At 44.7% G+C, this 144179-nt stretch overlaps 1 protein-coding gene and 1 pseudogene across 1 annotated transcript; one reads left to right on the top strand and one right to left on the bottom strand.

Annotated features, from left to right (window-relative positions):
- Positions 1–54401: 54401 nt before the first annotated feature.
- LOC146199922 (uncharacterized) lies at positions 54402–56399 on the bottom strand (annotated as a pseudogene).
- A 22026-nt stretch (positions 56400–78425) lies between these two features.
- Positions 78426–132421, top strand: LOC146199921 (uncharacterized). The gene is made up of 24 exons (XM_084592229.1): positions 78426–78510; positions 79207–79326; positions 84057–84206; positions 84779–84930; positions 85871–85976; positions 86519–86644; positions 86935–86985; positions 87898–88168; positions 91279–91479; positions 92776–92990; positions 93615–93776; positions 101686–101991; positions 104717–104761; positions 105473–105566; positions 108204–108361; positions 115308–115405; positions 116147–116234; positions 117325–117492; positions 122592–122737; positions 126040–126133; positions 126919–126945; positions 127447–127503; positions 130259–130327; positions 132288–132421. Exons 1-24 carry the CDS (start codon positions 78426–78428, stop codon positions 132317–132319), a joined length of 3021 nt encoding a protein of 1006 aa, XP_084448355.1. The 3' UTR covers positions 132320–132421.
- The last annotated feature ends 11758 nt before the right edge of the window (positions 132422–144179 follow it).

Genomic DNA, 144179 nt, shown 5'->3' with positions numbered 1-144179 from the left:
CTAAAGGTATTCGAGCGGATAATGTAACGCATAGTTCAATTTTTATTCACATATAACAAATTTACGAAATGTAAAAAAATATGCATTCAAAGTGCTAATATAATCAACCTAACTTACACAACAATATAGCAGTTGATTGCACAGTGCATAGTACAATTTATTCGAAAAGATTATTCGCTAATTAAATAAGCCCATTGCGATTGTAGTCGGCATAATCTAACGAACGATATAATACCTGTGGTTATTATGAACAACATAAGATACACAGCCCTGTGGGCACATTCTGCACACACATAGCACACGCGACATACATTACCCAAGTAATGTGTAGCATTAATGCGTTTTATAACAACATACTACTGAACAAGGCCATGAATTACACTTGTACCTTAGACAATCAGCCATATTTTAATTCGCTGGTGGCGGAAGGGCACCGCCGTGCGGTAAAGATTGCACTTGCATTCCTGTTGTTGTTGTTGTTGTTGTTGTTGTTGTTGTGGCTGTAGGAAGAAGGAAAAGAAAATGTACGGGCCTGCTACTGGCTCTGTAGCTGAGCCACCTCCGCTGCCTCGTGCGGACAGAAGAGAAAAAAGAGAACAAAGAAAAAAGGAGAGGGAGAGAAAAACGACCGTCGCAACAGCCGTCGTCCAGCACCTAAGCGGTGGCGGTTGCAATGACGGCCTACAACAGATAAACATTCGGTGGCAGGCTAGCCCCCGCCGCAAGCGGCGGTTACGTACCTGTCCCAGCCCCACCAGGGCCAGCAGAAGCCACCCTGCGAGCCCCCACGTGGGAGTACCTTGTACAAATACGAATGCGGCAGCGTCTTTAGACATTTGCCTAAGGCGAGGAATTTGCGGACATTCTTCCTCTCTAGAAAGTCGGAAACAGGTTTCTCTTTAGATTCCACAGTACTTGCGCAATGTGCATATGCCACTCCAGTGATCAATATGGCAACGCCCAGATAGCCAAAAATAGAGATGTCTATTTATGTACGGCTGCTGGTGATATACTTTCAATAAACTATGGCTTAGTTCGCACTTTTCTTGTCTCAATGATTTCGCTTGGGGCGTTTTGTGGCCTTTTCAGTGTCTTTCCAAGATGTGAATGAAATAGCCTTTAGCGCTACATATCACTGCATTGTACAGCGCCGCAGCCCGAGCTTTCCTCTTTCGTGTAATTTTTTTAATAATTAGCCCAAATAGCTACGAAGCGGCCAGATACATTCGACTCACATTCCGTTCGTAATGGTAAACATATCGTGTTTATAAATAAAAAAGTATTTTCGCATTTTTTCTCAGCGAAACATTCTACAGTTGGAACCTTCTAAGCTTCAGCTGTCCCGAGCTTCATTGTAATCCGACTACACATCTGCTGACACGCCACTTCTATAGAACTTGTTTAAGACCGAACTAAGTGGGAGGAGAAAGTTGCGCTTAGACAAATCTAAGCTGCAGCATATAGCAAACAGGACAAAAAACTAGTATGTCGGTGGGAGCCCGCCTTGCCGCGACGTTTAAACTTTTTTTCGACCTGAAACCACGGCCTTTCCTCGGCATTAGGTAAATAAAAGGTGAATGTGCATGCGAAGGGATAGAAATAGAGGAAGCTTTAGTGTAGAAAAGTATGCCATCGTAGGTGAGCCTCTATAGTACAAGGTCTATGCTCCGTTTGCAATATCGACGGCCAAATAAAGCTAGTGGCCTGGCACGGGGAGCGACAGAAGTCGGTCACCTCACCCAGTACTCATTTAGCAATAGATGTAAAATAAGTAAGGAGCCAGGCTGTCAGATAGCCATATGTATAAAAGACGAAAATGTACTAAGGGTGCCTGCTAAATTTAGCCGCGCTTTTTGGACGACCAAGTTTTGTAGCCCAGTAGAACCATATCGAGGGCTGTCGCGTGGACCTGTCTGTAGTATTTCTGAACTCTTCGAAAATTTACTTTTATCCGTAAAACTAATTAGCAAATGTTCATTCATCGTCTTCTGGAACGAAAGGCTCATTCATATGATCTAGACCATCTTGAAAAACGGCTAGCGTAATTGTACACCAAAGGTTCTACGCAGCCATTTTTCAAGCTTTTAAAAGACTATCACTTTGCCAGGTGCAGACTTAAATCTTGTGCAAGTGATCTTTTAAGATCAGCAAAAAATGCACTACACGCAACGATATCTAGGATCGAACATATCTGCCACCTGCTTTTCAGGACGACCAAAAAACTTCCTGTTGGCACCTTGTTCCTGGGTGAAGGCAACGAAGACGAAGTAATCGAAGAAGTCAACTATAGTCATTAAACGTTGGTGACAAAAAGCTTACACTTGCTTCAAGCGAACCTCAAAAACACATGTAGCACATTTAGCTTAGATACGTGGTGTAGCCGGTGCATAGCCACGATAGTCCTTAGTTAATAAATTAATAATATTTTAATAGTGAAGGCTGTCAGAAAAAGACGAACTGTTTAGTGCTTCTTGGTTGTTAATAAGAAGTTTTCAGTGACCTGGATTCGGAAACGTGGCGATAACAGCAAGCGGAATATACCTCAGTAATCTGTGATTCGCTGATTCATTTAATATATTATCTCATCATCATCATCATCATCATCAGCCTGACTATACCCACTGCAGGGAAAAGGCCTCTCACATACCTCTACATAAACCCCGTTCTGTGCTAGGTGCATCCACTTAAACCCTGCGAACTTATTAACCTCATCCGTCCACCTAACTTTCTTCTGCCCCTTGCTACGCTTTCCTTCCCGTGGTATTCAGTTGGTTACCCTAAGCGACCATCGGTTATCCTCTCTTCGCACTACATATCCTGCCCATGCCAATTTCTTCTCGATTTCCGCTAGAATGTCAGTAATTTGAGTTATTTCTCTGACTAACTCTGCACGCTTCCTATCGCCTAATGTTACCGCTACCATTTTTGGTTCCACAGTCCTCTGCGTTGTCCTGAAATTAAGTACAACCCTCTTGGTTAGCCTCCACGTTTGAGCCACAAAGGTGAGTACAGATAAGATGTAGCTGTTGTATACTTTCCTCTTGAGCGATACCGGCAAAATGCTAGTCATAAGCTGCGAGTGCTTTCCAAATGCGCTCCATCACAATCTTATTCTTCTTGTTATTTCCTTTTCATGGTCCGGATCTGCGGTTATTACCTGTCCTAAGTAGACATATTCGCCTACTACTTCCAGTGCTTCGCTATCTAACGTAAACTGCTGTTCCTTCCGGAGACTGTTGAACATTACCTTAGTCTTCTGTATATTGATTTTCAAGCCTACCTTTCTACCTTTCCTATAGGTCACCAATCATTCTTTGCAGTTCATCTCCTGAGTTACTTAGCAAGGCAATGTCGTCAGCAAATCGCATATTACTGAGGTATTCTCCATCTACCCTTATCCCTAACTGCTCCCATTCCAAGTCTGAATACTTCCTCTAAGCAAGCTGTGAATAGTACTGGGGAGATCGTGTCACCTTGCCTAACAGCTTTCTTTATAAGAAATTTGTTACTTTCTTTATGCAGAACTATGGTTTCTCTGCAGCCACTAGATATACTTTCCATATCCTTCACGTGTGGCTCATCTACGCCCTGATTTCGCAATGCGTGCATCACCGCCGAGGTTTCTACTGAGTCAAATACTTTTTCGTAATCAATTAACGCTATGTGTAAGGGCTGGTTACATTCCGAACATTTTTCTATCACCTGGTTGATGGTATGGATAAGTTCGATAGTAGAGTACCGTTTCCGAAACCCTGCTTGATACTTTGCTTGATTGCAGTCTAAAGTTGTCCTGATTCTATAAGCGATTATTCTAGTAAAATAACTTATACGTAACAGACAGTAAGTTGATTGGTCTATAATTTTTAAGGTCCTTAGCGTCCGCTTTCTTACCAATGAGGATATTGTTTGCGTTCTTCTATGGTTCCGGTAACGTCGATGACACCAGGCACTCGTATACAGGGTAGCCAGTTTTTCTAGCACGATATTTCCCCGTCCATTAACAAATATGTAGTTACGTGATCCTCTCCAGCTGCTTTCCCCTTTTCGTAGTTTCTATTTCTTTCTTAACCTCGTCCTTCGTCGCTGGTGGAACGTCTCACTGTTTTTTTTCAATCGCCAAGCTCATTACGGTCCTCACTACTTTGGCTACTGTAGAGATCAGTATAGAACTTCTCGGCTACTTTGTCCATATTCGTTATGACGTTGCCGGCCTTGTCCTTTAGCGCATACATCTGATTTTTGCCGATGCCTAACTTCTTCTTCGCCGCTTTAAGGCTTCCCCCGTTCTTTACAGCATGCTCAACTTTCTCCATGTTATGCCTCATTATATCGGCCATTTTGCGTTTATTGGTTTATTGATTAGCTTTGATATCACTGCAAATTCTATCTGGTCTGTTGGATTTGAAGTTTTCGTACTCTGGCATTTCTTAATCAAACCTTTCGTCTCCTTAGACAGCTTACCGGTGTCCTCTCTAGCTATCCTACCGCCTACTTCTACAGCGCACGGAGTAATGATATCTCGAGAAATAAATTGTTTATTGCTTGTAGGGTAATGTCGCCATCCTCGGTTAGAGCTGAATATCTATTCTGTAGCGAGATCCTAAACTATTCTGCCCTTCCCCTCACCGGTAATTCGCTGGTGGACTTTTTTCTTACTATCTTGTTGCGTTCCTTCTTTAGATTTAGACTAATTCTGGACTTCACCATCCTGTGGTCATTCCATCGCACTTTCCCGATTACCTCTAAATCTAGCATAATGGCGGGGTGGAACACAGTATGAAGTCAATTTCATTTTTAGTCTCCCCGTTAGGGTGTTTCTATGTCAATTTCTGATTCTTCCGTTTGCTGAAGAAGGTATTCATGATTCTTAATTTATTGCGCTCTGAAAACTCAACTAGTAGCTCCCCACCGCTATTCCTAGGACCTATGCCATAGTCACGTACTGCCTGTGGTCCTGCCTGCTTTTTCCCTACCTTGGCATTGAAGTCACCCATTTGTACAGTATACTGCGTTTTTACTTTCCGCATTGCCGATTCTACTTATTCGTAGAAGATTTCAACTGTCCGGTAATCATAACTACATGTAGGTTTGTACCTTTAGCTTATACCACTTATTAGGCTTAATTGCGATGCCTGCCCCCCTCTCAGTATTACTATAAAATTCATCTATATCAACAGCGATATAATTATTGACAAGGAATCCTATTCCTAGTTCTTGCCTCTCCGGTAAACCTCGATTACACAGCACATGCCCATCCTTCAGTACAGTATATGCCTCATTCGACCTCCGAACATCACTAAGCCCTATTTCAGCCCATTTCATACCCTCTAGTTACTCAAACAGCACTGCTAAACTAGCTTCACTAGCTAGGATTCTAGCGTTAAACGTTGCCTGGGTCAGTTTCCAGTGGCGGCCTGTCCAGCGGAGCCAGGAATTCTTAGCACCCCCTGCTGCGTCACAGGTCTGCCAGCCGCCGTTTAATATTATTATTTATTAATTTATTTTATCCTTAAGAGCCTGAGGGCAATGCATAAGTCGAGGCAGTTTAACATGTTTAAGATTCTTTGAATATGATGCAAAAAGAAACAAAGATAAACACATCAAAACCAGTGAATGTAACAAATATACATTTGGTACCAATAAGAGCAATGAAGCGAGACACATATAAAACAGATAAGAAGGGAAGAAGCGAAGTTTATTCAGGGAGAATAACGTGTCACTTAAAGCAGTTTTTAGCTGCTCGAGGAATGTTGTTCTTTCTTTGCAAGTGACTATATTTTCAGGCAGGGAATTTGATAAGGCTATTGTGTGAAGAAAGCATGAGCTACTCATTGCTAGCGCGGAGACAGGAATTCATGGCAACAACCGCTGCGGTTTAAACAGGAATTTCTTCTTAGAGGGTTTTAAGAAGTTTGTGCCTGGAATGTAGATCATAGTAAAAATTGATGACATCGCACTGGTAAGTAAAGCAGTCAACGTATTGCAAAGCATGATAAAAAAAACTACGCAGCCAACACAGAACAACGAGTCTAAAATTAAAATGAATAAAACAAAAGTAACGATAGCAGCGTCAGAAGGGAACAGTAAAATGCAATAGCCAGCGAAGCTGTGGAAGTACTAAGTGTGTACATCCACTTAAAACAGTCATGGACCGCAGGCCTGGGAAAATAATGAAAATAATAAAAATGGGTTGCAGCGACGTTGGAAGGATTCTAAGACGATGAATGGCGGCTTACCAGTATGCCTCTAGAAAAAAGTCTAACATCTTTAATTTACCTGCACTCACCTATCGTGATATGACGTGTAGGCTAGCGTCAAGGGCTGATCTTCTTTGAGGATAACGTTACCCGCTATGCAAAGGAATATCATACCGTTGATACTGAGAGAGAGTAAAAGATGGCAAAGGAAGCCACCATCAGGGGTATTCGATAGCTGAAATGGAGAAAAAAGATGGGCATGGGTAGGTCATTGAAAGCAAAAGTCAGTTTATCCGATGGCTTTATATGTAGCGGATTGGATTCCAATGGAAAGAAGGCTGAGTGGGGCAAGGTTGTGGAATATTTTATGACTTTCGCTGGCATACGATGGCGCCAGTTGGTTCATCGCAGATTTCATTAGAGGGATATGCGAGCGGCATTTATCATGCAGTAGGCGTAATTGTTTCCATTTTCGCCTTTCAGTGCACAAAAACTTGGTACGCGGTGTCCGCTCATACCACTCGTATACCTAGATTGCTCATTGTACCGCATTTGCTCCGCATTAGTGCTAGTTAATGTTTCAATATTTAGCACAAGTTTTTTTTTTTTTTTTCCGCCTGCAACCCAACTCGGAATCTAAGTGCCGCCGCATCGGTAATCGGCATTCTTCATAGGATGTGACTTTTTCTGGGAAGTGATTGAAAATTTGCCTGCTACTGGTTAAAAACGACCTTGGGAGGCGCAACTGCCGGGAAAGTGGCAGTACGCCGTCGGTCTCATACGCCTATTACGAGTAAGGACTGAGTATCGCCTCCGCGGTCATCTCCGGCTACGCCGATCACGGAAACTAAGAACTACGCATGTGTAGCTGGTTTTATTCTGCCAGGTGAGTGGCGGGCACCGCAGAGCGGCCGCATAAAAAATACGGATTAATTAGTATTTGTTCGTCTCCATATACGTTCTTCTCATTGCATCTGATTTCCGATAGCAGTACAGCAGGCCCTCGAAAGAACAGCGGATGGTAGGATCATTCAGGAATCTTTCGTTACAGCCGCCATTTCTAACTTACTTTTTTTGCTCAGCCATTCGGCCCTTCATGCTCAGCAGCGACTCCAAGCTCAATGCGAAACAGTTATTGCACATTTGTTTTATTATGGACATTCCAGAATTCTCCCTTTTTTCAAGCCACAATTTAGTGGTCTGGCTGCGAATTTATTGGTTATTGAACCATTCATGGCATGCCCCATCATAGCACAAACAAGGCAGAGCCGACGTGTGCGTGTTAGCCTGCTTTAGCCCATCCATCCTAATGGCTCGCATGCAATCATTATGACAATTTTCTTACTTTGTCGGCCTGATGCAAGTATTCGTAGATTCTACTACAGGGCAATATACTTGCCAGGCATCCGTACTGGTGAACCACTACTGAAAAGGCGAATCATTCAGGTTATTTCCTTCACAAACAGAGCCTGTCACAAGATACCAACTTATTTATTTGCACCTTGTGCCCTGTCCTGCCGCGGCCGACATCAACCGTCAACTTTCTTGTGCTAGTGTTAGACGATTTGACAAAGTGGGACTTGAAGTTTCGACACTTACAAATTGATGCTGGAAGACCCAACATTATTTATCTACGCAATCGTTTTATCCTTGCAAGCTAATTACTTTCTTGTTTTTCTTGACGCTTAGTGCACAAGCTGTTCAAATTTGTCGACCGAGTTTCGTGCTTTCCAAGGACGAGACAGGAAGGGGGCTTGGAGCAAGCATGTCTGGACGGTCTCTGAATGTCTCAATAATTATCATGTTGTTGACAGCGTTCTGTGCCGGTTACATCCAATTTGTAGGTGTAGTAAGCGTTAGCTAGCCTTGCGTGCTTGCGGTGCGCGTACATAATCCTTCTTGCTGATAATCACTGAAACGCTGAAACGTGCTAAAAGAAACCAAGCACATGTGCCAAAAAAAAATTCACCATCATGTGCTGTAAAGACGGAGGGTCCATTGAGACAGATGCTTCACAATCAAGTGAAGACAAGACGGTTATCGCGATATGCCAACCTAGTTCATAGGCCTCTAAATGAGTCAGTCTATTTTGCAGTGGGTGAAGCTTTGTTACATTATCTATGAACATTTTGTATCCGCCACCGTACCAACTATGTCGAAGCAGCATTGCTCATTGCTTTCTCTAGATGGTACAGTAACCTATATCTCATTTTGCCTGAAGCCTTACCAAATAGCTCTCTGAGGGGCAATTTCTCCTCGAAAGCGTCTCATGACCTAATAAAAATTCTTGAGGCTCATAAACGCTCTGAGCGAAAACGTTTGATGTGTTCTGTATTTTCATCTTTTATGGCCATCCAAATTCACATCCAAATTTAGGAAAATTATTGCAATCAGCCGATATGTGTTTATTTCAGCCATTTTGTGCTGAAAATCTCTCTGGAACAGGTATGAAAGATCCATCAAAGTGCGGAACACCTAAACAATGGTATGCAAGAATTGCAAATCAGTTTTCTTCATGAGGTAAAACATTGGGAGACGTCTAATTCTCCCAGCGCGCAAGAAAGCGTACATGTCATTTGTGAAGATTTATCTGCTTTTCTAATTGGTGAGCGATGAGATGACTAGTGTCTGCTCTTCTTGGGGCTGAGAGACCGCTTGAATTTTTAACAACAACAAATTTCGGTTTTGGTCGGAATCCATACGGCTTTTCGTAATCCAAAAATTTTACTTTCTGCCCTATATGTTTTGGTGTCGTGCCGGAACGGGATAAGATGTCATACATGCTGAGGAAATCGCGAATTACAAGTTTGCTGTGTAGCCATGATATCTCAGAATAACCAAACTACATCTTCCGAGAGAAGATTTGAAACGCTGTTTTATTCTTTTGAAGACATAAATGTAATCCAAGAACGTGTAGTAATCCCGATCGCCATCAGCTCGCGCGCCAACCCGAAGAGCAAGACGAAGTGGAGCCGGAGCCTTGTTGGCACTGCACTGTTGGCAAGCTGTTGATTCGAACGCTACCCCCGTCGCATCGGTTTGCGGACGTTGCATACGGTCTTGGTGCTCCAATAAACACCTTACACTTGGTGGAGGTGTCTCGATTGTCGCCCCAGTCCTCCTCGAAAATTTCACCCTGGAACTTCGGAACTGCACGCTACCGCCTTCGGTCACAACCATGCAGGACGCTCCCAGCCAACCATCGGCGCCCATCCCTGCTACTCCTGCCACCATCTTCTGTCCCGGGGCACAACGCCCCCGTGACCCACCTTTCTTCAGTGGTACCGACGACCACGACGTTGACGACTGGCTGGCCTCTTTCGAGCGCGTCAGCACTTACAACGGCTGGGACGATTCCATAAAACTGAGCAACGTCCTCTTCTACCTCACGGACGGGCGAAATCTGTGGTTTCGTAACCACGAAGCCGATCTTTGGACATGGTCTGTCTTCAGGAAGAGCTTCGCGGATGTCTTCGGCCGTCCTGCGGTACGCAAACTCCGCGCCGAACAACGCCTCAATGCACGGCTTCAACTTCCCTAAGAAACCTTTACCAGCTACATTGAGGACGTGGTTTACTTCTGCAAGCGGTTCAATTCGTCCATGCCCGAGCCCGAACGAGTCACACATGTTCTAAAAGGTCTCACTGATGATGCGTACTATATGATGTCGGCCAGGGACCCTACTTCTGTATCCGACATTATAACCCTGTGCCAGACGTTTGACGAGCTACGAAAGCAACGCGCTTCTACGCGGCGGGCAGCCGCACCTGCCGGCATTGCTGGCTTGGCACTGGCTACGTCGTCGACGGAACAGTCTCAATTTATGCAGAATATCCAAGACTTCATCAGCGAAGAAGTTGCACGCCAGCTGTCCCTCCTCCATCCAGTTCAGCCGACCGTCTGCACTTCGCAATTAGCGCCGCCCAACGCGCCATCCATATCGCCGGCTTTCCGCCACGTTATCGAGGATAAAGTCGCCGAAGCGCTGCCTTCTAGTGTTCCCATCGCTCCTGTGCAAGCCCCACTCACTTACGCTCAAGTAACCGCTGGAACGCGCGGTCCGCTTCCTACATCGTTTTACCAGAACGGCCCAACATTTTATGCTCCACCTCGTTTCATGGCCCCTCAGTCTCCGATCCCTCGACCGCGACGCCGCATTATGAACCCATGGCGAACCGCCGACAATCGCCCAATTTGCTATGCTTGCGGGCTCCCGGGTCACGTCGCTCGCCTTTGCCGTCAGCGCCCGCTTCATCCTGAGAACACAGTCTGTCAGTACCACTACGATCCCTAGCCGCCCTTGAGCAACGTCTCTTCTGAATCGTCGCCACCTCGGGCTCAGCACTCGACACGCCGTTCGCCTTCGCCTCGCCGACGTTCCATTTCGCCGACGCTCCGGCGACAGGGCCTTACGCAAGGGGAAAACTAAATGCCGCCGTTCCGGAGGCAAGAGCTGCGCGCTTGACGAACTCGTTAAGTTCTCCGCCTTCTCCCGCCAACGTCATTGAAGTGTTCGTAGAAGGTTTTCCCGTTCTTGCGCTGGTGGATACAGGTGCTGCCGTTTCCGTAATTAGTGATGCCCTTCGCCGCAAAATTCGCAAGGTCACGACGGCGCTTTCTGCCTTTTCGTTTCGTGCGGCCAGTTCAGAGCGCATTACCCCTATGGCAGCGTGCACGGTACGAGTTTGCATCAAAGACATTACGTATCTCGTCGAGATGGTGTTGCTCTACGCCTGCTCCCACGACATCATCCTCGCCTACGACTTTCTGTCGACTCACAGTGCTGTGATTGATTGTGTCCGTGCTGAAGTTGAGCTTTCCCCTGTGTGTAATGTTTCCCTGTGTGACCCGCCTGTGCGCCCTGCTAAACTCCTTGTAGCTGCAGACACCGACATTCCTCCCTTTTCTTCTGTTCTCGTTCCCCTTATTTCGGCATCTGCCCTCCCTAGTCCTGTTCTCTTTACGCCCAAACTCGCCTCCACCCACCATAACCGCCTCCTTCTTCCTTTCGCCGTTCTAACGATTTCTGATGGCAGCTGTATCATCTTTGCTTCCAACCCTTTTCCCTTCCCGACGATTGTTCTTCGCGGGGAGTGCCTTGGCTACATTGAAGAGCTGGACCCTGATCGCACTTACATGTTCTTCGAACCTGAAGTTTTTCCTCACGTCGCTGCCCTGACGTCTTGTGCTGCTACAAGTGATGAGCTTCCTGTCGACGCCCTTCATCGAGCTATCGCGACCGACCTTCCGTCCGCTCAACGGGACCAAATAGTCGCCCTCCTTCAGCGCTTCAGTGCATCTTTTGACGTGTCCCAGCCTTCCTTGGGCCGCGCCTTGACCGTTTCTCATGCAATCGACACTGGTTCTCATGCTCCCCTGCGGCAGCGACCATATCGCGTGTCGCCCACTGAGCGCGGGATCATTCGTGACAATGTCGCCGATATGTTTCAACGGGGCATCATACAACCATCTCATAGCTCTTGGGCCTCCCCCGTAGTGTTGGTGAAAAAGAAAGATGGCACGATCCGCTTCTGTGTGGACTACCGGCGTCTTAATAAGATAACCCGCAAAGATATTTACCCACTACCACGAATTGACGACGCGCTAGATTGTTTGCAAGGAGCACAGTTTTTTTCATCGCTAGATTTGCGCTCTGGCTATTGGCAAGTACCGATGGCTTCCGCTGACCGCCCGAAAAAACCCTTCATCACTCCCGATGGCTTGTATGAATTCAGTGTGATGCCATTCGGACTGTGCAACGCCCCCGCCACCTTCGAGAGAATGATGGATAACATTCTCAGTGGGCTCAAATGGAAAACGTGTCTTTGTTATCTAGATGACATTGTCGTTTTCTCGAAAGATTTCCCTTCCCACCTTCTGCGCCTTCAGCGTGTCCTTACGTGCCTTACTGAAGCCGGCCTACAGCTTAACTTGAAGAAATGTCGCTTTGCCGCTACCAAGCTCACAATACTTGGTCATGTCATATCCAAGGATGGCGTTCTACCGGATCCTACCAAACTTCGTGCCGTCGCAGACTTCCCCAAGCCCACAACCTTGAAAGAACTTCGCAGTTTTGTCGGTTTATGCTCGTATTTCCGCCGTTTTATCCACAACTTCGCCAGTATCATCGCCCATTTAACGCAACTTCTCGCCGGAGGCCCGAACCTGTCCTCTTGGTCACCAGCCTGTGATGCTGCGTTCAGTACACTACGCCGTCTACTGGTCTCTCCCCCTATACTCCGCCATTTTGACCCTGCCTGCTCGACCGAAATACGCACTGATGCAAGCGGCGTAGGTCTGGGCGCTGTTCTTGCTCAACGCAAACCTGGCTATTCCGAGCATGTCATCGCGTACGCTAGTCGTACCCTCACGAAAGTGGAATCGAACTATTCTGTGACCTGGTGTCTGGCCATCATATGGACCATTACCAAGTTTCTTCCTTATATTTACGGTCGCCCATTCTACGTTGCTACCGACCACCACGCGCTCTCTTGGCTATCCTCCCTCAAAGACCCCTCCGGCCGCCTCGCCCGCTGGGCGTTACGTCTTCAGGAGTACGATATCCACGTCATATATCGATCTGGACGCAAGCACACCGACGCTGATGCCCTTTCCCGTTCACCGCTTCCTAACGACTCGACGGCTGGCTTCGTTTGTGCCTACGATATGTCACCGCTCAACATTACCAACATGAAATCTGAGCAGCAGAAGGATCCATGGATATCCTCCCTTTCAACATTCCTGTCTACTCCCGCAGAGCTGTCTCCGTCACGTGCACTTCGTCGTCAGGCCCACCACTTCGCCACTCGTGATGGACATTTATACCGCCGCAATTACCATCCTACAGGGCGAAAGTGGCTTCTCGTGATTCCGCGACATCTCCGTGCTGAAATCTGCGCCTCTTTCCACGCCGATCCCCAATGTGGCCATGCAGGTGTCATGAAAACCTATTCTCGACTGCGTATGAGATATTACTGGCGCGGTATGTACCGCTTCATTCGTCAATACATCCGATCTTGTACCGCCTGCCAATGTCGCAAGAATCCACTCCCTCAGCCAGCCGCTCCGTTGCAGCAATTGCCTTGCCCCAGCCGCAATTTTGACCGTGTCGGTATCGATCTGTATGGCCCGCTGCCGACCACTTCGGCTAACAACCGCTGGGTCATCGTAGCCGTTGACCACCTAACCCGTTACGTGGAAACATCGGCCTTGCAGTCTGCCACCGCACGGGATTTTGCTTCGTTCATTCTGCATCGCCTCGTTCTTCGTCACGGCGCACCGAAAGAATTGATCAGTGACCGCGGACGTGCGTTTCTTTCCGACACTGTCGAAGCCCTCCTCAAACAGTGCCAGATCATTCACCGGAGCACCACAGCGTATCACCCCCAAACGAACGGCATGACTGAGCGATTTAATCGCACTCTTAGTGACATGCTAGCCATGTACGTTGATAGCGCTCGCTTTAATTGGGACAAAGTGTTGCCTTTTGTAACATACGCCTACAATACGGCTACGCAGACTAAGACTGGGTTCTCCCCCTTCTTTCTTTTATATGGTCGTGAACCCACGTCCACCATGGATACTATCCTGCCCTACCACCCCGACGCTTCAGAGACCACTCTACTGTCAGAAGCGCACATATTTGCCGAAGAATGCCGACAATTAGAGCGCTCCTTCACAACGGAGAACCAGGTTCAACAAAAGCATAACCGGGACCCTACAAATCCAGCGTCTTCATATCCCTCAGGTGCCCTCGATTGGCTCTGGGTGCCTTCCTCAGCATCCGGCCTCTCATCCAAACTCCTATCGCGCTATCATGGACCTTACCGCATTCTCGAACAATCTTCTCCCGTCAATTACGTAGTAGAGCCGTTAAACCCATCTCCGGATCATCGCCGCCGCGGCCGAGAAACTGTACATGTCGACCGTCTCAAGCCGTATTATGATCCCCCTACCCTTTCTTCACCATGAGTCGCCAGGATGGCTCCTTTTCCGCCGGGGGGGGGGGGGGGGGGGGTATTGTAGTAATTCCGATCGCCATCAGCTCGCGCGCCAACCCGAAGAGGGAGACGAAGTGGAGCCGGAGCCTTGTTGGCACTGCACTGTTGGCAAGCTGTTGATTCGAACGCTACCCCCGTCGCTTCGGTTTGCGGACGTTGCATACGGTCTTGGTGCTCCAATAAACACCTTACAAACGAAACAATACACAATAATGAGTGCAACTAAATAGGCTCTTATTTTTTTGCTTATAAAATATCTCCTTTCTGCAGCCATAATTCACTCATAAACCAAAAGTCCTGAGACAATCTTCATGAGGAGCATGGGGGAAAACATTTATTGCCGCAATTCAATAAGAAGGATTTTGTACGCAAACGCCATCATAAGCGCAGAAAGAAGATAAGGAAGACGACAAATCAGTGAAAGAAGAAGCAGCCTTGCCTTTCGGATGCGGTTCTTGGACGACGGAGTGATCAGCAACGATATGTACGGACGACGCGTAGAACCTCCATTCATGCACCCAAGCATCTCAGCTCCATCATTGGGAAGAGAACCTCCATCGCTTCCCGAGCGAGTATGGTACCGCAAGCCAACTGACTCGCGGGGTGGTGAGGATTCAGGAGATTCCTCGCCCACGACCTCGCAGCTTCTCTACATGTGGGGCTACGACGAAGCCCACGCTCCGATCAGGAAGGGGGAACCAGGAGGCTACCCCGACCTCCTGACCAACACGACGGGTTTTCTGCACCGGCGGCGAGCTCTGGGCGACGCTTCGTTCTTCCGAAGAGCAACCGCTTTGGTTTTCGCACTTGCCGTCGTGGCCTGCTTCGCCTCAGTACTGCTGACTGCCGCAAGTCACTTTCGATCTGACACGGCGATTGGTAGGCCTGTGGAGAACTCGACCGACCTGGTGCTGTCGCAGGGCGAACGTTTGCACTCTTTTCCCCTTGGACTGGGGAAGGATGGAAAGGGAGGTGCGGACGGAACTTCGCCTCCAGATTCGGCGTCTAAAGCTAATTTTCCTGTTCGCAGCGTCGCCCTACTCAAAAGCCAGTTCATTCCTAATGGCGCTCCCGGGGGCTCGTTCGTTCTCACCTCCCGTGGTCCGGTAAGGAACACCACATGGCACCATGTTAGTCTCCAGGCACGATACCCAAGTGGTCAACGGCTTCCGGCAGGGATTTACAACTGAAAAAGACGCGAAGCGTTGTGCGCTCGGCCCACAGTTCACAGCCTAGAGAGGGCGCGATAGAACAAGGACCCCAGCTACCGGAGCTCGCCTTGAACATTACCACATTCGTGCTAATCGCAAAAATAAAGCTTTGCGCTAATGGAGAAAATTTGGTTGCTGGTGATTCATTACCATTTTTTTTTGCGTTTCCTATCCATAACTATTTCTGCATAGTATATGAAATCACGCAGCGCGAAGTATAAGCAAGGTGAAATCCATTCAAATACACTGATTTTTTAGAGCGATAACAGAAAAACCGACGTTGCGGGCTAACCGACGTTGTAACCTGCTTTTTCTTAATAACTTCAGGCTCATATTTTTCATCCTACCAAATAATTTTCCTATTTGGCCTTGGCCAGTTTAGCCACTGTAAATTACGGTATATTATGATTGATGGCATAGTACGGTATTGGCATGGTATGATAGGGTATGGTGTGGTATGGTATGGTAGAATAGAGTAAGGAATGGTACGACGCACTGCTGTGTAATTTTCGTCTGTATTTGTTCTAAGAGCCAGTACACAAATAGTTGGTTTGTTGTGGCATTGTAGACTTCTCCCGTGGTATGACGTGTTTGCTCTAACTATAAATGTCAGTGTCTAGCCTTGCAACTTGATTTTAATGCGAGAACGTTCGGAGACGCGTGGAATCTCAGCACGCGTCTTTACCCCGCGCGAGCTTGCTACTGTCTCTTCGTTGTTTCGGCAAACCAGAACGGCGGCTCCTTGCTTCGCTGTAAAGCGAAGTAGGAGGTGAAGTAAAGGCAGATGAGCGCTATGTACAGAATAGTACTTCAGAAGGTTATGGTCGGATGTGTACACTTGTTAGCAGGTAAACAATGTTTATGTATGGTGCGGCAGGAAAAACGCAAGGGGTAGACAGGAGAGATTACCGTACAGCAAGCCTTAGAGTAGCGTGCCAGCTCTTTGGCGAGGGCAAAGTGTACATGGCATACGGCACGGTGCGACGAGGGCACTAAATATAGCAGTAGCCTGCACTGTCAGGTTCAACAGGGCCACTTTGGGTGCGGACTAGTAGATGCTGGCGGGGAATGTCGCGGACGAAAATGTTAAGAGAATGGTAGTGGGCAATAAATGAGACAGGTATACAACTAGTATTAAGCAGGTCTGCGATAACAGTGATAGTTGAAACAGCTTTGTTACAATGGCGACTAATGTCAAAAGTGATGAATGATAAATGCGCGCAGTAATAAAAATTATTGCTGATAAATTTAATACAGTAAAACGAGAATGAATAAAGTGAGAAAAAAAGGAGAAAGTAGAAAACATACCAAAATAACCTGGGCACTTTCCGGGACACTTTCACATATCGTTTCAAATCTCGGCGCCAGTCCAAATTTCCGCTGATTTTGTAGTTTTTTTTCCTTACCATTTTAAAAATTGCACCCCACTGGTTTTCGATGATAGTATGATTCATGGAGGAAGGAAACGACTAAGGAGAGGTCCTTGCCATTTCCAATGCATTGGAGAAAGTGTGGCAGAAGTGATGTCAAAGTTTAGGGTTAGCTAAGCAATGGCATCGCTGTTGCTATGAAAACTCGGGCCACTAGCAACAGCGTTGCTAAGGGCCTGATGTATGTGAGCGTCGCGGAGAAAGAAAATAGGGAGGGTAAAGGAGGAGGAAAGCGTTCGGTCGCGGCGCGGCCGCGCGGTCGTGCCGGCTTAAAAAAAATGATGTTAGGGCCTCTCGTAAGTTCTTACCTTCCTCCATGGTAGGACTTATTTTTATGACCGCACGACAAATTTTCCCAGCACAGTTTTGGTACTCATCGCAAGCTTACATCATACCTGCCAGAGTATTCACAAGAGTGTTGTCGGGGACAAAAACAAAGAAAGGCCGGGGTGGTGCAGTGGTAAGACGCACGAATACTATGCCGGAGTTCCCGGGTTCGAACCCAACCACAGCGGCTGCGTTTCTATGGAGGCGAAACGAAGTGGTGTCCGTGTGCTATGCGATGTGTGCGTTGTTGTTGTTGTGGCTGTAAGAAGAAGGAAAAGAAAATACACGGGCCTGCTACTGGCTCTGTAGCTGAGCCACCTCCGCTGCCTCGCGCGGACAGAGGGGAAAGTGGAAAAGAAAGGAGAAAGAAGAGGGAGAGAAAGACGCGCACCGCAACCAAAGCCGTCGTCCACCACCAAAGCAGTGGCGGGTTCAATGACGGCCTACACTAGATTAAATGTGGTGGCTGGATAAATGATATGCGGATGCATGTGATACACGGGTAGCTGCAAGGTTCGGTGAATATATTCATGCTAAACGAGCGTGAAAGAACAAACACGGAAGGGAAGACAGTACAACCCAAGTGTTTGTGTTGTGCTGTCTACTCTTACGTGTTTGTTCTTTCGAGCTCATTTAGCATGAATACCTACAAACTCGCCAAACTTCTCACGTTATCGCTCTTACGTGTTTGTTCTTTCGAGCTCATTTAGCATGAATACCTACCAACTCGCCAAACTTCTCACGTTATCGGTCAATGTGCCTATTCGGTTTTCACCTCATATGTTATGCAGTCTGGCACGCATTTACTTCAATTACTTCTAATGCATTCTGCAGCTTCCTGTACTGGCCGCCGTTCTACTACCAGGAACATCCCCAGCCTCGAAAGACGTACCAGCAGCTTCAAGAGCGCATCCAGAAATATCAGCAGTCCGCACAACATCGTCGCCAGAGGACCTTGGCCGAGATAATAAATGATATAAGCACATATGTATCGTCATCAGCTGCTGCACTGGTTGAAGCTCAGCAGCGTTAAACGCTATGGTTGCCTTTGCAGGAGCTCCAACAAAGCATTTTACCTGGAACTTCACTTTCATCCCAAAAGGGCGATAGCGAATTTGTTTTCGTGTGTACATAAGTCGGGAGAGTGTATCCCTGTTAAAGGTGTGTTCTCTGGAAAACAGGTTTTTCCTTAATTATTGAACTAATATTAAGCAAAGGGCTTCGTTTTCGGAACCAGGGCGTGAATGCACTATGTTTTACGAGATGTGCATTCAGAAAACTCCTGCTACACACCTTTAAATAGATTTAAAGGCCTTCTGAAATGCTCTACCATGCAGGGGTGGAATCTTTGCGAGAAGGTGCTGTTGTTCATGGCTAGAGGCACAGGAACATATTGGGAACTTGTTTCTGCTTATTTTTGCATGTGACTGCTTTTTTAAGGCTTTTACTGAGAGACGTGTCTAGAGACAATATCAGTCAAGTCCTTTGATTCATCCTTGCTGAAAAAGTAGAACATTCTTGGCATTGTGCAGCGGTGCTGTATATATATGATGAAATGTTTTCCTTCCTTCTCTATATAAGTTAGGCCTAATTTGTTTGCGACGCAGAGGAAGGCCAAGTTTTCCTACTTGACTGCTGATGCGAAGGTAGCACACAGGCACAAATGCTAAGTATTTAGGCCTATATACAGATGTTCTACATTTTATTGCGGTTGTTAGTGAAGGGCTGTTTTGTGGCATGCATATATTTCAGTTGCATAATATTTGGGTTGATGGGAATCTTACTGCCTTGGCGTAATGTATGCAAGCTTACCGTTATTTGTAAACAGATCATTCCACCGAATACAATACGCTTTCGTGTAATAGTGTATTTGTAACGAGTACTGTCATTAATTATGGCGCAGGCTCCCGCGCTTTCGTTTCCATGCGGGCTCTCCTTCACTTATATCCCCTGATTCTGTGGGCACATAGTTGTGCACAATTTAACCTGAAAATAACTATACGCAAAAATCTGTTAACAGTACACGCTTTGTTATGTACATATTTCATCTTTAAGCTGGGCCGCAATGCTGATGCGACATACTGCTTTGTGTTATTTTTGGAGCTGTATATTCCATTTTGATCTAAGGCCTTCTGTCCCATTTACTGTACCATGTTGCTGCTTGATCACGCCCGAGAGCTGACAATAAACTGCTTCTGCTTCCCCGACATTTCATTCAGCCTTAGTATTCTTCGGGGTGTGCAAGCACTGCGGTGCGTTTGGGGCTCATAAGGCCAGTGCATGCCTGCAGAATGAATGTGGATGTAACTAACGGTGTAAAGCAGCATACCTTTTCATCACTCGCACAGAAATGCAAGGCCAGCGAAGACGAAGTCTGAACGATGCTTGGACAAGTCGGCTAAAAATAGACCCTATTCAACACAGATAGTTGCCCTAAATTGGCTTTCATATGTTCTGCCAAACTTATTTTCCACAACAGTTACGGGGTCAGTTTTTTGCCGACTTGGCCGAGCATCGTTCAATCTTCGTCGTCGTATGCCTAGTCTTTCGTGTCTACGAGAACAAAAATTGAAATGAGCGCCAAGCATTCGTCACGGTGACGCTATGCTTTATTTTTTTATTAGCTCTAGTATTTAGAACCACTCCAGAGGGCATGGTGGTGAAAGAAACTCGTGCCTCACTCAGTAAGTCCCCATGGGGTATATGGACATTTCGCTACTATGGGATCTACCTTGGCTGAGGGCTAATCCTAACAACCGATTCGCCACGCAATCGACCCAGAGGCGGCGCCACCATCGCTCTGATAGTGGGGATCAGGAGCCGGCTGCGCTAGCAGAAACGCATGCGCTTATGTCTGCTTCCAAGTTTACGGCGGGCTTGTTGGCGATGAAAACGTGCCTTATGCAATGCTTTAGCAATTAACTGCTTAGAGTGTCCCAATATTGCAGAAAAAAATCGCCAATGCAGCAAAAAACAAGACAAAAAAAAAAAAAAGATGCGCGGATTTTAGCAAAACAAGGCACGCGACCACCTGTCTTTTAGATTAACTGGCACCGCTTTGCACGCTTTTTGCGTTGGCACTCATAAGCCTGATACTTGGGCCTGTACATGACATATCTTATCGCCTATTCAACAGCTTGCGCGTGTCTTATACGAGTGAAGCAGGCAAATTTAGTTTCCATTAAGCCCACGGAGAGGCAATGTTTGTGCTCTGACATGCCGTATTTTAGAATGAATCGAGGCAGCCTGGTTCGTTATAGCATACTTGACTCGAAGATTAAGCGGGTTAATTGTAGCACTGACAACGTACTGCCTGACGGGTTACCATACACTGAGTGTACATCAACTCTGGCTTGACAACAAGGCAAATGTATTCCCCAAACATGAGATTACGCCAACACTGTACAGGAAACCTAGCAGCAAAGGAAAGCTGACTATTCGCGAGTAGAGCGGAGTGGATTGAGTTTGCCGGGTCACAACAAGGCAGATTCTTCTTGCGGCAGATAATCTGGCGTTGCACCGTGAAATGACTCTAAATTATTTCCTGAAACTGAGGGAAGTATAAGGAATTTCTGACGTGTGTGATGTTTATAAAGGGTAAATTAGTAGTGTAATCGTTCTTAATAACAATAAATTTTGCTATGTTACAAACATTTTAAACACTTGACAAAATTTACGACTATCAGCCATTGATTCTCAGTAACGGTAAACTGCAAACTACGAATCAGTAGCTGCGAAGTCATCGTAACAACTGTGCTTGGTCTTTGTCATGTTCCGGAAAGGAATTTTGAAGGCTGAAGATTTCCTTATCATTGTAATTATTGTTTATGAGTGATTTGGGGCAGTTCTGTCGTTTACTGCAATATAAAACTATCCTGAAAGAAATGGTGTTCATGTCATGTGACTATAAGAATGTATAATACCAAACTAAACGCAAATGGTTAAGCTCGTATGAAGCTATTTTAATTCCCTTGTCAGAAACAACCCGTTTGCTCGAAAGACAGCACAGACGAAAAGTAATTTTCATGGTTCTAATGGGCTGCCAGTGTAGTACATTGATCTATGCGTATTATGTAATATTTAGTGTAACAGGCACTACGAAGATCGGTTTCTTAAACGTTCGAGCATTTCTCTAAAGCGAAGTGTGCCCATTACCACTGTTACAACAGAAAAAAAAAAAGAAGGAATGAAATGTATAGGGCGGGCCTCGGTGTCGTTGACCACGTGGGATTGTTTAACGTGCAGCCAAATCCGACAGCCGAGGAGCGCCTTTAGATATAGCCGGGATCGAACCCCGTTCTCTAAATGAGCAGCCGAGCGCCCTACCACTCAGACACCGCGACAGAGGTTTAACAGCAAAAAAAAAAAAAAAAAAAGAAAAGAAAAGAAAAGTGCTCGGACAATCCTACGTGGATACAGAAGGCACAGAGTAGCTTGTTCAAACCGGGTTTTGCTATGCAGCAGTGTACGGTCGCATGTTTCAGTAGTGTTTCAGTAGAAACGGGAAGTATACTATTTTTGATCATTTGCATTATGTTGCATTGACGACAGCAGCTTGTTTTGCTTTGACACGGCGCCTAACGATAGCAGAGCTTTATTTGAGACACCGCTTTACAAAGAGCCTAAAGGGTTGCAGCCTACGCTATCGCATCATACCCTGAAAGGCAGCGCATAAGTGTCCTCCACAATTTTGAACGACTTAAAGCCATAATGGACACTAAAGTACCGAATGAATACAAAATGCTCAAATTCAAGAAGGCCTTAGCAAATACAGTTATACAAGCAAAATAGTATGCTAGAATCTTACGATGGTCATATAACAACTCAGTTTTCATAGCTACACAAGCAATTAGACAAGACAAAAGAAAGTACACAGGTCTAGTGTTGACTGGTAACGGCAATTTACACAGAAAAAAGGGTGCATAATTAACACTGGCCATGCATAAGCTCAGGTTAGTGTATAAGCTGTGTCCCATCTGGGTGCTGTGTATGAAATTGTTCTTTTTTCTAAGATACATATAGGTACGGGCACAGAATATAACACAGTTAAAAACTGAGAAAGCAGCTTGAAAACATCACTTGATCAGATTTACCTCGTCAAATATTAGCCTGAAAAGAAGCATGCTTTTAAATTTGTCCTCACCAGCCTTGCATATATCAAAATCATTTTAATTTCCGTTTTGCCTCCAGCATGAGTTTGTGTAGTATGCATAAGCAACCCCTCTGTCACACTAACAGCTGTAGAGGTAAAGCTCTACATAAGCAGAGAAAGTGGATGTGCATGATACCCCTTGCCGTAACGAACTATTTAAATACACTGACAACCAGCATCTCCATGGACTGGCCTAATTAATGCACTCCCTTTACTAAATAAACCACATTTTCCAGCATGAACTTTTCCTGTATACCTTTTCTCTCCTTTATTTTCTTGTGTACTAAATAAGTACATCAAAATGTACAACCAACTAGTGCCTATCGCTGCCTTGTTTTCATAAAATATATTGAGAGCTGCGCAAAACAATATGCTTGCTTTGCTGAGCATATTAATCAGTGTATCCAACGACAGCTATTTCACTGCTCTACCAAAGAACCCCTAAAAATTTGTAACTTTGGAACATGCTCAAGATAGGTATGTCACATACCGTAGATAAGATAAAAGATGTAAAATGCAATAATTTCCACTTTCTCTTCTGGCCATGCCACTCACCCCGCTAGGTACGTTTTGGGTCAGCGGGCCTTTGAAAATGTACTGAGTAAAGGCACTCCATATTAACACACAGAATAACTGAACTCGATTAGCTATTGGGCGCGAGGACATACCGCGGCGCCACCTCTCGGAAGCGCTCGCATAATGAATAAGTGGGATAATACGCATTAAACTGCTACTGTAGGATACTTTTTAGGCAGTTAACTTGCTCGTTAGCATTACGGTTGTTCATTTATTTAATATAAACCTCGCTCTGGGCCCGTATAAACTTAATTGGAGGTATTAGACCCACTTGTCCAGCCAGAATGCACTCAGAGTTACCGAAGTTGACGAGCTTTAACTGCTGCTACGACGACGCTCACCGGCTGCAGCATTTCTGCAGTTATGAAAAAAAAAAATGAAGCTACCACACAATCAATCAGATGTAAGAAGAGAGTGCACAGGTAATGGGAATCCTCTGCAAGAGCAGAAGACTGTCAGGAGGCTGACAGATGCTGAGCACCTTCGCATAGCGCCGGCGGAAGCGGCACCGTTCGCCTGCTCCTTTGACGTAGTAGAGCAAACAGGTTTGACTGTGGGGATGACATGGATTAATTTTTTATCAAGTATGTCAAGACGTGCGTTTCACGCAACGAATTATTGCGCTCTAACTACCGTTATTGCCACTATAGGTTAGAGCGGATATTTGTTTTTCCCGCGCACAGTAGATTTCTTTTTTACGCATATCTCAATCAGCACATCACAACATGCATCCATTTCTCCATATTTCATTTATTCGCGGACTCTGGCATTTGAAATATTATTTATTTATTTATTAGTACCTGAAAGGCCCACGAGAGGTATTATATGAGGGGTGGGCTTACATCAAGTTACTATATTTTCAATGAATGATTTGAAGCCTGCGTTATCGAGGTGAATCACAGCTTCGGCAGGTAAACAGTTCCAATCTTTTGCTGTTACAACAAAAAATGACTTGACATGACGTAGATGCATGAGGGAGTTGGACGGCTTGTTGATGGTTGGTCCGGGCTGAGGGGCGATGCGCAGGGATGATAACGGAATTGTGCAGGGGTGAGTGATAGAAGTTGTGGAAAAGACAGAGCCGGGTGGTTTTACGGCGGGATTCTATGTTTACAAGATTAGCTTTGTCTTTTAGTGATGAAACACTTGTGTGATAATAATAGTCTGAAAAGGCAAATCTTACCGCTCTGTTGTGGACGGATTCGAGTGTTTTTGTGAGGTTAGATTGGTGTGGGTCCCAGATCGAGCAAGCAATTACTAGAGTACTGGAGACGCTGTCTGAGACAACTCACCATGCATAACTCTGCCCGAGGCGGCGAAACCTTCTAGTTCAGTTCAGTGAAACTTCCGTGTCAACGCATTCATTTAGAATAATTTGAGGCCTTCTGGCATTCCCATGATCCCTCCTAATTGTTTGGGAGGATAAGGATCCATGAAGAAACCAGCATCTTCCAGCAATAGTATCGTTACCTTCACAAGTTATAAGCCATTTCTACTGCCGCTCACCGAACTTTTAGCGCCGACTCTATAGACGAAATCTCGAGCTGAGCTGTCTGCTGCGCACATCATGAGAATGATCACTCGCTGATTTGCCCATTCAAAGTTTGATCTCTGAGCTTATGTTACGTTTAGCAATGGAAGCTTGCGTCGGGTTCCCTCGCTTACGTCCGGGTACAGACAGAGCAGTAACGGACGCTAACAACAGCTTCAATAAACTGCAGCAGCCTCAGTAACAATGCAATATCAAAAAGTCAAAGGCTGGTCCTCTATATCAATTCAAACTACAGAAATAAACGCGAATATTAGCGTTTAGGACGCACAAATTCAATCGAGCGTCTGCTTCAGCAGCAGTAAGAGGAGTCACGTGATCCCACTTGCTCCCCTAGGTAGACACAAACCCCGTTCGCTGCAGTTGTGGCGCTCGCGCCCAATATTCGAGCAAAAGAAAGATTATCTATGGTTTATGCACTATTTCAAATGAAAGAATTTCTTAGAACTGTAGCCTTGGTACTACTAAGTAATGATGAAACTTTAGTTGGAGACCTAGCTAAAACTTCATATAATTGGAGTTAATTTGCTTGGAGTCATCGAAGCTAGAATTCTGCCCCTATAGGAGTGAAAATTTAAACAGTAACTAAAAACAGCAAACAATTTATAATTCCAAAATAAATTCTTGAAAAATTGAAGCTCCCATGCTAGAACACCCATAAGCAACCACAAACAAAAATCTACAAAACAGAGTATACTCATATATATTCTTCAAAAACACCACATAGTCCATGTTGACTGAATAATTATACAACAGAGTGGAATGAAAGTGCTACTCTATGGCATTCTGTATAACTTCTCCTGGCTTCAACCCTGTTATTTCATGAGCTGATGCTCTAGTGTGGCAGTTAAAGTGCTTTATGTGTTACTGTGCAGTCAAAAACAGTACACAAAACATTTCTGATGCGAGGCTGCATGCAACGCCAAAATGCATTTCAGAACTAGCCACAATATGACAGTGTGGATACATTTGTCTTCTATGCCTGAATAGACACACGCAAACACAAAAAACTGAGTTTCTATACGCAGACATGCCATGTTGCTAGTTACATACCTTAACGAACCATCCTCTGACTTACTATCGGCAGTAATATATCCAGGATGTTGGAACTGCAACTGAAGCTGATATTACCACATAGCTGTCCCTCTTTCGGTGGCACCGTGCGGCGGAACCACATCTTGGCACGTGGCCGAGCATCTTGTTAGCTCTCGAGCTTCGCTTCTTTAAAAAGGACCAACTGTGTTGTTCAACTCGTTCCAATGTTATCGGTGACATTTGGTGGAAATGCTGGGTGGAATTCTATGTACGTTGACCAAGAAGACATCAGTGACGCTGCTCAGCGACGTGCGGACGCCACGTTCGTTCATAAAGTGAGCCGTCGCCTCCGAGGCCTCCAACCCGAGTTTGAGCAACTTACGACACCGGTGCGAGCCATGGCATCCACTACGGGCAGCCTTACAAGAAATATTCCGGCCAACAAACCTCCGTCCGTCTTTCTCGCACCTTGATTACCACCATCACTTCACAGTGACTGTTCCGAGTATGTGAAAGAATGGATGGCCAGTTGTGACCGTGACGCCGCATTCAGGCAATGGGACGACGAGCGTGAGCGGATGAACCTTTATTTTGCACTCCAAGACTCGGCCAAGGCGTGGCTTGAAAAACGTGAGGCTTCCTTTACCAACTGGAAAGCTTTTCGCTGTGAGTTGCCCTCAACATTCAGGTTGATTGCGGGAAAGGAAAACGCTGAGGATGCCATTCGTTCGAAATATCAGCAATCAAATGAGAGCGTGACCATGCTTCTCGAGGACATGACGAGGCTTTTCAATCGGGCCGACCGTACCATGCCTGAGGCAACGATGGTACGGCACCTCATGCGGGGAGTGAAGGAACAGCTATTTGCAGGCCTCATTCGCGACCTTTCAAAAGTGGAAAATTTCGCGAAAGAAGAGGTAAATATGCGACTTTTACTGCGGGAACGGAGTGCCGAGTACGGCCGTCAGGTAAGCGTAGTGGCCACACATGTGTCTGTGCCAGAAGCCAGGAACGAGACATTGCGAGCGCTTGTGAGGAGCATTGTCCGCTAAGAGCTGCAAAATCTCCACTTGGGTGCTCCATCTGCAATGATTTCTACCGGGGACGTCATACGTGATGAAATCCGGCGTGAAGTGCAGCCACCACCACCAGAGCCATGCATCATGAATTGCAGCGATGTTCTTCGCTGACCTGCCCCCGAGTCGCATTCAATCTGCCCCGTTTCCGGTCCACCTCCTGGCTACTTGCGCCATGTCGAGCAGCAACAAGACCTGCGCCCCGTCGATCCACAGCAAGGCCTGCGTCCCGTTATCAGCAAGCGCACTTGCGGCGCAGGCGCAAGTACGGCCGCTTTGTTATTATTGCGGGGATCCTGGCCACATTCTTTGCAGTTGCCCATACCGGAGAATAGGCTTGAGGGGATTTCCACCGAACGCGCTTCGACCTCCCTCGCTATGGTGAAAGACCGCAGGGAATTGAGGATTACCTGGCTGCTCAAGAGCTACATTCGATGTCACCGCAACGACCATCGCAACAACCATCATCACCGATGCGCTTTGCTTCACCCAGTCGCTCCTCCTTCTCAGGGCAATTCAGAGACACGTTCCCTCACCCAGAAAACTAAACAAGGCGACCGCCGGGGGTGCGGCTGCCGCTACAGCTCAGATTCAACAGTTTCCACCCGATGATTTGATGCAACTGCCCGAGCGGCGACGCATGATCCGAAGATCTTAGCGACGTTCTGCGAACGCTTGGTTTTCTCTGAAATTTCTGTAATAGCCGACCGTTATGACGTGACCGCACTAGTAGATACCAGCGCCTATGTTTCTGTCATGAACAGCCAACTAGCCAACTAGTCAAACTTCTCTTTGAGCGGGCCGAAATCCTTGTATTTAACTTTACGTGTGAACCCCAGCATTTAACGGCGAACACGAAGGTCTCTTATTTTGAAAAACTGGAAGAGTGTACAGGCCCATGCATTTTATCCCACACGTCAGACCTCGACAATGCGATGCCTGCAGCCATTAAAGCCGATGTGAACTCGCATCTCTTGGGCAGTCATAAACGCGTCGAGTAGAGTCATCAATTCCTTCTGTGTCTCTTTTTCATCAACTCACAAGGTCTAGCAGAAACCGCTAACGAACCAAATTATAGTTGCCGATGATCAACAACCACTGTCAGTGTCTTTACTGGGTATCTTCAAAAGACCGTGATGCCATCCGCCGCCAAGTAACCGAAATACTCCAGGGCGACGCCGTCGAACCGTCGAGAAGCCCCTGGGCTTCGCATGTTGCCCTCGTTACCAAGAAGAGTGGAAGCTTAAGGTGCTGCGTGGATTACAGACACCTCAACAACGTCACAAAAGATATGTACCTCTGCTGCGCATTAACGACTCCCTCGATCGCCTTCGCCATGCCACTTATTTTTCGTCCCTTGACAGTGGATACTGACAAATAGAGGTTGATCAGCGAGACCGAGAGAATACCGCTTTTATTACGCCAGACGGTTTGTATGAGTTTAAAGTGCTCCTGTTTGGCCTGTTCTCGGCCCCTGCCACAATCCCGCGAATGGTGGACATCGTGCTTTCAGGCCTGAAGTGGCAGTCAGGTCTCATATATATCGACAACTGCTTGCTGCGTTTTTCGGTGACAAAATCTTTTAGTCACTGGCTTGAGATAACATTAGAACAGGTGAAAGTATGACCGACATGATGGAAATAGTAATGCTCCCCACACAAGCAGGTACAAGTAGCTCATGTGTCTAGATCCTTTTTCTTTGTTTTGAGACTTCTCTCTTCAATGGTATTTTAAAATTTATTCAAACACTTATCAGTCCACTTATATACTGATCCCCAAAGTGATGCATATTAATAGATGGAAAAGGAAAGCAAATAAACAGCTTCCCACTACTTAATAGTGCAAATTACTACAGCACTGCCAATACTTCTCAGAGATATTAAAGAAAGAAGGCTCGGGCAGCTTAAGGACACCTGATGCACACCTTTATTATATGAAAGAGCCAACTCGACAGTGCTTTAATATATTAATGGCATAAAGAGATCATCAGGTATATGCAAGAAATATGTCGTACATGCCGATATCAATTATGTGAACATTATATTCACATCTTCACATCAGCCTTGTGAATGTCGGGCCGATATATACAAAGCGATATGCCTGGTTGCCCTGGATCTTTGATGAGCAACAAGATATGCCCGAAATAAACTTGTTACATGACAAAACTTGATGCAACAAGGTGCCAGCGACTTGCTTAATAAAACTGAAACAAACCCATATTCTTACGTTCCATGCACTTGCACCCCGAGCCTCACGTATCGGGAAAGAAGAAAAGAAATATCTTTTAAAACAATTGCAAAGACCCGACACTGTGTATTTACTCAGAGGAAAGGTACTGCTCGAGTTCATATGAGCTCTCCCGTTTCTGGCTTCTTTGAGGTGCTCCAATTCTTAACCTGCTAGGAAAAAAAGAAACGCGTCTTATGAAAATGAACACACTTCGCACATTTAAAAAAGAGCATATACGTTACGCCAGAAGTGATTTAACGATAGAATTGGCTTTTAGGATCTAGCTCATAATCTGGCCGGAAGGAATATACAACAGTTTGCTAAATACGCTGTCCTTGGTGCTAGACTACGCTGCTGTCGTCTCTGAAGCATTCGTACCATAATCAGATGTGTCAGTAATGCTACAATCATCACAAAACAAGTAGACAACTAAGCTGCTCTGTAACGTGTTCTATCAGAACGCAGTGACGAGATCGCCATGAAGAGCAATCTATGTCGCTATCAATGGCTGCAGCAACAGTAAAACGCACCTCGCCAGTGATCTGTGGACCTTGGTTAGTAGTTACGTTGCTCTGTGCATTTATTTCTGTGCCAATTTTAGAAGTGCCGAAATTTTCATACTGCGTAGCTCACATGGCTCCATCGCACAAAAGCACGATGCAAGTGAAAGAACCACATGCTTACTTACCTCGTCTTGTTGCTGGCTTCCGAAGTTTCAAGGCCATCAGAACAGGCGTGTTTTCCGTAAGAGTACTGCGGCCATCCACAGTAAGCGCCCTTGTAGCTTTTAAATTTCCGCCGACGTTGAACATCAGTCGTCTGCCCTCAGTGCCAAGCTCAATAAAAACTCCAAGCTGCCGACATCAGAGAAGTCACGCCTTCTGGACCTTATGCATTCGTTCACGGACTATTTCGCTTTCTCGTCAAAAATCGGTCAGATGGCAGTTGTCAAACACCGAACGACCAGGCAGACAGCACCGCTACACAGTGTCTTCACTGGAACGAGATGCAATTCGTCATCAGGTCCAGCAGATGCTTCACGATGGTATTTTACAGGCTCAACAAGTCCTTGGGCTTCTACTGTTGTGTTGGTCAGGAAACAAGATGGCACTTTACGTCTCTGTGTCGACTACAGATAGCTGAACAATGTGACGAAGAAAGACTTCTACTCCCTTCCCCGAATTGATGGTTCTTTGGATTGTCATCTGAATGCACGTTATTTTTTTCGTCTATGGATTTATGCACCGTTTATTGGTAACTTGACTTGAAGGCAATAATTACGAATCAGTTTTGTTCACATAATAAAGCGTTGGCAGAAAACTAAATCCCTCAGCGTTCAAAAAAGCGCGGACGCATTATGCGAAGCGTAGGTGCTTTTAGTATTGATGCGATAATGAGATTATTACATTCCACTCTTTGCCTGACCTTAAAAAGCAGGTTGAATTGCAATGCCCAAAAATACGATTAGAACACGTACAAAATTTTCTAAAGTCAAAACTTTTTTGTTCCCATGCATTTTTGTGTGTGGCTCAAATGGGGTAAGATATCGCACATGCTGAGGCAATACGAATTACTCTTTTGCTACGTATCCATGGTACCAAAAATAAACAAACATTTCCGCTGAAATTTTAATCACTGCTTTGCGTGTTCTAAAATATAACGCTAATCTACCAACGATAGCATTCATAATAATGAAGGCAGCTAAAAAGGCTCTTATCTTTTTTCAAACTTTCTTCTTTCTGCAGCTATATACACTCATTAGCCAGAAGCACTTACACTGCCTCATTGTAATGAAGTGGAAAATACTCATTGTCGTAATTCAGGAGGAAAGGTTTTGTGCGCGCGAACGCTATCAGATGCGAAGACAAAAGGTAAGGAAGACGACAAATCGGCGAAAGAAGAAGTAGCCTTGCCATTTGAGCATTCTTGACTGATCCCCCTCTGTGGGTATGTGCCATATGTTATTTGGATAACATCATCTCTTGGACGATAGAACGATCGCAAGCGACATGCACGGCCGACGCGTGAGATCTCCATTCATGCACTCAAGCATTTCAGCTCCATCACTGGGAAGAGCGCCACCATCGCTGCCCGAACGGATATGGTACCGCAAGCCAACCTCTGATTCGCGGAGCGGTGAGGATTCAGGCGCTTCCTCGCCCACGACCTCGCTGCTTCTCTACATGTGGGGCTATGACGAAGCCCATGCGCCGATCAGGAACGAGGAACCAGGAGGCTACCCCGACCTCCTGACCAACACGACGGGTTTTCTGAACCGGCGGCGAGCTAAGGGCGACGCGTCGTTCTTCCGAAGAGCAACCGCATTGGTCTTTGGACTTGCCATCGTGGCTTGCTTCGCCTCAGTACTGTTGTCTGCCGCTAGTCATTTTCGACCAGACACGGTGATTGGTGCACCTGTGGGGAACTCGACCGACCCGGTGCTGTCTCTAGGCGAACAGCATTTGCCTTTTTTTCCCCTTCGAGTGGCGAAAGATAGAATAGGAGCTGTAGATGAAAGTTCACCTCCAGATTTCGCGCCAGGGGCCGATTTTTTAGTTCGAAGTGCGACCTTTTCCCGAAGCAAGCCCAATCGGCTTGGAGCTCCCAGTGGCTCGTTCGTTCTCAACTCCAGCGGCAGTCTACTCATGGATCTGATAACGAAGACAACAGGGCACCATGTTGGTCTCCAATCACGAGAATCAACTGGTCAACGACACCCGCCACGGCTCTACAACTGATAAGACAAGAAGCGTTGTGCGATGGCTCCTTGGCCTTCAGTTGACAGCCCTGAACAGTGGGCGAAATAAGGACCCCTGCTCCTGGAGCTCACCATGAGCATCAGTTAAACCGTTTTCGGGCTAATCGCAAAAATAAAACTTTGCGTTAATGGGGAAAATCGGCTTCTCTTGGTTATGGACCCTTCAGCTTGCGTTACCTTTTTGTGTTTCCCTGCATAGTATTTTATCACACAGCGTGAAACTTAACCAAAGTAGAATAGATTAAATTACACACAGTGTTAGGGAGATAGCACAAAACCCGACGTTGCGAACCGCCGTTGTCGTTGTCTTTTCGCCTAAATACTTCTGTCTCATTTTTCACTCTACCCACTAAATTTTCTATGCTGCCTTGACCCGTAGAACAATGATATAGTACTCTGTATTATGCTATATGTTATGGTTGATATAGTATTGTAAGGTGTAGAATCGTATGATGTTTTATGAAATATTGTAGCATGATATGAATTGGTATGGTAGTATTACGTTCCGACTCACTGTGCAAGGCTGTGAACAGCCCAACGCTTGGAATTGCGCAGCGAGCGCGCCAGCCGGGCCTCCGCGCCACACAGGGCCGGCGAGTGCGGTGTGCTCTCATTAGGGAGGAAAGCGCCGTGCTCGGAGTTGAAATATTTGAGAGGGTCGCGAAGAGCGACCGTTACCTTCCCCTGTCCCCAAATTGGAACTCGGGGGTGGCTCCGGCACGGCCACCCAAGGACTATCGCTTCCTAGAACCGCGACTGGGTCACGTGACCACGATGTGCGGAGTGCGGCCAGCAGCGATGCAGAGGAGTCTTCCTCTGGCAGCGAACGAGAACTGCTGCTCAGGGAGCCCGTTACCTCTTAAGGGCGGGATAAGCGGCACAAAACAATTCTTACTTTGAGCTCCGGGTAATGCGACATTGCCGGGAACATCCAGGCCGATCTCATAGCTCGAGGTTATGCAAACTGAGGGAGGTGAGAGGCCGAAGAGACCGAGGCAGTGAATCGTACCTACGCTGACATTTTGATGCACTACCGGGGGGACCAGAAGACGGTACCCTCCGCCCCACAAGTTATTAAACACGGAGCAGTCAGTGTCTTGGCGGCAGCTACAAGGAAATTCTTATCCATGCCTGTCTTTATACAGCAAGATACATCCGACCGTATACAGAGACACGTATCCCTGGTGTGGACAGAAACGGACAATTTATCATATCACATGGGCCAGCCAGAATATAGATGCAGTGCCGATAATTCACAACGCCACGCCGGAGCAGTGGGAGGTTGCACTGTCCACTTCGGAGTCGAAAGGACACCTTTGGCTGATTGAACGGCTCAGCAGGGCAGCAAAGGCAGCGGGAGCCCTGGACTGAGGACGCAAACACGGGAGCTCTAGATTATTTTTCTTTTTTGCATTATATAAAGTTCTCTCTCTCTCTCTCTCTCTCTCTCTCTTATGGGCCTAGGAAGCTCTCTGTTCTTTTAGGTCCCAACTGTACAAAAAGACCCAATTTAAACACTTTACGGAGTCCGCAGCCCATATCATGCAACAATCTAGTTGGCAGCGGCGGGATAAGGACAAGGCTGTTAGACAACTGCGGACGGTAGAGCGTCTTCGACCATCCGGGATCTTCAGAGCTCCGTTACCTGGCTCAGGGCTGCGACCTGCGTCGCAGCGCAACGGGGAGGCAGGGCGTGAAAGCAACCGCTCAAGGGGAACCTCGACGACCTGGCAGTTCGTTTCTCCGGGAGGCACAGCGGTCATCGCAGACTCTTGGTTTGGGCGAGTGCTAAAAGCGACTACGCACTGATAGACGAGCTAGAAGTGGGTTCTGTATGGGGAACATTTCAATAATCACCACTGAGTGTGTGATTAGTTTGAAGACTTTGTATTCTGCTCTCATCAATCTTAGATATTAAGAAGTTAAGTAACGATAAACTGCTGCTGATGACAGCATAACTTGGTTTAGAGGTAAGTCAAAGTAGTAGAAAGCCAGAAATTCGCCCCGCTATTAAAGAGTGGGCTTTGATCAGAGCGAGCTGATTTATCCTTGTGAAAAGATAAGCCGAATTCAAAATAGAAAGCGGCTGAGCGAGAGAAGCACGAGAAGCAGGAAAAGAGAGAGACTGAGTTGAAAGCTTAAAGAGAGGTCAAAAGGGCTGAGCTCGAGACTTAAAAGTCAAGGTTCAAGCGGATGGAACAAAACTCAGTGAAAGTGTCGTCACACCCGAAGAAGGTAACATACATATGATGAACTTGCTTCACCCGTTCAAAGTTGGCAATGACATCTCTCTCTATCTGATCAAAATGAGAGGGTGTGTGAGAGACGCTCAATTAGATGTGACTTGTGCCTGGGAAAGTTGATGTAATTGCCCCCTGGAGAACCTTTGCAGGTCGTAGCTCGTTTGAGTGCTAGCGAAGCGGTTGATTCTGATCTGATAATGTCTAGCCTACTCGCGAAGTACAGGATTTCATCGGAACAATTTTGGAGAAAAATTCGCACGTATCGACAAAAACAAAATAAAAGCGTCTTAGAATTTGCTGCACATTAAGTGACAATTTAACGCGATGGGTGAAAGGCTCAAAGACAGAAGATATCAAAAAGCTGTAAGATTTCATCTGTCTTGAACAATTTTATGCGACCTTGGTCAGGGAAAAGCAAAAGGGTCTCTCCGTGGAAAAAGCGCTGCAGCTTTCAGATGAATACATAGCAAGCCGCATTATTAGGCCGGCTAACGCTGGGCAAAAACTGAGAAACGATATGGGGCAGAAACTACCGCCTCTAGAGCAGCAGAGCCTCATGTATAATCCCGCATCAAACACCGTGGTTCACTGCGCACCGATTCTTTACGCAGAGGCAATGAGTCAGAGAGTAAGGAGAGCAGTAATTCAGCAGAACTTGAAACAAGGATTCTCTTGACATGCTACAGCTGTAAAAATCCAGAGAATTTCGCTAGAAACTGCGCGAAAAAAAGGCAGGTGTTTGCCTCAGTGAGAGATCACTCGAATAACAACGAACTCCTGACACCGTACAGTAAGTAACACGCAGTAAATGGTCATTGGGTCCACTCTAAATGTATTGCAAAACAGGACAATGTGACGGAGTGTCCTTAAGGGTAGAACGATAGGGAGAGGGCTACACAATATGATAGAACTGAACAAGGGTTGAGGAAGAACCTCCGTTCGTAACCAAAGCCAACGTCTCGACAAAGAGGCTTGTCTTCGTGCGGCAGAAGACGATGACAAGTCCCCTAGTCGAAATGTTTCCTTCGCGTGCAAACTTCAAAGCAAACTTCAGGTCACTTACAGCAACCATATACATTATATGCGCTAAATTATTTAGAAGAGAATATAAGCAGCCTGTCGTGACACTTCTTAAGCTCGACATGCCATAAAAAATGCTTTTTTTTTTTTAGAGAGGCTAAGCACACTCATTTTTCAACCTCTTCAGTCTAATATTCTAAACGTTTTATTACACGAACGTAACCTCGAGATTTTGAAAAACAATAACGCAGTAAACATACATCACATATGCAAAAAGCTAATGTCATCAGTAAGACTGTACAATTACGGAAGTAGCAAAAGCACAGGTAGTCAGTTGCTGCGATTAATTCTCTTCTTTAAGATTTGTAACAGGACATGTCTGTTCTTCTGAATAAAATTATTGAATGATTCGCCCTCGCCTATTATAACGTTAACTGGCCAGTATAAACCAGGCTGCTCAACTTTGTATACAGAGAGGAATAATACATAGTCTCGAACAAATTCTTTTTACCTAATATTTCTAGATTTCAACGAGGCTTTAATAAGGACCTTCATATGCATTTTAACAATCACTGATTGCTGCAGCGGTGCGTATAGAGGTAGAACGTCCGCCTCGCATGCAAGAGGACCAGGGTTCAAATCCCGGTGCCGCGCAAATCTCCACCGGATACAAAAAATCCGCATGTCGATGGAATTGAATAAACAGGCTTGGGTGCGACCTGATGCCAGTGAACACCTCCGGCGACGCACTCCCTCCCCAGAACAGATGTCGGCCACCCTGGTGCAGTTTCTGCCCGCAACTTCTCATGATTAGTTCCATTAGTTCCCACAGTCACCAGCGGCTGCGGAACAACAACTGACCACGGCGGTGGTCAGACCTGTGACGCAGCAGGGGGTGCTAAGAATTCCTGGCTCCACTGGACAGGCCGCCATTGGAAACTCCTGGCAACGTATACCGCTAGAACCCTAGCTAGTGAAGCAAGTTTAGCAGTGCTGCTGGAGGAACTAGAGGGTATGAAATGGGATGTCATAGGGCTTAGTGAGGTTAGGAGGCCGAATGAGGCATTACTGTACTGAAAGATGGGCATGTACTGTGTTATCGAGGTTTACCGGAGAGGCGAGAACTAGGAGTAGCTTTTCTTGTCAATAAGTATGTAGCGGGTAATATAGATGAATTCTATAGTATTAATGAGAGGGTGGCAGTCATCGTAATTAGGCTTAATAAGCGGCATAAACTGAAGGTTGTACAGTCCTATGCACCCACATGTAGTTATGATGACCAGGCAGTTGAGAGCTTCCACGAAAATGTAGAATGGGCAATGCAAAAAGTAAAGCCGCAGTATACTGTAATAATGGGCGAATTCATGCCAAGGAAGGAAAAAAGCAGGCAGGGGACCAGGCAGTAGGTGACTATGGCATTGGCTCTAGGAGTAGCAGAGGGTAGTTACTAGTTTAGTTTGCAGAGCGCAATAACTTAAAAATCATAAATACTTTCTTCAGCAAACGGAAGAACCGCAAATGAACATGGAAAAGTCCTAACGGGCAGACTAAAAATGAAATTGACTTCAGGCTGTGTTCAACCCCAGCCATTATGCAAGATGTAGAGGTAATTGGGAAGTGCGATGCAGTGACCACATAATGATGAGGTCCCGAATTAGCCTAAATCTGAAGAAGGAACGCAACAGATTAATAAGAAAGAAACCCATCAACGAATTAGCGGTAAAGGGGTAGGACAGAAGAGTTCAGGACCTCGCTACAGAATGGATATTCAGCTCTAACCGAGGATGGCGACATTACCCTAGAAGCAAAGAACAATAATTTCAGAGATATCATTACTGAGTGCGCTGTAGAAGAAGGCGGTAGGATAGTTAGAGAGGATACTGGTAAGCTGTCTAAAGAGACGGAAGATTTGATTAAGAAACGCCAGAGCAAGAAAGCTTCTAATCCAACACACCAGATAGAATTGGCCGAGATATGAAAGCTAATCAATTATAGTAACGTGGCAGATGTAAGGAAATAAGGATGTAAGAAGAAATTGGGCATAGGCAAAACCCAGATGTATGTGATAAGGGATAAGACGCGCAACGTCATCACGAATATTGACAAGGTGGTCAAAGTAGCCGAGGAGTTCTATAGAGATCTCTACAGTAGCCAAAGTAGTCAGGACCGTAATGAGATTGGCGGTAGCGAAAAACAGTCAAACGTTCCACCAGTGACGAAGGACGAGGTCAAGAAAGCATTAGAAACTATGAAAAAGGGGAAATCAGCTACAGAGAATCAGATAACTACAGATTTGTTAAAGAACGGGGGAAATACCGTGCTAGAAAAACTGGCCACCCTGTATACGCCGTGCCTGGTGTCATCGACGGTACCGGAACCACGGAAGAATGCAAACATTATCCTCATTCACAAGAAAGGGGACTCTAAGGACCTTAAAAATTAGACCAATCAGCTTACTGTCTGTTACCTATAAGGTATTTACTAAGGTAATCGCTAATAGAATCAGGACAACCTTAGACTGCAATCATGCAAAGGATCAAGCAGGTTTTCGGAAACGGTACTCTACTATCGATCATATCCATACCATCAACCAGGTGATAGAAAAATCCTCGGAATATAACCAGCCCTTATACATAGCATTCATTGATTATGAAAAGGTATTTGACTCAGTAGAAAACTCGGCTGTGATACAGGCATTGCGAAATCAGGGAGTAGACGAGCCGTACGTGAAAGTGCTGGAAAATATATATAGTGGCTGCACAGCAACTATAATTCTGCATTAGGAAAGCAAAACAATTAACATAAAGAAAGGTGTTAGGCAAGGAGACACGATCTCCCCAGTACTATTAACAGCTTGCTTAGAGGAAGTATTCAGAGACCTGGAATGGGAGCAGTTAGGGACAAGCGTAGATGGAGAATACCTCAGTAATCTGCGATTTGGTGATGACATTGCCTTGCTAAGTAACTCGGAGGATGAACTGAAAATAATGATTGATGACCAAGAAAGGAAAAGTAGAAAGGTAGGCTTAAAAATCAATATGCAGAAGACTAAGGTAGTGTTCAACAGCCTCGGGAAGGAACAGCATTTAAGTTAGGTAGCGAAGCACTGGAAGTAGTAGGCGAATATGTCTATTTAGGACAGGTAGTAACCGCAAATCCGGACCATGAAAAGGGATTAACAAGCAGAATAAGATTTGGATGGAGCGCATTTGGCAAGCACCCACCGAATATGACTAGCAGCTTGCCGGTATCGCTCAAGTGGAAAGTATCCAACAGTCGCATCCTACCTGTGCTCACCTATGGGGCTGAAACGTAGAGGGTAGCCAAGAGGGTTCTACTTAAGTTGAGGAAAAACCAGAGGGCTATGAAACGAAAAATGGTAGGGGTAACATTAAGAGATAGGAAGCGTGCAGAATGGGTCAAATAAATAACTCAAGTTACTGACATTCTAGTCGAAATTAAGAAAAAATGGGCCTGGGCAGCATGTAGTGCGACGAGAGGATAGCCGATGGTCGCTTAGGGTAACAAACTGGATTCCAAGGGAAGGAAAGTGTAGCAGGGGGCGTTAGAAAGTTAGGTAGGCGGTTGAGGTTAAGAAGTTTGCAGGGATCAAGTGGATGCAGCTAGCAGAGAACCGGGTTTTTTTTTTTTTTTTTTGTACGCAAACTTGCCATAAAGCATATTATATAAACTCATGTAAATGGTTTTCCGTGAGGAACCGGAGCAGGCTCCCGCTCTTAGCGTTGTCGGTGAGCCATTTAGAAAAGGCATCTTCCCTTGTTGTGGTTAGACCCACTTCGCGCAGAATCTTTGTCCTTGATTCCCTTGTCCCTGCACAAGTCCATAGCAGGTGGCGAACATCCACTTCTGCAGCTGGTGTGGAACATTTTGGGCATGTGGTTGGTCCGATTTCAGCTTGCGATTCCCATCGGCATTTTACCGACGGGGTAAGGGCCGCCCCAGCTCTTATCCTTCTAAGGGAAACCTCCTCCAATCTCGTTAAGTTACGAGGGAGTGGGAATGTACACGGGGGAATGAGGGCACGTGTACTTTTCCTTAAAGAGGATGCTAAAATGGAAACAGCGGAGCGGGCATCGAAAGGGAGCCTGGTGGGGGGCGCATTAGTATGTGGAACTTCGTGTGTGAGGTGGTCAACTTTTCTCTGCTCAGCGTTCTCAGCATTGTCTTGTGTCCAATGTATCTGGATGCTTATCTTTGTTTTTTTATTGAGTGCGTGGATTTCCTGGGTAACAAATAGCGTCTTCGTCACTTTCTTTAGTTGTTTTATGGCGGCTAAGGAGTCTGTATAGATGTGGGCTTCTGTTATCGAATCTATTTTATTTATGGCCTCCATAGCATCGCGGATTGCATAGAGTTCCATCACAAGCGGGTCCGGGTATTCTAAAAGATATTCTTTATGTACCTTTAGTTCGCTGTGTGTTGGACTAGTAGCTGCTGTTCTACCGCCATTTTCTATAATTGATGCGTCCGTATATGCAATTAAGGTACCTGGAAGTGCATCAACCAGAGGTCGAGATGCCAGCTTTTCTTTGCGACGAAGCCGAGTGGTCTTGTTTGTCGTTATAGTAGTGAATTCCCAAGGAGGGGGGTCAGCCATTGGTGGTGTTCGAACTGCCACTTCGTTGTACAAGGATGCTATGGGCGTAACGTACTTTCGCTTCATATCCCTTGTTGCCTCTCGTTTTTCAATTAATTCTGTCAACGTATTTATCTGTGCAAACTCTTGGAGAATAGGGATAGGGGTAAGTTTTGGTAAGGCCGTGATGGTGCGCATTGCGTTTCTATTTATTGTTTCCAATTTTGCCCATTGCCGCCTCGTGAGTCTTTGGAATTGGGCCTGGTATAGTATCCTCGGCTGTAACACTGATTGTACAAGACGTCTTGCCATGTCTGCTCGAGCTCCTCCTCCCCTAGACGAAATGCGTTTTATCAAGTTTAAGGAAGTCGCAGCTACTTTTTTAACCTTATGAAGCCATTGTGTTCCTTTGCCGGATTTGTGAATTTCTAGGCCAAGAACTCTCAACTCGTCCACCTCTTCCAGTGCCTGATTTCCAATCTTTAGGGAGACTCCGGGTTAGTTGGAGAAATATGGGAGAGGCCTTCGCCCTACAGTGGATATAGTCAGGCTGATGATGATGATGATGATTGCTGTGTGCAACAAATCTGGAGGTGCAATAAACATATACACAAGCATATGCAAGACCGCAATGAACAGGCACCATTTACGCATCAATTGAATCAAAAAACCAATTGGTCACGCAACACTACCTAAGCATGCTTAAGCATATATGTTGTGAGCGCTTTGTGGCGCTTCATCCTTCACACGGCTGAACGTGCTGCTTCATCTTATCCTCCTCACTCTTGTAGATACCCATCGTCATCGCGAAGTGTAGTTCGTTACAGTATGCGACCTAGGTTTCAGGTCCCTATTAAAACCTGATCCGCCAAGTCGGACGTTCGTGTTACCTTAAAATTATATATATGTATATATATTGTGAAAAAGGCCAGGTCCAGACGGCAAGATCTTGAAGGCAAGGCAAGGTATGCCGTGTCAGCGTTTAATCTGGTGGAGAAAACCCAAGCGCGCGCCGGAGCCGGCGCCGCGGGACGATGATGATGGTATGTACAAGAGGAAGAAGAAGATCATGGTATGTACAAATGAAAGAAGATCCGTGGAGGGCTCACACAATCTGCCCGGAGGGTCCGAAGCGGCCAGCCTGGCCGCTCTTATCCAACCGATGTACCGCGGGGCACAAACGGCTTCAAGTAAGGTACATGAACAATTTCAGTTCCATGGTGGCGTCGGTCAGCTGGGGGATCAACAGGTGTGACTTGGTAGTTTACTGGGGAAGTTTGGTTGATTACCTTGTAGGGACCAAGATAGCGGCGCTGAAATTTATCACTAAGGCCAGGGGTGCGCAGTGGTGTATAGAGCAGTACTTCGTCACCAGGACGAAAAGAGACCACGCGATGCTTCGAATCGTAGCGACTCTTGCGGTCTTGCTGGCACGCTTCTGTGTTGAGGCGGGCAAGATGACGGCATCTGGACACACGGGATAAGAACTGGGCTGGCAATGATGAGGAGTAGTCAGGGCGTAGAGAAGAAAGAAGTTTCGAGGATTGTAGTGGGAGGACGGCCGAAAACGAGGAAAAATGGGGAGTAACCGGTAGTCCGCTGTACTGCAGTATTATAGGCGAATGTGACGAATAGTAGAACAGTATCCCAATTTCGATGATCCGGTGTGATGTACATGGATATCATATCCGATAGGGTGCGGTGAAATCGTTCAGTCAGACCGTTAGTCTGGGGATGGTAGCTTGAGGTTGTCTTATGGAGGGTGGATGACGCACGAAGAACTTCGGATACGACTGTCGATAAGAAGGCCGTCCCGCGGTCGCTTAGAAGCACCCGAGGAGCGCCATGACGCAATACAATTGACCGCAAAAAGAAATTAGCTACCTCTTCAGGGGAACCAGTCGGTACAGGGGCCGTCTCAGCATAGCGTGTAAGGTGGTCGACAGCTGTTATAATCCAATGGTTACCCTAATTGGAGAGAGGTAGGGGACCATATAGGTCGATGCCGACTACGTCGAATGGTGTGGCGGGACAGGGAAGGGGCTGTAGTAGACCAGCGGGGAAAGCAGTCGGCCGCTTGCGACGTTGGCACAGGTGGCAAGAAGCAAAGTATTTAGCTACGGTGGTAGACAGGCCAGGCCAAAAGAACGTCTTTTCACGTGGTCGTATGTTTTGTTAAAACCAAGGTGACCTGCAGTAGCGTCATCGTGGAAAGCCGCTAGTATACGTGGGCGAAGCACACGCGGTACGACTGGGAGCCAGCGAGTTCCATCAGAATAATACACGTAGCGACGTAGTATGCCACCTTCAAGCTTGAAATTGCGAAGCTGTCGGCGAAGCCTAGCGTTGGGTCGGCTCGAAGCGCCGATAAGGCGGTCGATGATGGGCCGACAGTAGGCATCAGCTAATTGCTGTCAGCGGAGAGCGTGCTTGTTCTCAGAGCCTTCAAAAGAAACTGCAGTAATGTGCGTCGGTGGAAGCGATGATCGGCTGTGGTCAGAGGTGGAAACGCATTGTGAAGAAAAACAGCAGGCTGATTCCGAAACCGGGCAGCGAGAAAGAGCGTCGGCGTCTTGGTGTTGGCGACCCGATTTATAAACGACGTCGAAATGGTATTCTTGCAGGCGTAGAATCCAACGGCCAAGTCTGCCTGTCACATTTTTCAGTGAAGATAACCAGCAAAGAGCATGGTGATCGGTCACAACTGTGAAATGCCGACCATATAGGTAAGGGCGAAACTTTTGAACAGTCCAGACGACGGCGAGACATTCCTGCTCGGTTATGGTGTAGTTTTTCTCAGCTGGAGTCATGGTCCAACTGGCGAAGGCAATCACTTTCTCACGTGAAGTTGCATCGCGCTGCAGTAGTACAGCGCCAAGACATCAATGTGCAGGATGGTAGGAGCGCTGTCGCTGAAGTAGCCAAGAACTGGATCTGATGTGAGGTCGTTAAAAGCAGTGTTGCACTGTTCAGTCCACACGAAAGGGCTGCGCGCTTTAAGTAGTTCATGAAGTGGCGCAGCAATAGTTGCAAAATGTCTTATAAATCGCCGGAAATAGGATGCCAGGCCGAGGAAACTGCGCAAATCTGTAGTCCGTTGCGGACAAGGAAAGTTCAAGACCGCGATTATTTTTTCAGGGTCAGCAAGGGGATCGAATTTCACCTCCACCACTTGTGAAAGAAGGCCAGGTCCAGACGGCAAGGTCGTGAAGGCAAGGCAAGGTATGCCGTGTCAGCGTCTAATCTGATGAAGAAAATCCAAGCGCGCGCCGGAGCCGGCGCCGCGGGACGATGATGATGGTATGTACAAGAGGAAGAAGAAGATCATGGTATGTACAAATGAAAGAAGATCCGTGGAGAGCTCACAATATATATATATATATATATATATATATATATATATATATATATATATATATATATATATATATATATATATATATATATATATATATATATATATACTTAAAACTTTAATAATCGCAGATCGCAAGCACGAACGCAAAAATGCCTTAACGCAGAAGATTTCTGTACTGGCTTCTGTCACCGCATCAGCATCCGGAAAACCTTATGTGCTGCCCCCCCTTTACCCCCGGAAAAAAGAAGAGAATGCCTTTATTTTTTATAAATAGAAAAAAAGCACAGCAAACTGCTGTTGCAAACTTCTGTTCTGTTAGAGCATTACTTCTTAGAGCATTTTGCCATACAACAGTTGCATTTTGCCTATACTCACCTATGGGGCTGAAACATGGAGGCTAACCAAGAGAGCTCTACTTAAGTTGAGGACAACCCGGAGGGCTATGGAACGAAAAATGGTAGGGGTAACATTAAGAGATAGGAAGCGTGCAGAGTGGGTCAGAGAAATAACTCAAGTTACCGACATTCTAGTGGAAATCAAGGAGAAGAAATGGACATGGGCAGGACATGTAGTGCGAAGAGAGGATAACCAATGGTCGCTTAGGGTAACAAACTGGATTCCAAGGGAAGGAAAGGGTAGCAGGGGGCGGCAGAAAGTTAGGTGGGCGGATGAGATTAAGAAGTTCGCAGGGGTCAAGTGGATGCAGCTAGCGCAAAACCGGGTTAAGGGGAGAAATATGGGAGAGGCCTTCACCCTGCAGTGGGTATAATCAGGCTCATGATGATGATGATGAAATCCCTGCCCGTAATTTACGAAGCCCCTTCCAGCCCACCTAATATAGACACCTTGTGCTGTGAATAGTTTTCCAAGCAAGTTTCTTCAATCTGCGGCGCGGTTCAGACTCGCAACCTTGGCAACAGGGCACCGAATTGCGAGATCGTAGCACTACGCCAGTCCCTGCATTATGTTTTTCGGCAGGTGGCAACCGTATGCCAAAATATATCGTCCTAAGCTGGCAAGTGACTCGTATGCTCAAGCCTTTACCTTGCGTACATCGACTTTACGTAAACAATCGTCGGCCCCCGGTGGTCTGTGTAGTTGATATCGAACAATTCGTTACTGAAGGCTTTATTCGGCGGCATCTAAATCTCGGTTTGCGATGACATAATGTGCTATTATCGGGTGTGTCTCTTTCACGTTGTCAAGCGGCGGAAAATAAATGCAAGAACTGCATCTGTTTTCACAGAAGTGGGACAAAATCACAGAATTTTCTCTATAGCATGCGCTTACCTAACTATTATTGATATTAGTCTTACAAGTGTTGATATTTCTGCACAACAGCAATGACAAGTCAATGCTATTGCGCGGAAACGTTTTCTGTCCCACATGCTTGTGTGCTGTGCGCCGATGTCAATGAAAGAGGTTTCGTGCACCGAAATTATCTTCGCGCTCCCTGTTTTACAGGAGCTTGTATTAGATGCAAAGGCTTGAAAAAAGATGTAAATATTCAGAATAACTCTCTGCCTCTCCTCTGCGACATAATTCCTTAATTATTCTTTCTTCCAGGCTGTTCAGCCGATGTAGGCTGCAGAAGAAACAGAAGGCAATGAAAAAAAGGGCATGTACAGTTGGAATTCGGGCGAGTGTTGAGTGCAATGACATATACGTACAGTGGGAATTCGGGAGAGTGTTGAGTGCTTTTTGGGCACTTTACAGATCAGTTATTCCTTAATCACCACACTTGTAGATGTGTTTTGATGTTGTTGTTGTTGTTTTTTTTTTTGTAAAAAAAATAAACCATGATTTTTTAAGTTCACTCAGGATTTTGTTCACTTTCTGAGAAAGTCACGCGGAATAGGTTATGCTAATGACGACAACAAAGACGAAGGTAGCTGAAACAAGGAGCCATTTCGGTTCGGAGGAACAGCGCCATGTACGGCAGACGCAAGGGTTCAGCCTTCCTCCATCCCAGCATCTCTGCCCCGGCGTTGGGCAAGGCGTCAAGGACGTTTCCTAGCCCAATATGGTACCCCAGGCGTTCAACCGACTCGCCGAGCGCAGATCGTTCGGGTGCCTCCTCGCCCACGACATCACTGCTCCTATACATGTGGGGTTACGACGAAGCCCACGCACCGACCAGGACCGCTGGCCAAAGAGGCTACCCCGGCCTTCTGACCAATATGTCCGACGTTTTGCAGCGGCGGCGCGTTTCAAGAGAAGTGCCTTTCTTCCGCCGAACGACGTCGTTTGTTTTCGGGCTGGCCATCGTCACTTGCCTCGCCGCTGTGCTGCTAATTGCTGGAAGCCGTTTCAGTGAAGTTAAAGGTGTCAATGGACAACCTGGGAACATTACGAAGCCCGTGTTTTCTGCGGAAGAACGTCTTCTCTACCGGCAGCCATTGGGTGACGAAGAAGGCGTTGGCATTGGATCGGCTCTTCGAATGTCAGCTCCCGGTGATGACGTTGCAGCAGCTAGACCAAAAGGCAATTCTCCTCCTGGGAAGTATCGCAAGGACACAGCCGGTGAGGCTTCCGCTCTCTACCCGCTGGGCACTCCGCCCGTTCAACGGCTCTCACCAGCTCCCAAAACGCGAAGCCTTGGCGATCCCGAGGACGTAAAGTCTACTCCGCGGCAGCATGTGGTGCGGCTTTACCGCTGACATAGGGCATGTTCTTCGCGGTTCCAAATGTGCTTAACATCACAGCAGCAACAGACTAGCTAATTTTGCCATTTCTAGACCATATTTAATAACTTTAACTCGTGGTCCCCCGTTTACGTCGCGAGCGGAAAAATATTGGACGTAAGAAAATAACTTGTTCGCAGATTTCTCTAGACCAGCCATTTTTGTGACACAATAAATCAAACATATCTAAAATCCGTGTCTATAAAGTGCTCAGATTTTCCCACGTTTCTTCGTGTGCTCTTAATGTGGATGCTTATTTAGCGCTCGGTGGGAATTGATTTCCTTGCACTAATGTGCAAGAACTGCGAAAATAAACCAGACAGGAGAGAAAAAAACAAACGCTTTTTTTTTTTTTTTTTTTCAGAGTACGTCAGTTCTTATCCGCCCGTTCAGCGGTTTAGCGACATGCACGATTCCGTTTCCTCAGCCATAGGGTCAATGACAATAATAATGATGACGATGATAGTATTGGCTAGTCCTTTATTAATGGACAGTGGGTTGATGTCCCAGCTGAAAGAAGTGTGACTCCGTTCTCTCAGCGTTAGGGTTCTCTGAGAAGCCTCACCTGGCGACAAATAGCGCGAATATTGTCAAAAGAAATGAGGGCGCAATGGATGAGTACTACTCATCTCAGCATTCAAAACCCCTGTTCGAATCCTCTGAGTGCACTTTTTTTGTGATTTCATTTTAATGTACAACATACAAATAATTAACGAGCGTCTTTCCAGGGGTGTGTTCCCCTTTTGGTTGTAATATATGATGCTTTTCATTCTTAATAGCCTCAAAACAAGCCAATAACAGAGCCAAGAGGTGAAAGTATTTCAACGTTTATACTACGTACTTACCAGCAGTGTAATATTTACCTGCCTGCAGTGAGGGCATTTTCTTTTTAGGTTGCGTTCAGGACACTACTCAGCAACAATTTAACTTGTTCAGAGACAACCTGTCAAAAAAAGACTTTGCGGGACCCTATCGTTGAGAGAATGGAATTACGCCTGACAGAAAAGTTTTAGGGTGTCTCGATTCCAGCTAGGCGCTGCCATCTAGGGACCCTAAAAAGGCCTATAGGGGTTTTCTGAGCAGCGTCACCTGAAGATAAATAGCAGACATACTGTTAAAGCGAAGAAGAGCGCAATACAGCCCGCTCTCCTCATCGCTTCTTTGGATGCTCTTCTGCTTGATGCTCTTCTGCTTACAGTCTGTCAACTACGCCTGGGAAAGCTTTACCAATCTTCATTGTGTTAACTACTTGTCACTTTGCTAGTCTAACATGTGCTTATTTGCGAAATGTTCTGGCGAAATTGTAACATGCGAAATTGTTCTGGCAACACGTTTCTTATGAGCCTGACTCGCAATGGAATATTTGACCAATGTCACCAGAAAAAGGCTGCAAAAAAATTGTTTTTAAACATTCTTGCCTGTTTTTATGTACCGATCATTATATTCTTCTGTGCAGAGACAAAATGTTCTAAAATGTGTAAAAGTAATGCCTGTACAGTCTGCTAGAAAACGTAATTTTTAAATTACATGTAGGGGATCTGTCTGTGAAGGGATGGAGTGCAGAAAAAGAAATCTTTGTACCATGGCGTTGAAACTGTATTTTGTGAAGAAAGCCGGAGACTGTTCGACACGTGGTTATATAGTGTCGAAATGTGACTTTCTTTTACGATGCCCTACAGCGGCCTTTGCGCAAATGTTTACCTTTATACCCGTATTGAAATCGATTCCTACCTGTATAAAACGAGGACGGTGTTGCGTATGGCATGATAATGCTATTAGATTTGCACAGTGTCTGGAAATGCCGAACAGCCATTCGCTACGCTAATCTTCACATCAGACATTTCGAGAGTATTTTGGGGATTCCTTCCTACAGATAATTGAAGTTTTGAAACGTCAGTCATGTGTACCTGAGTTTACTAAAGTATAAAAAAAAGTGACCAGTCTCAAAAATTTTGTTATTAGATGTACTGCATGTAAACACATTTGAAAAATGGCCAGTGCGTAGTTTTGTGAAAAAAAGGCAATAAAGAGAAAAAGCTTGTGCGGCTCTGTTTGCCAAAGGCGGAACTATGGTTCATATTTATTTATTTATTTATTTATTTATTTATTTATTTATTTATTTATTTATTTATTTATTTATTTATTTATTTATTTATTTATTTATTTATTTATTTATTTATTTATTTATTTATTTATTTATTTATTTATTTATTTATTTATTTATTTAAGTATTGTAAGTACCTACAGCGCCTATGAGGATTATTGTAGGGGGGATACAACTACATACAATAACACATGCAAAGAAGATATAGGAAAACTTGTTATCAAGGGAACCCAACGCATTGATAGAACACCAAATGAATTCACAAGTAGTATAAGTGATAACATAAAATACATTAACACAGCGCTGGAAAACGCACGAGATCTGGAAGAAATATATCACAACAGCTTTTCAACAACCCTTTGGAAGTCAGGTGCACAAACTACATCATTCGGAAGCTCATTCCAGTCCAGAATTGTGTTAGGGAAATAGAATACTTAAATACATTATTGCGGCATTGATAACTCTTAATCTTTTTCGTGTTGTCAAGTCTCTCCGAAATGTAATATGGCTGCTTTAGGTAAGTGTTCTTATTAATACCGGTGCAATCATTGTAAATGCTGTACAAGAACCTCAGCCTGCATATTTTTCTTCGAGTTGCTAAAGTCTTCCACCCAATACGGTCGCGAAATTCAGAGCTCTTGATACGAAAATTATAATTGCCAGTCCCGAACCTTGCAGCGTGTTTCTGTACCCTTTCTAAATTGTCAATGAAGGCACCCGTGAAAGGGTCTCATGCAACGTGAGGCATTATTTTTTCAGCACTGCTTTTTTTCACAGTTGACTCCAAACAATAAATTCCTACCTTGTGGTTGACGCATGAGAGCCTAAGTTATATGCGCGCCACTTAACCCAACACAACATAATAAATTCCTTTTTTTGGGAGGGGCGGGGGGGGGGGGGGGGGGGCTCTGTAGTACTCTACTACCGATAATTTGCTTTATGTGGTAATATGCTACCATTATCTCGACCCCCGGATTTCAATTAATATCTCCTATCAAAAAGACATAGATACCGTCTCGGCTACATTTTTTCACAAAAGAGCTTCAGGTGAGCAGTGCAGTAAAGCTTCGTACACCTGAACCCTGTTTCCTAGCCTATATTTTTTGCTTTTTCTGTTATAATCAATAATCTTACGTAAAAACCAATCTTAGAAAATAAGACAGCGTTAAAAAAGTGGCTGTGCTGTATAGGTCTGGTTAAAACCTGGAAGGAAACGGAATCTTCTATTCCGCGGTTAAGCCTGTGGACGAGCTTGTGAATAAACACACAGTTAAGCACTGCTATAAATCGTAGTTTCGACTTTATTTATGTCAATTAATACGGTGCGATGATTCCTTAAGTAGTGAGACTTGATTTCTATCTTGTTTATCTGTATTGTCGAGTTTTTATGATCTTGCGTTAGAGAACTAAGTCTTCGGGTGGCATTCCCCGGATTGGGCTGGGACAGGTGGGTGACTGCCGCTTGCGGTGGGGGCTAGCCTGCCACAGACTTTTTATCTGTTGTAAGCCGTCATTGCACCCGCCACCGTTTTGGTGGTGCACGACGGCTATTGTTGCGACGCGCGTCTTTCTCTCCCTGTTCCTTTTCTTTCTTCTCTATTTCCTCTTCTGTCCGCACGAGGCAGCGGAGGTGGCTCTGCTACAGAGCCAGTAGCAGGCCCGTGCATTTTCTTTTCCTTCTTCCTACAGCCAAAACAACACAAGTTTAAACTGGCGCCCCGTTGTGTTGTCTTTGGTGGCATTGGTGAACTCCAAGTGAAACCTCTTTTCTGGCATTAGTACGAAAGATGTTTCACGCTATCGTCATTGCTTTAGTCATCTATGGCGACCGAGAGTTCCTTCTCAGCATTAATGATAATATTAATAATAATTATTGGCTCACAGGAAAGGAAGGCGCAGTACCTGTCACCCTTGTTCTGTGGACCCTGACCTGCGCCGTAAGGGAAGGGAGGAAGGTGGAAATGAAAGTGGAAAGAGAGAAAGGGGTGCTGTAGTGGAGGGCTCCGGAGTAATTTCGACCACCTGGGGATCTAAAAGTGATTGATTTATAGCAAGGAAAAGACCCGGTAACTGCCTCACTTGTTTACCTCAACCGCGCCGTAAGGGAAGGGAGGAAGGTGGGAGAGAAAGTGGAAAGAGAGAAAGGTGAGTCGTAGTGGAGGGCTACGGAGTCGACCACCTGTAGATCTTTAACGTGGGCTGATATCGCACAGCACACGGACGCCTCTTCATTTCGCCTCCATCGAAACGAAGCCGCCGACCATCTGGGGATCTTTAACGTGCATTTACATCGCACAGCGGGGGAGGGGTGGCTGCTTATGGTCCTGGGCTAGGATTGGTAGGTCACTGCCGCTTGCGCCGGAGGCTAGCCTGCCACCGTATTTTTTATCTGTTGTCGGCCGTCGCTGCACCCGCTACGGCTTTGGTGGCGGACGACGGCTGTTGCGACGCGCGTCTTTTTCTCCTATTTCTTCTCCTGTCCCCGCGAGGCAGCGAAGGTGGCTCCGCAACAAAGCCAGAAGCAGGCCCGTGCTTTTTTTTTTTCCTATTTCCTTCTGTAGAAACACAACACTGTACAGCGCACGGGATTTTTATCTGTAGGGAAGGGTGGCTGTTCCTGACCCTACGAGGCTGGGGCGGTACGTCAACGCCGCATGCGGCATGGGCTAGCCAGCCACCATTTTACCAGTTGTAAGCCGTCATTGCACCCGCCACTGCTTAGGCTGTTGACGACTATTGCGGCGCGCGTCTTTCTCTCCCTCTTCTTTTTATTTTTTCTCTACTTTTTCTTTTGCTGTCTGCACGAGGCAGTGGAGGTGGCTCAGCTACAGAGCCAGTAGCAGGCCCGTGCATTTTCTTTTCCTTCTTCCTACAGCCGCAACAACAACAGTTTTTATCTGTTGTAGGCCGTCATCGCACCCGCCACTTCTTTGGTGGTGGATGACGGCTGTTGCGGCGCGCGTCTTTCTCTCCCTGTTATTTTTCTTTGTTCTCTGCTTTCTTTTTTCTGTCCGCACGAGGCAGTGGAGGTCGCTCAGCTACAGAGCCAGTGGCAGGCCCGTGCGTTTTCTTTTCCTACTTCCTACGGCCACAACAACTACGCCACTTCGTTTCGCCTCTTGACGACTTTTTTGAGAAAGGAAGGCGCTGTACTTTGGTAGGACACCAAGGCTTCATTAGGTCAAGGTCACTTGAAGGTCAACTTTAGTGTCACGCGAAGACGCTCTATCTAGCGTAGGAGGTGTGTGTGTGTGTGTGTAAAACCTTTATTAGGAGGAAGCTTGAGGTAGCCGGAGCAACCTCACGCAAACACTAGGTGGGCTCCTCATTACAGGAGCCCATTGGCGACCGCTGCGGCTTGGGCTCGGTGAACCAGGGCCTTATGGCTTGCCAGATCGGAGCAGCCGAGCAGAGCTGCCTCCCAGTCCTCCCGGGTAGGGTTGGGTTTGGGGGTGAGGTTCGGGGTTGACTGACATGCCCACACCATATGGAAGATGTCCGAAGACTTCTCCGCACAGTGCGGGCACTTTCCTGTACAGGCAGGATCAAAGTGTTTTAAAACTGCCGGGCACAGCAGCGTTTTGGTGTAAAGGCGGAGGAGTGTGCGTTCCTCCACCTTTGTAAGACCCTTACAAGGCTTAGGATAAATTGCATGGCCGAATTGAAATAATTCAATAATTTCTCGAAAAGTGAGAGCCGGATTGGGTTCGAGATCCGTGTCATAAGGGTCTGAAGGCGTTGCCCGGAGAGTGAGCGCGCGGGCGGCGGCGTCGGCCGTTTCATTGCCTTCGAGGCCCATGTGAGCTGGAGCCCATACAATCGTTCGAGACGCGGGGGCCCCGAGGTAGTCACTGTTTTGAAGGATGCGGTGCGCAAAGAGAGGAATGTACCCCTGTTTAATATTTCTGCAGGCCCCTCTCGAGTCGGTGAGGATGACTCGTGAGGCCTTGTCTGCGGCGGCTAACGCGATGGCAACTTCTTCCGCATGTGTTATGTCTTGAGCTCGGAACGTTAGGCCATTCACAGTGATTTTTTGATGGACGACTGCGGCTGTGTACCAACCCCCATGGTGAGGGCCGGAGGCGTCCACGTAGAAAATTCCGTGTTTGTTCCCATAGTGACGGGCCAGTGCCTCCGCCCGCGCAAGGCGCCTGCCACTGTGGTCGTCACGTGTCATGTTGGCCGGAAGAGGGCGTACGTGCAGGGCGTATCTCCAGATTTCAGGAATGCGTACGCGCTCTTCCGTAAATGTTGGGTGATGGATGTGTAGTCGGGCTAATAGGCGGCGTCCCGACGGCGTTTTTGAAAGTCTTGTGTATTGATTAGTCAAGTGCGCCTCTCGGAGCTCCGCGAATGTGTTTATCATCCCCAGACCCATAAGACGCTGGTTGGATGTGTTGATCGGGAGATCGAGGGCACGCTTGTACATCTTTCTGAGAATTACTTCGAGAGCGTTCTCATCAAATCTGCGCAGGTGGAGGTAAGGAGTCGAGTAGAGTACTCGACTGGTCACGAATGCATGCGCCAGCCGCAAAGCGTCTGTGCACCGTAACCCCCCGCGTTTGTTGGAAACCCGGCGCACCATCCGGCCCACCTGGTCCCCCACCTTGCGCAGTTTTGCTAGTGTTGTATCAGCCCGTCGATGTTTGTGGATAAGGAGACCAAGTACTCTAATCTCATCGTGTTCGGGTATTGGGCCGCTGGCCAGGGATAGTTCCATTTTTGTGGTGCACTTAGGCGACGGGCAAATGTGCACAAATTCGGATTTGGACGGTGAGCATTGAAGGCCGCAGCGGCGGGCGTAAGCCTCTACGATCTGCGCCGCTTGCTGCAGGTTGGCCTCAATGTCTCCAACCGATCCGTGTTTGGCCCAGATGGTTATGTCGTCGGCGTACAGCGCGTGCTGGATGCCTTCGACCGTCGCCAACTGAGCCGGGAGTTTCATCATGGCCAGATTGAAAAGTAATGGCGAGAGGACCGCGCCCTGTGGGGTGCCTCTCGTTCCCAGTTTATATGGGCCGTGTTCTTCGTCTTGTATTCGGATGAAAGATTGCCGATCTGAGAGAAATTGCTTGATGTACTGAAATGTGTTATGTCCACAGTTCGTCTGGGAGAGATGTTGCAGTATGATTTCGTGTGTGACATTGTCTAAAGCCCCCTTCAAGTCAAGGGCGAGTACTGCCTTATCGTTGAAGGGATATTCGACAGGGTTGAGAATTTCTCGATCGAGTTGAAGCAGAACATCCTGAGCGGACCTTTGCGGGCGGAAACCGAACATGGTGTCTGCGAATGTATTTTTATTTTCCAGAAACCCAGACAGCCTGTCCCACACCATGGTCTCCATCAGCTTTCCCGCACAAGACGTGAGGGAGATGGGGCGGAGGTTGTCTGTGTTTATGGCTTTGCCGGCTTTCGGAATGAAAGTTACCAGGGCGGTCTTCCATTCAATTGGTAGAGGTGCCTCACCAAGCCAGATCGAGTTGATGAAAGTGAGGAGGGTTTCGTAGGCGGGGTCGGGAAGATTGGCAAGCAGTTTCACAGTTATCTTGTCCCGGCCCGGTGCTGTTCCTCGTTTCATTTTAGCCAGGGCCGCCTTCAGATCATGCAACTGGAACGGTTGATCCAGATCCGCGTTCTCTGAACCTGCATACGAGTACGCGGGTCCTCCGGGGTCCTGCTTAGTGCAAAGATACTGGTCGCGCAGTTTGCATGCTAATTTTGATGTATTTCCATCGAAGCTATGAATTGCTCGTTGGAGATGTTTTTGTGTCTCGGCGCGAGTTTGAGTCGGGTCAATTAGGGCACGGAAAAGGCGCCACGTGCTCCGGCTCGACATTTGTCTGGCCGCCGTGTTGCAGCGGTCTACCCAGTTTGAGTCGGCGAGTTGGGCCGCGTACTCTGCCGCTCGCTGAGTGAGCTCGGCGATACGAATTTTGAGCTTTCTGTTATGTTTTTGGCGTCGCCATCTGCGGACGAGGCTGTGCCGCGCTTCCCAAAGGTGCAGAAGGTGGTTGTCCACCTCTGGAGTGGCCTCCGAGAGCAGAATTTGTGTTTCCACCGAATGAAGATGTGTAACCAATCCTTGTGCCCACGCGTGGTATCCTTGTTCGTGGATAGAGGCCGAATTGATGTAGCTTTGCCGAAACTTATTCCAGTCGGGTAGCCGAGCTTGTGCGTGGGGTATTGCCAATGGTTTAGTTCTTACAGTGGTATTGATAAGGCAGTGGTCACTACCGAGGGTTTCCTCGGTGTTGATCCATTCTGCGTGTACAATGTTTTTGGTAAAGGTGAGATCCGGGCATGTATCCCGGGTCACTGAATTACCCATCCGTGTTGGATATGCAGGGTCAGTGTGAAGAGTCAGGCCCAGTGTGGACGCGAGTTCCGCTAGCTTGCGTCCCCGCTTCTCTTCACGCACGTATCCCCAGAGTGTACTGTGGGCGTTGAAATCACCCACAATCACCAAGGAGTCCCTGCCCGCAGCCTTTAGAGCGCGGCTAAAGAGTGCTGCGAACGTTACATTTTTGAGTCTGGGGGAGCAGTAGATGTTGAGTACTTGGAGTGGCGCATCTTGTTTCTTGAGCGGAAGAAGTGTAACCATCACGTAGAACTAGAGTAGCCGTATAATTTTTATGCACGCAGACGCAGGAAGTGGGGTCCTGCTGAAAGGTGATGTAATTTGTGAGGGTGACGCCACTCCCTGGCTCCTGGAGGGCAACCACCGCGGGAAGAGAGTCGAAAGTTGAAAGGTAAAGTCGGAGATCCGCCCTCTTTGCGCGGGAACGGAAGCCCCGACAGTTCCATTGGACAATTTGGGCTTGGGCGGCCGAATTGGTTTTTGGGGAGCGCTTGATCTTAGGGCTGCTCGCCATGGTCATTTAGGCTGAGGAGGGGTTGTATTGACGCTGCTCCGGAGCCAACACTCGCGGGAAGGGGGGCATCCTCCATACCGGAGAGCGAGCAGTTGTCGTCATCGTCTACCTCAGGGGTGCGTCTAGAAGTTTTGTTAGGACGGCCGGGTAAGGGACCGCCGGGCCTGCGCGAGGAGCGTAAGGAATGCGCAATTTGTTTGGCAATCATCGCGGGGATTGTCTCTTGCAATTTGGAGATGGCGTTGACCATCATTGAAATTTGATTTTCTATGGCAATGAATCGTGCCTCCGTGGCCCCGAATCGGGCCTCGAATGCTGCCTCCAAGCTTGTTACCGCCTTTGGCACCACGAGCTCACTCTCCATTACCTCAGCCGCGGGAGGCGAGGGCGGAGAAGACTGGTTAATTTTGGATTCCGATTCGTTAATTTTCTTAAGCAGCATCTCGTTTTGGGCCCTGAGTGCTGCTATTTGATCTTGCTCGGCGCTACGCGCCCTTGGGAGGGGAGTGGAAAGGGGGGAGAGAGAAGCAGCCCCACCCGAACCGCTCACCTGGTGTCCGTTTTTGACTGCTTTGACCCAGGCCCTGGTATCACCGCGCGTTTCCGTCGTTTGTTTCGCCAGTCCGCCGTGTGGTGGCGACACCTTCGATGGTCGTTTTTCAGCACCTCCTGTAGGTGGGTTCTCGGTTTTGGAGATTTCCTGGCGAGGCTGATCGCCGGGAGGCCCAACATGGCGGCGTTTCTTCTTGGGCGCCACTTCTACTTTTTTTTTATCTTGGGTGTGCGGAATTTTGCCGCACAGTCGCGAGTGTGGTGACATGGGGGCCACCGCACACAGAACACCGCGGAACACAGTTGTGAGGAGCCCGCACCCCCTCCACTAGCGGAGCTTGGAATCCGCAGAGTCCACAGATGTCAGACTGCAAGTTTGGACATGCATCCGCGCGATGCCCGACGGCCCCACACTGGCCGCACGCAGGAATAGTTTTGTAATAGGTTCGCACAGAGACGACCATGTTGTCATAGTGCACGTAACGGGGCTTCTCTTTACCCGCGAAAGTGATGCGTGCCTTGTTGGATGTTCCGAATTTCCGGATTTCCAGGATGGTGCCGGCGCGCCAGCACACTCGGTCTTGGAGAGTTTCTGTGGTGTCCGAGTTACGGACCACGATCACGCCGTGGCATATGTTTCCGCCGTCTTGTCTCAGGTAACCCCGAAGCGGGATCGACCCCTTCTCGGTGTTTACTGCGAAGTCCCCGATGAGCAGGTCGGCCGCCTCGATGTCCGGGGTATGCACAATGATGATGTTTTGTTCTCGTGAGGGTAGAACGGAGACGGAGCTGGCCCGTTTCAGCCCGAGGTACGCCGAAATGGCAGTGCCGTAGCCAGTTTCCGTGAACGCCTCGTGAAGAGAAACACTTTCTCTGGGCTTTATGACTATAACGTAGTCTTCGGGAGCCGGTTTGGGCATTGGACGCGGCTTCCACTTCGAGAACGCCTTGTCCTTGCTTCCCGTGGCGCGCGTCGCTGGAGCGTTCATGTTTCCGGCCGACGAAATGGCGGCCGGGGCGGCGCCGAACGCCGCCATCTGGGCTTTGTCTTGGGAGCGGCGTGCAGCCGCTTGAAGTAAAGCTTGACTCCGAATTTTCGGGATCACCGTCGAATTTGTATCTCCGGTGGCGGGTACCGAGGTCCACAACATTGCCTCAGGGTCGTAACCGCGTATTTGATCCGCGGAAGTCGCCATTTTTTCCTCGGAGGGCCGATTCCGCCAGGCCAGGCGTCGGCGACGCCGTTAGGCTTAACGACGGCGCCAACGTGGTCGGTCGAAAAATGGCCGTAGATTTGAAGAAAATCGGCCTACCTGGACGACTTTTGTATCCAGTTGTTCCGCTTGATTTTTCGGATCGATCGATGCCAGTTTTGCCGGGGTAGGATGATTTGGGACGCGGCCCCAGCCGTAAATTGGCGGAGCCGAAACACACGCGTCTGCTCTCGTCGCGCGCTCGCAGCGCCCCCAGCGTAGGAGGAAAGAAAGTATTTATTTACAATGAAATGATTTGGCGAAGAGAGGTCATATGGTTGTGGAGATGGGTGGCAGACCCTATTCCGGGATGCCATTCGCCACCGCCGCTGCTCGCGCGTTCTGGACCAGGGCACGCTGGGCCTCCAGCTCCAAGATGGACAGGGCCAACGTTTGTTCTAGTAACGTTGGACAGGGCCGCGTATTTGGGTTTGCTCGGTACGGTGGCTCTGCAAGGGACAAAACGACAGAAGAGACGAAGAAAGCGGGCTGTTCCGACTAGCATCTACCGCCCCCAACGAGCCGAGCAGCCTAGCGATTAGAGGCGCATGCTTTTTCAAAGGGCGTCATGTTGGACGCGGCACTAGCTTGAGAAAGCCCATACTACTACTACTACTACTACTACTACTACTACTAATACTACTACTATACTACTAGTAATACTATTATTATTATTTTTATTATTATTAGTAGTAGTAGTAGTAGTAGTAGTAGTAGTAGTAGTAGTAGTAGTAGTATTAGTATTAGTAGTAGTAGTAGTAGTAGTAGTAGTAGTAGTAGTAGTATAGAGGAAGACTCGTGTTGGCACTAAATTGTCTGTAGGTAACGGCCAAATTAAGTGGCTAAATATTATCTTCACAGTTTTAATTATTACTGATAATAATATTAGTTGGTTCACAGGAAGAGAAAGGCGCAGTATCTGTCACACTTGTGTCTGTGGACACCAAGGGATGAATTGTCCACAGACACAAGTGTGACAGATACTGCGCCTTTCCCTTCGTGTGAACCAATTATTATTATTACTATTAATTAAAACTGTGAAGATACTATTTAGCCAGTTAATTCGGCCGTTAACTAGACAATTCAGTACCAACTTCGTGAAACGAGTCTTCCTCTATACTACTACTACTACTAATGATAATAATAATAATATTAATATTAATAACACTAATTAGCAGAGAAATATTATTATTATTATTATTATTATTATTATTATTATTATTATTATTATTATTATTATTATTATTATTATTATTATTATTATTATTATTATTATTATTATTTAGTAGTAGCAGTGGTGGTAGTAGTAGTAGTAGTAGTAGTAGTAGTAGTATTATAGGCTCTCTCAAGCTAGTACCGCGTCCAACGTGACGCCCATTGAAAAAGCATGCGCCGCTAATCGCTAGGCTGCTCGGCTCCTGGGGGCGGTAGATGCTAGTCGGAACAGCCCGTTTTCTTCGTCTCTTCTGTTGCTTTGTCCCTTGCGGAGCCACCGTACCGAGCAAACCCAAATACGCGACAGGGCCCCCTCCCAACCCTCCCTAGTTGGCTGTGTTATAACTTTAATATTTGTATTTTGCTGGCAGGCCCACAACCTGTGGTATTGGGAAGCATACTGCCCGCAAAATTGGCACCTACCCGTGAATGTCGGGTCCCCATGTTTTAGTATGGCGGGATTTAGATAACAACCGTGAACATTTAGCTTCAATGGTAAATTAGTTTGTGAAAGGATAGGCGCAGTATCTGTGAAGGTGACGAAGTTGAAAACCAGCGCTACGCTAAGTCTCGAACCTGTCGTAGTGAAGCTTCTCCTTCAAAACAAAGCTGTGAAATTTATTTACAATTCTATTGACCGCAGCTCTATCGCTGGCCTAAGAAAATGTGGCTGACTCGCTGTTTCTCATAGCACCATATTTGTCGCTGGAATATTTTTTTTTCTAGTCGAGAAATGCGCATTACCACAATTGCACCTCATCCAAATAGTTTTTTTAATCGTTATGCTACCTGCATGCGACATTCACTTTCTGTGAAAACATTGTTAGTTAAACTAGCAGACCTAAATCTGCCAAATTTCCTTATAACCAATTCTGAATTGAGAACTGTTTTTGGTCAAGTATATAGCAACTCTGTTCTTGCTCATCCTTTAAGGTTCATTCACACTATAATCATTATCAGTACGCAATGTAGTTTTTTTTTGTTGTTGTTGTTGGTGACCCCTTGTTCACTCTATTTTTACTCTCTTTTCGCGCTATTTTGTGTAAATATATATGCCCACATTTCATGTCTCGCGGTGTTTATAAATAAGGTCAATAAATAAATCAAACGCAGCCGCCGTGGTCGGGTTCGAACCCGGGAACTCCGGCACAGTAGTCGGGCGTCGGAGTTCCCGGGTTCGAACCCGACCACGGCGGCTGCGTTTCGATGGAGGCGAAACGAAGAGGCGTCGTGTGCTGTGCGATGTCAGCGCACGTTAAAGATCCCCAGGTGGTCGAAATTACTCCGTAGCCCTCCACTACGGCTCCTCTTTCTCTCTTTCCACTTTCATTCCCACCTTCCTCCCTTCCCTTATGGCGCGGTTCGGGTGTCCACAGAGCAAGTGTGACAGTTACTGCGCCTTTCCCTTCCTGTGAACCAATTTATTATTATTTACTGCGAAGGTTGGTATTTTCGACACAGTCTCATTCAGAGCCCTGTGGAGCTCTGGCACTGTCGCCTAGGCCGAAGGTTCTCGATACACATCGAACGATGCCTATCACAGGGACGAAAAAGAAACACAAGATAGGACACTGCACTTGAAGTCTAATAAATAATATTAATCTAATAATTGTTATCTAATAATTTTTAACAGTTATGGGAGCCTCAAATTTATTTCCTGAGTACCTTCACACATTTCTGAATGCATTCTGAAAGTTGTTAACGATTATTAGTTTCGTGTGATACCTACACGTCTCGTGTAGCTATCACGCTTTCATGCCTAAGTTCCATATTTGCAGGTTGACATTTACAACGAGCCGCTACTCCGTCTTGAAGCGCCTATAAATGGCAAAGCTCCAGCGAAACAATGCATGAGTACGGCATTGGTCTGGTGCTTCAATTACTTCAATAAACCAATTTTAGAAAATCTCCATAATGGCACTCCGGCTTGTTAAATCAGCATGGCGGATTAATGATGTTAGGCTTTTATTTTTCAACACCGACCCGATACGCTTGAGCCCCTGACTCTTATGCCCTGCTCATAGGAGCTGGAAGCAATGCTTGTGAGGTCATTGCGCCTGGTTCTTTCGAGTGCGCAGAGCAGCGTTAATATTGCGCGCGGCACTACCGCACCTCTGAATATCAAAGCGTATTCGTCACCCGGCAGATGCATCACGAGACACAGACGCGCTCGTTAGCATGATAAGGAAGGTTGACGGTCTCTCTCTTCTTCTCCCTCGAAGAGCGACAGTCGCTGCATCGAGCCGAAACGTCGCACGCACTCGACCACGACGACAGACGCGAGCGTCCGACGCGCGCATTCCGATGTCGCTGCACGTTGCGTGCTACGTAACTTGAATAGACCCTCTTTGCTTCGGTGCCTCACAAAGGATCGACCGGGTGCCGCGGAAAATGAGTAGTGTTTCTCGAGTTCACGAGTTACCCGAGGCAAACGTTGACATTCTCTCTCCCACCACATGCCTCACGACGATGCCGGTGGTCGCAAACTTTGGTCAGAGCAACTTCAAGCCGGCAACGTGGACCTCCGAATAAGGTGCGTTCGTTATGTTTTCTCCTTGATGCCTATTGCTGTCATAAATACCGTCTGAGTTCTCCATAATGTTACTGCATATTGCTTCGCTCCCGTACCAAGTAAATGTTGTATATTTTGAGTTACTTCTTGTACGCCTGTCGATGCTTGATACGATTTTTGTGACCGAGGCCTTACAGGGGTCAACCTCGATTTTTGCAAGCTTTCTGACATCCAGTTTCAAAGCACAATCGCACTAGAGAAACGATAGCACAAAACGCTATCGGAAGCTGCATACATCAGCTCTGTCACTACTTAAATTGGCTACCGAATTCCTAGAAACCTTAACCCTAAATCAGTACTTTTGGTATCTCTAACCTAAAGTTTTCTGATTTCGTCTCGCAAGATTCTCAAAAACTTTTTGGATCATGATTTTTCTTTTTTATGGACAGAAAACTGCGAAAATTCATCCTCTGAATTCGGAAACTCCTGCGTACACCTTGGATACACGATTATCACTGGATTGACTAATTAGTAAAAACATTTTCAATCATTTATTCATCCTTCATCTCATACCCTACTGATGCCCTGTGGCAACAAATATCGTAATAAAAATAAAAGCGTTTTCAGAACAAGCATTAGTATTAATAAATATGCGCCAGAAAAATGAAATCACCCGCATGCTTTTCTGCACTCCTGGACGGTTCGTGTACGTCGGTAATATTGTACTCATTAACTAATATAAACAGCTCTAACCGCAGGGGTAGGTAGAAATTATCACAGTTGCACTCTCGCTTGGCTCGTGACCGCTGGCTGGTTTTGAACTGCTGGCAAAATTCATTACTTGGCGATGCGTCTAGACTGGTGCAGAAGGCAACGATTCTTCAAAATTGAGCTTGCAATACGTTTCCACTTCGTATTTTGCAAGAACAGGAATGCCTGGTTATGATAGTGTCTTCTAAAATGCTCGTTAACATACGTCTTGTGCCCTCGGAGTTGAAAACGCTAATGTATTCGATCAAACCGGCGTTTGCCTTTTTTTTTTCCTTTTGTGATTTTCATGTACCGATTTACAATAGAATGCATACGGAATTTATTATGAAATGAACATGATAATATACGAAACAACTATTGAGAACAGGGAAGCGTCAAGGAAGGGAGAGTCTAGGAAACAAAGTTCATAAACAATGTCGGCTGGACAGCAGCAGGAAACGAGGAAGGCACCAGGACTGATATTTTCTCCTTTCTTCCGACACAGAGCTCCGCCCCTCACGACTGACTAGTGTTCAATGAGAAGTTTACCAGCCAGGGACGTTCAGAATGAGACATCATCTGACCTATTTCCTTAAAGGTACGTCATTTTCAACTGTCTGTAAATGCACACTACTTGTCCCATACCTCATTCCTTCATTGTTTTTTGACATTAGCTTTAATTTCTTTGCTTCCGTATCGTGTCCTTATCTGTGGCCCACGTTTTGCCTATTATTTCTATTATGTATATGTTAAATTAGTTACTGTCCTGTCTTCTCTGTCTTCTCCAGCTCGCCACGAATGATCAGCAGAATGCGCCGTCATAGCAAACATTTCCTTATTATTTGTGTTTATGTGACGATGTTGGCAGCAGTTAGACAGCGGCGTATTAGCGATAGCGAAACCTCCGCTTGGCCTGTGTATTAAACTCTGCCGCTATGGATCAGCGAAAACTTGGAGTTTACCTTAAGCTCGCGCAACTCGTAAGCACAATAAAGTAATTTGCGTAAGTCATGTGGAATCCTATTCAACTGACATGCGCGATAGCATCGCGCAGCAAAATAACTGAAACATGCGACAATGAAAATACGGATATATCTCATAACAAACTTGAAACCTTTTTCAGTAGGCACATTTCAACCGCAATAGCGCTTCCTAGCCGAGAAGGAAGCGATCATAGCAGAAATTCAATGGATCGCCCACGTGATTAGCACATAATAAAAAAAAAACCAGGAAGCGGAACACATTCAGTTGCCAAAAAGAAACTGAGGGCTAGCCAGCCGACATCGGCAGGCCGTTTGGCACTAGCCTACAATGGGTTGAATGAAAGACAATCATAGAGCTGACGAACGGCGGGGTGAGTTTCGGTGCCGGAGCACTCGAGTTTGCTCGGGGCAACAGCCGTCGTATTTGATGCAGCAGAGCTTATAGAGGCGGCAAAAGAAGCAGCGGTTACCTGTTAATCCTAACCCCCTATCATATGGGCTTCCCCGTGGTGCCCAGTTTCACATACATAGGGGCGCCCACGGGCTACGTACTCACCGCACATGTGATTTCCAATTGGCTATAGATTGCAAAGCCCAGGCACCATGACCTCGCAGTTGAGTCATAACCCACCAAGATTACAATGAAAACAACATGGCTGCACTTCTATGCAGAAAATGCAACATGGACGCCCATTTAATGGTGGATGCAACGCATGTTGTGGGGGCTGCCCTGGCTACCCCGACATCAGAAAAAGACACCTTCCAGGCCATGTCATCCCATTCAGTGATTGGACAACTCTGATCAACGACGACTCTCGGGCTCTACTCACGCTGCTATCCCTCTATGAATTTGCACTTGAGGCAGGCATTGATGCCGAAATGTTACCTCCATGACCCTAATACCCTCTCTCATTAATAGGTTTTCGTGCCAACTACATTGATTATTAGAGACTACTTACTCGCTCACCTTTGTAGAACACTTCCGCAACTCGAACTAGTGCCAGGACCTGACGAGCTGAATAATAGAACCTTCTCGAGTGTCAAGATAGGTTCGCAACAAGCTCAGGTCTGCCCATTCGGCAATCAGAAGAAAATGCTTAACCCAGCTTCATTTATTGCGCCAGAAAACTATTTCTGGCCCCCTGCACCACTGGCGGCGAGGAACTCTAAAACAAAGAATATATGGGACGTACCATCCAATGCTTAAAGAAGAGAGCATTGCTAACGCCATCGCCAAAGCAATGTCAATAAAACTAGCCGGATCTTGGAGTTCTCGATGATTCACGATCCTCAGATTACGTCGTGTGATTGTGTTTCCTTTTTTCTTTTCTAAGAAATAAAACTTGAGTTGGTAGATTGCGCTTAACCCCAGCATTTGTCCAGTTCCTTTGTCCGTGTAAAACTAAGCAGCGCAGCATTTGTGAGATGTTCCAACTAGCTCAATCTCAAGCACTTATTTTACAGTACTAAACCTCGTTAGCAATACATTTCGTCAGAAATCTTGACCTAACTCCCTTGTGCACAAAGATGCTTAGCCTAAAGAAACAAACTGGATTGCCTCACAATTAGCTAATAGTAGTCATAAAAACCTGCGTGGTGTATATTAAAAAAATGTGGACCAATCAGTGACGTGACCTTGGCGCTAAAGGCTAGTATTCTCAAACAGGACGCATTTTAACATGACATATGTTTCCATGAGAGATCCGTGGAACAGTTTACCTTAGACTCTACTGTGTTCATCCGACTACCGGGAAGATTATCTGGCCGTACTATGCACCCATTAACCATTATGCAGTCACATCTAGTCAACCTATTGAAGTAATCGTTCCTTCCGAAACCCACTGTTGAATTTAATCATCTGAATTCGCACGTTTTTTATAACATCAGCTAAGCAGAGGCCACAGTGTTAGATATCTTTTTGCCGTGGCTGAGGCTTTTGAGAAAGAACAAAAATTATGTTTCTTGTAGTTTTACGCTCGACTTTCTGCTGTATGTTTGTTTTCATTTCCCACGCTCTAACAACCCGTAAGGGCTTACAGTATTGTAAAATCAGTTAATAAAAATAAAAAAAGGCCTCCTTCTCCCAGATATTCCGACCTTAACGTAGTGAGCTAAAAATCAAGGGCCGCTATTAACTGGCAGCTGGCATGACCCGGGGCTAATTCGTCCTAAGGTTGTCTGACATTACGCGATTACATGACATGGGCGGCTTGGCAAGAGCCGCTATACTTTCTCATTTCGGGTGGGAAGGTGTGTTCAGAATCCAGCCTTCCAAGACCATTGCGTTCTTTGTCAGACTCACTGCCCCGGTCCACGCTAGCAGGCTGGGATAGCAGGAATGAGGCGGGATTATTTGTATGTATTTCGGGGAACATTTCAAATCTGATTACATACCAATAAAATGTGTGAGGTTTAAGTGAAATAGATTAAGCGATACGAAATTTGCAATGATCAGCTACGCGAAAGAAGATCCGCCAGAAACGCCTGCTAACAGGAGCCGTTAACGCAGTCGCACATACGCCTTTAAACGTGTCCCCCCTCCCCCCCAATTTTTTTTCCCCACTACATCTTCAAGATCATCCCAGAAGCAGACTTTCAATGCAGACCATTTGTTTTTTGGCTAAAGTTCTAGATTTTCTTAAGCACCCGCAATTCATAGATTGATCAATTTGAAATAAATTCAATGGTCGCCAGCAGTCCGTACGCGCCAGACCGACTCCGTCGAGCTATCGCTATTTCTACTGCGACTCTCAACCGATTTCTCGGAAAATTTTTTCCCTGCCATAGTGCGATTGATATTTAGCGTTTTATGGTAACATACACTTCCTGTGGCATACCGCTTCAGCTGTAGCAATTTCCCTGCGCCTATCTGCGGTACGGGCGGTGATGATGGACTTCGCCGCGTTCAACGCAAAGGTGGCGCCGTCTTGCTTCAATGAGTCGGCGGCACGGACCACATCTGCTCCAGGGCGAACAGTGGATGCCTTCCTATCACTGCTGCGGCGAGTGGAGGCCGGCCATCCGGTTATGGACGTCTCGGATATGTCTGCAATGCTTCTGGATAGGTATGTCCTTTCTTTCTTCAGCAAAAATCGGGGCGCCCCAGACATAGACTGACACTAAAGTAAGGAATAATAACGCAATCACTTACAATGAGATTCACTTTGGACGAAACACTGCACAAGAAACCAACATAAGTTTGTCCTGTCTTTACGGGCCGTTTGGCAGTTGTGTTTTACTGCTATATGTCGAAAATGAATGTTGATGGTATCTAACTTACGAGGTCATGTTCTTTCAAGAGCACTTTGCGGTCTTCGGCAAATGGGGATTCGATGCTCAAAAATGTACACCTTGGTTTCATTATTTGGTAGTGTCAGAGTACTGCAATTATGTATATAGCTAGCCATAATGCTTCCAACTGCTGGAGATATTTAATAAATACCTAGTTAAAGCCAGAACCATATCAATCAACAAGCACAGACATGCAACATTGAAGAATCGTTTTCTTCGAGGATAGCAATGCGAATTACCTGTTGTAATGAAGAAGCCAATAAATGCTAACAGAAATTTAAAGCACTAAGCTGAGTGTAAGAGCAAAAAGAGAGTCTGTGAGACAAATGTTTATAACAGCGGAAGTGACGATGTATCAAAGCACGAACAATACGACAGGCGCCTCGTACATCTTTTTGTGGCTTTTTGTCGCCACGTTTATAGCCAGCTAATTTGTCCTACTTTCCCTGCATTGGAAAGCGAAAAATGCCGGGATCCTAACTACACAAGGTTCCAGCACTGTTTAATAAAGACTTTAAACACTCACTGAAATATTGCATCATCAGCGATACTGTCGAAATAAAATGTTTTAAAAGCACTTCATTTAGAGGTGCTTCATAATAATGACTGCAATATTATCGGATTTCGCACCATCTTCATTCTTCAAGCTCTGCGGTCTAATCTAATGAGCATGAACATATGCAAATCTACTTCCAATGCACTAAGAATTCTTTCCCAGACAGAATGTTTGCAATGTTTTGTGGTAGAAAGTTTTTAAACATAGTTTCTGGCATTGCCATCCATATTGCACAAAGCGCCACCGAGATATATTCTCAACTACGAAACATCTCGCTTGACCTCATCGCACAAGGAGCGGACATGCATGGACATGCATACGCCGCCACAGCGCAGTTATGATGCCTGTCTGTCCAGTGTTCGATTTAATGTTTATTCGCTGCGGCGAATTGAAAAAGTATATAACCAACCAGACCTGCTATTCCTCCTGAAAATGTGCCCTTTTAACCTACTTTCGTCCATGTTCAAAACAATTGGGCCGTAAAACCATCCTCATGAGCATTCCTTTACCAACTATCTGCCGTGAGTTACTGCGAGGAAAGATATATGCAATTTAACCTTACAACTGCACTTACATTATTGAAAACTGTCGCTGCAAAACAACGCTTTAACATATTACTGCTTACAGTATCACCTGTGTTATTTTATCGCGTTCCTCGCTTTTCGCACCAGGTTCATCTGCGACTTTTTTTTTCGTTTTTGCAAAGAGGCTTCTTTTTCTTTACGATATTAGGTCATTCCTTGTCCCTGTCGGTGTCTACGTCTGCCACAGAGCTCAAGCGTTGTGCATGCTCTTCGCGCAGGTTCTCGATTGACTTTGTCGACCATCAGCGCTTGGCAACCGGAGCCGAACGATTTCTCGTCGACTCGGCTCGAGAACTGAAGGCAGCAGTTTTGGAGGCCATGCTGCGCGAAGCACAGCCAGCCCAACCATTTAACGAGGCCACCCTAAGCGACGAAGACAAGTGTACTCTTTTCGCCATGCTGTCACACGCGTTCAACAGTGGACCGTCTCCTCCAACGGCCAGCGCCGGGAAGGTGCTGCTGAAAAAGTGAGCAGCAGGTTTTTTAGCATGAAGCAGCAGAACATCTGTGAGGATATAAATGTCATTATAGAGATAGAATAAAATTTATTATTGAAATTTAGGCAGAGACTGTTAAATCGTGCTACAATCCTTACTAGCGTTTCCACTGGTTACATTTGACGTCTGCTGTACCTACACTGCCTTGATCTTGTATCAACATCGCAAGGGCTGCAATCATTGATGAAGAACAAAGGCCAAACTTCTCTCGTATTTTCTGCTGCAATACTGTCGGCCTGCGCTAAGAGACAATATACTAGAATTGAGACGAAGCGCCTCTTGAACTAAACACCTTTAAAAGTAGTCAATAAACCTCGTGTTAACGGCTGTGTGAAAATGTTGTGCACTTTTAAACCATCAGAAATAATTTTCAAGCACTAACGCCTGCTGTTGCGACGGTATTAACCCTCTATATAAAAACAAAATAAAAACAATGCAATGGAGAAAATTGGTGTCCAATATATTAAGCACCTGAGCTGCGGTTGGCGATATAAATGGGCGGAAAGAGGATTTGTATTTTATTTTTTTTTTATTTATTTATTGTTTCTCAAAGGTTCATAAAAGACATTATACGAGAGATCGCCTTACAAATTGATATTATTACAAACTTAGATAATCATCGACGGCCGATTTCAAGTGAAGGGAACTAATTTTTGTCGCCACTTCGGATGGAAGGCCAATCCAGACGTTGGCTATTCTGATAAAAAAAAAAGACTGTCGATATGTTGCAGTGCAAGATTTCACAGGGTAGACAGCATTAGGGCAGAAGTTGCAGGATATCCGATGAGCGCGCGGGATAGCGGCAACAACGTAGATAAACATAAGGTACAATCTGTAACGCAAACATAAATTTGAACAAATATATAAAGTAGGTTGAAATGTATAAACAGAAAACTTTGGTGGCACAAAAACACCACAACTTTTACAGGACCGATCTACAGCTCTTACCTGAAGTACTCGCCATAGCTGCACGCTTGTTTAACTACTTGTGGATTGCGAACATCACATTTGGTGATGACAGTGTGCAGGAACAAGGCGTTGTTGGCGTAGCTCACAATGCTACCATGAGCATCGCACTGGGACACGTCCTCAAGGGTCTGGTGGCCGGAAAGTATGCACGGCGGGACACTGTGGAGAACCTTCTACGCTCATTGAAGCCGTTCGAGGTCATGGATCAGGGCCATGCCGTGGTGGACCAAGAGTACGGACCGACCCTCGCTGGTATGCGAAGCTTACAGCACAAACACACTCTAAGCGCTCATTTGAATGCTGCCTTATAGATGTTTCATTATTAAAACTTATTTGCAGCCACCGATAGCTCCGTTAGCTGTTCTTGTACTTTAAATTTTAAAACTAGACAGAGATCGTACTTGTGCACCTTTCACTTCAGTTTAACCCACCGTTCAGTTTGACCCGCAGTGGTTACGGAACTGGACTACTGCACCCAATAATGCAGGATTGAATCCCGGCCGCGGCGACCCCTTTTCGATGGAGACTAAAGGCAAGGCGCCCGTGGGCTGTGCGCTGTCAGTGCACATTAAAAAAAATAAACACAGGTGGTCGAAATTTCCGTAGCCCTCCACTGCTGCGTCTCTTATTGTAGCCTGAGTTGATTTACTCATTTCTGCGTAATAATCGTTCAGCGTAACGAGGGGTTCCGACACGTAGCCACTGGCATTTCAGTGTGCAGTCACTCCAATGGCAACATCTATTGAGATGATGTTTCAGCTCCTACGATGATGCTGTGATCTTGCACTGAAAGCTTTCTTTCACGGATCTCTTTTATAGAAGTTGTTGAACGCATATATCTCCGCACTATTTTTAAGGCATGTATGCTTTTTCCCTCCTTCCACATGTCCACTTCAAAAGTGCATCTGGGAACAGTGTCCTCTTGGTCGAACAGCAAAATGCCGACGATAGGTGGCGGCGGTTTGTGGACCACACCGATGTGTCCTCGCGGGTTCCAAGTGGCCGACAAGGCAGCGAAGTTCACTGACGCTGAGATTCTCGGTGCTTTGGACGGTGAGAGGGAACGAATGCTTTTCTCTTATTTCTTGTTTGCGTGACAGACATATTGCAAGAATGTTCAGCCTTCTGTTAGGTAATGTGTCCTTATTGTTTCAACGCTGCACAAAGAGATTAACAATATTTATCGAAGCGTAACTGTTCTAGAAGGAGGCAGCGGGTACAAGAGCAACTGTTCCGTCATAGCTTTGGAAAAAAAGTCTGCACGGTGTGGTGCAAAATCACTTCTCAATGCTGGTTTTGCAGTCCATGACTGTTAGTATCTTTCGTGGCGAAAAAGCGAAAAAAAAATGGGATCTTGTTTGTCTTTAGTTATGATAATGTTAAGGGGTTAGGGTTTCTAAACAACGAGCTGCTGCCAAATAAGTGTTGAAGGTAGAGGCAATTGCTGGCATGAAAAAAGTACTGTATATTGAGGGCGATCGCCCTAATTTGCCTTCAGTTTTCATTGCTGATCTCACAGGAACCAAAATGAGACAACTATTCCCTATGTTACTCTCCCCCCCCCCCCTTCCACCCGCAGTCACGCGGGAGAGGTCTTAACGTTGTCTGGGGACACCGCTTAACCCATGATTCTCAATATCCCTCTGTGCAGGTTTCATCCTGGCCATGGCGATGAAGAGAATAAGCAATGAACGACCACGTCGACTGAGCCAGATCCTTGGAGGTTACTACAACATCAGGTAATGCGGAGTCCGTAAGATAGCGATATTATACGGTGTTTGGGCGTAGTATTGCCGTATTGGACACAAAAAGGATGTTACGTTGTTCGAATGTAGTGAATTCCGATTGCACTACTCAAACTTTCAGTATGGATGTAATAGATAAAATTGTACACCTAGTCAGAAGCTGCAATCGAAATTGAGCCGTCTGCGCATGCGATAGATAACACTGGGACCATGAGCTAAACAAAGCGATTCCCGGATTTAGAGTACAGTGGCGGATGTCATACGCTAAGTTCAACATTTTGTTTGGTATATTTCTAGTGACTAGTCGGTTTTTGAAGTGTATTTTTCAGCAATGGTTTATATCAGTTACCAGGGGTGTAAAACATTGCTACAGGGTGTAATTAGCAGGTCACAAAATAATTGTAACTACCCTTTACTGTTTGAATGGTGACACACATTTGAACGTGTACGTATGCTCCACTATTCATAACACGTCTGTACAAACGCAGGGGCATCCGCGAGCTGCTTCCCGAGTTCCCCGAGGGCCTATCCTTCTGCACTCGCAAACAGGCTGTCACGCGGCTCCTGTCGGCGCCGAGGCTGGAGGAACAAGTATTGCTGGTGGCTAGGCTGTACGCCCGTCTGGTCAATGAAGCCGAGCTAAAACGTAGCGCAATGAAGAATTCCCTGCTGCCGGCTCTCAAGACCTTTCACACCAAGCTAGATCGCCTTCTCAGTGAGTTAGAAATTTGTTTCTGTTTTACTACCAGGATAATATCACCAGTCTCGCGTTGCATATAAAAAAAAAAACAGAGCCAAGATTAAAACACTTCAAAAATATTGCATGTGCGTTTCAAGTTAACGTCATATCTGCCTTTTTCCTGTACTGGTCAGCTATTCTGACCGCATCAAGCTCTGCGACAAATCTCTAATGTCCTGTTTTGTTTACTGGCGGTGAAAGGGTTGTCTAGAAAGGCAGAATGCATGTTTTCTATTGCATGCGCGACACATAGCTATGATAAGGATGTGAAGTTGTGGACCAGACAAAACGGACTGCAGTTTTTGTTTTAAGATGAAAACCTTTCTAGGCTCATGGAACAAAATCCCGCGCGCGAGATTTGAGCATCGAATCTGTGCGCTTTTTTGTCACTGGTTAATTGTTCTGATGACGTCATTAAAAACTAAAAATCCTGTCTCCACCAGGTTTCATACCTCCATTCTTGGGATCAACAGCCGAGCGCTTTAACCAACTGCGCCACGCCCGGGATTGTGAAACGCTTATCATAATTCTCCTTGTCTACCCTGAGGAATATGGTAGCCAAGACAATGACGCTACAGTTAGTGATAATCACAATGATTACAGTTGCAATGGTAATGACGGTCCTTTTCTTGATAATGATAATCACAGCAAACGTGGTGCACCGCGTGCAGCAGCAACGCTCCGGCTTTGCACTTCTGCAGTGCAGATTGCACAGTTCTCTCGGAACTTTATGGTCGCGTCTTCGGCCTCTGCTTCTCCTCTTAAAAGCATTAAGTGCTCTGCTGGTCGCTAAACAAAGGTGAAGCCAGCAGCTGTGTGCGCGGCATATTTAGTGTATTCGTACGTGGTTGCGTCATAGTTCTGTTCATTCTAATGCCGATCAAAGGAAACTGTCAAGCCGTGTGTGCAACTTGAGTGATGTAGCGCTCAATATTGAGGTAAAATTGTTGCAGAAGATGACGCTGCTACCTCCTTTTAAAGCATACCTATAAAAGATCCCTTTTTTCCCCTAAATTTCGGGCGCCTTAAAACAGTTCCGTTATGGCTGTAGAATCACAATGCGTGATTCCACAGCTTGCGTGACAACTGCGATGTGAATATTTTATTCTATTCCGGCCGCTTATTTCAACTTTGTAGGAACATGTCAATTCGTTACCAAGGCCTCATTAATAACCCCTTTGAGCTCTTACAAGGTACCTACGCAAGCATCGATCGCTTGCGATTGCGAGCCAAATATACGGCTTAATATCAATTTTTTTGCTTTCTTCCTTTAATACGTGGTTAAAAAGGCGTATCTTCAGCCACTACCGACGCATTCTTCTATATTTATTTGGTTACATGCATCAAGTTAGCCATTCATTCGATTGACCATTGAACAGGCATTGTTTGTTATCACACTTTCCTCTCTGTATTTGACGCATTTCCTGCGATTAATTGATTACAGTTTACGTAACAAAATCGTACAATAAGAAAATACTGCTTAAATATTACATTTTATTTCTAGTTCAGCGGTTTGATAATTATACTATCAGTAGTACATTGCCTACTTTATAAATGTATAGTGCAGGCTCTCGATGCTGCGATTGTATACTGCTCTTTGCAGCTATGTTTTTTTTTTAAGATTAGAACATTCATATAAAAGCATTTCATGTAAAAAGCTCTTTTTTATGTTGCCTGAAGTCACAAAATGATGTAATGTGACTTGCGTGACTGCGGTTGCCCCGCGCCGCGCCTCTGTAGCTACTGGCCTCGAGATCAAGCACAGTCGCCACCTAGCGGCATAGAGGTGACCCCTACCCAGTGTGGATGCGTGTTCGCGTCGCATGCTAGCCCGCAGTGATTTACGTGAGCGCATGCGGCGTGTACAAGACGGCTTTTGCGGTTCCTGTGTGCTTTTTCTCACCAATCTGCCTCTTCAAAAAGATATGAACCCTCGCTCCATTAATAAACAAATACTTTTCCATATTGAGTATGTCACGCAGGAAAGGACGTCATCAGTCGCATTCTTCGGCGCTTAAGATTTTTGCCAAGCGGTATCTCAAATGAAGCGCTACTGTCGTTAGGCGCCGTGTCAAAGCAAGACAGGTTACTTCAAATGCTAAAAAATCGTATATTCCCGTTTCTTTTCGGAATACCGTAGTTACTGAAACATGCGACTGTAGACTGCTGCATAGCAAAATCCAGCTTGAACACGCTACTCTGTGCCTTCTGCAACCACGATAGAGTTATCCGAATACCTTCTTTCTTTCTTTTTTCTTTGTTGCGGGTAAACCTCTGTCGTGACGTCTCAGTTGTATGGCGCTCAACTGCTGATTTCGAGAACGGGGGGTTCGATCCCAGCAGTTGCGAAAGACGCTCTTCGGCGGTTAGATTTGACTGAACGTTAAACAATCCCTTGTGGTCAACGACACTGAAGCCCGCCCCTAGTTCATCCGTCATATAGCCGATCTCGAATGTTGCGTTAAACCCATATATGCATTTCTTTTCTGGTTGTTTTTCCTGTTGAAGGCTTCTGCCCATCCGTAACAGTGATAATGAGCACATTTCGCTTTAAAGAAATGGTCGAACGTTTCAGAAAACAATCTTCCCAGCCCCTGTTACACTAAATATTCCATAATGCACGTATATCAATGTATACTGGTAGCCCATTAGAATCATTAGAACCCCTTTTCGTCTGTGCTGTCTTTCGAGCAAACTGGTAGTTTCTGACAAGGAGAGTAAAATAGCTTCATACGGGCTTCCCCCCTGACGTTTAGTTCAGGAATAAATACATATTTATAGTCACATTATATGAGAATTTCTATTTCTTTCAGGATAGTTTTGTATCCGGCAACTGTTTTGGAAGTAAACGAACCGCCCCAACTCGCTGCCCAAAAATAATTACAACGATGAAGAAATCTTCAACCTTCAAAATTTCCTGCTAGAACATGATAGCGACCAAGCTCAGTTTTTACGATGTCTTCGCAGGTATACTGATTTATGGAGATTAAGCGCTAATAGTCCTAAATTTTTCCATGTGTGTCAAACTTCTGTTACATTATAAAATTTTTGTTATTGAAAAAAAAAATGATTACACTACTAATCTGCCATGTAGCGGCGGGATTTGGGTGCCTTACAAATTCGAACACAGCCTCATGGGCGGAGCGGTGTTTTAAAACAGTAGCATTGCGAAGGCTTGGACAGTTGAACACTCTTCGAGTGACGAAGTGGGATTAGCTGGCTCATGCGGCTGCCGAAATAGGATGCTATACAATTTGCGGCGTATATCTAAACAGTAGGCCACAGCCTGTACACCACATGTAGATACAAATTAATTACTCTGTAATACTCAAACGGTACTATGAGGTCGATATGAAGTGCCTTCGTTCAGTTCGGTTTGGTTTATAATTTTTAACGCCCCAAATCGGCTCAGACTGTGAGGGACACCGCAGCATAGGACTCGAAAAATTTGAGCCACTTGGAGCTCTCAAATTACGTCGACGGGCACCTTGCAATCTCCTCAGTAGAAAAGCGCTTGTTGCGGCTGTGATCAGTCGGTGCGCTTGGACTGAGCCATCGAGCACCTATAACCATTAAGCCATCGTTGCTAGGAGGTGCCTTCGTTCTGCAGTGAAATTATCCCGTATCGTGGGAAGGCAATAATGTTACAAGCCATTTCGATAGAGAGCATAAATAGCACCATTGTCCAGAATAACCGGTGTTAGTTCCGCTTATTGCGTAATTGAAGACGTCCGGAAATAGCAAGAGTCGAAAGAAATCGCCTTCCAGGACGTCCGTTTCCTGGCAGTGTTCGTAGCACGTCTTCAGAATCCATGTGCGGAAAACTTTTCCTCTCGGGGCGCCGGTAAAACGAACCCCCGCAGCATCTTTTTCCGCGTCTTCAAGCATGAGCGCAGATCCTTAGGCCTTCCATTCTGTATATATAGATGCTTCCAACAGCTTCGTCGAAACCAGCGCGCGTGATACACATGCCCATAGCTCCATGTGGTCCTTTTTTCTTCCTGCATCGCGACATGGGAGCCCGCGTCATAGCTGCTGAGGATCATTAGCGCATACGATTGACGATTGTCCGCGTCGGCTGGGCTCGAATTGCCAGTTCAGGTGTGACGAAGTAGTCAGATGTGACGCAGTTCCTACACTTGTCACTATACTGCCACCAGAATATTAATATTTTGAAATATAATGCTCCGATGCTATTAAAACAGCAGATGATATGAGCTCATGCTGGACCACAGCAAACCTGGCGTCGCAAACAAGAGCACCCAAAAATTAGTAGGTTACGCAGGATATTTTTACGCGAAGCGTGTGCAGCTCGTTTGGTGCTAAAGCCGTCGCCGTACCCGAGTTACGACTCGGGAATTGTCGGGAGGTATCGGAAGTGTTCGAAACATGGCAAAAAACATGGAGGCTTCTAGTTGATCGATGAGCGCAAGGTAATGAATGGGAACTGTGATGAGTGATTCATGGTTAATCCTCAAGCCATAACTGATTGATTAATTAGTTTCAGTAAAAAACAATATAAATATAAAAATCAACAAGAAAAATAAAATAGTAAAAATAAAAGTTGCTGAATCATTCCGTCGTAGTCCGTCGTACTGAAAGTGCTCAGTCATCACATTGAATTCCTTCATAGCTAAAAAGGAGCTGAAGCAAATGAAAGCCCGCTAGTGCGCCTACTGTTTCCGCGAAGCTTGAACGGCCTCCTAATATGCTGAAAATTGCTGAAAATTATGTTTACGTTATGAGCATTAACACTGTGATAAGTTGCATCTGCGGGGTAGAAAACACGATGCAAGTTTTCTATTGCTCGTCGTTTCATACACCGAAACTTCTGCCGTGGTTCCAACGAGACGAACTCATATTTGTTTTACTCACTCTAGTTTTCCTTTTCAATGAAATCATTTGAAACGTATCAATGCTTTTTTGTGCACGTGTAAACGACGTCCCGAAATTCCTATTTCAGCCCAACAGGAAGACAAAAACCTGTCTTAGTGCACGGTAACTCGTATTCGTGTGTGTTCTTCCTTTGATATTCGCTCATAAATGAGGCCAAAACCAGCATAACGTGTAAAATTGCTTATCTCTTCTGTTCGCTGCTTGCAAAATGCTAATTTCATTTTTCGCTTAAACCTCAGAGCCACCGAAGGAGTGCATCGAAAACCACGATGGCAGTGCCGGTACGTGCTGTTCTAGTTCGTTTGCATTTGTTTTTTCTTTATAACTTTACTAAAGTAAATCTTAAGCGTTATGATGAACAAATCTCTATGAAGTGTCATTACCCTAATATACGTTGCAAACTTCTTAAAGCCTTCATAAATATTAGAACCTAGTACTGACCAACCACACGTCACTACAAAATAATTAATGAGGAGAGCACATGTGGTAATATAAAACATTTCGTCTTGTCTTCCGGCCTAACATTCTTTTTTTTAAATACTGTTACGATCACGTTGCATCTGGCTACAACCCTCTTTCTGGTGAGGTATAGCTAATCAGTGCATTTGTAAGCCTTTTGAACGGCAGTTAGATCATAATTTAAACAATGCTAGCTGGTAGAAAGCTATTCGTTCTTTGGACTTGCCTGCTGCACACTATTTATTGCCTGTTTAGCGTTCTTTCTTTGCTTAGGATTGCATTTGCTATCAGAAATATTATTTTCTTATTATGTGGTATTTTTTTGCCGTGTAGCAACAAGATTATTTCTCTAATTCCTGATTTTCTGAGGGATTCATTTTTTCAACTTTATATCTCGCTAGTGAACATTTCGATTACTGCTTACGTGACACAGTATTCTACTCTAGTGCATTGTTCTGCAAGAATCATACTAAATAGAATAAGGATCGTACAGTTTTCTTTCTAATAAATTTATTGTTTTGCCACATTGACATTTTCCACTTCGTCAGCCACTTGTGACACGCAAACCGATGTCCTCATCCTCCTGGATCCTGTTCCGGGCAACACCATCTATGATAACTACCAAAAGAAAATTTCCAGGTAAGGCAGCGCTCTCACCGGTTTTCTACGAATTCATTCCCCGCGGACAGTAGACTCCTACTTGATGGACATAATAATTGAAATTTGGGTTTAAGGCCCCTCGTCATGACAACATTTTTTAAAGTAAGAACGTCTGCTGGTGGTTGTGTGCGGTAACGCAGTTCTTCCCGAAGGGACACTTGACACGGTACGCTGTTAGAAATATTAGACAACGGATTCCAACTGTTCAAAGTGCACTTTGTGCTTGAAATTATTTTTCAGAATTTTTATTTCAATATTCGCGAAATTTGCATGCGTCCGCATTTTACAGGTGAACTATGCACCAAAAGTACACACTTTTTACCTCGTAGAGTTTTAAGTAGTACAGGAATAAGTAGAATTGCGTCGCTTTCAAGGGGTTGGAATTTTTTGGCACAAACATTTTACTCCAAATATGAAAGTCGACAGGGAGCTCATTTCTAAAACCTTTTAACCAACATGACTTTTCGAGACCAGACGTGAAGACGTTTTCAAACACTTTGAAGGGATTTTCCTGTGTTCCAGTCAGGCAAAGCGATGTCGCTTTGGCGTGCTGTCATGTAAACAAAGTCAACATCTGCGGCGTCGTAATTCACGTAAACAGCATGAATCATTTATGCATACAAAATGAACGTGACACCACTCCTTCAATTCTCAGTGGGGGAAGCAAATTAACTAGTTTTAAAGAGTCCCTGTTCACTTTCAATATCTGAAATCGCAATGGCAACTTTATTATTCTCTGAACAGGGCTTGCCTTCAGTGCTGATGGCCTTCGATTTTGGAAGCATAATGTTGGGTCTGTGATAAAAAAAATGTTTGTTGCTTATCTTCAGATATTTAACGCCATTCTTGCCGTATATTCTATCCGTAAAAACATATCTCACATGCAATCAAAAACGGCCTCTCTAATGATTGCACTATAGCAGCCGATGTATTCTTGTGTTTTCTTTATTCAAGCTTTACTTTCAATGAGGTGCGGTGACTCCGTCTGCCCTTTATAATCTAAAGACAGGCAGGTAAACAAATGTCCTAGAGAATGGCCGTTATAACAAAGATTACTACACGTGCTGTCTTAAAACCCGTCCTTTAAGCCAAAGGAGCTGTCCTTGTGTGAAAATCACTAAACCTTAATAGGCTCAGTTTTATTGAACTGAATACGCTTGCTAAGTACCATGCTCTTTCTCAAGGTGGCAGAATGGTTTATTTCCGCTCTCTGCAGCTACATGGCCCAGAGACTGCTGAGGACAGGAGGCCGTCACACAGCGGTCAGCTTGTCCGCGGCTGCACTGAGTGAAGACGCTAGTCAGCTGGAGCTCCTCTACGACTCCCGCCGAGACACACATGCCTCACCATCATGCGCCATTGAGAACATGCCAAGAAAAGGCAATGTCAGAGTTTCATTAATCCATTTTCGAAAGTTGTGCGACCCGTAAAAGAGTCTCAAAAACACATCTTACCATAACCTCAGAATAAATCATAGAACCAGCTCCGTCACAGGGTATCAAATTTCATTTTGTTCATGACGATAATACTGATGTCTCCTAAATGGTGCCAGGGAGATTTCGTCAAAAGAGTACATTAGTGCAACGTGCTCTAACCACTGCGAACTTAAGTGCATGCTCCTAAACCACACACAACAATTTGCCCTTTATTTTCTTTCTGTTTGTTTGTTTGTTTGTTTGTTTGGTTTTTGTAGCTAACGTATCTCCTAGCTTCAGAGGTTGATACTTTTGACGGCGTTAATGCCGTCCTAAAGTGCGATAGACAAGCACAGATATGTAAACATGAGGGAACTTGCTCTTAAATATGGTGCAGTATATACCTTATCAGGATTCAGGACACAAAACGCCAGCCTGCTATATTACAAGCGTAATCATTTTTACAGAAGCTGGGGAAGAAGCTGAAGCTCATGAAAGAAAAAGATGATTCGATGTCAGGGGCTCAAAAACCAAGGAAACGATAACGTTTAAAAACCTAAACTAGCTCCACCAGTTCATAATAGGCCACAGATCAGCATTAAGCTGGTGTGCGTCCAGGTAACTTCTATATTACATCAGTTATTCTGAACGCATATAAAGCCGGTTGTAGTATTACATTAGCGAAAGACGTTGGACTTCTGTTATCGCATGCATGAGCGCTGTAGCCTAGCACGTGGACCTGGCATGAATTGTTGCACATACCCCCTTTGACTTAGTAACCAGTGCGAATACGTAAACGCCCTGTTCTGTAGATATATAATTTTGCGTCGGTTCTGAACGAAAAGTCACTAGCAGAAGTTTATGGAGGCTAGTATTAGGTGAGTGACATGGGCGGGCACTGAATCCCCGGCAGATTGCGGTATTCCAGGGCATGGCATATCCACGCTTTAGGGAGAAGATTCGAACTTTAGCAGAATCCGTGAAACTGGTGGGTGAAGCGGAAATTGAACCCAGACGTTTGAATGTTGAGTAAACGTGTTAGCCCCATACCACAGAAGCATTTTCGTTCGACATGGTTAAAATAGGGCCCAGTACGCTTGTCTGGCGGTCTTTCTCGTAACTGTCAGGTTATGACAGTATCCTAGTGATTATGCGCGAGATAACATAGGCAGACAATAAGGAATCAGTGATTAAGCCAGGACCGAATTGCACTTGCGCTTAGGGAATTCGCAAAAGGAGCCGCAGATGGACGTCATTATCAACTCTATGACGTCATACCCTTCCAGATGTAGCACATGCGCCCCATATTTTTCTCCCATGTCTAAGATACAAGGATACAACCAGCAGATAGCTCGGCGTCGACACGGCTGACGATATGTACTGTAGAGAGTTCAAGCATCCAAAGCACTGTCTTGAAACGGTGGCAGTCGCAATTCCACATGCCTTTTTGCACTGGCTGTGTGAACAACTAAGCTGCCTTTCTAAAATAATGCTTGGTATAGTGCGGCTGCACTACAGTGTTAAAAAACTGTCAGAGATCTGCTAATGAAGTACCGTAATTCCGTTCTTCAACACTACACATTCCCATCTGGCATAGTTCTCGTTAATTTACTGCTGAGTAGAGGACAGCTGGGTCCTACGTTTGTTTAATCTGCATAATACTATGTCTTTGCTTATAGGTATCTTACAGTTGTCTTTGCTTCTGTACGCAGGCTGCCAGCAGTGCACGGAGGTGGATATATGGCGGGCTGTGCACAAGACCTGGAACATGCTGAGGCCTCGAGACCGAATGGCATATCCGGCTTCGCCGTCCAAGGTGCGGAAAGACAAACGTTAGTTTGGATGCGGGCACGAACTGATGCGTAGTTCTTATGTTCGACTGACGCATACATACACAGTGACTCAGCTCCCCTTGCTTAATGGCAGGTTAGCCTCCGTTTGAAACGAAATATTATTACTCGTGTAAAGCGCTTTCCTCGAAGCATATTAGAAAAGTGCTTCGGAAGGCACGGAGTTAATGTCACAGCGCACTGAGAAGGAAGTGGAAGCGTGACACTCTAGCATTCCGTTCAATTCACGCTTCCATGCACTATTAGTTCCAAGGGCTCAGCTCTCTTTCTGCTTACTGTTGAAATAAATTGTGAAATATCCCACCACTCTGCAGTTCTATGGCGAGCTCACCGGTCAAAACTTCTATGCCCAGATTGTTCATTATTTTTTCTGGCCAATGGGGTCAATAATTGACTGGGGGTGCAGAGAGAAAACCAGCATACAGGGAAGGCTGCTAGAAGCACGTTATTCGTCAAATATGGTATATTCAATAAATCTGCAGCTTGATTGCCGTGCAACTATTTTGTGTCAGAAGGAAATTTTCGAGCACACCTGCAGCGACAAGGCCTGCATTCTACTGCACTCACTTTATCAGTCATGCTATTAGTACATCAGTTGTTTATGCCGTTTGGTTTTACGGCAACAGCTTTTTAGAAGCCGCCTTAAGATAGCTTCAGTGTGGGCCTAATAAATGGCTGGTTACCGCAGTAACCATCCGGGGAGCCTCGCTGAAAAAAACTACCCCCCCCCCCCCCCCTCTTCCAAGAGCGCAACGGCGAAACCGCAGATAGCAGCAGCAGCAGGCGACTTGGTCAAAGCGGGAGAACGGGACACCCAAGAAGTTGAGCTTAGTACAGCTGAACTGTATTATTCATTCTAAACTTTAAAAGTGCTAGAATTGGTTTGTTAGAATGGTTTGTTAGTAGCTGGTTACAGATGCTTCACTATTAAAGCTAAAGCATTTAATGCCTCATGCTGTCGTTCGCAAATGTGTCCAGATTTCGGGTAGATGCCTTATATGGGCAGACAATCACCATTGAATTGATACTTAATCAATAGCATTCGGATGATATCAGAACATGATTTAAGGCATTTTCAAAATACATTCATAACTTCTGACTAATAATAAAATAGGTAAGCAGATGCCCATAAGAACCCATGCATTTGGAAGTCCTCGTAACTGTCACTAACCATCACTTAACAGTTGAGGGGTGTTTAACTAACGCTAACCAGAAATTAACCAGTACTCAGAAATTACAAGCCAGCAATAACTATCACTAGCCAATAGTTATGGTTAGATGTTGCGAGACGTCCATAGCCGTCGCATGGGGACATCATCTGCCGTGACGTCATCATGACGTATATCCGATCATGTCTAATAACCAGAGGTGATACGACGTCACATCCGGTCATGACGCCACGATTGGTGATGACGTCACCAGGAGATTCACGCTTACACGAAGCTGATTCCGCCGGGCGTTCGATCCAGGCGTGCGTGCGGCGCCTTTCATTTCTTTCATTTGGCGCTTCCTCGAACGCCGCACCACAGAGCATATATAGAAATAGACGCGGTACAGCAAGACTCAGCAGCGTTTAAAAGTGGTTTACAGCAAAGAAAAGGCGCAGTATTTGTCACAATTGTAGTCAATCACTAACGGTCTCGCCGTCAATGCCTAAGCAGCGCGGCGGGGAAGGCTTCCGCCTTGAAGCACTGTAGTGAGCCAAAGTGCCCTTGAATTTTTTTAAGAAAAAAAGGACGGTTTCTACTCAAGCAAACAGTACCCACGTGCAAACATGCACACAGAAAAGGAGCACAACTAATGGGAATAATAAAAGCCGTAAAAGAAACTACAAATACTCAAGCCGTTGCGTATACCACATGCATCGAATACTGAACGTATATAATAGTATACGTACGTACGCATACGCATTACCCCCCTCGTAAGCACGTACCAAAAAGATACTTGCAAACCAGCTCATGATCACACTTTGTTTTAAATGCCCTCTAGTTTTCATCTTGCTTTTTTTTTTTCATCAGCTTTATACCGTGCGAATCACTTGGCATAAAAAACACACCTCTTCCTCAACCAAACTATCCTGTTACTCAGCATATTGCCTTCAGAGCACAGATAACTAAGTATTATTCTCTCTAGCTTGTCGAATCTGCCTAAATTATCATAGATTTGGAGTGTTGGTTTTAAAACGTTTGCTGCAGAAAAATATCAAGCACGTAGGCACAATTTATCTTTCGGGCATCGCATTCGCCCATAAGGCTGAACATAGGCAGAACTGATAAAGGATGTTCCGTTATTTTCTTAAATGCAAAAAGACTCTCGACCTAACTTGCTGAAACATTTGAGACCTCCAGAGGGTGCATGAAATGCATGCTTTTGAAATGCAGCAAAAAGCTTCTGTGCGTCAAGCAATGCATTTGTTCTCAACGAAAGAATGTCAGTGTCAACCATTGCTCGCAGGTGATCGTATACTTCAAGTTCAGTTCCTTCAAGGCAACCATGCACGATGTGGATACGGTTGTTCAACAGCTCCGAAAAGAACACAATGGTAAGGCTCCCCCAAGTGCCGAACAGTTATGATGGGCTCAGTTGCATATTAAACTAATGAAGCTTTCTTGTTAGTATATTAATATACCTCGAGTCCCCGTGACAGAACAAAAACCCAGCATAGCGTATACGCCTTAAAGGTTTTTCGCAGAGCCGTGTATTTGCAAACCTTCAAAGGCGCGTTATTCTTCCCGCTCGGTGTCAAAGCCTTGTCCTTCCAGAAAAGGCAAAGTGTTTGGGAAGAGAGAAAGAAGAGAAACATTGTACAGGATGGAGGATACACATTGGTTACGCGTATAAGAAGGGTTAGTCTGAGCCACGAAGCTGAACATAAGTGCGAACATGCAAGTTAATACAAACGTCCTGCACGAGCATGAAGGAAAGGTTGTTTCCTGGGGCTCTGTATATTTCCGACATATGAGCTGCTGTCATAATAGCTTTATTTACGCTTAGATAGTGCTGGAAAAGCTGGTGCATATTCGCAAATAACAACGAGAACGCAGCACAAGGAGGCTATATATGCGCAGATTCAAATCTTATGGTACAGAAGTTATACGCTGCAAGTGTGCGGCGCTCCAAGTATATTTACGTCTATGGTAAGTTTTTATAAACTTTGTTTTCAGAACTACATACGCTTTTTACTCCTGGTTTTCAATGCACCACCAATACAGTAAGAGGGCGAGGCGTGATGTTACATGAAGGCAATTTTATGTGAAAACTCGTTAATTCGCTACCTTCTTCAGGAAATCTCATTTTCTGCTTGTCTACGTTTCACGCAATAATCGAGGGAACACTTCCCATGGAATCTTGTCCGTTCCATTCCCACATGCGCTGCATTTTCTTTGTTATCGCCCGTTTGCTTTGTGTTTAGGGTGCTCGACTACTGAGCCCGTAGACGGGTTTGATCCTAATTGTGGCGGTCGTATTTCGATGGCAGCAAAATGTAAGCTCTATAAGTATATATTGAAGCACAACAGCATTCACCATTGCCATCTCTGTGCGGCGTTAAACCCTATAAACAAACAAATGCACAAAATTTTAAATTTATTCGCTACGCTTGTCTCTTTCTTTTTCCGGTACCCTAATACGGCATTTTCATTTTTCCTGTTTTGTATCATTCTAAAATCATGGCCTTTTGCTTGGATCCTATGTAGATCTTATTCTTGGTTCCAATATTAGTAATTCACCCAACGTCGCTAACTGCTGTATAATAATCTGTTCTTGGACACAATTAGATGCGGAAGAGTAGCCTCAACGAGAAGTTGATGATGGGTTTCTCTTGGCACATGTCGTTAAAACCATGGATATGCGTTAGCAGTGCCAAGTGAAGAGTTCTGTCATGTAGCACTTACTACTAACTTCATTAACATGCAGCGTGTCCCTTCGTGACTTCTGACTGCTAAGGTATTCTAGCACAGAAATTGGCATAGGAGGAAAATTACTTTCCTGCATTCGTATACAGCCATGGACTCCTTCAATTTCAGTAGTCCATTCTTTACCTATTAGTACATCCAATGCGAAACTTATACCACGTGTCTTGTGTTTAAACCAATTTACCGTAGCCAATCTCATTTAATAATGAAGAAGAGCATACTCAGCGCAAAATAGCCTTAGTAGTTGCCCTTGGAGTTGGCAACACTGTTCGCTAAGAAATACTCTATTCCCCGTACAGGGATTACTATTGGAAAAATGATCCTGCTCCTTCATACAAAGTTATTCACAAGGAAAAAAACACAAAAGTATAATGAGCGAATCCTTTTTTTCTGGGGATAAGCAAACTAAAACGCCCGTGTACTGTGCGATGTCAGCAAAAACGTCAGGTGTTCTATGCATATTCATCTAATGTCCTCGACTACGATGTCCTGCTCGGCTCTTGACCGCTTCGAGTTGTTAAACCCCTACTTTACACAATAGGGCAAAAGCTAGTTGTTATAAATGTAATCATTCTTGCGCAGCCAAGTAAATAATTTGAGGTACAACACTAGCTATGACCTTGAAACACTGGGAAAATTTTTCTCTAGTAAACCACGCATGCGCGTTTTGTAAACCTATATTCGTTTTCTGTGACTGAATCATGCCAAAGTTTTAGTTTTTACCAAAGGAACTGGCTAGACTTCTTTTGCTTGGGTTCTTTGTGCACGCCTGATTGTGCTGCTCTGCTCCCTTCGCAGATCTGAAAGTGTTCACTGTTGGACCGAGAACAGACATTCTGCGCACATTTAAGCGTGGTCCCCGGGATGCTGTCGTTGTGATTCCAAACTCCATGGATGACGCCCTGCTTAGACAGATCTCGCGGGAGCTCGCCGAAGAAGTTTGCCAAGGTTTGTCACTCTTCAGTAGAAGCTCACTTTCCTGCTCTGCGTGTATAAGACATGCCACGCAATAACGGATCAAGAGACGAAACTCATAATGGATAAAAAATTCATGACCTTGAAAAAACTGCCCATGAACCCAACTGTTTCTATTATTCATTTCAAGTGGTAAACTGTTCAGGAGTCCAATCGTAATAAACGCATACTGGCAGTAATCGATTTCGTTGAAACAGCTTCAAATAATACGATAAAACGAGAAATGATACGGCTTAGGGGAAAGGCTTACGTGTATAAGCAGCTAAGAGTGATGCGAGAGCACATGCCGTTTCTTCCTTGATCCGCCCCTGCTAACTAGAAATGAGATGAAACAATCGCAGCAATTTAGCTTTTCATGGAGCGACAAGAAGCAAGCGTATTGCAAAAGTGTACGACCTTTCATGGTTCGTGTCGAATGTATGCTCTGGGTGTCGCAAAATCGCTGCAAAAAGAAATCGTGTTACAATGTGTTACCTCACAAACTGCAAACTCGTGTTTCCGTAGCTTTTTCTCTACTGAACAGTTTTGACTGCGTTTACTCGCAGCTCCTATGCACATCATTTGCAACGAATGCAAGCGTTCCCAAGTCGCGCATGTCTCCGATGTTCTGGAAGACTTCCAGGCGCCACTCACCATCCGTCATTGGGCTCTCCACCCGGGACATTTCGCTGAAGTTCCTCAAGCACTCAATATCACCGTATGATTACCTTCTTAGATTGTCGATTTTCTCCGCAGTGGTAGCATGCTTTCACCATGTATTTTGTTCCCGTGCATATGTTTGCTACAAAAATTCAAAAATTCTCCGGCTGCGTAGAATCAATTAGAAAGGTGTGACTTTTTTTATCTCTGCCTCTGCCGCCATCTAGTCAACCGAGTTTGGCCTGCGTAGGCTCGAATTTAGCCCGGGACGCTAAGAAATTTCGTCTTTTGTAGGATCACATTGCGGAAAGAATTTAGCACCAGTTTCACCTTCACTTTCGCCTTTTGTTTCATCGCAACTTCAATTCGGCTTTCAGTTGAGTTTGCGAGAATTTAAGCTGGAGGCATTTCAAGGTTACGATATTGCTACGTTTAAAAAAATACGAAGTTTTGCAAAGGCTCCTGCAAAATATTTTCTTCCTTATGTCACATACCAAGCAGATTTTAAATCTTTTCGGCTTCCGCAGCAACAGACGAATGTTTACTGTCTGCTAAAGAGAATCCTTTCTAAAATTTGCACTGCCATTTGGGAAGCGTGGTCAAAGGTGTATTGTTTCCCCCCATGAGAGAAGCTCTCAAAACGGTGTGCTTTGGCGAAGGTCATGAAACGTATGCGGAATAATGCGCGCTTAAACCGACGTCAAACCAATGTTAGGTCCTCCTTAGCATTACTGTCAACAGTCAAACGCGCATTTTTGAGAGGGAGCAAGTTATACTTTTCATCTGCCCTCCATAGATGTCACACTTTATTCTATAATAAATATTTGCTGCGCACCATAAAATGATCGAAGGATCAGTATTTCAATCCTGCTTTAGGAATAAACTATGAAATCCTAAATGACGAACAGAAAGGCACAACAATTTCTTCAGGTCCATGAAGTATCTTTCAAAATAGCCAGACGGTGGGGAAATATTATCTCTAAACATTTTTCTCTCAGTTCGAGTCGCAGCACCTACCCATAAAAGTGTGCCTGGACCGCCTCAATACGAACGGCACCAAAATGAATTCATACAGCGACCTCTGCCAAGAAACTGGTAATAGAGGTAAGTATTTAACAAATAATGCTACTAGTGCTACGTTTATAAAGTAAAAGCTAACAATATTGACAACTATTTATATTTGGTATTTAGGTGTGAAAAGTAGCGCACTCTGATTTCATGTCATTAAACCGATCCCAAAATCAATTAGTATTATTCACACCATTCCCCACGAATAGTACTGAATAGCCTTGGATATCCTTGTAATGTTTTGTCACGCGTCTTATATACTCTGGCCCTCTTCGGCGCTTCTTTATTAAAAAAAAATTGTTTTTGCTATTTCCTACTGTTTAAATGCTTGAACGACGATTTGTAAGGACAACATCCCCTCACTGTGATCCCTATTTTATGGCTTGTAGCTGTACAGTAATTTATTCGAACATGCTGAACCACTTCTGAGAAGTCAGAGTTACGAGATATCTTTGTAGTTGTGGATGTCGAACATTTTAATCCGCTTTATATATCACCTCCTAAATACAAGTGGTTGTAACTTAAGCAAATATCCAAGCTACATTTTCAATTTTGTTTTGTCTTGATTCCACCTTTAGTCAAGGCAATTCGATACACTGTCAAGAAAATCTGCGCCGGTGAGGGAGCTTCGAGTTGTCACTCACTCCAGTTCTCTGTCATGGCGCTGGCTAGAAAACCCGGGGAACCTTTCCTGGAATGCATAGGTAAGAAGACCCCGTGGCTTCTGTAAGACCTTATGCGGGAGCATTCACCTTTTCTCCTACGCTTCCAGTTTTCTTGTGCATTTTCTTCAAATAACCGGAACTTCATCGTGTTCACGTTTTAAACCGGATGTCATATAGCAATATTAAGTTGCGTTTAATTCTGCTTCATTTTCTGTTAATCGTTACTTTAGCCGCTGTGTGTTCGGAGATTGAAGGCAAACGCAAAAGTGCATTAGGGAGCAAGAAAATTATGCCTACGGTCACATTCACTCTTCCTATGTTGCGTGCAGATCCAGGATGCCAGTTCCCAGACCAAACGAAAATCACTATCAATTATGACAGTAAGTAAACGTGCTTTTCTTTCCATCTCGAAAAAGGTGCTTCAGCCACATACACTTGAAAGTAATATTTTATGCCAAAAACAATCTAAAGAAAAATATTCTCGGTTCAGCAGCCGTTCACCGCTCATTTTAAACAACATTTTCAGCCATAGGGTGTTTGTTTTCCTCGGTTATATCCTTGTAATAGATTTGTTTATTTATTTTATTCTTAAAAACGTCTAGTGCACTTACGGTCTTTGTGAATGGAGACAATCTGCAGCATTATAGCAGTAGCAAAATCCAAACGAAATTTTGAAAGAATGGGAAGGTTAAAATATATACTTGTCTACTTTTTATATCTTCACCGTTGAGTCACACTTAACCTTAGTGATTAAAAAATGCCTAATAGAATATCTAGAAAATGGCAGAAAATTCCTTTTAAAGAAAAGTATCAAATACAGGCCGAATTATGAAGGAAACTATACATTTTTTTGCTTAACAATGGTGGTTAAGGAAATTCGTATATAATAATATACCAGTTCACAGAAATCTTTCTAGAGCAGGCCAATCAACTCTTCTAGAAATGTCGCGAAATCTGCAAGAAGCCATCATTTCCAGTCACAAAGCGGGCAGCAAGTACCTATGCGCGATCAATTTCTTTTTATGTTCAGCTTACACGAAGGATTCCAGGCATTCCAAGAGCACACAACAATCTGACGGGCATTCTTATATATTATGCGGTGCTTACTTAAAGCTAATTCATGTCGAGACGTTTAACATGCCACTAGCCTTCAAAGATCAACATCAGAATTCTGGTGCATGAATCAGAAAAAAGTAGTTTCACAATATTTGTACTGCGTAGGACTATATTTATAGTGCATAGAGACAAAAACTCACCTCTTAGCTAACTTTTGCATTTCCATTGTCTTGCAGTTGACTTTCACTCGATACAAAGCAATCTCTACCCAACGATGGAAGAGCGTGTCAGCGTGCCATTGCCTAAAGCTCCTAGCACCCCGCAATCACTGCAACGAACGCTGAGCATGAAGTGTCCAAAGCTCATGCTACTAAATGGGACCGCCTTAACAGACAATGTGGAACCCACAGCACTCAGCGTCGGCTATTTCGTGGATTTGGTGGAGAAGATAGAGTTGGCATACCCAAACCGAAACCTTTTTGACATCGCCACACTACTTTTGAACTGGTGAGCAGGATTAGAAACTGTTTTAAATAGATGATTACAGGAGTTACAAAAATTAGGCCTATACAAAAGAGCACAGAACAAGAGTAGAGGGGAGGGAGCCTCAGTTCACAGCTCGAGCCAATGTTTCGACAAGTGGGCTTTTCTTCGTCTGGGCCAGACCACTTGTCGAAACATTAGCTCGACCTGAGAACTAAGGCTTCCCCCCACCCTCTACCCTTGTTCACTGCTCTTTCATACTGTGTAGCCATCTTCTCCCTCTCTTTCTACCTAAAAACAGCTTCTTTAATTCAAACTGTAGGCTGGAGCTTAACATTCACAAACTGTTCTAAGCATTCATTACGGGCTCCCCGGCACTCTCTGGTGGCAATTTAATTTGCTAGAACGTAAATCGCAGAAAGCTTAAGGCATGGCCCAACTCCTTTCCAGTTAATAGCTTTATTCGAAGGTTTTTGCGATAACTTTGGTTTTGAGCATCATATATTTCACTTGCACGGGCATTCCCTGCGTAAACCTTTCCTTTACTACTTCAGCTCCTCACCAGGTACCCCAAACTTCTGTTTCCCTAAAATAGTGTTAAAATGATTACTTTAGTTTTAGGCCATTATTTCTACAGCCGCCTGCCAGACATACACGTCTAGGTCATTGATCATGCTTTACGATTGGTCCCCAGTCTTGCATAGCTAGGCGACGCTATGAGTGAATCTGAAATTGCTAAATAATCTCAGTTCTTCCTTATCATTAACTCTTCTCACCGCGAGGTCTGTCCATACTTCCTCTGTGATATATAGCACTGGCCATAGGATATGTCTCTGCTTTAGACTCTTCACTACTGATATTTTATTACTTTCTCTATGGAGGTATTTTTCAATATAGGTGTTCTGTGCCTTTCTTTGTAATTCATGCATAACTGCTGAGGTATAACTCGGCCGAATGCTTCCTCGTAATTTAAAGGGCGGCGTATAGCCGTTTAATATATTCTCCGCATTTCACTATTCCCCGGTTGGAACTGTGAATCTGGTGCATTGTCGAGTAATCTTAACAAAAGCCTGCTTTCGCATTAGGCTAATTGAAGTCTTTGGTTTTCTTGTTACTATCAGTGATTACCTTAGTAAACACTGCGCCGACAAGAGACAGTAAGCTGATCAGCCTGTTAATTTTCACGTCGTTGATGTGCCCTTACTTATGCAGTAGGATAATCTTTGCCTTTTTCCTAGAATATCGTAAACTCAAAGTCTCAATGTACTGTGTACAGAGCTTGACTATTTTTGAGCAAAATATATCAACTATCCGTCTACAAATAAGGAGTTACTTTCTCTTTACCAGCTACTTTCCTCATCTGACGAACTTTCTCAAATGAGTGTTAAGAAGTACTGTGATGAGCTAACATCAATATGCAGCACTTAACACAATATGCTAAGCACATAAATGTGGCGTGCAATTCTTTAATTAGTTCATTAGATCTGAAAGCAACTGAGCCTGCTATATGCTCTGTTTCCGTCAATAAATCCCTGTTTTAGTGCATTCATTATCAGTATAATTATGGGCTGCGACCATAAAGTACTCATCATTGTGCGATTTTTGATATTGTTATTTCAATTAAATACTGCAGAAGCCCCTCTCGTTTACTGCTGTACGTTATACAGAAAGTTCATTTGAGCAAGCGAGTAGAAAATAAACTCTTTTTCGTCGCTTACTATCGCGAAAGCATTATATGGCTATGCTCGCGAAATCATGTCTGCAAAATGTGTCCGCAAAATGTGTCACCGCTAGTTGGCATCTGGTGATGTCATCACCAGATAACATCATTAGTCTTATGACTTCATGAGTCATGTAAGTCATGAGACATTAAAGCTCTGAGTCAGGGTCATAGTCATAAGGATCGATCTTTACATTATCGAGGTCATGTGACGTCATAAAGTATGGGGCGTAATGAGTATGTGACATCACTATCAGTGACGTCACAGGCTTAATGACGTCACTGAGGCATTGTCATGGTCAATAATCATACGTCATGTGACACCGTAGGGCATGTGTCGTCACTCATGAAACAAAAATGCTTTCGCATTGGAGAAAGACGCGTCAACCCCCGGGAGATTAGCACAGCCTCCCAGCACTAATACTTTCTCATTCTCGCAATGCAATTTGTGCACTGATCTTTAGGTATTTGTTTTCCTGACTGCATGTTCGCCTACACAAATCGGTATCAGCATCGTGTACATATTGCTGAAACAAAAGCTTATTTCTCTTTCAATTTGCTAAAACATGTCTTGATTCTTGAGAGAAGGCTACAGTGGCCAAATAAACTTACTCAAAAACTGCGGGTGGCGCCGCTCGCATGGTACCTGCGCATTAACGGGGTCCAGTGTAATTACTAGATTGTCTCGGGCATTTGACATCTTTGCCCCTTCCAGCGCACTTCAGTAATCGGTACTGGCCATTTGGTAAACTCCAGAGTTATTTCATGCTGACCGTAAGTCTGTTGAGGCAAATTGCCGGCCACCTTTGCCAGTCTCACAAATAACTCTCTAGGCAGTTCACCCGTCTTTCTTTTAATGCGGAAGCATTTCTTATCTCATGAGTGTCGCGACCAGGGTGCGTCGGCAGAGTGTGTGGACCAAACGTTTTTTTATGTCAGCTAATCTAGAAACGCTGGTGTGTGCAGAGCCTGTCATCACATGTCCGCTCAAACTGACTCATAAAATAATTACACCCATGCCAGGAGTCGAACCGCGATCCTTCCGTGTCCCAGCCGGCTGCGCTAACGAATACTCCATCCGTGTGAAGCATCAATAACTCCCCTTGACATGATAAAGCCAGCGTGTTCGAAATAATCTTGTAACAACGTGCGAGTAGTGCTATATTTGGTATTGGTTTACAGCTGGTAATTAAAGAGAAATACTAAGCTCACACACCTCTCCAACCTTTGAAAATATGACGCCCACACTCACTACGTCCCGGGAATGCTGCGCTATGCGATCATAAACCTAAAGGTCTTGATTAAAACGCAAAGTTCTTACAATAATGCGTTTCCTGTGAAATGACAAATGCCGGAAAAGAATGGCTGTACTGCCCTGCCTGGCACAATCAGGATGCGCGGTTTGCAAACGCAGGTTCACGGTCAGCGATTACGAGGTCACGGATAGCAGCAGGATTGGGCGGGGCATGGCGGAGCAAATGGCGCTCGAATCGTGGCTGAATCCATGGCCCCGTGGCATAGAGGAGCGTCCGATGGCGTTCAACAGGAGCCTCCTTACCGAGAGGGAGCTGTGCGCGCTGTTTTTTATGCTTCACCACTCGTTCCACGAAAGCAAGTGAGTGCACTTCGTCCTGACGAGAGATAGGCAACTTCCAAATAAATTTCTGAAGTACGAAGAGGCAGTTTTTATAGCCCGCTCAATAACTCATGCACCTAAAACCGAAGTTTCAATACATGCTCCTAAATAAGCAAGGCAGTCTACAACAGGGCAGTTTAGAAATTCACAGCATAAGTTGCAAAACGTTAACGTTGCCCATGGACAATCACGGCGTAGAATCGAACTCGTCGGTTAGTTAACCGCGCAGAGCTGGAGAGTGCGAGCTACAGTTTTAGTAGTGTTGAAGAAGCATTAAGTCGCGAATAAAAGAGATTAGCGCACGTCACGGATTCCCGTAATGACAAAGCGTAGCACTGCGGTTGACTAAGAGGCTGATAAAGAGAGCACCGGGCCATTCCCATTCTTCAGTATTAGGGTTCAGCGAACTGTATAGAGAAAGGGGGGAGGGGGGGGGAGGGTGGCGGGTTAAACGAAATTTATATTTGCTTATATAAGAGAAACAAAAAAGCAATCGTTGGTGTTGACGACTGAGATAAAGAGAAATGCCCCTTGCCCAGCCACATAATGGCGGCACTTCGACGCTTGAGTGGTGGCTCGCTTCATAAATGTTTCTTCCTGTTGTGCCCCCGTGTCCCACTGTGCTGCAAGAATGGGAACGGCCCGATAAGCACTCCTGCGACCGCAATGCCGCGTGGCGAAATATCAAAGCTCTGCGCCATCGTCATTTCTGCAACGTAACTTTAGCTTGGGCCAGTTGGTGCATGGCACGTGAAAAAAAAAAAAAAAAAAACAGGGGAAGGGACGCGTTCACAATAAGTAAACATGACGACGTCCTGTATTTTTCTTCTCCGTGTGAATGCGTCCAATCCGCTAGTTTTTTACGCTCTCTTTTAGTACGCACTGAGTGCACGTGGTTGTGTACTGGTTCTGCTGTGGTAGTTCGTGTACGCCGCTCTACGAGCAGTTTTATGCGACTGAATGTCACACATTTGCAGGAATATCATTTACTCTTTTTTCTCGAGATTCATTATCTTCTTGTTTCTTGTTTGGCTGAGCATGAACGCACACATGAATGGGAAGTGACGTGAAGCAAAGCTGTCTACCATAAATTTTCAAGCCGTCTTTGCACATTTACCTAAATCAGTGAAAATAGAAAATAATTTGGCGCAGGTGTCAGTAACAGCTGGCACCACAAGATAAAATGTTCTAAAGCCAGAGGAGATTAGATGTATTCGTCCGCGTGTATTAGTCTATTAAGGATATTTCTGCGCGTTCCTGGTTGGCTTCCCACAGAGACGGCGACAGCATCTTCACCGTAGAGAAGGGCGTGGCACAGGTCAGCTGGGAAGCACCTAAGATCGCCGTGGCTCTAGGCAAGGTGCTGCAGGGCATCGCAGTCGGCATGATCCACCGGCCTGGAAACCTCACTGACATCTTGCAGGCAGATGAGCCAATCAAAGACCATCACATCCCTCCTGTAGATCCTCTGCTCTCAGCTACTGTCGGTGGTTCGTACATACATTAAATGTCTCGGGACTGTTGCTAAATTATTTTGGCCAGAGCAACATTTACATCCATTTTTTTAGGCGACGCTGCTTGCGTTCCTTATCAGCTCCATGTACGCTCAACCGTGTTGGTTTCGTTCAAGCTACATCGAGGGCAGAAGAATACACTGCTTATTTTGTGATGACGTTGACTCAGCCGGTGTTAGTTAAGTGAATCGTACCATACGATACTCTGTTCTAAAAGGATTTTAATTACTACTGCTCATAAATAATGACCCAAATACTGTACTTCGCGCTTCTTAGAGGCGGGAAAAATATGCGCACCTCACAGTAAGTGACTGATAGATAGGTGAGAACACTCGAGTTTGTGCAGCCACTATTTTAGAGCAGCAGTCAGCAGAATCACTGAAAGTGACATTTGAAATCACTGCTGCCGTAGACTAATAACCGCGAAGAGTCTGACATTACTGCGAATCACATCAACCGAACGTGATCAATGTACAGGATTTAAATACGTACGCAAAGTTTGCTACCTTAGTGTGTGAATATATACTTAACATATTGCATGACCGTATTGGAGCTGATTCGTTGCACGGCATTCATCTGTGCCTCCTTCGAACTCATCAGTGGTGCTGGCCGTGTCTTCGGTCGAGAGCTTGCTGCATCACCACGGGGGCAGCGTCATAGGCCACGAGGGTGCCTGGATGGGGGAATCCTGCCCCAGCGTCTACAGGACCGGAGGAAAGCGACACTGGTGCTCCTACAGCCTACTCAGAGGTGCCATAGACGGTACGTTCTCCTGGGTGGCTATATCATTCGGTATTCTGAAATGTAGTGCTATTTATGCCGGCTCTGGTGTTATAGGGGCAAACGAGAATAAATGCTTTTTTTTTTTTCATAGGCCCATAGATGGAGAGAAACATTTGAAATACTGTAGTCAGTAACCCTTCGTCGCGCTATTGATAATAAAATGCATGACTGCTGAGTGCACATTGAATTTTGATGCATCGAACCGATAAGTCGTGGATCAGCAAAACACTGAGGGCATGGGCCTATAGAACAAACCGTTTGTATGGTCCGTACTAGCTGTACATCGCAGAAACAGGAGCTGCGTTGCAAGACTGAAGAAATTATCACAGACCAAAACAAATTTCCTATGCGGAATGTGCATGTCTGGGTGCTCCGGGTGAAGAATTAAAAACGAAATCGAAACAAGCATGGAATTATGCCCGCAGCAAGCAGAGCATAAGGGATACTATTCGAAATGTATTCTCGATGCCAGTAATTATGGCGAAGACCTGAAAGGGAAAGTTGAACAGTTTATTTACTTCTAGTCTGTATTCCCGCTGTCGAACCATCAGGATGGTGGCGTAAAAGCGGTGAAGAATTTTTCATAAACGAACGGAGTATCATTTTCAGAGCACGGAATACCAGCACCTCTCCATAAATTGAAGGTACACTCGTCTCCTGGCGTCGACCACACCTCTACTTACACGCTATTGGTGTAGAGATCTGGCACAGTCGCCACCTAGCGATAGAGTGGCGAAGTCTGCTCAGTGTGGATGGGTGTTCGCGTCACATGGCAGCCCGCAGTGATTTATGCGCTTGCATGCGGCGTGTACAAGAGTGATTCTTGCTTGTTTCGCCGCTCCTGTGCGCCTTTGCTTACGTATCCGCCTTTTACAATGAAATATAACAAGCTATCGCCCTACGCTCCATTAAAAAATTAGAGGGTCTCTTAGATGTCTCCTAAGAGGAGAATGGCGAAAGCCTACCCTTCCTGTCCTAAAATTTGCCTCCCATCGTTAGCCTCTTGTCGGCATTCGTTGCAGTGCCACATATAATTACAATTGGTTTGCAGGAAAGGAAAAGCGCAATATCTATCACACTTTCTTCGACAAGTGTGCGTTTGGACGGTACACCATCGTTCCTATCACATGGCGTCCCTTGGCATGCGTTCAAGTGTGGCATTAGAACCCCAGGTGGTCGAAATTTCTGGAGTCCTCCACTACGGCGTCTCTCATAGCCTGAGTTGCTTTGGGACGTTAAACCCCACAAACCAACCAACCAGATGGCAGAGACGCATCCCGCCTCGGCCAATAAGAACGCCGGAAAAGCGGGACATACTTTGTCCGCGACCGCATGAGCCATTAAAGGATTTCGCCTTAAAATAGACTTCTCCATATTGAGTATGTCATGCTGAAAAGGACATCATCGGTTGCGGTATTCGGTGCCTAAGATCCTTTGACAAGCAGTATTTCAAACGAAGAGATGGTGTTGTTAGGCGCTGTGTCAAAGCAAAGCAGGTCGCTGCCATCAATACAACTATACTGCAAATGCTCAAAAATCGTATATTCCCATTTCTGTTTGGAATACCCTAGCTACTAAAACATATGCGACCGCAGACTGCTGCATAGCAAAATCAAGCTTGAACAAGCCACTCTGTGCCTTCTGTATCCACGATAGAGTTATCCGAATGCCGTCTTTCCGTTGCTTTCTTTTTTGCAGTTAAACCTCTATAGTGACGTCTTAGTTGTAGGGTGCTTAACTACTGATTTCGAGAACACGGAGTTCGATTTCGGCCGTTTTGAAAGGCACTCCTCGGCTTAGGGATTTCACAGCACGTTAAACAATCCCATGTGGTCAACAAAACCGAAGCCCGCCCTTACATCATCCGTCATATAGCCGATGTCGCATAGCGCGTTAAACCCGCATATGCATTTCTTTTCTTTTTTCTGTTGAAGGCTTCTGCGCGTCCGTAACAGTGGTAGTGAGTACATTTCGCTTTATAGGAATTCTCGAACGTTTGAGAAACCAATACTTCCCAGCACCTGTTACACTACATATTACATAATAAAAGTTAATCTATGTACAGTCATGAACAAAATATGATGGAAAAAAGTTTGAGCATTCGTTTATTGATTACGTCATAATCATCTGTGACAAGCAAACTTTTGTTCCGTTTTTAAGAAATTTTCCTCTAGATGCATATTATTCATAGGCAGTGCTTATATTTAGTGAAAAAATGCTGAGAGTATTAGCGATTGCGTACATAATGTTTGTTCCATTTCATATTGTTCATGACTGCACACTGGTAGCCCATTTGCCCGGGTGGTTGCGTGCCTTGTTTTCCTAAAATTTCGTGCATATTTTTTTTTTGCTGCATTGGCAAACTCCGCGGTTTTTTTATGCAATATTCAAACACTCTAAATAGTAAATCGCTAATGTATTGCATAAGGCACGTTTTCATCGCCAACAAACCCGCCGTAAACTCGGACGCAAGCATAAGCCGCGTGCGTTTTTGCGAGCGCCGCCGGCTGCTTGTCCACACTACCGGAGCGACGGTGGCGCCACCTCTGGGTCGATATCGCGCAAATGGAAATGGGACGTGTATATTACCCTATTTGGCGCTATGAACACGGTACAGCAGAAGAGTGGCGTGTGTACCGATTCCTGCCTGGCGCCGTTTCTCTGCAAGATTTTTCTGTCTTCCATTGACCAACGTTTAGATAATGTTTAGATATGGGCAAAATACTTAAAATGGTTTGATACGTTGATGACTTTCTAGTATTTTCAAGGCAAAGAGAACCTGTTACCTACCATAACTGCGTGATGGAAGTGTTTTCAGACAGTGTGGCAGGGAGCTAAACTTCACGCATGAGGTTCCGACGCACAACAGGCTGCAGTTTCTAGACCTTCAAATTTCAGTTTTGGGAGGCCAAGTTTGCTGGCGCTACAAACCTCGTGCGCAGAATGATGCAATGCGGTAAGCTTCAGTTCCGTCAATGACAGCAAAGAGGGGTTTGGCAACCATGTGCATGTAAGAAGCTATCAAAAAGTTTCGTTTTCATGAAGCTAAGCAAACTTTCGGATCTGAGAATTCTAGGCCGGTATCAAGCGGTTTCTCCTTGGGGCGTTTGTTTGCGGAAACCTTGTTCCAAAAATACAAGGTTAAGAGTTTAACAAAAGAATCAGCGGAGAAGGCAGTTAATGAAAAGGAAATTAAAAAAACGGCAGATTGTACCATACTCGCATAGGGTCGCAGATAAAATGAAAATGGTGGCCAGTAAGTACAAGGTGCCCATTGTCTTTTCGGCGCCATGAAAGCTTGAAAGTCTTTGCCGAAAGGTAAATGAAGAAATAATAAAGAAAGTATGAGAAAAAAGCATAAGCTCAGAAATGTTACGTGCAAGGCATGGGTTGTTTACCATAATACCACTAAGGCAATTCGGAAGACGAGCGCCTTCGATAGCATGAAACACGTCAATGTAAATCTTACGAATGGTCTGGGTTCACTACTTCTAAGAAAGAAACAAGTGCTTGAAAAAGGCGAAGACACGACAACGCATGAATTGGCAGACGTTTCACATGCGAAAGAAAAGATCGGATTGGGTCAGCATCACTTCGCTGAGGCTCTACTTTACGGAGGAAAATGTTTGAATAGATTTATCTGAAAAGGCGCTTGTCATCTCTACTAGCGCCTGAGGTATCTGCTAAAAAATAAAAATTATAAATATGTGTTGTCCCTTTAAATAAACTAGTTCACAGAAGGGCTTGTCGCGTTCATGTCCTGTTCTTTGTCTTTTTTTTTCCTATTGACATAATGAACCAACTCGGCGAGCAAAAAAGTTCTACGGAGCTTCATAGGCGTTGGTTTGACGCCCCTGTTTAAAAAATTATTTAACCTTGGCGCCTTGCCTAAAATTTGGACATCCGCTGAAATATTCTTTGTTTACACAAGTGGCGACAAATAAAAACTAGAAACTACAGACCTATAACCCCTAACAAGTGCTTCATGAAGTCACTGGAGCAAATTATATGTTCCAGTTTGATACCTCTGCTTAAAGATATTTTTGTCTTTCCGAACGCACCATGGGTTTCGAAAGCGTCTTACCTGTGAATCCCAATTAGGTAAGTCTACTCATTAAATGGCTAGGTCAAATAATAGCGCTAAACGAGGTGATTACTACTTTTTACATTTCCAGAAGGTATTTTACTGCATAGCCCATAATTTTTTATTAGTAAAATTGTCGGCACTCGTAAATGGCGCAACTTTTTCTTTCTTTTTTTTTTTGATGGAGGATATTTTGTTGACCGAAGAGTCCATTGTATTAATGGAGAGAGCTCATAGCATACAATGTGCGGTCTGATGTCCCTTAGGCATCTGTCCTGGGACCCCTCCTCTTTTTGACATTTATTAGCGATTTATATGACCAGGTATTAAGCCCACTTTGATTTTATGTTGATGACTTTTATCGTAATATCACTAACCTACATGATAGTGTTCAGTTAAAGAATGTCCTTTACTCTATCATGTTGTGGTGCAAAACATGGAATATAACATTAAATATTCCAAACGCAACGTCGCCCAATTTACAATCAAACGTCATATACATGTTTCATATTGACTCGAAGGCGAAAATGTAAATAGTCCCAAACTACAAATATCTTGTCGCTCTGTATAAAAAAGCCTTCCATTGAATCACTATAGTGACTACGTAGCACCTATCGCTAGCCGCGTCTATAGTTCCCTACAACGAGCTCTTATAGCAAGCTCCTTCTATATTAAACGAAACACATTACATTTTCAAATGTGCGCACTGTTTTAGAATATGAATGCTCCGCTTGGGGACCCTGAAACCACAACATGTTTCGCAGAATTAAAGCGCGTCAAAAACGTGCGGCCGGATTTGCATCCTCAAACTATAATTTCACACCAAAGCTCAACTAAAATAAGAATAAATCTGGGGTGACACCTTCTACAAGAGAGATGTGAAGAGAATCGGTTCAAGCAATTCCACAATAGATTTACTGATACAGTCGGTTTAAAAAAGAAACATATACACTGGATCCCGCCTACAAGTCCGTCCTAGTTCACTACTCCCTCGAAGCCCGGGAATATCAGTGTCAAGAAAACAGATATATACATTCCTTTTTTCCTAGACCTTTTCGGAAATTGATCAGCTTACCGGAGCAGTCACTAATCATCTTGTTTTGATAATGCTTTAGAAAAGTTTTTGTTTACTTGACATTTTTTCTGTGTGCTTCTTCTACATGGTGAAAAATCTTTATTATTACTGTCCAGGACTTTGTATCATGGTGTACGAAATTTTTCGTTCATTTTTTTTTTTTTTTTTTGCAGAGTTGAATCCGATTTCTTATCCGTTATTACGTTATTTATTGCCTTTCTGTTCTATTTATTGTATGTTACTCTATGCATTGTACTACCTGAAAACCCTTTACATGGTTTCTTCATACGACAATGGGCGTTTGTGGGGTCTAGGCATGTCAATAAATACATAAAAAAGGAAGGGCTCAAAGAGTCACGTCTACATTTGTGCTAGTATTACTCGCTTTCGTGGTATTGGCCTTGCCAGCATGTTTTGAACAGCTCCTCCGTATGTGCATTTCAGTGACAGAATTCCAACAACCCGAGAGAGCGAGGGCCGCTCTGAAATTTTTAGAACCAAACAATAACTGAATTCATGAGAAAATCGGAGAAAAAGCCATACGTTCCTTGATTTCTCGTGAAAGCGTAGATACCCAATAAGGATCTGCTTCCCCTTTCCTCACTGTATCCCAAGGAACGCATACATTCAATACTGAGCACTCACGCCGGCATGCATACTGCGTACACATTAAAGGGAGTTCTTTTCGCTCGTACGATATTTTTGTAAATCAGTGGCGATAGACCAGAAGCACTTAGGAGCCGTCTTGCGCAATCCATCATTCTTGCAGAGAACTGCCAGCTACTCATGCAATGATCTGGTTTATAGAGCTTAAAGTCGCAAAGATACTCGGGCCATTGTACATCAGGGAAGTGAGATGGGATTCTTTTACAACACAAAGCAAAATTTACAAGGGTTGAATCGACTCCTTAGTGGACTTATCTTCCTCTGAGCACATTGTTCCCCATTAGCGGATGTCTAAATATGCTTCTCGCTCAGAGGAGAAAGCCCCGAGAAGGGGAGAAAGGTGAGACAAAAAAATTGATCGGATTGAAAAGTGTGACTTGGAAAACCTGTTATCCTTGCATAAAACCTCTGACAGATAGCACGCTACATGGCATTAGATAGCATAGCCTCTAAAACTGCTATAAAATAAGCACGTTCAGCAAAATAAAACCCAAGACAGAGAAGGTGTAGAGAAAGCGACTATGTGCCCCAGAACGAAGGCTGCAGTCGAGTTCACCTGGAAAAGATCCGCTGAAAATCGCTCAACATGTACATAATGAGCTTTTGATGTAAATAAAAGCCTGCTGATGCGCACTTGAGGGGTGTTGAAGCCAGGATAACACTTGGCGAGTCAGCTAGAAGAAACCGTTGCCACATAGTTTCAATGAGCACAGGTGCGTCAAACTCTTCATTATGACAGATTATATAGTCATAGCTCTCGGAGTATTAATGGTGGCGTCGAAGTTCCTATTTTGAGGTCTTGAGCACTCTCCAGTCCACATACTGGGGTAACATAAAGAATTCCATAATGCTTAGACTGAATTAAGGCTTATATTTTTGGCGTGTCTTTCTGCATCAAATACAAGAGTGAACCCTTGAGTCACGCCATAGATATGATCTCCAGGTAGATTTGGACGATCTGCAGTCCTTCAACGTTCTGTGAAAACAGTGTGAGCAAGGCTTTCTGTGTTCAAGTTAAAAGCTACCGCAGCGACCGGTTTTGCCTCTATGTAGTCCTCCTGGAAAGTAAAAAAAAATTGCCAGCGATTACGTTACTTCCTAATGCAAAATTTGAGCGCAGCTCATCAGCTGTTTGACCTTTTCGATGGATTGAGGCAAAGATTTCGAGCAAGACACGTATGTACAATTACAGAAAACGTTTTTTTTTTATTTTTCACACGTATTCCTTAAAGAAACCTCCACTAACAGTTCTTGGCTGTCATGAAAGAATCTTTGTGGTCGGAGAAATGAAGAGAGCAATTAAGGTATCGTGAGGCTGCGGGAGGGAGCGCGTGGGCCCATAGAAACCTTACGCGACGAACAGATAGCAGCGACTGACTGATGACGCTGACGCCGCTAGCGAGTAAAGAAAATGTGACTGCGTTTCGGCTTGAGATGTACGCATCTTGGTGCGCTGATAGCGAGCCAGCGTTTCGGCAACCGGAGAGTACCCTCGTCGCCATGCAGGAAGGGGTTGGGGGGGGGGGGGGGGGAGCGCTAGCAGCAATCCAATAACACGCGCGGTCGCCGCCACGGAAGAAGCGGGAGGAGGGTGGGGGAAGGAGCGCGCGCTGCCCCAGCTGCGGAGTTGGTTACAGGGATAACGCCGCCGACGCCGACGCCAACGACGACGCGAAACGCAGGAACGGGCGCCAAAGAGCTGCGCTCTAAAATGAAACACCAGAGCCTTTGGGGTCAGCGCAGGGTGTCAATTGAGATTCGATTTCGGCCCATCGGAATACCTTCACTCTCCAAACTGAGGGAAGTATGAAGTGTCATTTCTGCGCACCAATTGTTAATGGTATCCAATGAAACGGCCTGTTTATAAAAACCTACAACCGGTTATATTGTTGCATTTTAGCAAATTGAAAAAGTAATGATGAGGAGCTTGTTAATATATTTTAGAAAGAAATCATCAGTATTTGAGTCCATTGAAATCAAAATCCCTTTGCCTTCCGTGAACACAAGTTAAGCTGCCTTCTTTCTAACCACTGCACCAGAATTACAGCTAAACTTTGTCGCAGGCCTTCTACTGGGCAAGCACTCCCGCCTCTTGGCTGCTCGAGGCATGCGTCTGAGTCGGCTGCTGGCCCTCTACTACGGCGTTTCCGGCCTACCCAGTCCTGTTCCTGGAGTCCCCTCGCTCTCAGTGTGCGGTCGCCGAGAACTGCTGTACCCCTACCTGCGCGACGGCCTGCTCGAAGGCAACGTGAGCCACATGGCGCGCGCCTACCTCCTGCACCGCTACGGACAAAACTCAAAGAGGCTCAGCCTATTTGTAGCCGCGGCCACCGATGAGTTCCTGCAGCGGCTTCGGAGGGACCTACTCAGTGAGTGGTGGACATAACATCCTGTATTTCAAAGCGATTTTCCAAACAAGGTAACTGTGGTACCTAAACACGACCGGTGACTGTTGTCGATAAAACATGGTTGTAGCAGTAACCATCGCAAAACCAGTACCGTGGAATACTTTTGAGGGCCCAAAAATAATCAATTGCGAATATGGCTTCCGAAGGTAAGTTGAATACTAAGTGAATATCTCTAGCACCAAATCAAACTAGAATATTGCAGGTAAAATCAAATCAAATGCCAATTAAATACGTTTACTGCTACTCACCGAATTTCGAATATGCAGGCAGACGCTTATTCTTTTCGGCTGGGCCCTCAGGCATTGCCTAAACTTCGAGACTGTATACAGGAGCAGTGCGAGCGCTGTCACATGGACCGACCATGTCACGGCGCTGAAGCCTCCATCGCACAATGTCCGATCTTAGCAGTACGTTGTGCGCCTTTGTAGCGGAATCAATTTTTTTAATCCCTGAAAGCGGTAGCGGCGTGGATGATTCAAACTAAATACTATACTCAATGCAAATAATTTTTGAACTTTGGCCTTGTATTATTTTGGCAATTTTATTCGCTGTTCAGGAAGTTTAGGTATTCGTACTAATCTATAAAGAAATGACATTCACTACGGAACTGATGAATGCATACAACACAGCGTATTGACGTCTGCAAGACGGAAGTTAGCGATCATTGTTTTAACGAGCGCCTTTGTCATTGCGTGGGATATCACCACATTCGTATCGCCACTTGTTATTCACCGGCGACCCTTGAATAAATAGGCCAAATTCTCCGGTGTCCTGTCTCTGTTTCGGTTCCAACATTCAAGCGATTGCTAGGACACTAGAATTGCGTATATGTTACGTAAAGGACGGAAAAATGGCGATATGATTGTGGCTTCTTGCTTCGCTAGGATTCCGGCTCCAGAGGCATGCTGGCTTGAGCGTTGCTGTGGAATCATAAAAGAAGGGAACAAAAGTATCGCGCTTTCTTTATCCCTCATGCGGCGAATATGAAAATTTGATTTCCAGCTATCGCTTAGCTGTTGAAAGCAAAATCTAAACATGTGGTCTTTTCAGATATAACTTTGTAGCCGTAGTATGCTTTTTATTTATTTATTTATTTATTTATTTATTTATTTATTTATTTATTTATTTATTTATTTATTTATTTATTTATTTATTTATTTATTTATTTATTTATTTATTTATTTATTTATTTATTTATTTATTGTACCCTCAGGGCCAAAGGCATTACAGAGGGGAGTGGGTTAATTAGGATACAGAACAATGAATATAATACAGTGAAAACAAGTAGTAAAAAATAAAATTCCTCCAGAATAAAACAAACAACATTCACAACGCGTAAATAACATAAAATCAATGTACACAACACAGTGGAAACAGATATAACATCGTTTTCATGTCTTTTGTTGCTTTAGAGTGTGTCTACGTACTGCTTCTGGCTTGTTGAATTTTTGTTCTACTTGTGGATACCTGCTCTTGTTGCAATAATACCTTTCTTCCTTACCCTTTGTTTGCGTTTTCCCCGTTTGTAACATCCCCTACAACAATATCTTCGGGCGATTTGTAGTACCCTAATATATAAATACCAAGTTGTCATTCAAATAAGTTGATATCGGACCCATAATTATTAATAATTGTTAAGCACAAAACATGCCTCGAAAATCTGGCGTCTTTACTCCTCTACCAATTAAATGCCTTCTAGGTAAACTCAAGCTGCAGGCAGAGTTCAGGGTATTTGCATAGGATAAGACAGATCAGTATATAATCCAAAGTAGGGTAGATCTAAGTTAATGAATAATAACTGATTAACACCCACCTGTACGGCGCCACACAGCCGCGTTGAAACCTTCGGCAGCTTTCTCAGAAATTTCGCACTTGAAAGCAAGTTAGCAAATTCCTCGAACGCAGCTGACGTCCGTAACAATAGCAACTCATGGAAGTAGTGACTAAGATAACCAGGACGGTTGATCTTCGTAAAATCAAGTTTGAAAGTACCTCGGAAATGGCGTTTGTTCAAAGTATCTATTAAAATCTACATATGTGGAGAACGCCTTTGTTTATGATAGTATTTACTCATTAGCGTCCACCCAGAAGCACCCTTGCATGGAATGAACTTCACCTAAGGGGATATCTCCTCACGCACTTGATTTGCACTACTATTGTTTGCATGCTAGCCTTCTTGATCATCTTGCTTCGTAAGGTTACTGACCGTCAAACAGAGGTCCTGATGTAGCAAATTTGTTCTTGAAACGTTTAATTACTTGCTTTGAAGCTTTTCTCTTTACTCGGTGATTGCATCAACGTGAGCGCTTAATTCTAATCATTAAACAAATTTCACCCGCACTGTTTCTGTATAGTGCGTCGTAATACGTTGCTGCCAGTTAAAAGACTGTGTCTGCATTGCCGGCTACGATGTGATCCTAGCCTCCTGCCTTGTCACGATTCGCTATCCTTTCCCCACACAATGAAGTCTGCGGATGCTCTGGGTTTATGAATGCCTAAATATACAATTTCCAAAATCAAAAAACAGATTTTCAAGGTACACTATGCAGCACATACCGCCTGGAAAATTGGCTAACACATCAATAATATTTTCATGTGAAACGGGATATTATAATAGTTGCTCTGCATGCGCTAAACAACAAAGAGGATATAACCCTTTTTCTTTCCTGTTTTCTCTTCTACCTAGGAAATCCTGGATTTTGCGACAGGTACCCACCCACACCAGACCAAGGTGAGCGAAGTGATGAACCTGGTTACGCGGCCTTGTAGCAAAACTGGCGCTGAAGAAACACTGCTGGGCTGTGAAATTGGTTGACGTGATCAAAATGCGAGAGCATCCTTCTCAGCCTTGTATTTGCTCTATCGCTATGCAGTCCAGAGCACGTACTGTGCTCATAAGTCCACTGTGTCGCAGCTTGTAACTTGCTTAAGTCATTTTATCACCATAGCCCAATCATTGCCTCCTGTCACTAACCCGGCATTACTGAGTTGCTATTGCCGGTTGTTGCTTTTTTATCATTAATATAGCCCATGCTTTGTTATAACCGGCGTTTTCTTATAGCCGATATTGCATTATCGCCCTGAGGTATCACAGAGCCTTAGACGCCGGACAGTTTTCCCTTTCGAGACAGCCTTGATAATTTCACATTATACTGACTGTTATAGGACAGAAAGCCATGCTCACATATTCTGGAAAACGTGGCTGGCTGTACTTCATTCCTAGACTGGGTGTTTAATAGCTACTCTATACTTTCGAGGGTTTTACTGCATGAGGAAACATTAGCAGTGAAAACAATAGTTTGTCATCTGAAGATAAATCGCACAGACAGATGCACACATCTTAAAAGATCATCGAGACACTGGATGACAAATATTATTCGAAAATGAGGCGCAGAAGCAACAATTAAACATTTTTACCCCTCTTCCTTATTCCGACTGGCAGCGGAATGCCGAACACCTGGCGATGTCTTCGTGATCATGGATGGTGACGCATATGCGAACGACCAGTGGATGAAACAGCAGAGGAGAGTGGTGGAGTAAGCCCATAATTTTCTTCATTCTAGCACATCTGCAATCAACGCGCTGTTCGTGGTCGACTTCGCTATGATCAAAGAGTGATTACGCAGCAGAAACTTTAAGAGTGAATGATTTCGTGGATCGCTCTGGCCATGGTGCACAGGCAGGCTCCCGAACAATTTCTGGGTGAACTTGGCTACAAGTGACATTCGGCGCTCATCAGGGTGAGACGTATGGGGAAGAAAACACAGAGGTCCCTGTCCGTGGATGACCTTTTAGTTCGACCTCTTCCCTTTGGGAATGTGCCATTTGCTGGATATTTTAAACACAAGGTGCATTCGATTCGTTGTCGAGCACGCTACAAGAGCTGGGGCAGGTGGAGTATATTTCCTTAAGGAAACGCGGCAATAAATGTGGGATCATAGTTTTTTTTTTCTTTTCATATCAATTGTGCCCGTGCAAGTACTGAAGTTTCAGTCCAATTAGGCATAGCCATTATCACTCGCGGATAGAATGCTCATACAACACGCACTCATTTATTCCAATTTATTGTCATTAGGTGCTTATATTCTGAGCATTTGTTAACAATTGAACAGTCCTACGCTTACAAATTTAATCGAATTGTCCTTAAATATATTGCATCTCGCAGATTAGTGGGTTGGCCACCACTCACTCTTCCGAGAAATGCGCACCGTCACCCCACGCACCACGCCGAAAAGACGCAGTGTTTTTACAAAACAGCTCCTATCGATTGTAACAATCTTTAATCAATACATTTAGAGTAATGTGACACCTGTTCACGCTCATTGCGGATGGCATAAGATTAACCATTTCTTATTATTAATGTTTTGCGCTTTTGTACTGACGCGCGAGTTTGTGGCTACTTTTTCCAGCTCTCAACGAAGAACAGCGGTATTCTCTGCAAGATCACTTCACAATTTCACTTAAGTAACACAGGCTAGATCTGCGAATAAGCACAGCTCGTAATACGTTGGAACGTTCCACTGGTTTGCAGGTATTCTCATCGTTATATCGTATACACGAATTGGCATTGAACCTAGTCCTACAGTACCAAGTACAAAAAAAAAATGGCGTTAGCAAACATTCACTCTCGTTCACTTGTGCGCTTTTGGTGCGGGTGTAAAACATAATATTCATCCCACTCAAGCGAAAACGTGTAACTTGCTGCTAATGACCGTTCCTTGCAATGCTGAAGTTGGTTTCGAACACTACTATTCCGCCTTCTGTCTAATGTATAGACGTTCGAATATTCAGGCTCCTCAAAAAAGCGGGAACCGGTTTCCCACAATTCCGTGCGTCTTATTGGCTGCATTGATTAGTGCGGTGAAAAACTCTACACCCGCGAGGCCTGTCTCTATGCTTTAAATATTCGCTAGACTTTACCAGCACCTGAATAGCTCCTGGTAAACATGACCCAAAAACGTTGTCAATCCTGCACCGGCTTCAATTCAAACTCTGCATCCTAAATGCCGGAAGGAATTTAGGTAACTCCTGTCGTCGCCGTATGTTTGTTGTTTGTTTAAAAAACAAAAAGGGATCTCGTAACGTAGATTCCATTTTAGAAATGCACCATGCCTGATAACCAACGCAACGTCCTTTCAATCGCGTATATCTTACAACTGATTTTTTTAAGGACGTTTCAGAAAAATAAAATTCATGAATTGGCTCGCCTTCGGTGTGGACGACGTTCAAATAACTGTGCAATTTCACTTTCTGTGATAATAATGTAAAATGGTTTAATTTGTGTTTTTTTAATTCCATGTGCAGTTATTGATCTTTATCGCGCCAATGATAAGAAATGATTGACCTATATAAAGCATTGCAATCCATCTAACAGCTCTGACAGCGTCTAAATCAAAAATCTTTCGTAAGCGACGTATAAGTTTGACATCCTAGAATGAACACTAAAAAGGAATGGCTTTTATGGTATAGAGGCAGAACACTAAAATAAGAAATGCTGTGCGTCTTATCATCTCTAGAGTAAACGCGAAAGGAAGAAAATGTACTTCACATCCTATAAGAGTCAAGTTGCTTCAGTAATCCTAAATAGGATATGCATCTTGAAACTGATAAACATCTCTTTCAAAGAAAACGACGAATTTCCTCATCGGCTCTGACTAGGTCTGTCAGCGATGCCTGCTTTCCTAAATATTTGTTCTTTTATAAGGCTGAACGTCCAAGAGCGACTCAGGATATGAGGGCCGCCGTAGGGCAAGATTCGGAATTCTCGCTCCCCTGGAGTTCTTTAATGTTCATTCACATTGCACGCAGTACAAGGGCGCTTTGCATTCCACCTCCATCAAAACGCGGCTGTAATGGCCAGGATCGAATCAATGTAGACCGGGGCAGTATTGAAGTGCACTTACGTCTGCGCTACTGCGGCGGGAGAAATAAGTGTATCAATATAAATGATCCAAGGTAAAAGGTATTTTCATCCCTAAGGATAAAAATAAACATGGCGTACTGCTGTTGAGTTGGTTCACATATCATAAATTTATTTCATCTCTCAAGACGTATCAGTATCAGACTTATCAGTATCAAGACGTTTAAGATAGGCTGCTGGCTATACCATTGATAAAGACCGTAAGCCTAGTGCAATCTCATTGCCAATTGACACGCACCTCTAAATTTTCTAGGCTGCTTGCCCACCGCCTCAACCTCGGCAGAGAGAGCCAGCGCTTCGTGCACCTGTACGTGAACAAGCGCGACATCGACGGAGCTCTGCAGATGCAGTTGGCCAACGAGACATCGCCCTCGGCTGTGAGCTGCTTCTCTCGCAGCGTCAATTTCTCCGGTAATGCCACTACGCGTCGAGGGATGGTGTTTCACACGCTAGAAGGATTTTTCGCAGCGACAACCTATCAAGAGCTGTTTCACTGAATGGACGACTTAATAGCTGTTCTATACTCGGAGCCGCGCAGAAAGCTAACTTCATCTCACAGGAGCTATTCTACCCATCGCCATCGCCACCAGAGTAGCTTTGCTTTCCGGTTCATTGGGTGCTAGAAGATCAAACCATTGCCAGCTCCAGCTTAGCAGACTCCTTCTCGATTCCTAGTAATAAGGATTTCGGCCACCGCAACGTGGTCACAAAAGGTGTATGCATGCACACCTACCACGGCCGTTCAAAATAGGGGTGGAAGGCGTGGTCAGGAGTCTCTTCGGATGCGAGTAATAAGTGCCGTTTCTTGGTGAGACTGTCATACTGTGTGAGAGGAGTTGGCAGGTTCGCACTTTTGCAAGTACGTGCTCACATAAAACATAAACGTTCTTTTGTGTGGCGATTAAACGACGCTCCTCCTTCTTCTATTGGTTCAAGCGAAGCTGTGCTAAACTACATTTGGTAAAGTAAAAGCAATGTTCAGCAAAGTTAATCGGAGCAACATAATAAACGAAGATCAGCTTCGCCGTAAAAGTAGACTCGACATCCCCTTTCAAACCACTCTTTCACTCTGCGAATACATTTATATTCTTTAAGATGATTTTGGTGGGAAAGCGCAGTATCAGTCTTCTTGCTCAGTGGACACCTTCAACTTTTTGAGGGGCATATGTCGTCAGTCCGAATTCCTATCGCAAACTAGCCTGCAACTTGACCAGAAGGTGGAGCGCTGCCCAAAAAACGGTCGCTTCACAATTTTGGTACAAAATCACGTGGGTATTTTATCCGACACAGCCTTTTTATTCCGCGAGCACTCCCCGCCGTGGTGGTACAGGAGTTAAGGCGTTGGGCTACTGTTCCCAAGGGATGTGGGATCGAATCTCCGCTGCAGCGGCCGCTTTTAGATGGAGGCGAAAAGTCAGGCGCCTGTGTGTTGTGCAATGTCAGCGCATGTTAAAGAACCCCAGACGGTCGAAATTTCCGGAGCGCTCCACTGCGGCGTCGCTCAAGGCCTAAGTGGCTTTGGGACTTTAAGCTGCAAAAATTAAACCGTTCCCCGAGCTCTTCTATATTTTTGTTTAATTTGATTTTGAAAGAAATGCTATATTTGTCTCACTTTTCAGTGGACACTTACACTTCCCAGACGTACGAGGTCGTCCACTTTTAGAATGAACGGGCTAAGAGGTGGCCGCTATCTTCGAATTGCCGTTGCGTCCGACACTGCCGCATATCGATACACTGATTCCCGGAAGTGATTCCTTGAGAGAGCCCCGCCGCGGTAGTGCAGTGATTAAGATGCCCGACCACTGTGCCGGGGTATCCGTTTATTTCTTTAAATTTCGTCCCTACTTTTCTCCTCTAACGATGCATGGTTTTCTGCTACGTCCTTTGCGTTTTTTTCCTGGAGACGAGAGGCGAATCAGTAGAGAGGGAACAGATGTTTGTTATGTTGTGTGAAGTGCTTCAATGTTCTCCTCGGTTTCTTAATAGTATATACTTCTATGCCTTCGCACAAAGCTGGAAATCATTACTACTTTCTTGTGGAGTAATACAAGCGTTTACACTGTTCATCAAGAGCCAGGATCAGGCTTTGAAATATCCCTGGTTCTGAGGCAAATGATACGAAAACCCGACGTACAGCGTGGGTCGCAGCAGTGTGCAGTGTCTAGTGTTTCCTTGGAGGGTTATCAAATTACGTCCTATCACGTAAAAGCATTAATTCTCGTAGACATACCTCTTTGGCTTTATTAGGATGCTGGAAATGTTCACGAAGGACTAGCTCGCAAAAGGCGTGAATGAGTTCCTTTTCTTTTTTTTCGCGCGTACAAGGGAATACATGTGAGTAGTAAACACTAAACAGAGTAATTTTCTAACAGTTTACAAATTTCGAAAACTATGAGGGACACGTCTGTATCGTCCGTGTGAATGGGTTTCACATCAAGGCGGATATAGTGCAAGTGATAGAGATTGATGACAATTACGGGGCGCTTTTGACGCGCCGGCATAGAACGCACGAGAACATTGTGCATCCTTACGGCAAATGTCAAAGCACGTGGAGTTGTGAAAACAAGCTTATTTAGGCAAGGTGTTGTGTGCTTTAAAAGACAACGAGTACTAGGTACATACATACGCAGGAACAATTATTTCTAATCAAGAATTCTCGTCACCAGGTGTACCGAAGTAGTCGAAACTGAAAGTAACTAACTTTCCTTACCTTGACCAGAAATAAAAGCTGAGCCTGAACGTGATCGTCTCGGTTGCTTTTCCAAACGGAGCAGATACGTTTTATTCTAACTGCAATATTTCTGCCAAGCGAGTAGCTTCCGGGTCGCAAACTTTATTTCAAAAAACAAAGCAAACCCTGCATTCGTTATTTTACTAACAAAGTGCGGAACTAATGCGATTAATTTGCCTTGCGTAATGTAATTCAACAATTTACCTTATGACTAGGTAATTTGCACTTAAAGCGATGGAATTTTGATGAAAAAAATGCCAAAAGACAGTAGTTCCACTTTTGCGTCATTGTATTTATTTCATATTTTCTATAGTGAAAGCAATGTTATGCATAATTCCGCAAGTGTGCTTGCCTACATAACTACGTTGCCCAAGAGAAGATGGTCGACCGTGCGTTTTCAGCTGAGCCATATTTATGTAAGGGATAGTGGTTTTTCTTTCATTCTCCAGAATACGGACATACATTATGTCCACATTAATAGTACTCGTCATGTTTCCTCATAACTTATCGCACAGAAAACTTCGAGATCTGGTCTCAGGCACCATTGTAACGTGATAAAGTGCCCTTGTGGAATTTCGCATAACCCCTTTGAAGCGCTGCGTTTAAATGCGTATTGACGGTGGTACCTCATAAAAACAAATCGAAACGTATCAAAATCAATCCTAAGAAGCAAACACAAGACAAAATGAATAAAGAGGAGAACATGTCACCATAGTAATATATAAAATTGGCAGCATTTATGCTAAACATTGTAATATTATTACGTCTGCTAGTGAGCATCTCGAACCTGGCAGCCTTGCCCGCGATAGAGCAGGTCACAGTTTTGGTCGCAATACCTTGGTGGCTCTCAATTAAAGTAGGCCGAGAAACGCAAAGCAACATATACGAGTATAGGCGCGACTATTGCAGGTGAGGTTTTTTCTCGGTAGTATTCAGGCAGCTACATTTGCAGCAGTGAAAACAGCTGTCCCATTAACAACGGCAAACATCTGGGCTACATCTCAAATACGCCACCTTTATTTAAACCTGAAATTTTTTCTCATGACGAGTACTAATAGTCATCGAGTCTTCCAGTTGGCAAACGAAATGGCGCGCATGATAGCAGGTGCCATCTAGCGACTAATGCTGTTAATTTACATCAGCACGTTTTGAATTGGCTACACGAGGGAGCGCAAGATGTTCACAAGCTTTCTGTTTCTCGGCAACGTGGGGTCATATAGGGCCTGTGTAGGGCTGTATGTTTACAGCTTTTTTTGCTTGTGGAGTAGCAGGCCTAAGCGTGCTCGTTCGACCGACCTCTGGAGCCGGCTTGCCACCTATTAGAAGCTTTTTTAGGCTCTGGTCCGCAAACGTTTGCATTCACATCCCTTCATCTGGTATCTACATTTATAATGTCATTTCGACGCTTGTGAAGGTGTCAAGCCTAATAATCTATTCATCGAATCGGAGAAAAAAAACACCACATTTCCCCGCCCTCAATGTGGCCCCAGTGGGCTCAGTGGTGTTCGCTTTCAACTTCTTTTGTATGCCTTGTATTTTTCATTCACATTTCTAAACTATCTGCAACATCCCGTCATCATCAATATCTTCTGGAAAATATCACATGAAAAATGTGATGTATGTGGTCCACAATAGATGTGATTTTAAAAATATTAGTCATGTGTACTGTTACTCCAATATGCACAAGTTTCAATATACGGATTTTTCTTTTTTGGGAGGGCTTGGAGTCTAACATTAGTGCTAAAATTGTTCTTTTTGCGGGCTTTTTGTGTGCAGCGGAAAGATTCCATAACTTAAAAAATTGCGATGTCACAACTATCTTGCCGGAATTTATACTTCTACAAAAAGCTCTGTGTGTGAACAGGTGCAACGTATGGCGTTTCGAGGCGGTGACGGGGCTGATGGTCCAGCGTAAACTTCTTAATGTACATATTTTGTTTGGTAAACCTCTCCTGGAGGGCTTTAGTCGGTTGTGGCTGGTAGCGAGTGAAAATGTGACGGCACTTTTAGGCTTATTTAGACTAGGCTTCTTTAGCGTAGATGAGGGGAGTCACGAAACAGCGAAATCTAAAATTCCTATTGTGTTCAGAAAGTATCTAAAGCAGTTATTCGCCTAAAGGAAATAAGTGCTTTTTCTCGCTTCTTTTCCAGTAAATCAAATGTGTAATCTGAGGTCCTTTCATTGCAGCTGTCGTTTGTTTTATAAACTCTACCTTGAGCGCGCTCTATTCAATTAATTCTACAAAACCGCACATCATCGGCAGTAATTATAGGCTATGCTTAAATGGTTGCGGCCGCACTGTACGAAACATCATTCAGGGATGGATTTTATGAGGTCTAAGGCTGTCTAAATCCTGCCCTATTCAACATCAGTCCCTCTTACTTTGTGGTGTCTTTTCATCACTGAAATTTGCGGCGTCATTCATCATATTAAATATATAAGTTTCAGGAAGGATAATTTTGTGCCCCTTCAGATGAAGAAATTCGACTTTTCGACAAACGTAGCTCTCCCTCTTCGGCCACCCCTATGAGCGGTCCTTATGAAAATCAATGCATTACATGCCACTCCTTGAATATTGTCGGTGAAATGAAAGTCCTTTCACTCCGCCGGGATGGCGCAGTGCTTGAAGTAAATACATTATTCTTGCCACCAAAAAGGTATCGCATACAGTCACACGGGCGAAAATAGAGAGGTTACGTCCCATCCATCCTTTCGTCCTTTCCCGTAGTTCTTCCGCTTTTTCATTCCAGTAATTCGTGTTTTCCCCGTATTTGTCCAAAGGGACTCCCAAATAAACTCCGGGCTTTGTAGCCCATCTTACTCCACAGAATATTTCCGGTTCCTCTTCCCATTCCCCGTGCCAGACTCCGAGACTTTTCTTTAAATTAACAGCACTACCAGTCTGCCTGCAATACCTTTGTGTTACTTTCAAAGCTTCCGAAACGCTTTCGCGGTCTTCACAAAAAAGTGCCACATCATCAGCGTATGCCAATATTTTCACTTCACATACTCCCAACTTAAAACCACGGATGTATTCGTTAGCAGTTACCATTCAACACAATGGTTCCAAATAGATAGCAAAGAGGAGAGGAGACAGTGGACATCCCTGCCGCACAGATGCTCTTACATCAATTCTTTCAGATAACACTTTGTTAATCATAAGGCGTGTAGAACAGCATGCATAAGCCATTTTAACTCCTTTCAATTCAACGGCACCAACAAGAATATGTTCCAACAAACATTACAATATTTCATGAGGCACACGATCAAATGCTTTTTCAAAATCAACTTGAACAATGGCCACTCTCCTGTTTAGAGCATCGCAGCACTCGAACATACTACGCGATACATGAATTGTATTGTGCTCGAATCAATATACAAAGGTTCCATCGTGTATTTGCGGTCTTCATTTGGTCGTCCAACTGGGAACGAATTAGCAGAGATAATCTCTTTCGGCGAGTTAAAGACGGAGGGTTGTCTCTAATGCATCTCTATGTGCGGCAGATGGTTTTAAGGTTTTCTTTCCTACGTGACCAAAAAGATGCATTCCTGAGAACCTTTATGCCAATCATGCTATGCAGTGCAATTCCAGAGTTTATAGTCTCTTCATGCTCTGCTCAGGGATACACTGTGTCACGCTTCCTGCGAGAAGTGGTGTGGTCGTTCAGGTTTTTGCGCATGCGGTACTCTGTAGAGTATTTAGCGACGGTACCACCTAAGCGACTGTACAAGGATCTTATTTCACAATTGTTCCCAGCTACATTGTACAGAACCTTATACTGTGAAGGCCCAGGGAAAGACTTGCTCAAGCGAGTTAAAAATATGACTGTTGCACCAGGCGTAAAAACATTCTTTTTTAAATTGCAAACAGGAACCCTGCCAGTCAAAACATGGATGGAAGAAAAGGGCCTTTTTGTACCTTGGGGTTCAAACTGTCTACTATCTAGGAAACCTGAAACAGTTGAGCACGTGTTCCTGGATTGTTGGGATGCGGTGTTTTACTGGGATGTGTTACAAAGGACACTTAAAAAAAAACTGCCATTGAAGCCACGTGGAATTCGGTACTTGACAACTGTTAATGATGATTTTCAGTATGACCTCATCATGCTATTGGGCCTTCACAGTATTTGGAGGAGTGGGATGGCTTATAGACACTGTGATGTCGATGCACGATCTGTATGTGATTATTTTGTTGAACAAGTGTATAAACTAAAAGAAATTTTGAAGCAGCAAGACGCTGCGGAGGAGGTCTTGAGTCTGATGGGCGAACTTGTGGTAATGAAAGTCCATTAGACACGGTTGTCAGCCAAGGGGCATGGCAACCACGATCTTTTACTGATGTATTTTTACCAATTCATGCAATAAAGAAAAAAAAAAGCCGGGGTGGCGCAGTGGTTACGGCGCTTGGGATCGCATCCAGGCCTCGGCGGCCGCTTTCCGATGGAGGCGAAAATCAAGGCGCTCGTGTGCTGTGCGATGTCAGTGCACGTTAAAGAACCCCATGTGGTCGAAATGTCAGGAGTCCTCCACTACAGCGTCTCTCATAGCCTGAGTTGCTTTAGGGCGTTAAACCCCACAAACCAACTAACCAACCAACCAGAAAGTCCTTTCTTTTTCTTTTTCAGAAATAGCTACAGACAATGAGGTGGCCGTGCTAGAATCGCTCCGGCACCTGCTTTCCCTCAATCTACAAAATAGGATAAACCAGCTGTCTCCGTCTACGGTGAGAAAGTTTGCTCTACCGTTAAAACATCGGTCAGAGAATTTAATTCCTAGAACACCTCTAGTATTGCCTCTTTTACTAACCTGACACATACCAGGCCAGGTAAGTGCTGTTAGTGAGTAGACGATTGCATTGGCATATTTCACCATTATAAAAGAATGAACTTCACCTAACGAGAGAGATTTGGTCCTAGATGCGGTCTTATACGGGATGAATTTTCATCAGATACGAATAACAAAAACTTCATTTATTTAACACACCTTTAGCAAGAAGAGCTATCCTTCCCTCCACTGGTTAAAAGAACAGCTGCCCTAATTCAATACCACTATATCAACATATAGCAGACACCTTCTTCGACTGAGTGCCGTAGCAGCATTGTTTGTCTCGTAATCTAGTCCTGCAGATGACATCCCTGCTATTCATCCTCAAGTTAATGCCTTTGGACAAGATTGTTTTAGTCTTGCCCGTTTGAAAGAAATATATGCTAAATATGTTTTAAGAAACGCCGCTCTTAAGGTCCAAGGGAGAATGACCTTATAGGCGTCCATTGTATAACATCCTTCTGTTTAATTACCTGTTAGCCGCAAAACATGCCATTTGAAACAGGGAAATCCCCTGAGATGCTTAGTGTTCTTAAGACGTACGTTGCACTTTACTGTACGAACTTGTAGCATACTCACACCTTTATTTGTGCAACCGAGTGCTCCTACCTGATAATAATTCCCCTTTTCTTTTTTCAAGATTATTGTGATATTCAAGTTCGGCCACCTGCGCTCTCCGCACCAGAGACTAAAACCTTTACTACCCAGGATTCTTGGGAATAAAGCAGGTGAGAGCTATTATGCTGTTTGAGCATTCAGCTAGACAACCCGGCCATTACCATACAGGTATAACTATTTCTTAATATGCTGGAATATCCAATAAATTCAGAAACCTTTTATTTCATCATGTGCTAATAAAGGTTTCTCACCTTCGATCAGACTTTATTCTTTCTCCGACTTGTGACCTATTTTCTAGTGAAATTTTTAAGAACTACTCCAAATCATACACGACATTATTAATTCATTGTCTTGTTTAGGCGTTTTTGATCATGTGAAGTCTGTCAAGTGGCCCTCCACACATTTCCTCTACTATCCCAACAATAACCCTTTATTTTCACCTATAGGTAATATTGAATGTAGTTTTTGTACACGGAACTGAAATGTTCTACTTTACTGTATTACATCTCAATCACCTGATACCTTCTTTTCATCATTTATGATTTGGAGAAATAGTCTTTTTTTTGTATTTGTATTTTACACCTTTGTGACATTTTTAGCGGCGTAAGGGTTCTTTTCGCATTTCTTTATATTTCAGCATATATTTCTCTCCATTAGATGATTTGGGAATGCAGTGTACAAAAACAAAGCTTTCATTAAGAAATTACAAAGCTGCCACTAGTAGTGACCACCTGCCCGTTTCATTCCTGACTTACTCTGGTAGCTTTATAGTTTTATTTATTATTTATTATCCAGAAGGCATGGCAAAAAAGCGTTAAACATTAACAGTACTTATTCATTGGAAACTGACCCGTAAAAGGTAAAATACGTACTCTTGATGTATCAGTACTAGGAACCTGCATGAAAAAGTTAAAATTTTTTTTTAATTCAGTAATGCGTGACCGCACTGTCGACAACCGCGCACAGAGAGGGAAGCATGAGGTGACAATAATAGTTTATTAGAAAAATATCAAAAGAAGCAAAAGAATGTTACAATGCTATTTTTAAGTACCCGAGCTGAAGCCGGCGGAAAGAAAAGAAACTGGGAGAGGATAGCGAGGGGGAGTGCAGAGAGGAGTGATAAAAAGAAGCGACAGGTGGGCTTTGTACACTACTTACAAAATAATTATGCTCAACCGCAACTATTTTTTTTATGTGCAGGTTTGAGCTCAATCATAGCCATAGGAAACAACATCACGTCACTGAGGCAAATGGTGCGCCGCGAAGGGCGGGACGCGGTGAATGACCCCGACAAGGTTATTCTGCTGGCGGATACAGAAGACGCAGCGAAGGACGTCGCAAACAGGATTGCCGAGGAAGCGTGCACAGGTAGGTAGTCAATGTTGTACTGTGCACATCGCACCTCCGACAAAAAATGCTGCATCTACCCCCCCCCCCCCCCCCCTTACGCCGCTTTCCTGCTGGTGGATCACGTACTCAGCTAAAGCTGCCTTTAGGATCCTAATGATGCAAGAGAGGGTTTCACTAATGATGCCAAAAAGCCTTGGGTATAGATCTATGCGCGATTTCGCTATGGTCACTCTAAGTGCATGCAGCCCCGTCAAGGGTATGAAGAGTCTGCGGAGACATAGACATGCCCAAAGCACTGAAGTTGTTATTGTGGTTTATGAGGTTTAACGTCCCATTGCGAATCAGGCTATGAGAGACGCCGCAGTGGAGGACTCCAGAAATTTCGACCACTGGGGTTCTTTAACATGCACTGACATCGCAGAGCATATGGGCGCCTGGCTTTACGACTCCACCGAAAAGGGGCCGCCGAGACGGGATTCTATCCGGCAGCCTTGGGACCGCTATAGCCGAGCACCTTAACCACTGTGCCACCCCGGCGAGTTCACGCAAATGGCATGGCATCAGAGATTTGCTGCCCCGAAGGCGTACATAGTGTTCTGACGCTGTGCATGACGTCACGAGCGTGCTCCTCTGCCAATCAGACCAAATTCGACGGATGCCAGTTGAAAAGCTTAATTACGTTGGCACTTGAGACTCTAAACTGCACTAATAGGTATAATCTAATTCGTAGCTAATTTATGACGTACGCATAAAGTTATTACTATTATAAAAGACAGGGTAATATTTTGAGTGTGGAAATTAATTGGTTTTCTTCTTGCGGGTGTCGGAATTTATCGAAGGTATTTTACGAAGGTAGCGATTATTCAACCTTTTTTAAGGCTGATTGATATAGTTCAGAAGTTTTAATGGGCTCCAGTCTTATGGGTGATTGCCCTGTTGCGTCCTGCTCCAGAACGTGTTTAAACAACTTCCTCCCAGCATTAATAAACGGCTGCTAAAATAAAATGGTACAGCGTATCTCTGCGTATGCCTAGAACCTGGGCAGAAGATTGCAAGCATTCTGATCGTGACCATTTCTTGCTCATAAATACTTTCGAGCAGTCCCCACAGTTTCTAGTAAAATTTGGAGCAGTTCAGCAAGCCCAGCATTTATAATTCCCACTGTAAAAAGCTCAACGTTAACATGGACGTCACTCCGACAAGTAAAACCATACAAACGTGTTGCAATGCATTGACATGATTAAAGTTTTGGTGCGAGCAATAAAAACGCTTCAGTACTGTTACGTACCATAATATCTTGCATAAATTCAATGATCAAACATGTTGTCCTAACTGCAATAAAATAACCCTACATGAGTAATTTAAGCACATTTTTTTTTGTCAGGGGGGAAGGGAGGGGGGGAATGCAGGGCTCGTTGTGAGACATGGAGGAGTCGATGAGACAAAGGAAAGCGAAGACGAGTTTTTTAATTTTTTATTTTGCTATTGACCTAAATTAGTGCTGCAATAAGTTTAGGAAGACAATCAGGTCAAAATGGAAGGAAAAGCAACGTGCCGACGTTGGGAACCAAACCCACGACTTCCTAATATCACGTCCGGTGCTCTTACCAATTGACCACCTACATCAATGGCTGTCCTTCTGCTTTGATTTATTTATCTTTCTTCCTAAATTAACTCCAGCACTGATTCAGGTCAACATCAAAATGAAATTGTTTTTAAATACCTTACGCTTTCCTTGGCCTCGCTGACTGGTGGCTTGTTTCTTTCATATCTTACATGAGCATAGATCAATTAAGGGGAAATGAGGGTACTCGTTATAATACATGAAGGAAAGAAGCCAACAGTCGGCGAGACCAAGGAAAGCGTTGGGGATGGTACCTTTTTTTTTTTAATGTTTACTTGGATATTCACAGAAATTAGTAATGTAATCTGTTTAGGGTAAAGATAAATAAACACAAAGTAGAAGAAAAAAGAACGTGCCGATGGTGGGAACCGAACCCACGACCTCCGAATATCGCGTCCGGTACTCTTCCAACTGAGCTACATCGGCCGCTGTCACCCCTGCTACTTGCTTCGGTATTTAAGTTGTCTGTATACGAACCTTGAGAGTGTTCACCAGCGCCACCCTCAACCATAGCGGTGGACGTGGAACGTCATTTGTTACCGCCAGCGTCACGTAGACCGTGATCAAGAGCGAGGGCGAACGCTGTGCTAGAACCCCCTTACGACACCTATGGCTTCAAGACTGCCAGAACCGAGACCCCCGTAAGCTTCAGTCAGTTTAGTCGTTCAGTCGTGTCCGACTCTTCGTGACCCTATGGACCATGTCACGCCACACTTTCCGGTCTCTCACTATCTTCCTAACATCACATAACTTCATCTGCAGTGCCTCGAGGATGCCATCTAACCATCGCGTTCGCTGCCTACCCCTTCTCCGGCGACCCTCAACCTTTCCCAACATCAAATCTTTCTCCAGCGACTCCTCTCTCCTCATCAGATGACCAAAGTAGCTGAGCTTTAACTTTAAAATTTGACCCTCCAATGAGCAGTCAGGGTTTATGGTCGACAATATCGACTGATTTGATCTTCTGGCAGTCCAAGGAACTCTCAAGAGTCTTCGCCAGCACCACAATTCAAACACGTCAATTCTTCGGCGGTCAGCCTTTTTCACAGTCCATCTCTCGCATCCATACATCACAACTGGAAAGACCATAGCACGAGTTATACGGATCTTGGTTGGCAGACTAATGTCTCTGCTCTTTACTAGGTGGTCAAGGCTAACCATTGCTCTCTTTCCCAGAAGCAGGCGTCTCCTAATTTCATGGCTGCAGTCTCCTTCAGAGGTAATCTTGGAGCCCAAGAACAGAAAATCTGTCACAGCTTCCACTTCTTGTCCATTGATGCGCCAGGACTTGATAGGGCAAGACGCCATGATCTTTGTCTTCTTAATGTTCAGTTTAAGCCCAAACTTCTCACTCTCTTCTTGTACGCGCACCAGAAGTCTCTTGAGTTCCACTTCACTTTCTGCCATTAAAGTGGTATCATCCGCATATCTAAGGTTGTTGATACATTTTCCAGCAATCTTCACTCCAGCTGAAGACTCGTCCAGACCGGCCTTCCTCATGATGCACTCTGCATATAGGTTAAATAGGCAGGGCGACAGTATGCAGCCTTGCCTCCCTCCTTTCTCGATCGAAAACCAATCAGTAAGACCATGCCCAGTTCTGACTGTGGCCTCTTGCCCTTCATACAGGTTCCTGAGGAGACAGATGAGGTGAATTGGAACTCTCATCTCTTGGAGAGCTTGCCACAATCTGCTGTGATCTACGCAGTCAAACGCTTTCGCATAATCAATAAAGCAGAAGTAGATGGGTTTCTGGAACTCTCTTGCTTTTTCCATGATCCAGCGAAGGTTAGCAATTTGGTCTCTAGTCCCTCTGCCCTTGCGAAACCCAGCTTGCACGTCCGGAAGCTCCCGATCCACATACTGCTGCAGCCTACCTTGGAGGATTTTCAACATCACCTTGCTAGCATGCGAAATAAGCGCGATCGTGCGGTAGTTGGAACAATCTTTGGCACTGCCTTTCTTTGGAATGGGGATGTAAACTGACCTCCTCCAATCCTGTGGCCACTGCAGGGTTGTCCAAATCTTCTCACATAATGTATGCAGAATGTTAACAGCGTCATGGTTGAGGTTTTGAAGCAACTCAGCTGGAATGCCATCAATTCCGCTAGCTTTGTTCTTAGCAAGGCTGGCTAAGGCCCATTCAACTTCACTCTTCAGGATGCCCGGCTCGAGATCAGTAATCACAACCGTCTTATGTTGGGTTGGGTTAAATCCCCGTAAGCTACAAGCAGATCAATTAAGGGGAAATGAGGGTACTCGTTATAATACATGAAGGAAAGAAGCCAACAGTCGGCGAGGCCAAGGAAAGCGTTGGGGATGGTACCTTTTTTTTAATGTTTACTTGGATATTCACAGAAATTAGTAATGTAATCTGTTTAGGGTAACAGGGTAACCCTAAACAGATTACATTACTAATTTCTGTGAATATCCAGGTAAACTTAAAAAAAAAAGGTACCATCCCCAACGCTTTCCTTGGCCTCGCCGACTGTTGGCTTCTTTCCTTCATGTATTATAACGGGTACCCTCATTTCCCCTTAATTGATCTGCTTGCAGCTTACGGGGGTCTCGGTTCTGGCAGTCTTGAAGCCATAGGTAGCGTAAGAGGGTTCTAGCACAGCGTTCGCCCTCGCTCTTGATCACGTTCTACGTGACGCTGGCGGTAACAAAGGACGTTCCACGTCCGCCATTACTAATTTCTGTGAATATCCAAGTAAACATTAAAAAAAAAGGTACCATCCCCAACGCTTTCCTTGGCCTCGCCGACTGTTGGCTTCTTTCCTTCATGAGCATGAGTGATGCTACATGTCACCGCCGCCTTTCGCCTGCTGTTTTTCTATTTCGTTAGCGTTAAACACCTACTTCCTTGACACTGAATTAAACTTCATCTAGCAAAGGAACGAAAATATTTGGTGAAAATAAGTTTGTAGCTGATTATGTGGCTTAGCCTACAGCCGGACTCTGATTTGGGATAGCTTGTACATGTATTAGATACGAAAGTTTGGCGCAAAGGATCTGGTCAAAAAACACGCACCACTGCAGTGTTCTGTGTACTTTTACCCGCCCTTCTCGTCGAAATTTAACATAAAATAACTAGAGTTCATGAAGCCAGATACTAGTCAAGTCTGCAGTGAGCGGTACATAAAATTCCTCCATGACAGAAACTGCACCGCCGTTAAAGCTTTTCTGGCTGCATAAAAAAACAAAACATTAAGCACCAGACCAAATTATCTGCTCAAAGCTTTCGGTACTTCTACCTTGCCTGGTGTGATCAACTTATAAAAAAGTATTTCGTTTATACTATTCAGCAGAGTAATACACACGCCATGTACGACAGCCAATAGTAGCAAATACTAGTTGTCCTTTTTTAGGTTGTATCCTAATATAGTCACTTTACTGGTACAACTAACTGAGGCATTATATGGATTTTGCACGTTTTGTGTTAAGCAATTAAAGCCTATACCTACCTTACAGTGTGTGTCTTACAATGCAGTGCCTGCAATCCTTCGCTGGGCGGAGAGTGACGGGACCGAAAAAAATGAGGCGTTCACCTTTGACGGCGGAGCCACGGAGAACGGTGTTGTCTACCTCGTGCTCAATCCCGAAGACTACGATCGTTTTGAGAATATACACATTAAGGTTTGTCTTTTGTAGACGGCTTATTAAAATTTCGTTTTTGTTTCTCAACCGCAATCTGACATCTTCCACGCATGCGTAAAATCGTAACTGCAACTCAATCGCATTTTAATAATGTACTCTGGCTACATAAACTCTGCCGACAGCCAGATATGTGTTAGAATTAACCATATTCCATAGGCTTCCTGCGGTAGCCTTTTCTTAAATTATGTGGATATTCTCTTTACACCTGCCACTCAATTAGTAACTCTGAGATCCTTATTTCGCTCGCTGTCGCAGAATCAGGATTAAAAGCAAATAAACTCAGTGGGAACTAGCCTTCGTTCGGGAACGATCAAAACAACTATTGTGCCTCGGAGCGTAACTTCGGCTTCAGGTTTTGGTCACATTTTGTTTGATATATAACGTCTGTTCGTTTGTGAGTTGAAATTCTAGATGTTACATGACGTACACCTGCACCCTAATATCACGTCGGACAAATTATCAGCAGCAAAATTTGAGTCAACTCCAAGAGCGATGCTTATGTCTCTACCATGTCTCCTGTCATGCCCTCCTAGAGACGAACATTGCTGGCGCCGTAACGTTTCTTCGTTCTTCAACAGAAACGAGTACGTGCAATACACAGGCAGTTATTGAGACGCAGAAAAAAAAGCGAAACGCGCCGCGGTGCTACCGAACCTATAATGTTTCCAACTAATTCAAGACAAATCACAGTTAAGGCCAACGGCTTCTGCTCGGAGCCCAACATTTATCTCCTCTTTGATTATCAGCAGTCAGAAGCAGCCAGAGGTTTTGCTGCGATGCTAGCAATGCCAACCGCAGTGGCCGTATTTCGAGTGGTAACGAAACGCAAAAACTAGAGTAGGCTGTACGACTCTACGGCACGAGCCCCAGGTTACCCTAATACTCCATCCATTAAGGCTTGCCCCAAGCCCATGCAGCTAATAGAAAGGTAAATCCGCACATGCACGGCATCTTAAAATGAGCGTTATGCCAGTTTAAACCTCACGTGCAAGGCCACTTTGTACTGCTATAACCGAACTTTACACCGAATTCCAAGCGTCCTTTATTCTTAATATTCAAGAGATTCGGGGTGATCCCAAGAACTTTCCTAGTGGGCGAATATCTGTATTTGTTCTGGTCATTTAGCATAGCTATAACTGCCGCATGCAATTGAAAATAATCGTATCAGAATAGCCGCGCTTATCAACAGTTTGTTCGTCAGGCGTCGGATCATACCGTGCCACACGCCATATAATATCAAACGACTGTCTGGAGAGTACGCTAGCAAATAACATCAACTTAAGCATAAAGGTCTTATTGATCAAAGTTCTTATAGACATACAGCAATCATGGACGTAAGCAAGATGAGGCGGCGCTGCAGTCGCCACGCTGGGTCGACCGAGGGGGGATGAATAGAAGACTTACCGCTCATAGATCTACACGAGAGCAGAAGATTTCAAAGCAGTTTCGTGATTTCACAGTGCGCTTATGATGCCACCATTTGGTGTAGAGTAACGACGAACTTCGTAGAACAGATTACGGAAAATAATAAATCTTACTAAAGAGGCGTAATATTTTTATAACATTGCTAAATATAGAGGGGTGCATGTCCGAAGCACGAGCTATAGAAAGACATGGAAGGAAAACATACCAAAAATAATCTTCCGGTTTCGGAGATCACGAAAGAATGTGATGAATGGTTACAGCTTATCGAGTGCTTTGATGAACAAATGTCAGAAAGTATTATTTTGAACTGCACCTGTTTATAGAGTGCATCGATACTATAAATGTGTAATGTAAAGACAGCCCTGAAAATCTCATTATCCGCTTGGTGGTTCTCGCAATCGCGACAGCTTCTCCTTTTGTCCGACTTGATGCCCTTCGGACTACATTCGCCCTCAAGCACTACCGTTCAAATAACAGAAACTTTTAAACTGAAGGCACTGCACGTTCAGCGCGATAAACGAACCGCGCGCTGCAGAATGAGACTAAAATTCCCTGTCTGCTCACAAAAGTCGCATTCGAAGAAGCCGGTATCGTCCGCGATCTAACAAAGCATCGTCAGCGCCGCCGTCTGCTACGGTGAGCCGTTCTTGTTCGTTGCCTTGTCATCAGTTCCGGAAGTGCTTTTTGAAGTTAGTCTTGTCTAGGCTTCGTACAATTAACAACCAGTATTAGTAAGCAAATTTAGTGCATGCGGCAGCATACTATGGTTCATCACAAGCTAGTGCAATTCGGAAAAACACCCAAGGTATCGCGAGCCTATAAGCTGTATGCTTCACAACACATATATTTGAGGCGCGTTTTAAAAATAGATTGCCTCACGAATTACTCACCATATATCTGTGGCATATTTCTTCAACGCACTCTTCAACTTTTAGCAATCGGAAGCCTTCACTGGTACTCTGCGAAACGAGTATAATATTACGGCAAGTTTCACTTAGACGCATTTCTATGACTAATGCTCTCGACTCGTACCCTAGGGCGTTTCTCGGTGTTGATATACTGTCCCTTTGAAATGAGCATAATTGTTTTTATAATTTCATTTCTTTATTTTCCACATAAAACGTTATGGACGAGTCCCATGGCTAAACACAGCGATTACAATTTCTCAATCGGTTCTAGGATGTTTCTGGTTGCTCTTCACCGTAGGAAGACGTCATAGTAGACCTTTAACGTCAGAAAAACTCTTTTGAAAACACTCGCTTCAATGTATTCCTATGGGCGCTAGGCCTACTGTTCACTCCCAGCCGGTACGGTGTCCGCGAGCGCCCAATTTGTTTTTAAATCCAGTGTTGGCCTATGGTACACTGTTGTTTCTTTTTATCACAGCTCCGCAACATTCACGGCTAAGAGATTAAAATGGATATATTGCTTCATACTGAAATAGCAGATCGGCTACTTGCTACCGCGGTCCAGCGGTCCGTGCCGGTTGCTGTAGGAATTATGCTAAAAAATAAATAGGCAGTTGTTTTCGGAACTTACACCACTTTGCACGGCCAGGGCGTAGAACGTGACTCCTTGCGCATTAGAAAACTGAGCCCGCTCAAGCGTCAATAGCCCGAGGTGTCCGACAGGTAGCGAGATTTCATCACAGATTCATGAATTTGGCTCAGGCACTCTTGAAACAACCATCTGCAGACTTTAGCGAGGAGTATTACCTCTCATGTCATCAGTGAATTACGGTCGCATGGTCATGTGTCCCGAGTATGGGATAAGGTACTTGCGATGCTCGAGGCATCGTCTCTATCTTTTGCATCCGCATTTAAGAACCACTTCCACTTGTCCTTGCATTCCAACAGGTTGAGTCCACTGGGGGAACCTTGAAAGTGTGCCAGCAGCGATCACGCTTTCAGCATTTGCAGCTACATGACTGCGCCACGGTTTCGAAGAATGGTAGGTGCATATTTTTTTCTGCAGCATTTCACAAATACATTATATAAAGCCGTGAGGACAGACTTCATTGCCGCTGATGTCATGCTTCCTACTGTGCAAAGCCTCTTCCGATCTATTTGAGCTCTGTGTTCGTACTTTGCTTCAAAATGCTGCAGCATAAAGACCAGGAAGAGTGGCGCAAAAGATCAAAAGACTAAACACACATGAGATAGCAAGGCTTCACCGAAAACTATAACCTATACAATTTATCCGGCACATGAAACGTAAAAATCCTGAACATAATCAAAGGCATCAAAACAGGAAAGCATTCATCGCACTGCATGCTAGCATCATTTGATTCAAGGCAATATCTTTTGCGTTTCACGACTGAAATGCATGGACCTCTTAATGAAACCTGTGGTATAACTCATGGGTAATCGCCTTCCGTCCCTTAAAACATGTATAGATTGGATATGCATTGACAGTTTGGCGCGATGTTGAAAATATGGTATGAAATCAAAATGCCTTTCTGTTACGAGCACAAGGAAAAAAAGAGCCCTCAAAATATATTTTGGGATATCAGTATTCACGCTACTATATATCTACTCACCTTACTGCTAACAAATCAAGGCTGCTCTAACTGACAGCGCTGCTCTACATCTTGTTGTTTCCAGAGCCTGCCAAGCATTTACACAGCGTTCACAGCAGCATTTCGTGCAACGTTTGTAAAATAGGCTTGCTAGCATAATTGACTGTTTTTGCTGAATACCTGCTCGAGACCTTTATATTAGTCTCCTTTTTTACAGAGCTCATGTTCAGACCTACATGCAAAGGTAAGCCCACTTAGGCGTGTTTTCAAATACAAATTTTAACGTGTGCATTACATGTGCGACCATGCGGTCTTTAGGGAGATTTTTGAGCCCCGTAATGTGTAACCAAATATCCCAAAATCTACCGCTGCTCTCATTTCATTACTCAGTTAGATAGGAACGTAATTCAAACAAAGTACGTGCGATTTTTGCAAGAAAAATGGGGCAAGTTCTCCTGCAGTTTAACCGCAATTATCAATATAGCAGTTGTGAAATTTTCCAAATATTGTGTAGTGCGCAGCAACAATGGTGCTACGCATATACAACAATGTAGTTTTGAATGCAACATTTCGATGTGCATCTTCGGCATTCCACTATGTGTCATAGCATAAAATAAATATTTCTTGAAGAAGATGTAGACTAACTAGTGTTTTGTGAGAGGAATGGTGAAGACAGAGTTTTACATGTAATTATGATATTCGGCAACATTTAGGCTGACCCATTTCTTCTACCGGCACGTTTCAGATGACCCGTGCAGTCCCCTGTACCTTGCAATCATTGGTATTGCAGAAAACTGCTCAGGTAAACAATTTTATTTCTTTCGTGGATACCTCGTTTACCTGAAAAATTTGAACGAAAACATTTGGCATGATCTGTCTTGCGCTATAAACACTGACACTGTGATCACGAAAGTGAAAACACGCGAACATTAAAACGGCAAGCTTGTGCTGATCACTACTAAAGAATGTGATTTGGCAGAACAGAATTGAATGTATTGTGCAGAAGTATGTACTGACACAAATTTCGGTTTCAATCGCTATAATATAACAATAGCAACATTGCACTGCTGCATCAGCATTGTGCCATTAGAAATTAAAACGTGTGTGTCTCTTAGGAAAATGCGTATTCTTTTCCCTTTCTCTGTTGCATCATTTGGAAACACAGAGTAGTAGAGGTGTCGTTATCGTAGCGGCATAGGTCACATTTCAAGGCTTCAATGGTGAGTGCGTCTAACAAGCAGCAGAATGGAGGCAATGGGGGATGCGTTGCTTACCTTTCATGGTTAAGTAGTTAGGGACTCTAGACAAGCGAGGATGTTTGCCAGCGACGTTCGTCGTTCTGACTATAGCTAACTGCATATGGATGTTCTTCAAGGAACCGTGACTGAAGTAGATGGTGCAAATTCCCACAGCGTCGCATGCAAACCTAAGTGTTTGCAGATCCGACTGAGTAAACAGGAAGTACTGAAGCCACCCTGCAAAACAGAATGATGAGACGTCAAGCGTCAGAAAGGTACAAGACAGCTGTGCAAAACTAGGCCATGCATAGGCAGACATAGAAGTTGAGCAGGGCATTTTTTTTAACGCAATGCAACTAAACGTCTGAACCATGTGCCACGTCATTGTAAATGGCTGGCGTTAGCACCTCTTAAGCGATTTTGCTCAAAACTTTAGACGCGTTAGATCGGTTGGCCCCTGCAACGTCCTGGCAACCTTCAGGAAGAAGCTGCTAACCGTGGTATAGTCAGATATATGCACTTATGCATAGACTGTCATGCTTGAATGCCACTCGTAAAGGACGATGTACTTAAGAAAGCAGAAAAAAAGATGTGATAAGGAGCAGCATGTTTATCATGAAGTGGGACCAGTAGCACGCTTTAATACTTTTCGCCGTGGCTTGTACACAATGATTATTAGAAAACAAACATTCATTGCACGTCAGCTATACTGGTTGATGCTCGCCTTGTATCGATGCTGAGGCAGCGAGGAGCACCATTGGAGCACGCAACCTCTCGAAACTTCATCATTTTCTTTAAAGGATTCACTCACTAGCATACATTTTGCTTGAAATCTACCTTATTTATAATGCAACTTTATTGGCTTGTAACCACATTTAAAATCTGTGCTGTTTTCACAGTGCTTTTGGAGTAATCGTCATCAGTTTTATAGAGTTTAGATTTTGTAGGATTTGCCACCAAAATATTCGGCTCTGGTTTCCTCCTTAAAACGCTGTGCAGGCCTCCGCAGGATGAAAGAAAATGCACTGTAAAAAACGCGTAGTTTCGAGCTCAATGTCTGAATAGTAGGGATGGTATGCCCTTAGTCTTAAGGGTTAAGGGCAAGCTGATATCTGTGATGCTAGTACATCGAAAGTTATTGTTTTTTTCTCTTCTACGTCTATTATACAAAATTTATTACAAGCATCAGTTCAGTTCAGTTCAGTCGTTCAGTCGTGTCCGGCTCTTCGTGACCCTATGAACCATGTCACGCCACGCTTTCCGGTCTCTCACTATCTTCCTAACATCGCATAACTTCATCTGCAGCGCCTCGAGGATGCCATCTAACCATCGCGTTCGCTGCCTACCCCTTCTACGGCGACCCTCAACCTTTCCCAACAAGCATGGTAGCAGTCAAAGATGCTCGATTACAGAACCGTTCATGTCAGCTTATTAATAAAACGTGAGCTTCATAGGGTACACTGTGCGAATAAATAAAGAAAAGCTACGACCAGTTGGAACAGAACGATTGCGATTGCTTTTTCACGACTTGCATCACCAGTCGCAAGCTGGCAGTTTACCAAGACAAAGCAGACGCTTCAAAATTTCTCGCTAACTTGGGACTGTGGTAAAAGTAGGTGCAGCATATTTTTACGCGTGGAAAAGAACTGTTTGTGAATGGGTCACGGCAAGCGACAGAAAATTTTAGATGTCAGAAGGAAAGACTGAACAATGAATCAACGTCTCATTTCATATCCGAACCAATAGCCTACCTAAATGGGGGTTCGTGGGATTGACACTTTTGGTTTTGAAATTATCTGCCCAAAATAATCAATTTGGCGAAGGTTGAAGCATACCAGTCCATTAGCTTACGATTACTACAGTTGGAGCATAAGGTGCGCTCTTGTGCGCTATATTTAGAGAGTCACTGAAAGCACTCAGCTCAACAAATCGTATAGTGAACCACAAAACTTAATATTTGATTCGCTTTTTTTTTTTGCCATGAACCTCCATTTACAATATGATATTGCAAGCACTTCACGAGCAGATACATATGCGCAAGTTCTCTCCACATATTTTGAAGTGGTCTTGAGAGCCAAGAATGCACCACAGTCATACAAAATGACCTGTCGGAAATGCATCCTATGTGATTTGTGGCTCCGTAAATTGTAATTTAGTATTAAGCTCAGAGCTAATCAAAGTTTCATCAACAAGACCGAAAACATGAGCGGGCCTGTGTTTTCCAGCATCTGAGCAAATTCATCTCAGTAAATTCAGGAAATGGCATCAAATATACTGATGGTTATATTTGCTGATTTCTCTTTCCGCACTTCCTTCTAGCTCCTGAGGCACCACCGAACAGCACTTGTTCGCTCAGCGGACGAGTCGGATATCGCCTAACTATTGACCGTAAGTCCAGTTTACTTTGACGCCCTCGAATAGCAATATGCTCTTATTCTAACAATGCTTAGTGTTTCTTCTACCTCACTCTTACTTACCTGAGAGTTGATAGTGATTATGTAGGAGCCTGAACGCAGCAAACTTTGCTTAAAATTCACCAATGAATCTCTTGACAGACTATAAAAGAGTTTTAGGTAGAACGTTATTAGCTTTTAAAACTCCTGAAAGCTTATTGCAACATGCAAGTAAACATTATTTCTGAATGCATTTGAAAAAAAGTGTACTCAGATATTACGCACACCCCTCTCGCTTTAAATTGCCTTCAGCAGAGGATACGTCCAAAAGCCGTGCAAAACGGTGCAGTCCTTTCTTCGGCCTTTATTCCTTTTCACACTTTTACGTACATGCCACCATAACACCAACAAGCATATTACCATTATTTCCTTAAATTGAGCTAATTTTTAAGCTGTTATGACCAGTCGGAATACTGTTCATCATTTAGAGAATATTCTTTCTTGAGACAAATTCTATTTATGTACGCGACAATTATCCGGATCCGCCGTTCTTACATGCTGCTCTCTGCCTTTAGTTTAGTTATCTGCAGGTGGCTGCACTTCAGATAATACCAGTAAGATGTGCGTTATACCCCTGTTGACTCCGCTAGGGAAAGAATCAATAAGCGCCTTCGAAATGACTGACGACACTTTTGAAACTAAACAATCACACTAACTGATTGAATTGCAACGAGTCTCGATAGCTTCCAACACCTGTGTAAACATTCTACAACATGGATACAGGCTGAATCCGCCTCTTTCACAAGTTGTGGGGCCTCCTGGGGAGTAGTGAAAATTCGTCTGGTGCTTCTTGTAAACAAACGCATGTGTTAGACGCAGCCTAAATCTGATTCCGTGAAGAACCAACTGAGCCTGCGAAGTGTTAATGCTTGTGCTCAACGGGTGTTGCCATATGTCGCATACACCTGCCCATAACATAAACTGCGCATGCGCAGTGGGGCCAGGAAGTTTGTTTTAAACCAGAGGAGGTGAAACCAGAGGATGAGAGGCGCGCATGCGCTGAGCGCCCGTGTAACAAAGGCGGATTGCGAGCACGTTGGCATATTTTTCGCGCAGTGTAGGGCGAATCACAACAAGGAAAGGGGGTAATTCGAGGGGGGGGGGGGGGGGGGGGGGGGATAGTGTCTAATGGAAGGAATGGTGACTGCGAGCTGCCAGAAATGCACGCTTAAATTTTCCTTGTAACTAGTTTTCCATCCCCCAGCACAACGTGACTATAACATAAATATTCAGTGTTCGTTATCATGGCTTGTAGGTTCCTGGAATATTCATGATTTTATTTTACGTCTTTTCCTAGTCAGTTAAATTTCACAGACCTCTTGTGGATGTTACAAATTGCTTTGAGAAGCCACTACTATGAAATAAATATACATAAAATATACTGTATGGGGAACTGTGATCCCGTCAGGCCTAACCGCCTTTTGTCGCAGTTCCTTCTTTCATTTTTTTTTTAAAGAGAAATAAAGAATATCTGAAAGAATATCTGAAAAGCAACTTCTCCACAAAACAGAGTTAAGACAACGGCACAAGAATGATAAGACATAGGCACCCTTTCTTGATATATTTCTTGGGTCCAGGTCAAAACTTGTTTTGTTGCCTTAGGGCTCTTCAGTCAATATTATGCGCCGGCGCTTTGAAAGCGATGAAATATTATGAAATATTATGTCTCTGAGCATTGCTTGTTTTCTTAACCACTTCATTATTGCTAAAAGTCATTTGAACATGCGCTTTTAAGGTTACGTCCACTGGGTATTGCGTCCACGGGCAAATGTAACGAAAAAAAGTGTACATATCAGTAGAATCCTCTTTTTTTAATGTCCCGCTAGATGAGGAATGAAAATGTGTGGCAACAGCATAATTTTCGCTTGCTTTTTTCTTTTTTAATGTGTTTGCAGGTGTCAACAACACACTGGCTATTGAGTCTTGAAAAGGTCGAGGTCGTACTGCTGCCGATTTATTTATGGTCATAATGATTCATCTTCCTACTTCCTATTTCAATATGTGTCCACCAGTTTTCTCGGTACCAACGGAGGCACAATCACCATCAAGTAAACGTTTACAATAAAGTCATTCTATCTTCCTGCGTTTATAACTGTGCTCTTCTCTTACAAACGAGTTACTGCAGGTTTTTTCGTAGGGCTTGTGCGCGCTCAGAATATTAACATACACTATATGAAACAAGGACCTGACGCTTACCAGTGAAATAGAAAATTATTTGCCCGATGCATTCCCATCGTCCAGAATTGAAATGTGCTAGTTTCCTGAATATGTGAGCACTTCTTCCTGAGTGTCGTAGTTCACAAATGCCTTCCTGGAGTACTTTTTCTATCGTACATAAAACGCCAGCAAGCGGCCTAGCAACACATGATCGCGGTAAGCATGAACAAATATCAAATTTCACATCCAAATGAAGTCAAAGTGGAGTACCTTTAAAATGAAACTCAGTGCAAATGATAACAACCAAACCAGAAAATACATACGTGATATGGCGATGAACGTTAATTTATGATCATGGCACAACTATACATAGTCAATACTTGGCTGGACTCTCTCAACCAGTGCAAAACCGATAGTGGCGTTTTGGCGTCAATACAAAATAAAGTGTACTCAGAGTGTACACCCAGGACTAACACGTTATAATGTACGGACAATGTTAGAAGACATGTTAGTTGCAATGACTACGTAGGAGTTATTATGCTTAGAAGCTACCCTTGTGGCATAGATGTGCGTGGCAAGATTCCCCAAGCATATACGTGAAAGGTGAAGTCAGGTCACAAAACGTGGGCGCCGGGAGGGCTCAACGTTCTCAGAAATATCCTCAGTAATACGAATTTAACAAACAAAAACCTCGAAGCGCGCAAGCCACAAAAAGCTACTGATGACTGCGCAAGTATGTAATTAGGACCTTGGGATCTAGAAAAAGACCGTTAAGATACCGCACTATATTTATGATAGATCCAACTCGAGTAGCTTGTCGCGTCATGGTCTGTGACAAACCGCCGTGGTCTCAACAACCTACGTGTGGTTGGCACCACAAGACGTGGATAACGCGCGATGCTGCTGCTGTTGCGACTGATTCAGTACGAGGAGGAAAGCGCAAAGGCATGTCGATGGGCTCTTGCTGAGTCACAATTACCACCACATGCAGAGAAGACCGTTGAAATGGATGGGACAGGCACAAGTCCAAGCAGCTACTCCCGATATGAGAACGCCTCGAACAGTTGCGGCTGCCGCAGATTGTCGCAGCGGAGAGAGAAAGATAGCTGTTTCTTCCTTCCTAACTCCTCCTATTTTAAAGCGAATAAGAAAAAAAAAAGACCAGCTATGGTGGCCCGTATGATGGACTCTCAAATTTAGGGTGACCGTTGTCGGCGTGAATGAAGGTTTCTTTTTGGAAATTTAACTACGCTAGGTAGAGTCGAACTTCGCGTGCCACTAAATGCGATCTTCATTTCACCTTCAAGGCGAAGGAGGACATTTCGCTATGCGGTTCAGACGTCCACGGAGAAAAACGTGACAGGTACTTGCCGTTCTTTTCCCATAAACCAATACACAATATCAGCGCGGTCTAGCCATTGACCTTCAAGAGACCACAGGACAAATTTTGGCTATAAATATACTGTGCCTTCTGTCCTCAAAACATCCAACACCTTGAAGTGTAACCTTGTGGACCACCTTGGTCGCTCACCACAAGGTCATGCCCTTTTACATTTAACCGGTCAAACTTGAAGCGCCGGAAAGAAGGAGAGGGTGGCCCACGTGATTAATCACTTGGGTGAAGTCACGTCACGCCATCGCGCAATGGAAGCAGCCATGACATCAATTGAAGCGCATAAGGACGAGGGAAAAGCCGCGCCTCGGCTCGGAGCCAGCCATGGACGACACTGGCGATGATGCTGCTCTTAGCGCGTTGTACCGATGCCAGTTGTTAAATCGGGCTATGAACGAGCGTAACCATGCTCTGAGGTTTTCGCATAATACCATGTTGAGCTATGATCAACCTCTGCCAATTTTTTCTTCTATTTTGGTTTCAGTGCGCATTATGCATAAAGCACACATTAAAAGCACAGTGAAATTTTTATGTTACGGACATATTTTCAGTTGTCACGTTTTTGTGCGCACTATAGCGAAACAGCCTTAGTACGTTATTGCGCGTCAGTTCAGTAACTGTGTTTACTAAATGTTATTCGCCGTTTTTTCGAAATGCTTCTCGGGAATCTCTTCATCTCTTGATCAGGTGCGTGTGCATCAGTTGCAAATTCGGGCTGACGTTTATACTTTTTCAGTGTATGCTGTGGCTTTGCGTTGCCAATGGCTGTTGCCTGCGCACCAACAAAGAAATTTGAGTCGCGCGGTGTGAGAGAATGTAGTGCATAGTTTTAACTTGTCAGCATTTCTTGGAAGTGTTTATCAAACCTTTAGAGTGAATGTCATTTAAGATATTGTGCTAGCTGTGTTAAATTGGCAGGTGGATCCTGTGGGGAGGCTCAGCACGGAATGGGGGTTCAGCAGCTTTCTCGGCTCTCATTAATGCTGACGGGATGCCTCCCCTGACTACTTCCACATCAATACATGCTCAATCGCGGCTGCCGGTACAAAAGTATGCCGCATTTCGGAAGTCATGTTGGTGTCGTACATATTTAGGAAACTATAACGGGATACAAAATATTTATTAACAAATGTAGCAACCTTATATCAGACTAGTCAAAATTATCATACGCGAAGTGACGAAAATGGTTCATCAATGTTTCGAGGACCAATTACGGCCATCAGACGATTGCAAACACGTTACCGCGACTAATAAATTCCTACCTAGACACCGGCATAGACATTCATACATTAACAACATCGGAGCTCATATGCCTTGTGAAATCGATTGCTTCAATTATGATGTTACAGTGTTAATACCTCTGTCGTTTCTTGTTTTTCTTGTCTAATGTTTCTCTGGCATCTGTCCGCCAATTTGTAAAGGAGGCTAAGGACCCTTCAAGCTTCGAACAAGCAGCTTTTACCTTGGACCACTCCATTTACTTGTAAATAGGCCTAAATAAAGGAAATAAAATGAAATGTTTCCTTTTACAGGTGCCTTAGGATTGAAAAGACCACATCATCGGGCCGAAGACCCCAGTCTTAAAATCGAGGGCTAATTGCATACGGTCAAAGGCTGGATGATGTGTGCCAGTATGCATTGCCACTGTCATTGTGGATTAAAATGTGTATACATTCAGCTGCTGCCAGCTCTCCATTTCCGAAACACAGAACATAACAGCCCTCTTCATTCAGATATCTGAAACAGTAAACACACGAAGGTACTCGATGAAACCAATATTCGGTAGGACTTGCAAAAGCAGTACGCCTGCATAGCCAGTGGGATCCTCATACTGGTTTTACAGATCTACAATATTGATACCCATGGGCGTACTGGTATTATATGCCTAATTGTTTTAAAAGATACAGTAGGACCAATAAAACAATAACCTATAAGACCAAGGAAGCTAAACAAAGTATAAAACGAATACTCGGGCAGAGCCATGTGACCAGTAGGCTACCGAACCTATACGACGAATACTCTGGCAGACCCATAGAACCAACGTCATCAATCGGATAGCGTTTTTGTTTTTTTTGCCAAGGATGCACATGCACGCCGACCTTCCTTTGTTGCAGCTGTATACCGGCAAAATATTCATCTGAATTCCCCTGGTATGAGCTGCATCTTATGCAACAACCGTGCTACTAACTTTACCGAACAATCTGTCATCTTTAAAACAAAAGAAGGAAATTGACCATTTAACGCCGTCCAAACACCATACTAGTGTGCCATACGCGCTTCACATATGTCCATTTTAAGATATGAGTGGGCACTCATTGGGAAAAGTGGTTCAAACAATTTCTGCTCAATTTAGAGCATTTAGATTTTAGCACACTGGTTAAAAGTGATTAAAAAGCACGAAGCATGACGCAGTGGAGAAGAGCCTATTTTTCTTAAGGGGACAAATACATCACTATGTTGCGCTGTTCTTTCAGGCGAGTTTGAAATACACGTTGGATTGCTGTCCAGTTCATTTTTAACTTTTTAAGGTTGCTTGAAACAAATATGTATTTTCTCTGGTGAACAATAAAACAGAAGCCAATCAGTCGGGAAGAAAGCTGTAATTGCGAGCCAAATTGTCATTACCATCGAGGGCAGTACTTCTTTCACTTCGTGCTGGAGCCCCTATTGATCATCTTATTAAAAGAGTTCAAAGTCTTCTAAGAATACATTTTCATCCCGAATCCTCGCGAACGCATATTTCCTTGCAATTTCTAAATATCTCACTGAAGTCCCGCTTTGCGTTCGATTATGCTGCATAGCAGATATGATTTCAATGCCTGAACCCTCGGATCTGATCGCACCATATAGCGCTAGTGACGCACACCGATCTAACTAGCAAGAGAACTGAACGGCTAAACTGAACTGACTGAACCTAAAGTATCAGTTGCATGTACTGCCTGCTTTCGGAACATCTTTTACCGAAACGCGTGCATGAAACCGATAATATTGATAAACATAGACAAGCACAGAGGTACGTTCACGTACACCTAACATTGGCTGCATTTTCTTTTAAAACACATTTTCCTGGAAGTCAACGTCGCAGAGGTCCGAACAGTGCCATGTTTACCACTGTGTGGCGTGTGAAGTTGAACCCACGACATAAGTGATACATGTTGGTTAAGCTTTAAAATATGTCACTGTCGAAATGAGACCACTTCAATGGTAACCATGCGAACAGACCCCAACCAAAGTGTAAAAACCAAGACACGTCAATGTCGCAAAGGCCAAGAGATGTCTCCTAGCTCGAAAGAGTTCATATAACGCAAGTGCTCGAAAGCGGAGACAATACTCGCAAAAAACAAAAAGCTCCGCCTTGCGCTCAGCACTCGCCGGGGGCTTTCCATTGGAGTGCGTCACGTCGATGCAGAATAGAATTGCCATCTCTTGCTGCGAAGATGGGTGTGCGTCACGAGCGATATACTGTTACGATCAGACCCGAGGGTTCAGGATTCGAAAAATTATTCCAATGTGATTCAGCGCTCGATAGCACTTGAACGCGGGAGAATCAGCAAAGCTTCCAATATTAGAACAGTTCAATATTGCGTGTTTTTGCAAGCAGTAACGAGTAAAAACAAGTGAGAAAATCAAGGGGCATGACGACAGCCTCAAGCTAAGAAAACAAAATCAGTGTTCTATTTAGAAATTTTGCCCCTAGTAGGCTCGAATGTCGATTTTTGGGGCATCTTGAGAAATTATTTTATGACGATAGCTTCTTTATGACATAGAGATGACAGTCTTTATTATTACCAGCATAAAGTTATTGCCAGCATGACTGTAATAACTTTGCCTCCTAGTTATTATGGTCGAGAGCGCGTTCATGACTATAAAAAATGCAATTAACTTAAGGTCATTAATACAGCTTGCAGAGGTCTCGGTGATCAACTTACTCGTTATTTAAGTAGAAATATTTAGAGTGTAACGCGTCGTTTATTCTCCCTCCACCACACCTCTTTTATTCCTAGGCCGGCTGTATATTATATGCGTAACAAGGACGCAACTGCAGAGAGGCTGGGAATACAACTTAGTGATGGAATCCATATGGCCCGGCTACCTTCGCTGAAGTCTGCTTCAGACTGCGACAAATCACCTTTCAAAATAATTTTATCCATCCACGGCAAGTACGCGAAGCAGTCAACCAATTGCGCACCTTCACCCAATGCATCACGTTGCGCTTGTTGCGAGTAAACTCCTAAATAGACTGATTGCAAAAGAGGTATAGTTGATTTGTTTGGTTTGTGAGGTTTAACGTCCCAAATCAACTAAGGCTATGAGAGACGCCGTAGTGGAGGGCTCCGGAAATTTCGACCACCTAGGGTTCTTTAACGTGCGCTGACATCGCACAGCAAGGCGCCCGTGTGTTGTGCGATGTCAGCGCACGTTAAAGAACCCCAGGTGGTCGAAATTTCCGGAGCCTTCCACTACGGCGTCTCTCATAGCCTTAGTTGATTTGGGACGTTAAACCTCACAAACCAAACAAACCAGTTATACCTCTTTTGCAATAAATCTATTTAGGAGTTTACTTCCCCTAAGCCTCACCTTTTTTTATACTCGTCACTCCAAGAATAATAGGAAATAAGCTTATGCAAGCTTCATTTTGTGAATGTGCTCACACGGGAAAATATGGATTCTTGTTAGAGATATGCTATAAAACTCCTCTTAATAACCTCTAATGCTTGCCAGATTGTCAAAGATTTATTTATCAATCAATGTGCGTGGACTACTGGCAAGCCCAGGAGTCTGCGACTGTTTTTCTCTAGGATGATATTTACAATAACACGGTCTCAGAATTATTATTCATGTGCTATTTAAACACTACCGAATTTATGGCTGACATTCATTAGTGACAACTAGTAGCGGTCGGAGAAACAATGCACCAATGTGCTCAAAATTGCCTCGTCACTTCAGGTACGTGTCTAGAGTGAATTTTAAGGGGAAAGCCTTTAATGCTAATCGTTGTCGACAGAAGGTTTTCAGCACAGGTATCATGCTTTCGAGAGCGAGAATTAAAAATAAATGAATAGCCCTTGTCTCCACCGGGAATCGAACCTACATCCTTTGGGTCCCCAGCACAGCGCTTTACCAACTGCGCCACGGCCCGGATTTTTTTTTTTTATATTGCCTGGCTTTGGAATGCGACATAACACGAAACTCCGATCAAAACACGAAAACATGCACACAATGCAATATACATGAATGAATATTATTATCAGCCAGTGGTAGACTGGCCTCGTCACATTAAAACTCCCGCAGCGACAACAAACGCTCTACCCTTGAGAGCCATTCGGGAGGTTCTACAGCCTCTCTTTGGATGGCAATAAACGACTCTGTATTCTCTCGAAACTAAATTCTAGCAGGTCTGGCATCCCTGATACAGTGAAAGCCTGCCATTCTGGAGCGCCATATACAGTGGAGGCCCATAATCATAATTACGTCAAATGAAACCCCATCCTCATTCTCTATGCTTAAATATCGAATGCCTTGCGAGTCGTTCTTATGGTGCTTGATAATACGTCCCAGAAATATGCCCCTTCCCAACAATTTAAAAAAACCTGATCAATTCTTTCCGGCTGTTTACATATTAAACAATGTGCCCTCCACGATAAAAAAAAAAACAACCTTCCCTCTAAAAACTTCTTTACTGGAAATGTTTCGGTATGTCATTTAAAAAAAATGTCTAAGCTCCTGGCAGAGGAGGAGGAGAAAACATTTATTTGTAATCAAATAATTCGGTAAGGGAGGTGGGAGGTGGTGAAGAGTGGCAGATCCTGGGCCTGATGATGCTGGGACAGGTAGGTCACCGCTGCTTACGGCGAGGGCTAGCCTGCCACCGAATTTTATCTGTTATAGGCCGTCATACCACCCGCCACTGCTTCGGTAGAGGACGACGGCTGTTGCTGCGGCGTGCGTCTTTCTCTTCCTCTTCTTTTTCTTTCTTCTCTATTTTCTCTTCTGTCCGCACAAGGCAGTCGGAGGTGGCTCAGCTACAGAGCCATGTGCCGTGCATTTTCTTTTCCATCTTTCTGCAACCACAACAACAACAAGAAAGGTGCGTATGGTTGTGGAGCTGAGTGGCAGACCCTATTCCTGGACGCCATTGGCCGCCGCTGCTGCCCGAGCCCTATGGACCAGGACACGCTGGGCCTCCAGGTCCAAGCTGGACAGGGCCACCTCCCAGCCCTCCCTAGTTGGCAGTTTTATCACTTTCATTTTTTTATTTTTCCGGCAGGCCACCTTGCATTTTCTTTACTCTCTTTAATACATCTGTGTCAGGGCCTCCACTGTATATGGTCCTGTACAAGTGTTTTGTTGTTGTTTTCTTTGGCTCGTGAGAAATAGAGAGTGTTTTATTAATGAACATAAATACATGTCAGCATCTCACAAATTCTTTGTCTCAATACATCGCAAAAACGCTTAAGTACCTGCGCTACACTTTCGCAGAAGCTCTTATCGTAATCTTCCTACACTGTGCCCACGAGAAGTTGATGATGATGGTGATAAATTTATTTTCCACCAGATAAGGAGGCCCCCAATTCCCGCTCCCGGCACGCAAGCCTAAGGGACGGGAGCAGAGACCTCCGCGATCAGAAGCAGGCAAAGAGGTCTTGGCTCTTCGCGGCTTCTTCCGCCAGGCGGATGGCTTGTAGCTGTGGAGCAGGGATCTCGCTCCGCAGCAGGGCTTCCCAGGCTTCTCTACAATTTATATTTGTTTTAGACCCTGGGGAGCTAGCACGTTCCCAGATTCTATGGTCGAGGGTCCCTCTCTCCCCACAGTGCTTGCATTTATCGTTTCTCCTATTTTCCATTTGGATATAATATGTCCAGACCGGGTTTACAAAGTTCCCAGCTGGCAGGCGCCGCCATGCGACTGCCTCCCTATTGTTTAGACTTTTAACCGCTGGTGGCACCAGTCTCCTGCTTAACCTGTAATTTTGAAGAATCTCCGCATAATTTTGCAGACGCTCGTCCATGTTCCGGCAATGTTTCTGGCGTTACGAAACTGCATAAAACTTCCGGGAGGGGTGTCCCTCTAGAATGGGTGCGGCATTTCAGTGGATAGTTGCCTTTATTGCTGAAATTGTATCTTCCCTCTGTCATTGTAAGTTTCAGGACAACGTCTTTGTGCAACAGTGAGACATTTGTATAGGTTTGAGTGTGTCCTGTTTATTTGAGATTATAATGAGCTTTATTGAAGGGCGAGCTCGCTTGCTAGGGCTAGGCCAAAGTAGGCGCTTGCAGGTCCTGGCTCGAACAGCTCGTGCTCGCGTCTCGTGCAGGCGCGTTGCCGCCAAGTCATTTTCTTCTTTACAAGTTGACGTCGCACTCTCGTGTGTGTTACAGACGACTGGATCACGTGCGTGTTTTGGATATGTTCACGGTTTTTGATCATTTTAACTATTCATCCTGATGACAGCCTACAAGTGGATGAAAAGAAAATTTCTGCATCTTTCAAATCCACAGCCACTAATTTCAATTTTACCTTCAAACTCCCCGAAAGCTTCTGCTTAGAGTTGGTGGACTTAAAATTATTTTTTCACGAAGGAAGTCATTTGTGTTGTGCTTATTACCAAGATAAAAAAAATGCTCTGTTACCCCATGATTCTTGCCAATCAAAGCTCGTCAAACGTGGAACTGCATATTCCTCTCTGAGATCATCGCTTGTCATGTTCGCGCATAGTGTTTTGGTTTAGTTTGGTTTGTGGGGTTTAACGTCCCAAAGCGACTCAGGCTGAGAGACGCCGTAGTGGGGGACTCCGGAAATTTCGACCACCTGGGGTTCTTTAACGTGCACTGACATCGCACAGCACACGGGCGCCTTGCTTTTCGCCTCCATGGGAAAGCGGCCGCCGAGGCCAGGATTCGATCCCGCGTCCTTGGGAACAGTAGTCGAGCGCCGTAACCACTGCACCACCCCGGCGGGGTCATAGTGTTTTCAATTTTACCTTCTGCCGGCGTACCTCTCTCACCTCTGAAGGCTGTTGTGGAAGTTTTGCTTAAGAACTCGCCCCGCCGGGGTGGTGCATTGGTAAAACGCCCGACTACTATGCCGGAGTACCCGGGTTCGAACCCGACCTCGGCGGCTGCGTTTCGATGGAGGCGAAACGAACAGGCGTCCGTGTGCTGTGCATGTCAGCGCACGTTAGAGATCCCCAGGAGGTCGAAATTACTCCGTAGCCCTCCCACTACGGCTCCTCTTTCTTACTTTCTACTGTCATTCTCACCTTACTCACTTCCCTTACGGCGCGGTTGAGGGGTCCACAGAAAACAAGTGAGACAGGTACCGCCCCTTTCCCTTCCTATAAATCAATCAGTTGCTGAAGAGCCCGTGGGCAAAAACAAACTAACAAGAGGCCGCTGAAAATGAGAGGAAGAAGTTTGAAGCCCTTCTTTATGCACGAAAGGTCTGAAGAGGGTGAGAAGAAAATTGTATGTAACTGTGTTTTTCTCCTGGCCAGTAAACTGTCTCTTCTCTGCCTGTTAACGAATAACCTCAATGAAAACAAAGGCTGTGCAACAAAGCACAGAAAAAAGTATGTGCCCTGTAGAAGGAAAGTTATTTATGAAATCTCTCCTAGCTGCAGGCCAGTATACGTAAGGCAGGCAAGACGCTGCATCTGTAAACGTCTGCTAGAGCACTACAACTCCTTCGATTCGCTCTGTGGGCGGCATTTGCCTCAACACTGCCACCCTTGCAAAACTAACGACAGGAAAACATGTGCGCCACTTGCCTTGTCAGATGGAAGGAAGGATGCACTAGGTGCGATCCTCCTGTGAGGGTACAGACCTCAACCTGCGACCATCATCATCCTACGGCTACCCCAGGCAAGGCCTCCCACACCATAAGGTTTGGGTTTTTTTTTTTTTTTTTTTTCGGGGAGCGGGCTTTTCCCAGCCAAGGGGCTCATGCAATCCGGCCTGTTCCCACCGGGGCGGGGTCGCGCCACTTTTCAAGCATACAAAGAGTATAGGCCGCGCAAAGGACAGAAAAGAGTGCGAAATCATTGAAGCCTGCAGCATTGCATGACAAGGGCCTGAAACGTGTGTTAGTGAGACATCAATTCATCTGTACATGAAAGAACTGAATTTTTTGGGTTGATAAGATGTGATCCTTGGATGCACTAGAATGTTGTGCATGCGTTATGTTATTAAACGAGTATATCAGTTGCTAGTCTACGTTCATCCTGTCTGCTTCTTTTCTGTGTCTTGACCCCTGCGTAGCTTTATGTTTTTGAAATCATCGTTCTTAAAATTTGTTCCTTTTTTTTTCACGACCGAGCTGCCAGTCTTTAACGCTACGCTCCGGATGTCATCGTCTTCATCGCCTTTCACAAAGTTGCACTAAAGACATTAAAGTTGCCGCCTTCGTTTTACCGAATATCCGAAGCACCCAGTATATACTTAGCTGAACGTGGCCGCAAGTAGCAACGCAATGCTGAAAAAAAGCGAAACTTATATAGACGAAGGCTAGATAACCCCTCTGCATGTATATCCGTGCTTATTCATGCTATATTCTCACTTCATTACTCCGTTTAGGTGTGTGCCCTATCATTCACGCTGACACCCTTTATTTATTTATTTTTGTTTGTTTTTATTTTTCGTTATGCAATAGGTTCCACTAAGAATGACTTCCTAGTAGAACCACTTATGAAATTACAGATCAAGATGGCGCATGGAATGGCTACTAAAATTTTAATGCATCGTTCTCAGTTGCACACCATCAACTGCAAGCGCTGTTGACCTTCAAAAGGCCGGGGTGTTCTGTATGCAAGGCAAGGTGTTTTCCATCTCTCGAGATAGAGGACTGCCAATTTTCTGTTTCCCCGCCTGCGCTCTATGTTTTGTGCCACAGGCGCAACAGCAGGGGGCACAATTATCAGTGTTACTGTTGCCCCTATAGTTTACGAAACAAAGTGTATTTCAACCATGACCTGACACTACCGCTCTTGACAAGTTGACCCTACTTCGCAGCAGCACTAAGGCACTCAAATATAAATAAGTATTCCTGGCTTCAGTTAGACATAATGTAAGGGACCCTTCAACTCCAGAGCTCTTAAAGAACCTACGCGAAATACTTGAACGCTAGGCGCTGGTAGTGACCAGGTCGCTGGATAGCTGCTGGTGATGAGTCAGCGAAGGGAAGACAGCGATTCGTTTTATTTGTTTTGTTGCATTTGAAGGAGGACTATGTAGTCGTAAT

Source organism: Amblyomma maculatum, chromosome 2, assembly GCF_055883805.1.
Source record: "Amblyomma maculatum isolate TAMU_Amacu chromosome 2, ASM5588380v1, whole genome shotgun sequence".
Taxonomy (NCBI): Eukaryota; Metazoa; Arthropoda; class Arachnida; order Ixodida; family Ixodidae; genus Amblyomma; species Amblyomma maculatum.
Note: the sequence above shows the minus strand (reverse complement) of the source record. Positions and strands in the feature narration are given on the sequence as shown.

Excerpts from the sequence above, each read along its gene's own strand:
- LOC146199921 (XM_084592229.1), top strand. The coding sequence starts at position 78,426 with ATGGCATATCCACGCTTTAGGGAGAAGATTCGAACTTTAGCAGAATCC. Across the intron at positions 85,977-86,518 it reads CCAAGAAACTGGTAATAGAG|TCAAGGCAATTCGATACACT; the intron begins GTAAGTATTTAA and ends TTCCACCTTTAG. Across the intron at positions 92,991-93,614 it reads GCTCTCAGCTACTGTCGGTG|TGGTGCTGGCCGTGTCTTCG; the intron begins GTTCGTACATAC and ends CGAACTCATCAG.